This window comes from Mytilus californianus, unplaced genomic scaffold (genome assembly GCF_021869535.1).
Source record: "Mytilus californianus isolate M0D057914Y unplaced genomic scaffold, xbMytCali1.0.p SCAF_1, whole genome shotgun sequence".
Lineage (NCBI taxonomy): Eukaryota > Metazoa > Mollusca > Bivalvia > Mytilida > Mytilidae > Mytilus > Mytilus californianus.
In genome coordinates, this window is record NW_026262581.1 from 55,041,181 (window position 1) to 55,185,359 (window position 144,179).

General features: G+C 32.1%; 1 protein-coding gene and 1 long non-coding RNA gene across 3 annotated transcripts; one reads left to right on the forward strand and one right to left on the reverse strand.

Moving 5' to 3' along the window:
* Positions 1-3,411: 3,411 nt before the first annotated feature.
* On the forward strand, positions 3,412-41,563 carry LOC127721612 (uncharacterized). Of its 2 annotated transcripts, XM_052228389.1 has the most exons (11): positions 3,412-3,630; positions 5,423-5,455; positions 21,109-21,160; positions 22,456-22,650; positions 23,673-23,845; positions 26,519-26,696; positions 27,804-27,979; positions 35,341-35,400; positions 37,698-37,761; positions 39,009-39,143; positions 39,920-41,563. In XM_052228389.1, exons 1-11 carry the CDS (start codon positions 3,487-3,489, stop codon positions 40,927-40,929), a joined length of 2,220 nt encoding a protein of 739 aa, XP_052084349.1. In that variant the 5' UTR covers positions 3,412-3,486; the 3' UTR covers positions 40,930-41,563. The 2 variants fall into 2 exon arrangements, with proteins under 2 accessions (XP_052084349.1, XP_052084358.1); XM_052228398.1 differs by lacking the exon at positions 5,423-5,455 and having other exon boundaries at positions 3,413-3,630.
* A 14,670-nt stretch (positions 41,564-56,233) lies between these two features.
* LOC127721620 (uncharacterized) lies at positions 56,234-67,007 on the reverse strand. Its single transcript, XR_007991358.1, has 2 exons — positions 66,613-67,007; positions 56,234-56,287 (listed from the first exon to the last, which is right to left on the reverse strand). It is a non-coding gene; the product is annotated as an uncharacterized LOC127721620 (long non-coding RNA).
* Positions 67,008-144,179: the final 77,172 nt, after the last annotated feature.

Here is a 144,179-nt window from a genome sequence, read left to right on the forward strand (position 1 = left end):
ATTTTTATATCACTTTTGGTCATATAGCTCTTCATGTGTTTCGGTTTTTATACATCCTCGGCTTTTAGCGTTCCAGGTGAAGGCAAATCCAGAAAAGCGCTTCATTTTTTATAGTTTTATTTCACTTTCCAATATAAAAAGCAAAAACCGTCATCTAAATTCAATAACTCCAACAGCAGTCGTCTGCTAATTTTTGTATAATTAGAATTAATTGTTAGGGAAAATGACACATATCTTAATACACAGAGACTTTGAAAGAATCACCCAAAAAACAACAAAAAGCTAAAAATATAAAGAAAACAGACAAAACAAGAGGCTCTCAAGAGCCTGAATAGCTCACATGTAATTTTTTGTTTAAATCTTTCATCGATGATTATTTTTGCTTTTCAATATATATTAATGAGTGGCTTAAAATGCCATTTAAACGTTCTTTGTATCTGTCATTTTTTCTTCAAAAGCAAAAAAAAAGCATTTTACCCCTCTGTTCCATTTTAGCCATAGTGGCTATGTTTCTTGACGTACAAGGAAATAGAATACAAAATTTATACAAGATACTCTGAAACTCATTCAGCCCAAGTTTGGCTGAAATTGATTCAGCAGTTTCAAAGGAGAAGATTTTTTAAAGAAAGCAAACTAGATTAGATGAACAAATTGTGAAAAATTGTCTTTAAAGGACAATAACTCCTTAAGGGGTCAATTGACAATTTTGGTCATATAAAACTTATTTGTAGATCTTACTTTGCTGAACATTTTTGCTGTTTACAGTTTATCTTTATCTATAATAATATTCAAGATAATAACCGAAAACTGAAAAATTTCCTTAAAATCATCAATTCAGGGGCAAGTACCTAAAAATCAGATACCTGATTTGGCTGATAATTTCAGGGCAGGTAGACCTTGACCTAATGAATACTTTAACTTCTTGTCTGATTTACTCTACATGCTTTAGTTTTTGAGATATAAGTCAAAAACTGCATTTTACCCTATGTTCTATTTTTAGTCATGGCGGCCATGTTTTTTGACGAAACAGAAAATAAGACACAAACATTATTCTAGATACCCTAAGGATCATTCAGCTTAAGTTTCATTGGAATTGGTTCATTAGTTTTAGAGGAGAAGATTTTTTAAAGTTAGAAAACATGATAAACAAATCGTGTAAAATTGCCCTTAAAGGACAATAACTCCTTAAGGGTCAATTGACAATTTTGGTCATATAAATTTAATTGTAAATCTTACTTTGCTGAACATTTTTGCTGTTTACAGTTTATCTTTATCTATAATAATATTCAAGATAATAACCAAAAACTGCAAAATTTCCTTATAATTACCAATTTAGTGGCAGCAACCCAACAATAGGTTGTTAGATTCATCTGAAAATTTCAGGGCTGATAGAACTTGACCTAATGAATATTTTTACCGGAAGTCAGATTTGCTGTAAATGCTTTGGTTTTTGAGATATAAACCAAAAACTGCATTTTACTCCTATGTTCTATTTTTAGCCATGGCGGCCATGTTTTTAACGAAACAAAATATAAAACACACACTTTATTCAAGATACCCTAAGGATCATTCAGATAAAGTTTGGTTGGAATTGGTTCAGTAGTTTCAGAGGAGAAGATGTTTGAAATAGTTTACACCGGACGGACGACGACGGACGACGCCGGACGACGACAGACGACGACGGACGCCAAGTGATGGCAAAAGCTAACCGTTCCTTCGGAGCGGTGAGCTAAAAATAACGTTACAAAAATATGTATATATCAACAATTTTAGCAATGTTCAAAGATTAGTAAAGATTTATCTTAAAGATTAGTAAAGATTATCTTTAGATAGATATAAGAAGATGTGGTATGAGTGCCAATGAGACAACTCTCCATCCAAGTCAAAATTTATAAAAGTAAACCATTATAGGTCAAAGTACGGTCTTCAACACGGAGCCTTGGCTCACACCGAACAGTAAGCTATAAAGGGCCCCAAAAATTACTAGTGTAAAACCATTCAAACGGGAAAACCAACGGTTATAAACCAACTGCTACGAGCGTATGCTGCAATTAGTGAGTATGCAGAGATTAATTGTCTAAGGTGGAGATGCCAAAAAAATGAAAAGAAGCGGAAGATACCAAGGAGACCTTCAAAACTAAAAAGTAGAGAAAACTGACAACACAAATATCAAGTGCTCCGGAAAGGTAATCAGATGCTGCTCAACTAGTATCCCCCGTCGTATTGCTTATGTTTTACCATCACCCAACACTCAACTGTTTTACAATCTCTCAAAACTCAACTGTTCTACCATCGCTCAAAACTCAACGGTTTTACCATCACTCAAAACAGTCAACTGTTAAAAATGTATCATCACTAAGAGGACGACAATTTGATATTCGGGTGAGGGGAAGTATGAGTATCTTTTTCAGAACGAATATTTATTTCTATTAATTGCGATAAACTATTTTTTTTTTTGACGAAACATTGCTGCATGCATTCTTATTTTCGTTTTTCATTCATAACAATTCCAATGGTAGTGGGTCAGGATATTTATTTCAAGCTGCCTTTAAAATGATTATTCATCTTGCCCGATTCAATGTTAGATAATTTTTTTTTTCAAAACCTTCCATACTTTTATTATTTCTAATTAAAATGAGTTTTGTAACATTGTATATCAATTATTGCAGCGATAAAAAAGTAAGTCTTATAAATTCTATCAAACTTTCGAGAAAGAGATTTTAACATTAACGCATGATATAATTACATATATTAGAATAAATGTAAAATAAAAATATCTATTTTTATAAAGACAAGTAATCAAAACAAATTTTACTTTTCTCATATTAATGCACTAATATCAAAACCAATGCCGAAATTCTCTATCACAAAGGTTGGCTCGCAGAATTTCAGAAATTCGATCTTGTTCACAGTATTTTACGTAGTAAAGCAAAATAAATGAGGATACTTGTTCAGTAATTACGTACCAATAAGAATATGAATGTCGACTTAAAATATGGCGCGTTCACAAAAATTAACAAAAAATATAATATTCATACCTCGCATGATTTTAAATTATCTTTTAAAATTTTATATAAATGTTTGAACTTCCTTCTTTAGTACATTATCTTACCAAAGCTTGTCAGTGTTTTGTTTTCTTTTACTTAAATCTAAAGAAACTCTCATTGACTATAGATGTCAACGAAATTAAAATAAATTGGTATAGTTTTGAAAACATTTCGCGATAATCATATCTATTCTGAGAATCAATATCAAATTACGTTGAACCAAATAACACATGTCCATTAACCTGATATATTACTGATAACAAATCAATATTCAAAACAATGTATTATTTTAAACTAATTTATTTTGATTGGTCCCATTATGACAGTTCCATTATTTGCTCCATTTGTTTACAGGTAACTAGATCAAAATAACTTCCTTGTAGAACGAATTATCAATGCATTGGGTAGATGTGTACACCATGTGTGCGAGGGGATAAAAATGTCCACGGGCAAAACACCTTTATTTTGGGTGTTTACCCTTGTTCTTCAACTGAACATTGTGGCTACCGCCATTGTGGCTGCAGGGTGTCCGGTAAGCCCATTCATAGGACGTCCACTCTGTAACGAAACATGTTGGAAGCCGGTAAGTTATATAGATGATTAGTCGATTTTATTTAAACTCGTGTATTTAAATGTCAAACACACATTGTTTACCTTGCACTTTTATAATAAAATATTTTGGCACCTTTTCTCATTTATTTACTTACGCTTGGTGACAGATGTTTATTGATATTTCATAGTATACTATAAACATATCAAAAGGATAACACATTTTTGGTCGGTCAAGTGTTCTTATACAAAGTAAATAAAATAAACGTGTGTGGGCAAAACTTCAAATAACGTTTGCTGATTTCCACTAAAGGCACATACGCAAAAATAAATGTAATCATAAATAAGAAAAAGTACATGATATATGTATGAAAATTATTTAATTTCATTTGCCTAATACTGATTCCGTACCAAAATATTTTTACTATCTAGGTACATAAGCGTCAAGAAATAAAAGTTTATAAATGTTTTACCTACTTGGGTATTTATATATATATGTATGTATTTATTTATTTCAAATTAATCCAAATAGGGCCAATCGATACTTCGTTTCGGTACAATTAACAGTACAATACAATATAAACAAGGACAAAACAAATTAATATTTTCGTATTTTCAATGTGAATAATTCTTTTTGCGACAGGCATCTTTTTATCTAAAATAAAGACATTTAGTGACTTCCTTCCGGAGCTCATGAGTTCACCCCCTGTTTTTGATGGGGTTCGTATTGCTCAGTCTTTGGTTTTCTATGTCATGTTTTATTTATTGGTGTTCGTCCTTCTGTCAACGTATATTTGTTCCGCCTAACAGAAGTTCCACTGGAAACTTTGTTATAAACAATGTCATAATAAATATTCCTGTTGGAACAAATATTCTATACCATTTATTCCGTAAGAAACATATACTGTAATATTTATTCCTTTGGAAATAATATTCCAGAACATTTTTTCCTTTTGGAACTTATATTATAAAGGAGCTTCTATTCCGTGACACTTCCATAGTGTTGTCTCTTTTATTGGATTATAATTTTGATATTTTGATATTTGATATTTTGAATGCCGTCGTGATATCTTCTCTCTCTCTTTTAAAATGATGTTTAAAGGTAATTTGATTTTCTTATGTTATTATGGCTTTAGAATTAGAACGAAAGCTGTAATTTGCATCAGTTACGCACTTAGTTTGACTTAGCTTTCACATAGTGCATAATCTTAACAAACAAAAAAAATCAACATTTTCCCGGTGTTCGTAAAATAAGTTTTACAAAAAAAAAAATACTCCATCAATGTCATCTATTTGGGATTGTTAAGATTACTTATCAAATAAGGGACATTCGACTCAAGAAATATAAAATGAAATTTTTCTGACATCTATGATTGATTGATCACTGTTTGCTTAGCGTCCAGTGCAAACATTTCATGCGCATTTAGGAAGAGAAGAAAACAAGGTAGACACTGCTAAAAAGATCGACCGCGATAAAACAAAATTATTTTCTGATGAAAAAGGGGTGTGTCTTGTACTATTAAACTTCTGCTTTGCAACAGGTCACCTTCAGGGCACCTCAGAATGTTGGTGCAAGGGCTTTATAACTCGAATTCATATTTATACATCCCATATTGCTAAACAGACAGCCCTGGGTCTTACAGACTGACGACAAAGGTCCAGGTAACCATCTACACGTTACTTACAGACTGACGACAGAGGTCCAGGTAACGTCTTAACACATTAAGGGTTTGATTAATATCACCAGATCAAATAAAATGTGATCAGTAGCATTATTTTTCAAATAATTTTTAACAAATGTGTTATTAGTTTATTGTTTGTTATAGTTTCTAGCTAGAACTAATAGACTCCAAGACAAGGTAAAACATAGTGTGTAAATTGGTAGCTCGGTCTTGTTTTTTTAATCATAACTCACTTTCCTAATTCATGTTATTTACTATTTATATAAAAATAGTATTTTCTGCATGCACGGTGAAAACTAACAATGAAAAGATCAAGGTTATCATATTAGAGGAAGTCACATTATATCTCAAGTTCAGGTATTCTATTTTTTAAAATATTTCCGGTTTTCCAGCGGATATTCCAATTTGCTTTTTCTAATTGTGTTTACTATTTATCAATTTAACCACGCATTTCCATTTCTTTTTGTGAAAAATCATTTCATCATCAGTTTTTATTACTCCCTGGTAACGGTATATTTCAATGGGTGCATGAATTCAAGGTAATGACCGGCGTGTGAAAGAGGTTAGAAGTAATATTTGAAATAAATGAATCCACATTTGAGAGATTAAATGCTTTTGCATACAGTTTAAGTTTAAACACGAAAGCAGAACACACGTTCAATAAATTTTTTTATCAATGATAAACCAGAAATAATTGCAAAATACAGGATTATTAGATAATTCATTTACTTCTTAAGTTCAATCTGATACAATTTTTCCAACCTCGAACATTACTTTTCTTTTATAATGTCGTTTTGATAGAATTTCGCTATTGGCGAGGTAGTTTCCCAGCCAAGAATCCCTTCCAAACATCCATGTCCAAGTCTTGTTTTGTTTTCATATCGTTGTGTTATGCAATGAAGACCATTAAGAAGTTTTAGGGCAAATAACAATCATTGATCTTCCACGCCTTCATACATGTAGTTAAACACTGTATCCAACAAACAGACTCGTAATACGACTTTTTCCATTTATGAAGCACGATATTCATCCCCCTCCACATTGCATTTCAAATAATTGTATAGTTTCTATCATTGTAGGAGCCGATTAAGTTAATGTTTTCATGTTTCTCATCCCCACCCATACACCGACGCCATAAGTTATATTTTTAGAACATAAACGCGCAAACCACATTTCTTGTCTCATTTTCAGATGTAATGACGTCAAAGAATATTCATGTACACTACATTGAAGTCTTTTTTATGAGAAAAACATTTACGATTTTGTAAAACTAAAATTTCACCTTAGACACCTAAACAAACACCTGCTTCTTGAAAGGTTTCTTTTCTCCATTTACAGTTTGATTCCAATAGGTAGCTAATATTTGAAAAAAAAAACAAATATAGTTTTCATATCAAAATACATCTAAAAATTCTGAATTCTGAATTCTGAAAATTAAGTGCTTCCTGCAAGCGTTCAATTTTATAGCTGAATGTGGAAATATATGAAATGTGCTTATGCATATTACAACTAAACAAATAAATAAAACAATATTGATTTGTTGTATATGTGTGTATTTTCCTTTTCTATTTTGTTTTGCTGGTGTTTTCTTTGTTCTGTGTGCATTAATATTGATAAAAATTGCTAATCTTGTAATATATTTTATCTATATTTCCATCCTTATCATATGCAATGAAGTGTGAAAAGTGACCAATTTCAACGGCCAATCTACTACATATAATATATATCAACAAGCGCACATCTTTCATAGTCGTCGCGCGGCTGACAACGGACTTTTACCGATAATATTATTAGTGTGTAGACCTTAAACCAATAATCAAACTTTCAAATCCTACCACTGTGACATTTTGAAAATTGAAGTTGGCTGACTTGAGCTGATATTATTCATATATTACCAAAGCGACATTGATATGAACTTACAACGTGGATTTTAAATCTACAAACCATCCATACCCGGAAGAATAAGCGATCGAAAAAAATATGTTGCCGGGTTACGGTTTATATCGTTGTATTTACATTTAATATTTCAATTAAAATGTTTATCATCCGCTTTTGTCCAATGAGATTATTTATATAATTGTATTGTGCGACAGACGTTTGTGACAAATAGACATGATGTTAGTGTGATTCTCTCAGAGTGCAAGATGTCAAAGGCAATGCCCCCTTAATAGCTCACCGGGGCCCGAAGGGCCCCATGTGAGCTTATGCCATCACTTGGCGTCCGTCGTCTGTCGTCGTCGTCTGTTGTCGTCTGTCGTCGTCTGTCGTCGTAAACTATTTCAAAAATCTTCTCCTCTGAAACTACTCGGCCAAATACCTTCAAACTTTAACTAAATGTTCCTTAGGGTATCTAGTTTATAAATTGTATCCGAAGTTTTGATCCATTGACAAACATGGCCGCCATGGCTAAAAATAGAACATAGGGGTCAAATGCAGTTTTTGGCTTATATCTCAAAAACTAAATCTTTTAGAGCAAATCTGACATGGGATAAAATTGTTCAATTGGTCAAGATCTATCAGCTCTGAAATTTTCAGAATCGAACAATCCATTGTTGGGTTGCTGCCACCGAATTGGTAGTTTTAACAAAATTTTGCAGTTTTTTGTTATTATTTTGAATATTATTATAGATATATATAAACTGTAAGCAGCAATAATGTTCAACAAAGTAAGATCTACAAAAAAGTTAATATGACCATAATTGTCAATTGACCCCTTAAGGAGTTATTGCCCTTTAAAAACAATTTTACACAATTTGTTCATCAAGTTTGCTAACATTTAAAAATCTTCTCCTCTGAAACTACTGGGCCAATTACCTTCAAACTTTAAGTAAATGTTATTAGGGTATCTTGTTTATAAATTGTATCCGAAATTTGTATCCATTGACAAACATGGCCGCCATGGCTAAAAATAGAACATAAGGGTCAAATGCAGTTTTTGGCTTATATCTCAAAAACTAAATCTTTTAGAGCAAATGTGACATGGGGTAAAATTGTTTCATTGGTCAAGATCTATCGGCCCTCAAATTATCAGACGAATCGAACTACCCATTGTTGGGTTGCTGCCACCGAATTGGTAGTTTTAACAAAATTTTGCAGTTTTTTGTTATTATTTTGAATATTATTATAGATATATATAAACTGTAAGCAGTAATAATGTTCAAGAAAGTAATATCTACAAAAAAGGTAATATGACTAAAATTGTCAATTGACCCCTTAAGGAGTTATTGCCCTTTAAAGACAATTTTACACAATTTGTTCATCAAGTTTGCTAACATTTAAAAATCTTCTCCTCTGAAATACAGGTGAACGATTCAGGCTCTTGAGAGCCTCATGTTTAGCTCACCTGGCACACAGGACCAAGTGAGCTTTTCTCATCACTTGGCATCCGTCGTCCGTCGTCGTCTGTTAACTTTTACAAAAATCTTCTACTCTGAAACTACGGGGCCAAATTTAACAAAACTTGGCCACAATCATCATTAGGGTATCTAGTTTTAAAAATGTGTCCGATGATCCCGTCTGCCAACCAAGATGGCCGACATGGTTAAAAATAGAACATAGGGGTAAAATGCAAGTTTAGTCTATTATTTTGAAAACCGTTATAAATAGAGAAAATCTGACAGAGAAAAAATGTTCAGATTGTTGAGCTCTACCAATTGTCTACACACGTCAAAACTGTCAGACGACTTTTTAAAGGAGTTATTGCCCTTAAATGACAAATTTTACCATTTTTTTCATTTTTGTCTTTTATCTTAAAAACTATAATAGGTAGAGGGAAACTTTAAATTGCAAAAATGATCAGCAAGACGAGTTCTACAAATAAGTCTACTAATGGTCGAAATCGTCAGTCAACTCCTTATAAGAGTTATTGCCATTTGATGACGATGTGTACCAATTTTTTGCGTAATTGCTTTTTTTCTTAAAAATTATAATAGATAGATAGAAACTTTAATAAGCAAAAATATCAGCAAGACGAGATCTACAATTAAGACTATATAGAGGAAATCGTCCGACGACTCCTTATTGGAGTTATTGCCCTTAAATGACAAATTTTACCATTTTTTCATTTTTGTCTTATATCTTAAAAATTATAACAGATAGATAGAAACTTGAATAAGCAAAAATGATCAGAAAGACAATATCTACAGTTAAGACATTATGGAGGAAATCGTCCGACGATTCTTTATTGGAGTTTTGCCCTTTAATGACGATTTTTCTAAGTTTTTTTGCCTTTTGCCTTATACACTGTATGATAAAAATTATAGTAATAGATAAATAGACACTTTAAATAAAAAAAATGATCAGCAAGGCAAGATCTACTAACAAGTCAAATTTTGCCAATATAGTTAGTAGACTGTCACTCTTTATAGGAGTGATTGCCCTTAACTGAGGATTTGTTACCTTCTTTTGTGATTTGAGCAAAAACTAAAGAAGATAGAGAGAAACTAAACAGACTAAATGATCAGCAATACAAGATCAACAAAACAGAGAATTTTGTCATAAATTCTATTCTCGTCTACAATGTTAAAGTGTGTCCTTTGTTGAATATGCACATAGACCAAGGTGAGCGACACAGGCTCTTTAGAGCCTCTGGTTACACATATGTATATACATATCAGCATATTTTTGTCCTTCTCTCAGCGGTAATCGAACCCATGCTTCTGCATGCAACAACGTGGCAACCGATCATACACTGTGTTCAATGCACTTAACCACTCGGACAAATTCTAATGAAGAGAATTGTATTTTCTAATAATATGTTCTCGAAAAGATAATAAGAAACACCAGTGTTACCAGTATTTCTTCTCTAACACTTGTATGCTCCCATAAGCACTTGGAAAGATTCATATAACTTTGTAATGACATTAATACATTGTGGCAGATGAGTTTGTTCCATTGCGTTATTGGTATGTAGGTTCCATAAACTTTATTTTAAGGGTTCATCTTATGCTTAAAAAGCATTATAAAACTATTGTCCCACTTCTTGGCAATATATTTCACTTCATATGTTGCACTTTAAAAAATGGAAATATTATAAACTTCCCATCACTAAATACGTAAATGCTTCTACTTAATTAAAGATTTCGATGCTATAGATGTTTTATCTGATTCTAACAGATGTACACCCGAACTGGCTTAAGTGAGATAAAACAATGTATGTATGCAGTACAAGTTATTAAGTTTGTTTGATTTACATGTTTGCATTGAGTTTGAATTTTTGAACTTTTAAAAATATTTTACTGTGATATTTTTACCGAAAATTCTTCTTGGTTCGATGACGATGAAAATGTATGTCTGGTCAGAGTCAAGTGCGTTTGTCAAATTCTTAGGTTGCCGATAACTGTATATATGGTATTCCTTTATTCTGTCACTGTGGTGAAGAAGGATATGATGTTATATAAATTATACATTATTTGGGTCATTAGTACATACAAACTACACAAGCATTTATAGCATAGTCTATTTCCTGCAATTTCCTGCAAACGACTGTGCATTTGACCTATGTTTCCTAACTATTTTGTAAATTGTTGATACTTTATTCATATCAACGTATTGTTTCTTAAATCGATGTTAATGGCGAAATAGATTTATCTAATAGAGAAAATAATTCTTGGAATATGGTGTATGCAAACTCATTTTGTTTTCTTCTTCCTATTTAATTAAAATGCTATATGTATACATAAAAGAATAAGAAGATGTGGTATGATTGCCAATGAGAAAACTCTCCACTAGAGACCAAATGACATAGAAGTTAACAACTATGTCATCGTACGGCCTTCAACTATGAGAAAAACCCATACCACATAGTAAGCTATAAAAGGCCCCGAAATGACAAATGTAAAACAATAGACCACTTTCGAGTTATGTCATTCACCGGAAAAGTTCGTCAATTTTGTGCGCCTATGTGACGTCATTTACCAGATAGAGGGGATCGCCTGTATCCCTGCTCTATTAAAGTTCATCAAGCGTCTTTGTGGTCATCATTATGCAGGAAGTACTTAATCACAATTCCCTAATGATATTTGTGCTGAATATCAATTATAAGAATTTAATTTGCCGAATAATTCATACAATATAGCAATTATCATTTTTTCAACCAATCGCTCAACATAGGAACGGAAGTGACGACGCCCCTAAACGCACGAATGATGTTCACTAAAACCAAATTTTTTGACGGAAATGCAACGAACTCGAAAGTTGTCTATTCAAACGAAAAATCTAACGGCCTTATTTATGTAAAAAACAATTAAAGAAAAACAAATATGATAAACAGCAACAAACGACAACCACCGAACTACATGACTCCTGACTTAGGACAAGCACATACAGAATGTGGCGTGGTTAAACATGGGCCAAACCCTCCCCCTTACCTTGGACAGTGGTGTTACAGTACAAAATAAAAACAAACTATAAAAATAAGTTGAAAAGGGCTTAATTCAAATCGATACAAAGCACATAAACCCCCTAACAAAAACACAAATTACAAATGTGAGAGTACTCGCAGTTATTGAAAGCTAGTTGAAAGCCAATAACAACTAATAAAAAAATTATGTGTCTTAGACTAAAATATCATTCGGTTCACATCCAAGATCCAATGGATATGGCGTAAAGACCCCGGGGGGTTACTGACTATCCTTTCGGATATAACTGAACGTTAATGAGTCTGTGGCGACAGCACTTGCCAAATCATACCCTGTTCTATCCAGAAAACATTAAAAAACATACCCTGTTCTAAACAGAAATATTGAAAAACATACCCTGTTCTAGACCGTATAAAATAGATGCTGTTCTAGACCCGGGTTCTAGACTGTATCTTAAACAGTTGAATAAGCGATCCTGTTCTAGACAAATACTTTGTTCTAAAAAAGACCCTGTTCTCACCAGCAGGGCATGAAAAATCGACCCTGTTCTAACCAGCAGGACATGAAAAAGGGACCCTGTTCTAACTAGCAGGGAATGAAAAAGCGATTCTGTTTTGCGGCACACTCGTACCACTAAAAATATAGGAAGTAACCCCCCCCCGGGTAAAGACGTCATTAACAGTCAGAGAAAACATGACATTGTGCACGTAACGTCACGGTACCCTAATTGCACCGAGTACCCGAATTGCACCTATTCAACATAAACAGCTCAGAAATTCTTAAAAGTTTTCTTTCAGACTAAACAATTTGTATTTAAGTTATTTGACATTATACACGTCATACAAAATAGGTGAATATATTCAAATATACACTAAACGTTCACAGTTTATATCAACAAATGAAGCTTTCACTGGAAAAGAAAAAAAGGTACGAAAACGCCGCCATGCGACGTTCACAAAAAGTCATCTTTTAAAAATGAACAAAAAAAATATGTTACAAGCATCCCTTTTAAAAAAAAATGAATAGTGAGCATGTACTCATGTCAAATTGTTCCAAATATTTGAAAAAATAAAACAAAACATCTGTTATTTGATTTTTAATGATGTAAATTTTAGCATGGATGCAATTTGGGTACTCCTCATTACGGAATCATGGATAGTTTGGAGGTCGATTCAAACCCATTTTTCTATGACTCAATAGAGATTAAAAATCAAATTGGTGTACCTATAAAATAAAGAAGGATACGGCTACAAAATAAACACAGAATGGAAATTTTTGTTTTTATCATAAAAAAACAAAGGTGAAAAAACTGTCAAAATAGGTGCAATTTGGGTACCGTCACGTTATACATTTCCATCAAAACTATCCATAAATTCAGTGACTCAATGAAAATAAATAAATAATTATGAAACTAAACACAGTCCGCAGTAATGTAAATAATAATTTGATTAATATATTTCTATTTACATCTTTTAAATATTTATTTTTACAAAATAACTTATTTTAAATCACATTTAAGGTAAACATTCGTTTTCATATTAAAATTCTGTAATTATGTCCAACAGTTCTAACTTTAAAATTGGTTTCCTGTAAACTATAATGTGATATGGCTTCCTGATCGAAAACACGAATGATAATATTAAACATAATAAGTTCATTCACGTTCCAACCAGGAAGACTATGAATGCGATAATCGGGATGTGACCTTAAGGTTATATGCACTGATAAAACTCTATTGAAATGTACTAAATTTATAACAAAAAAGAAACGTACATACTAAAGATAAAAACGCGCGTTTAGCGTACAAAATTTTAAGCCCGGTCTCTATGATTATAATTTATAATGAAAATACATGATTTTACCTAAATTCTCATATATGATCCAAGGTACAGAAAGTTCAAAGAAACAATGAACAATGCATAGACAATATATATATTAATATTATATTGTATCAGCATTTCGTGTGTATTTTAGACTAGACGCCATCTAATTTCCACCCCCAAGGGTGCCTGGGGAATAGAAGTATGGTCACCATTGGTCTTCTTCCGACAGGCAGTAAAACCCTCGCCAAAGTGGGGCGTCCGTTTGGCTGTGCAGGATGTACAAATTTGCAGCCACGTCCGGTCAGAATGGGGACGTTAAATCCGAGCATCGTGTAAAGAGCGTGCCACGCTCTTTACACGTTAAGAACCCTTGCAACAACTCTTTGAGGGGTCCGTAGGTGAACTGTTGCAAGGCTAAATTTTTGTCCCCATCTACTATACCCTCATTTCCTGTGGCAGTCTAAATTTTTCCGACCTTAATCCCGGACGCCTCTATTACAGAACCTACCTATTGTATTTATTGTTAATTTGTTCTCGTCCTGAATATGCATGAAATATTTGCCACTGGACGTTAAACAACCAACAATTAATCAATCAATCTAATTTCCATCGAAATGACCACCAAGAACTGCTGATAGTCAAATAACCATATATAAAAAAAATATATAAATACACAGAAAAGTACGTACAATCGTATTATGACGATTTTTCTAGGTCTGGTTTATTTTATGCTTTAGTTTTAAGATACATGTATATGAAGATCCTCGTTTTACCTTTATGAGAATGATTTTTTTTTTGGGCTGGATCAGTCAAGAAAATAGTTATTCCTCTATTTTCCAACGTTGGCATTCTTTTCTTTTTATTGAATGAACATTCTAACCACAGATACTGAACACATTCGCAACCAATTTCCACTAAAGGTCAATAAATGTTGCACGAAAACGGATTCAAATAAGGTTTAATTGTTGATTTGCAAGCCGAAAAATATATCAGCGATGTTTTTTAGCTTATTTTGACGAAATAAAACCAAACTGACTGCTAATAAAGAAATGTTGTTTCTAAATTCCGCTGTAATACATGTTTGTAACCAAATTTTTTTTTTAATTTTTTGCTCCTTTATTAAAAATTACGGCTGCAAAAACGATTATTATGCTGCGTTCACACGTAATTCGAATTCGATTCGCATTAACTAATTCGAATTAGTTTAATTCGCATTCGAAACGTTTAACGTCCAAACGTAAATTCTAATGCGAATTGCAATGCGCGTCAAATTCGCTTTACTGTCCTAACGACGTTAACTTTTAATTCGTATTAACAAAAACGCATTTCTAGTGCGAATTGGATAATGCGATTTAGCCAATTCGAATCAATTCGAATTAAAAAAGAAGAGTGTGTGAACGCGATTAGCGAATTCGATTCGCATTCGATTCGAATTCAATTCGAATTAAATGTACGTGTGAACGAGGCATTTGATTGTCTGCACTAATATTTAAATTTTCCTTGTTTTGAGGAAGTGCAAGAATTACCTAGATTAAATGATAAACAGAGGGAATAGGTATATCATATTAATGGACTTTAATCCTCACGAAAGGCCAAAAAAATTGTTAAGTTTGTTAAGAACGTGTGGGTAATTGTCAACGACTATTCTACGAAGGTGTTTGATCGTTATCAAATACGATACAGTTAACAATAGTTAAAAACCTATAGGTCGAACCAAGATTAAGTACAGTAATGAAAATTAAATAGATCTTAAAGAATTTTTTTAGCTCTTTTTCTTTCCTTATGAAATTCGATTTCGTTTTACAGTCAAACAAAATTTTTTAAAATTTAGAAAAAATAATAATTTGTATCTCACGATTTATAAGGATAATAAAATAAACAGAGCCATTTTTTTCTACACCAGGGGCCTGGTTTTCGAAAGTATCTTATGACTGAGCTATGTCTTACGATGTTCTTAGGACACGTCATAGTCGTAAGATAGGTTTTCGAAAGTGTCCCAAGTTCAGATATGTCATAACTTTTATTGTAAACTTTAGACAACTCGCGACATGACTTATGATGGTCTTAATTATCATAAATGTTACGACATTACTGACTCCAATCTTAATTGACTAGGATTGTCAGTTTTCCTATCGAAGGTCGGTGGTTTTCTCCGGGCACTCCGGCTTTCTCCACCAATAAAAACTGGCCGCCACGAAATAGCCCAAGAGCGGTGCTTAAAAGTGGCGTTAAAACACCAAAAAAACAAATCAAATCAACTGTTCTAATGTCATTTACTGCATTTATCTTTGCTCATGCAGACTCCCATACTCTCTTTTTGGCACTGTTTGTTGTTGTGTTGCTAAGTCTGCTAAAAAAGGATGTATTCTTCTCCACGTCGTCAATTAAAATTTGAATCTTCTGCGACGTAAAATTTTGACTCCTTTTCTTTCTCTTTATCATGTATAAGGATTATATATATCATTTCTTTCCTTATATAGTAGTTTGTAGCGTATTTGCACGCGTATTTCGTTAAGCTGGCACTCGATGTAACAAATCTTTAAAGTATTCACAATTAAATAATACCTCGTGAAGTCCTAGAATTTTATTCTATAAAAACAAACTAAATTTAAGCAAATTATCAACTCAGATTTTAATTCATATATATATATATATAGAATTACATGTTCATTATACTGAAGAAAACAAAATATTGGTAAAAAGTATGGTAATAATAATTATTTTCATACTTATTATTTTTTAATCATTATTCCTTCCAAATGGAATAAAATATATTCCCTTATGACAGTCATCAGAACATCATAGGTATGATCATCTTAGGACAGCTTTGATTTACATTCTGTGACATATCATATGATAGTCATAAGATGGTCATAAAATTTGTCCTAAGATATGTTTTATGGTATATCTTATGATACTTTCGAACACCAAGCCCAAGATGCGCATTTCGACAATAAATGTCTTTTCAGTGATGCGCGATGCCAAAATACTTTGAATCCAAAACTAAGTGCTGAATTTTTTAAATTGTACAAAAGTTGAATATTATCTATAACCTTCAAAAAGTACAAGTTCTATTTATCAAGAAAGTCAGAGATTTCACACATTTAATTTATTATAACTACTCACACAACAAGTAGTGTTAGATAAATTCTCATGTTTTTTTTTCTTTTTTCTTCTTCTTTTTACATTTGATTGCTCGGTGTTGATTTTTATTTATTTAATTATTAGTAACATTTTAATTTATGCAATTTTATATATATATATGTGTGTTTATGTCCTATTGTGATAAATATTTTCCTGGGATTGGATTGGATTTGATACCACTGGATTCTATATCGGCTGTGATTTAACATTTCGAATGCTAAAAAAAGAGGTTAGGAAATTGAATGCAACTGAATTGATGGTCACTTTACTTTAAAATTTGAAGATATAAAGAGTATATGTTACAGGAATATGACAGTTGTTTTCCATTCGTTTGATGTGTTTGAGCTTTTGATTTTGCAATTTGATAAGAGACTTTCCGTTTTGAATTTTCCTTGGAGTTCGGTATATTTTTGTAATTTTACTGTATACTATTCTATATTTCGTCAATAAGCAGAAAACACAAATGAAAGACATTTCTTCAACGTAACATGCGCTAGACCACTTGATTTGATTACTCAAAATATTTTGGATAATAAAAAACGTCTGCGTTATTGATTTATTTTCCTAAATTACGTACTTGCAGTACAAATGTGTTAGTATTTCAATTTATTATACCCTAGATAAAATTGATATGTTTATTTTTGCATAACAATATAAAACTAAAAGTACAACTCTAAAGTTTTATTATGTACTTAATTCTAAGTTTGAATGTCCCCTTGGTGATCTTCCGTATCTCCTTTAAATGATGTACTTTATGGTATAAAAACATGTGAAATTGGTTATAATACATATTATTTATTATGTAATTATAGAATGTTATACATGTTTCTATCAACAAAATATCTGCATATTACGTATGCATGGTAAAACGTCCAATCAGCCAATTTACTATTCTTATATACAATTTTTAAACATGCTATATATCAAGGGCATCTATACCTTTGCATTTACTCACACAGTTTCTTTCTTGAGCATAAGGCAAACACATATGTATGCGCTACACCTATTTTTCATGGTTCAAACGCTGTTTAATTCAAATGATAAAAATATAAATAGCCCAATTATCGATTCTGTTTATCTAAATAGTGTTTTTACAAAATAAATTGACAACGCAGATATCACTGAATTACTATAAAACATATCCCATCTTATTTTTATAAACGTTTTGATAAATTTCGTATATATTTAATGTTTTCTTTCTTTCTAATATCTGAAAATAAACTTTTATATAATTTATCTTATGTTCTTCCTTCTTTTAATATGTGTTTCGACACAATATAATAAAGTGACTAGTGCTTTGTAAATATAATTGATGGAGATAAAAACAGATTTACTTGAGGAAGTATTCGTTGTAAACTAACTTTCCATTTTATTCTTCCTCCACAATTTCAATATAAAAATAATATAGCGATTTCTTCTTTCTGAAAAGTAAGTGCGTGGTCTCAAGTAATTTGAAGATCGCTTTTCGTGTAAAACTTAAAATTTTGATTGTAGCATAGCTATTTCTAAAATTCCTTAGATCAAGCAAACTTGTCATACGTTTTTTTTAAATAACCATATTAGGTAAACATTTTTTTTCTGTAATTAGATATTAGTGTTCTGAGTATATATTTCATTTTCTGTAAACTATTTTGTATAAGGGCTTCCTGATCGATTCAAAATTATTGTTAATATTTAACCTACGTAGGTCTTTTTTTCAACCAGGAAGAGCGAAATATGTAATAGTAGGTGTGTGACTCTTAGGGAACTAGCAATAATGGATAATGCCTGATCTTTTATAAAAGTGCACTACACAGGTCATAAACATCACACCATAAAGACTAAGCATCATACGTTTAAACAAAAACTTTAAACAACAAATTCAGCAGCAATTTAACTGAGCTAATATTATCCAAAATGGGTATATTGACCAAAAAAACCCAAAGTAAATGACGCATTACTATCATTGAAATTCAGAAATTCGAGCGTAAATGTCATTTGAAGACATGATGTCAATTTCAAAAATATTATCGACGTACCAAATCCATTAAAATGCATTGTACGCATTTTTTTCAAAATAAAATTTGATTGCTTAAATTTGTCTTATCTAAATTGGAATCAAATATTCTTTGGAGTTTGACAAGAATTGCACAGTCCTTTTGTTTGTCTGTATATCCGATGCAACAATTGTACTTCGAACTCTTTTTACAGTTTTCAATGCAACATCATTTAATAAGGTAAATCAAATCACACATTACTAAGCATGAACATTACTCGGATTTGATAATATAATTTTCACTAATTGAAGGTAATAGATAATATTCAACTTTTGTACAATTTGAAAAATTCAGCACTTAGTTGGTTTGCCTTACTCCTCAAAAGCAAAAGCTTCATTTCAACATATAGAATGTGGCGACGTTAAACATGTTTGTGATCCTATTAGATAAATAATGTAAACAGTATTGCCAGATATTTTGGCATAACACATATCCTCTATCAGTGTCATTCCTTTGACTTAATCTCATAAATGCAAATTCAAAGTTACACAAAAAGGGTATAATATGGAGTTCAGAAATATTTAAATGTTACACCCAAACCGAGTGTTTGGAAAGTCAAAATTACAAAACGTTTGAGAGCACGAAGATGAAAACAAGGATTTAAACAGAACAGCAGAGATTGTCAAATCGGAAACTTTTTTCTGATTAAGTTGCTACCTTAGCTTTAGTATGTTAAATGAATGAATGCATTTAACACTGATTAAAGATACCAGGCTGATAATTTAATACGCCAGCCGCGCGTTTTGACTACATTAGTCTCATCATTCCTGCTCGAATAAAAACAGTTGGAAGGCCAAATCAAGTTCGAAAAGAGCTTTGAAAGCCAAAACTTTTGAAAAGTTTACCAATTGCGGCTGAAGCTATACATGCCTTGGGGTAAAAAAAAACCTTAGTTTTTCGAATTATCAATATTTTATATACAGCCGATTTACATAAAGTGAACGTTGTAATAAAAGTTATTGTCCAGATGTTATTGTCAACAAATTTTAATACATTTCGCAATTAATGACTGACTTCTGCTCCTTGCGCATTATATCTTTATTGCTAATATTAATTCATATTGCAAATATTAATTCATATTGCAAAACCCATGAGTCGCATTTAGATTTACGTATAGCACAAATAATATTTAAACGATGATAGTGGTAAAATTTATACAGATTCAATCAAATTATATACAGGGGCCTCGGTGGCCGAGTGGTCTAAGTAGTTACTACTGTAATCACTAGCCAGTCAACACTGAGGTTGTGAGTTCGAACCCCGTGGTTATCAGTGGTTTTATTCGTATTCAATGTAATATCTTTTTAACTTTTTTTTATAGTTATATCTCCAAAATATGTCTGATCCGGAAGAAATAGCAAAAGCATATTTCTTTTGATCGGCGAAAAGATTAGATTTTCCCGACCATTAAAATTATCTGCAAAACATGTCCATGTGATTATTAGATATCTATCACGAGACAATGTACTATATTACATATAAATTTCCGTCATTTAAGGAAGTACAAGAATCAGCCATTCAATAATTGGAACGATGTAATATGTAGATTTTATCAAACTTGAAATTCACCAAGTCATTTACAAAACAAATAAAATATCTAATTTAGCGTATTTATTGTTCAGGACGGACCAAGTGGTTGCCAATTCTCATTGTCAAGTGAGCCTTCAAATTTTAAAGGTCTTTGTCATGCATAATATGTTTGCGTAAGTTTTAAATATAATTGTTTTGTTCTAGAAACTCTTCTGGTCTTGTTGGGTTTATAGTTTGTTTGTTTCCGATTACTTTTACATCGTATTTGTCTTTTTGTTTTAAGACATTTGTCGAATGATATCGGGGAACTACATTAAATTTTATGCAGCACAAATGGTAGAAATACGATATTTTACTCTAGTAAGATCACATAATTTACAGATACCCAAAACGTATATTGCCTTCTAAAACATATTCAGTTATATAAAGTCAACATCACAGAATTTGCCATTTCAGTCTGTGGTATTTTTTTTCAATGGTGACCTATTGCTGAAAACCTACTAAAATCTGTATTCTGGATTGTACAAAAATCATTAAATTTTAAATTTTATTTTTATGCAGTTCTTACGAACACAAACTGTTTCCATGTGTTCCGTATTAATGAATTTTAAAGCTTATAACCAATTTTATTTTCCCAAATCTTAAAACGTAACAAATTCTATTTATTTTAGATAAAATTTCATTTAATGAAACTTGTTTTTATTGGTTTGAACTATTTAATAATTTATAAGATCATTTTCTAATTTCCTTTTATTTCAAACTGAATTTTGAATTGTTTAGATATTACAACAGAACAGGCATACACTGTGCCTTAAACCTAAAACCAATTACTTAAATCACAAAACATCTGAAAACCAATTCGTTTCTTTTCCCAAGAGCTTTTTGGTTAATTCTGTTTTTAAAGAATAATTATTACAATTCTGTTTTATATTCTTCAGCCTCGGATTCCCCATGGTGAACAGTTTACTTGTAATATTGGTTATAACACAGGTTTGTTTTGTTTATTTCATAAGTCAACAAGTTACGAAAACCAACGCAATTTTAGTTCATGTTCAGTCAAATATAACAGACTACCCTGTATAACTGGTGTAAATATACGAATATCTGTGAAATCTTTGTTAAATTTGTAGAACATCAGGTATCTCTTTTCAACAAAACATGTCTGATGGTTAATCTTAAGAACATCACATTACTATCGGACTATCGAAGGATCTGTCTGAAATGAGCAAATGAGAAATATTATTATAAATGTCTTCCGTGATGCTATTAAGACATTTTACCATTTACTTCTTACTCATCTTACATAACATCTTAATATTTGGGTTTGTAAAAAATGCTTACCATTAAAAATTTAAACAAAAGTTCACTCACCGGAAAAAAACCCACAAAAGAACATCAAAGAGACAACCTCAACATTACGAATACAATGGTCCACTCTACCTTAAACACTTTATGAAAAAGCAGCATAAAAAGGGGTGTGAAGTTGATGTGGGCGGGACCTCTGATGTATGATGGGAAGTTTTGTTGAAAAAAAATGAAAAAAATATAAATATTACTTATTATAACAAAAAGTACGTTACCATGATAAATTTAGGTAACAGAATTTTTGCGGATCACTAAATCCCTAAAAATATGTGTCTAATTCTAAATTTTACATGAAATACTATTAAAAAAATAGCTTGAAATTTGCATATCGAATGTTTAATGGTATGTGTAGTCTTAATTATACGGTCATCTATTAACTTACAATATCGTAAGATGGTTCAATTATATTATTCTTAAAAAATAATAAATCGACATGTATTCGTTTGCATGAAAAATTTAGTTCATGCACTAAATTACGTAATCTTTATCATAGAAATGTTGTTGGTTTTTTTTATAGACAAACACAATAGTCAAGTTTATGACAGGCTCTTGCGTCGACCTTTTGGTACTTCAATGTGCTTATCTAAAAAGATAACGAAAATCGATCAGTTTGGGTGTTTTTAATAAAAGAATTTAGCTACACGACACAAAAACCGGAAAATTAAAGACCTACTATCAATAAAAATTACTTAAAGTACATTAATACATGTAAACGTTAAGGTATAACATAAGGTTACCACTTAGGAGGTTCATGACTTGGGAAATTGCAAATCAATATGTGTTGAGATTTAACAATTTTATTGAGCAAAGTAGTCCAATGGATTTTACGTGTTTCTTTATTCGTTAGACCAGCGTATAAGAATATATGTGATATTTATCTATGTATGATTAATTGTTTATGCTTTGATCATTTATTGTAGAATGGCAAGACTTTAGTCAAACACATGGATTAGAATTTGCATCACTTTTAAATAACACAGCGTCCGAACTATTCAAGCCGCCTATTTTGACTAACATCGCCTTGTATCCACTTCCTTATAAAGACAACAAATCATTCAGTCCTGCACTTAATGTTTCTTTCAAAATTAAGTTTTTAGGAAAACCCAGCTTACCAGGTAAAGATAAAAGAAAACTTCATTTACTGAAGTTACAAAAAAATCAGTATATACGAGTAAAAAATAGTAAGTTATAGTATGCATGAAAACAAGCTCTATCTACTAGTATTTGAAGGGAAGAAAAATGTATTGCAATCGACTAAGAGTACTTTAACGGAAGTTTTCTGAACGTTGCACGAACAACTTGAAATAAACAAGAAATTTTATTTAAAAAAAGATAAACATTGATATAGAAATATCTCTGGAAAAAATACTACTTAGTTTAAAAAAAAAGTTAGATACATATTGCAAAACTGCATTCATTAATACTTCATATGAGCTACTAGTATGAGAATGTACTGCAAGTTGAAATATAATTCCATAAACTGAAAAGGCGTGACTCTAAAAGAAAGAGAGAGAACATGGAGATATGGTGTATTTGCCAATGAGACGACTATCCAAAAAAGTCCAATGGATCTAGATGTGAACAATTCCAGACCAACGTAAGGCATTCCATAACGAGCAAAACCCATTACCTGGTGAGCTATTAAAGGTTGACAAAAGGTTAAAATTTCGTATGATTAATACTTAAAACATAAATGAAATGTAGCAAACACGACAACCAGGTCATAAAAGATTTATGGATTTGGACAGGCACAAAATGAAGATGGTGGGGTTAAACATGTGTGTCAACGGTTAATCCTTCCACTGACTAGGGACCTAGAATTAACAAACCAACATCAGAACAAACATTTAGAAAGGCCTTCATTATTCTGACTGGTACCAAGCACACAGACCAAATAGTAAAAAAAAAAACACAAAGGTATACGAATACAAATAGATACAGTAGTTCAAAGTTCAATTTCAACAAATAAACAAACGGTGTTTTTCTAGACTGGATTTTGTGCAGTTCGAATATTTAGTTTTGAACTTCCCTCTCACTTAAGATCGATACATTTTTATTAATCCTAATATCTTATTTTATGAAACATATGCCAATATTACAAATTTAACCAGAAAATTAACATGAACTGACATTTCAGAAACAAAAGCCATACTCCTAACATTTGAAAGCCCGGTATTACAAAACCAGGCTTACAAAAAATTCATCGACCAGGCTTATAGTGTACAAAAGAATAAAGCTGAAAATGGCAGAATTTACCGAATCTTCAACTTTTCTAAATATATTCCAGACTCGTATGATGTGGAAAAACCAGTAAGTATTTTCAGTTTCAATACCTGCAAACGTTTATGCCTCTATATTTCTAAAAGCTTTTTATGAACTTAACTCCTCCAGTAATGCAAAATGTCATGATTTAAGAGTTCTATATGAACAAAGCGCGCATTATGCATCATGAATTTTTACAACCAGTTAGTCAAAGCCATTGCAGATTGGCGTTTCATCCCTAAGGTTATCACCAGCCGAGTAGCCTGCACTCCTGTGTTGAGATATTTTTTTCATTGACACCATCCTTTCGTCTTATAACTGTTTTTAAAATATTAAATTATTCCAAACCTTATGTTTTTACCAGCAGTAATCGATGGCCTGAGTCATATTTGAAACAAAATTATGGATTTTTTGGTTTTACAAGCTCCTTGATTTTCCTTCCTTCTTTTTTATTCGACCGTTACAAATGATGAGTTTGATAAAGACGAAACAAAAATTCAAACGTCCAACATAATAAACCTGATATCTGTGCGGAGTTTTGTTAAAGTATATACATTAATTTTTTTTTTTTAATTTTGGTACGAGTCCGTTAATTTTTTCGTATTGAATTTTCCAATGGCATATATTGCAGAATCTGCAAACTGTTTTTTTTTACTCTTAAAACTATTTTGTGCGTGCACAATCATTTTTTGACTAGCAAAGAAAGGACTGCAAATCAACAAAATATCAAAACGCACCATTTAGCACCTACCAAAAATGTCATAATTCGTTATTGTGGATTCAATCCGTAGTAAGGTTCTTTGGGGGAAGGGGGATAGAGAAATCATTCGGTTTTATATTTTATGTTGATCATCCTTGATTTGAAATTACGATCTATTTTCTAAATCTATGTAATGATTTTAAAATTGCTTGACTTCTTAATTGTGTGAAATATTACAGATTCCAAAAGAAACAATTTACCATACATGGACTCGTTTTAATGTAACAGCATTTCATGTGACTGATTGTTTGTTGGTTGCTTAACGTCGAATGGTAAATATTTCGCGCATGCCCAGGACGAGAACAAACAAATAATATATATAATAGTTAGATCCTGTAAACGAGTTAGACCGGGATAAAGGGCGGGATGTTTTGGATTGTCACTTGAAAATGAGGGAAAATTGAACTGAAATTTAACCTTGCAACAGACCACCTACGGACCCCTCAATGAATAGTTGCAAGGAATCTTTCTTCATTCTGACCGGACGTGGCTGCAAATTTATACATTCTGCACAACCAAACAGACGCCCCACTTAGGCAAGGGTTTTACTGCAGGTCGGAGAAATACCAAATGACCATATTTCTATCCATCTTTCAATTGTCCTTAGGATTCATGTCGTGCGAATTTTAGACAAGACGTCTTCTAATTAACCATCGAGATGACTTCCAATGAATTCTGATGGTTTCTAATCCGATATTAATATATATATGAATCGTATGATGACAATTTTATAGGGGCGTTTGATTTCATTCCATGGATTTAAAAAAAATGTAAATCATCGTTTTACCTGTAAAAGAATGATTTTTGTGGGTTGATTCCATCAACAAAATGGTTCTTCCTGGTTGCTACCTTTTTCACTTTTCAGTGCTGACATTCTTTTATCTTTAATACCTCAACATGTTTAATACATGCGTAACCCATTTATAGATAAGGGTCAAATTGAAGTTTGCATGAATATTGATTCAAATGATGTTGAATTATTGACTTGCAAGCCAATAATACATCAACGATATTTTTGAGGTTATTTGGATAAAATTGAACCAAACTGACTGCTTATAGCGAAAAATTATTTCAAAATTCCGTTTTCATAAATGTATGACAAAAAATAAAAATGTTTAATTTTTGTCTAAATCGTAGCTAATGCCTCTTAAAATATATCCAATTAGATGCACATGATTTGACCTTTACTGTTATGTGTAAGATTAGAAGTTGTATATTTTTATAATGCGCATACAGTGCGGTAAAATTGGTTACGGCAAGGTTATAACTACCACTGGGTCAATACCTCTGCTGGATAGCTTCGGACGCATGAAATTATTAAACGTGTTGTTTTAAATTTTTTACTGTTAGTCCCCGATGGTATCACCAGCCTATAAAAAGAAGGATATTGTTTTATTGAAATTTGATACTGTAATTTTTTTTTTAATTATTTCAAATTCAGGAACATATTTCCCTTGTGAATAGCTCCGATTCCTTGTCAGGGTTTGGCTATACTAATAGTCCTTTTTCTTATCACCACTTACACCACGATGTGGTTAAATGAAATTGGATACCCTGCATTTATCATGCTTTTCAATAGCATATGGTCAAATTGCTGAAAGACCCCCCTTCTAAATTATTTGATATCTTGATGTAAATTAGATACACCCAATCGGGCTAACGCCCTCATCGGTGTATCTAATACATAAAGTTTTTATTACGTTTTTGCATTTTGAAAATGGTTGGCCTCAAGTTGAGTGGACCTTTATTGTAGAAATGCGTATCGGATGTATTATATTGTTACCGTCAATGCCGTTAATGTCATTACTCAAATTGCAACTGTTTACAAATATTATTAAAATTGTGGCACACACTGTCAAATTACTTTTTGTACATAAACTAATAAGATTTAATTTTGAATTGGTCAATCATTTATGTTTTCGTTTTTATATTATAAAAATGAAGACTTAATATTATTCCAGATTCCTGTTGCTTATCCTTGCCTTTATGGTTTGGATGACTGTGGAGGTGATAAAAAGATTTACACCATAACCCTTACCAGTATAACTATGAATAGTACTTACTATTCAAAGTACTTTAAATGCAGTCATTCCACTTGTTCACTGAGTAGTTTGACATATACAGTTAGTGTAGTTCCAGGTAATTTATCTTTCAATTAAGTAATGAGCTCTATCTGTTATTTGTTCTATTATTCTAATCGCATTCTTCTGAAAAACTTATAAATGTACATGTTTCTCTTTTTATCGTGTGCAGTTTCTACGTTGATGAACCATCTACGGCATTAAATACAAAACAAGAGGATACATGAAATATAAATATATGAATACACAATGCAAATACATTACAAGATGTGAACACAATTTAACAAACAAAAAATTAATATAAAATAAAGATAAACTCAGCATTAATTCTGAAGTTTAAATAAAATGAGGTTAATCTAATTCATTAACATGTAATTGTCCTGCATATTATGTAATATTTGCCGCTGGACGTTTAACATCGAACAAACAAAAAATATGTATAAAATATAGATATGAAATAAGGTAATTGTTTCATATTTTTCATGCCGGGGCCTTTTACAGCCGACTATCAATATGGGGTTTTCTCATTGTTGAAGGCCGTACGGTTGCCTATAATTGCTTACATCCACTTTATTGAACTTTGGTGGATAGTTATCTCATTGGCAATCATACCTCATCTCCTTATTTATATAAATGAGTTTGAGTTTGACAAATTGTTAGCAAACTAATAAAACATTAATCACCGATTTTACCAATAAACAAAGAGACACTTAATATCATCGATCAACCTAAGTAGATTCCTTATACTTGGCACATGTACATCAAATTTCGATGTTGTATTAGATCTAAATGTCCATGTTATAGCTACTATTAAAACAAAAAGTATCATAAATATCAAAATAGAAAAATAAGTTTAAATAAAATGGTCATTTTAAATTTTAAACCAATACATAGTAATATTTAACAGTATCAAGTAAAACATTCCATATTGTCTTTTGATCGCCTTTTGTTTTTCTGCCATGGAATTGTCAGTTTATTGTGTTTTTGACTATGAATATCCCTTTGGTATCTTTTTTGCTTCTTGGCAAGAAATGAGCTTAAAATACTTTATTTGTATACAATCATTGTTTGTTCACTTATATGTCATTAATCTGATTGTTAATACAAGTGTATTGAACTTTTTTATTTTAAAATTGTTTTGATTGTTATAATTATTATTTTTTAGTTCGTTATAACGTTTGGAATATAGTACCTGCAAAAGCTTGTAACTCTGATTTCGAGAAGTGGAATGCAACAATAGCGACAACTTTCTATCCATCACCTAATGATATATATGTTGTTTTCGAACACAGAAATACTTTCAGTTCATATTTTGTTAAATATACAGGCGGAATTTACGAGGTAATATTGTGATAAAAATGTGTTAACAAAAATACCGAACTCAAAGGTAAATTCCAGAAGGGAGAGTTCATAAAGCCTGACACTCGACTATGATCGACTATATCAACCAATAGAACGAATGTAATATTCCTGACTTGGAACAGACACTTTCTGAATAAAATGCAGGAGTAAACCTCCCACTTGTATTCCAGATGTTAATAAATCCGTTATATTGACAAATTGTGTGAGCAACCCAAGCAGACATAATTAGTTAACATGAGGATAATTGGGACCCAGCACCCAAAATGAGTAAACATACATGTACATTGAAAATATGCAACAAAACTGTCTTAAAAATCCAAACATACTAATAAATTTGACAAAACCTTCAACAAAAAAGTTTTTGTGGTTGATTGTGCAGTATAGTAAAAGATAATGACATAAAAAAGTACAAATTAAGTAAAAACAAAATACAAGGGTATACAAAATGAAACAACACTAAGTGCGTCCGAATCACATTTTTGAACTTTTTTTTAAAAGAGAATCTATAACAGTACAAAATAAATTAGAATCTACAACAGTATAAAGTAAATTAGAATCTATAACAGTAGAAAGTAAATTAGAATTTACAACAGTATAAAGTAAATTAGAAACTATAACAGTACAAATTAAATTAGAATCTACAACGGTACAAAATAAATTAGAATCTACAACTGTATAAAGTAAATTAGAATCTACAACAGTATAAAGTAAATTAGAATTTACAACAGTATAAAGTAAATTAGAATCTACAACAGTATAAAGTAAATTAGAATTTACAACAGTATAAAGTAAATTAGAATCTATAACAGCACCAACAAAAATTAGAATCTACAACAGTATAAAGTAAATTAGAATCTACAACAATATAAAGTAAATTAGAATCTACATCAGTATAAAGTTAATTAGAATCTACAACTGCATAAAGTAAATTAGAATCTATAACAGCACCAACAAAAATTAGAATCTACAACAGTATAAAGTAAATTAGAATCTACAACAATATAAAGTAAATTAGAATCTACAACAGTATAAAGTAAATTAGAATCTACAACAGTATAAAGTAAATTAGAATCTATAACAGCACCAACAAAAATTAGAATCTACAACAATATAAAGTAAATTAGAATCTACAACAGTATAAAGTAAATTAGAATCTATAACAGCACCAACAAAAATTAGAATCTACAACAGTATAAAGTAAATTAGAATCTACAACAATATAAAGTAAATTAGAATCTACAACATTATAAAGTAAATTAGAATCTACAACTGTATAAAGTGAATTAGAATCTACAACAGTATAAAGTAAATTAGAATCTACAACTGTATAAAGTAAATTAGAATCTACAACAGTACAAAATAAATTAGAATGTACAACAGTATAAAGTGAATTAGAATCTACAACAGTATAAAGTAAATTAGAATCTACAACTGTATAAAGTAAATTAGAATCTACAACTGTATAAACTAAATTAGAATCTACAACAGTATAAAGTGAATTAGAATCTACAACAGTATAAAGTAAATTAGAATCTACAACTGTATAAAGTAAATTAGAATCTACAACTGTATAAACTAAATTAGAATCTACAACAGTATAAAGTAAATTAGAATCTACAACAGTACAAAGTAAATTAGAATCTATAACAGTACAAAATAAATTAGAATCTACAACAGTATAAAGAAAATTAGAATCTATAACAGTACAAAATAAATTAGAATCTACAACAGTATAAAGTAAATTAGAATCTATAACTGTATAAAGTAAATTAGAATCTACAACAGTATAAAGTAAATTAGAATCTATAACAGTACACAATAAATTAGAATCTACAACAGTATAAAGTAAATTAGAATCTATAACAGTACAAAATAATTTAGAATCTACAACAGTATAAAGTAAATTAGAATCTTTAACAGTATAAAGTAAATTAGAATCTATAACAGTACAAAATAAATTAGAATGTACAACAGTACAAAGTAAATAAGAATCTATAACAGTACAAAATAAATTAGAATCTACAACAATATAAAGTAAATTAGAATCTACAACAATATAAAGTAAATTAGAATCTACAACAGTATAGAGTAAATTAGAATCTATAACAGTACAAAATAAATTAGAATCTACAACAGTATAAAGTAAATTAGAATCTACAACAGTATAAAGTAAATTAGAATCTACAACAGTACAAAATAAATTAGAATCTACAACAGTATAAAGTTAATTAGAATCTATAAAAGTATAAAGTAAATTAGAATCTATAACAGTATAAAGTAAATTAGAATCTATAACAGTACAAAATAAATTAGAATGTACAACAGTACAAAGTGAATTAGAATCTATAACAGTACAAAATAAATTAGAATCTACAACAATATAAAGTAAATTAGAATCTACAACAGTATAAAGTAAATTAAAATCTACAACAGTATAAAGTAAATTAGAATCTATAACAGCACCAAAAAAAATAAGAATCTACAACAGTACAAAATAAATTAGAATCTACAACTGTATAAAGTAAATTAGAATCTACAATTGTATAAAGTAAATTAGAATCAACAACTGTATAAAGTAAATTAGAATCTACAACAGTATAAAGTAAATTAGAATCTATAACAGTACAAAATAAATTAGAATCTACAACAGTATAAAGTTAATTAGAATCTATAACAGCACCAAAAAAAATAAGAATCTACAACAGTACAAAATAAATTAGAATCTACAACTGTATAAAGTAAATTAGAATCTACAATTGTATAAAGTAAATTAGAATCAACAACTGTATAAAGTAAATTAGAATCTACAACAGTATAAAGTAAATTAGAATCTATAACTGTATAAAGTTAATTAGAATCTATAACAGTATAAAGTAAATTAGAATCTATAACAGTACAAAATAAATTAGAATCTACAACAGTATAAAGTGAATTAGAATCTACAACTGTATAAAGTAAATTAGAATCTACAACAGTATAAAGTGAATTAGAATCTATAACAGTACAAAATAAATTAGAATCTACAACAGTATAAAGTGAATTAGAATCTACAACTGTATAAAGTAAATTAGAATCTACAACTGTATAAACTAAATTAGAATCTACAACAGTATAAAGAAAATTAGAATGTACAACAGTACAAAGTAAATTAAAATCTATAACAGTACAAAATAAATTAGAATCTACAACAGTACAAAATAAATTAGAATCTACAACAGTATAAAGTAAATTAGAATCTACAATAGTATAAAGTAAATTAGAATCTATAACAGTATAAAGTAAATTAGAATCTATAACAGTATAAAGTAAATTAGAATCTACAATAGTATAAAGTAAATTAGAATCTATAACAGTATAAAGTAAATTAGAATCTATAACAGTATAAAGTAAATTAGAATCTATAACAGTACAAAATAAATTAGAATGTACAACAGTACAAAGTAAATTAGAATCTATAACAGTTCAAAATAAATTAGAATCTACAACAATATAAAGTAAATTAGAATCTACAACAATATAAAGTAAATTAGAATCTACAACAGTATAAAGTAAATTAGAATCTATAACAGTACAAAATAAATTAGAATCTACAACAATATAAAGTAAATTAGAATCTACAACAATATAAAGTAAATTAGAATGTACAACAGTACAAAGTAAATTAGAATCTATAACAGTACAAAATAAATTAGAATCTACAACAATATAAAGTAAATTAGAATCTACAACAATATAAAGTAAATTAGAATGTACAACAGTACAAAGTAAATTAGAATCTATAACAGTACAAAATAAATTAGAATCTACAACAGTATAAAGTAAATTAGAATCTATAACAGTATAAAGTAAATTAGAATCTACAACAGTATAAAGTAAATTAGAATCTATAACAGTACAAAATAAATTAGAATCTACAACAGTATAAAGTAAATTAGAATCTATAACAGTATAAAGTAAATTAGAATCTATAACAGTATAAAGTAAATTAGAATCTATAACAGTACAAAATAAATTAGAATGTACAACAGTACAAAGTAAATTAGAATCTATAACAGTACAAAATAAATAAGAATCTACAACAATATAAAGTAAATAAGAATCTACAACAATATAAAGTAAATTAGAATGTACAACAGTATAAAGTAAATTAGAATCTATAACAGTACAAAATAAATTAGAATCTACAACAGTACAAAATAAATTAGAATCTACAACAGTATAAAGTAAATTAGAATCTACATCAGTATAAAGTAAATTAGAATCTACAATAGTATAAAGTAAATTAGAGTCTACAACAGTATAAAGTTAATTAGAATCTATAACAGTATAAAGTAAATTAGAATCTATAACAGTATAAAGTAAATTAGAATCTACAACAGTATAAAGTAAATTAGAATCTACAACAGTATAAAGTAAATTAGAATCTACAACAGTATAAAGTAAATTAGAATCTACAACAGTATAAAGTTAATTAGAATCTACAACAGTATAAAGTAAATTAGAATCTATAACAGTATAAAGTAAATTAGAATCTATAACAGTATAAAGTAAATTAGAATCTATAACAGTATAAAGTTAATTAGAATCTACAACAGTATAAAGTAAATTAGAATCTATAACAGTACAAAATAAATTAGAATCTACAACAGTATAAAGTAAATTAGAATCTATAACAGTACAAAGTAAATTAGAATCTATAACAGTACAAAATAAATTAGAATGTACAACAGTACAAAATAAATTAGAATCTACAATTGTATAAAGTAAATTAGAATCTACAATTGTATAAAGTAAATTAGAATCTACAATAGTATAAAGTAAATTAGAATCTACAATAGTATAAAGTAAATTAGAATCTACAACAGTATAAAGTAAATTAGAATCTATAACAGTACAAAATAAATTAGAATCTACAACAGTATAAAGTTAATTAGAATCTATAACAGTACAAAATAAATTAGAATCTACAACAGTATAAAGTAAATTAGAATCTATAACAGTATAAAGTAAATTAGAATCTATAACAGTACAAAATAAATTAGAATGTACAACAGTACAAAGTAAATTAGAATCTATAACAGTACAAAATAAATTAGAATCTACAACTGTATAAAGTAAATAAGAATCTACAACAGTATAAAGTAAATTAGAATCTATAACAGTACAAAATAAATTAGAATCTACAACAATATAAAGTAAATTAGAATCTACAACAGTATAAAGTAAATTAGAATCTACAACAGTATAAAGTAAATTAGAATCTACAACAGTATAAAGTAAATTAAAATATATAACAGTACAAAATAAATTAGAATCTACAATTGTATAAAGTAAATTAGAATCTACAACAGTATAAAGTAAATTAGAATCTACAACAGTATAAAGTAAATTAGAATCAACAACTGTATAAAGTAAATTAGAATCTACAACAGTATAAAGTAAATTAGAATCTACAACAGTATAAAGTAAATTAGAATCTACAACAGTATAAAGTAAATTAAAATATATAACAGTACAAAATAAATTAGAATCTACAACAGTACAAAATAAATTAGAATCTACAACGGTATAAAGTAAATTAGAATCTACAACAGTATAAAGTAAATTAGAATCTATAACAGTATTAAGTAAATTAGAATCTACAACAATATAAAGTAAATTAGAATCTACAACAGTATAAAGTAAATTAGAATCTACAACAGTATAAAGTAAATTAGAATCTACAACAGTACAAAGGAAATTAAAATCTATATTTAAGACCATCTTGTATTATTTGAGAAGTTGACACTGAATATTTATATATAAGGTCTTTTAACTTTCCGATTAACTGGTTAAAAAGGACTAGACGTTTCGTTGACCAAACTCTTGAATTTGAAGGGAAAAAAAAACAGTTATTCGCTAAATACAACAAATTCAGCGCTTTAGAGTCTGAATAAAAAAAGTACCAATAACCTTAATGTTTTGGATTTCTTTTACCATCATATTTAGTTAAAAAAAACTTTTTAATTACGTATTTTTAACTGTAAAGATTTATATATATATTATAATCCGTGTTTTAACTAAGTATTTCAATCTATGTGATTATCCAGTTCTTCTTTCTAGTAAAGGATCACTGGGAAAACGTAATGATATGGGAATTTAATCAAACTATGAAAACATACTAATCCCTCCTGCAGTACAGTGATTGACAACAAAGAAAATAGGACACATTATTTCAAATTTACTTCCATCTAATATTATGTTTGATCGCTTCGACTTAACTATTGTCTACTTGCACATATTATATGAAAACATAAACTTACAAAAAGATTGTTTTCATATTGCGATATGCCTAGTTGGTGAGCAAAGCGTAGTATGTGAATCAATAGAGGAAACGAAACAACTCTATACAAGCCATGTTTAACATTTTTTAAAATTGAAATATGTTAAACATATATTGAAAAGTGTTCTCGAGCAGCTCGGCAATATTTCGATCGTAATGCATCTTCGCTAGCCAAGGGTTACGACCAAGTCCCTTCCTCTCCACTCTTGGCAGATGAAGCCAACATTTGTGATGACAATGTTGCGCCATCTACCGGTAGATAATCTTAAAGGCGCTTTTTGATTGGATGCAACCAGTTACAATTGCTACCAATGGAAATCATTACCTCGTGGATCCGAAATTCTATCTTAATCTTAATAAGGGTGGAGAGGAAGGGACTGGATCGTAACCATTGGCTAGCGAAGATTATCTTAATGCGGCACAAGAGATTTCCATTACATAGATTAAGAATCGGCACATTTTCTTTAATTCAATTCAAACTTAAATGTCATATAAATCAGCTTGTATGATTTGTGATAAGGCTTCAATTTGTTTTAAAGTTTTAAAACATTTTACTTTTAAGAAACATTTTTTAATTGCAAATCAAAATTTTAATATGAAGTATGTTTCAATATTACCGATTTTTGCAAAGTAGGAATTATGATATACAAGATTCAAACGTCTAGCGGCAAATATTACATGCATTTTAAGTAGATTAAATATATAGATAATTTATCAATTACACATGTCATTTAATCCCTTTTATTCTTACAAACTTCGTTCAAATTTAATTTAGTGATTTCCCTCCCCGCTGCTATAGTAGAATATTTATTGCTTCCAAAAACTCATGTATGAAAATTTATTCCGGTTAGGGCAATTTTCATCAATATCCGTGATAAAACCCTCGAATGCCGCTTTAACTATTAATTTGATACTTACCTCTCTTTGCTAATGATACTACCCGGCAGTTTTGATAAATACCATAATAAATTCAATTCATTTAAAGTCACAATTATAATAACATTTATTTTCTTTTCAGAAAACTGCCTTGCAAAACCATACCTTCAAAAATCTTCCACCTGGACAATATGTAATTGAGGTAAGAATTAGTTAACGTATAAAATTGGTAATTGAACACTTTATATCGAAAATTTTGAAAAGTATTAATCGTGCTTCTATCAACGATGCACCAACGTAGGCTGAATATAACTCGGACTAAGTAGTACTTAAACGGCAATTTTGAAATTCGACGCTTTAACTTATAAAGTAATAACGATGTATAGGTAAAAAAAAGCCAATGAGACAACTCTCTACAAGAGACCAAATGACACAGACATTAACAACTATAGGTCATCGTACGACCTTCAACAATGCGTAAAACCCATACCGTATAGTCAGCTATAAAAGGCCCCGAAATGACAAATGTAAATCAATTCAAACGAGAAAACTAACTGCCTGATTTATGTACAAAATAATGAACGAAAAACAAGTATGATATACAGCAACAAACGACAACCACTGAACTACTTGAATGTGACGGTGTTAAAATAGTTTGAAGGCGCCAACCCCCTTCCCTTTACCTGGGACAGTGGTGTAACAGTATAACATAAGAACAAACTATAAAAATCAGTTGAAAAGGGCTTAACTCATCTGAAAGATGGATACAAAGCTGAAATACATCTAACAAAAACACAGAGTGGACGTGGCAGGGTACTCATACATCCCCATAAAAAATACTAAGTACAGATCTGAGAGTACTCGCAGTACACCGACACGTTCGGTAGGATTGAGTACACTTTAAATCCGATGCAAAATGTAGGATGCGCAGATTGAAGAACCCATCCATTTAGCATCTCTTTGAGGGTCCATGCCTGGCCTGCTGCAATGCAAATTTCCGTCACTATCCGTCTTAACAATGGCAGTCTTAATTTCCAACTTTGCAGAACCTACCGTGGGACATAATATATAAGAATAATAGTCCCAGACCTACCTATTGGATTCCTTGTTAATTTGAACTCGTCCTGTCCTGAACATGCGTTCAACCATTAGCTACTGTACGTAAGGCAAACACATATTAATCGATCTCAAAATGTGGAGTCTGTTTCATACACACGAAAGATGCTTTGAATATCGTTATTTCTATTTTCTGCAAGTTGTAGTTATATAATACCGAATCATAAACTAGTAAAATTGAACCGTTTGAAATATAATGTCGCATCATTCCCAACTCAAAAGAAATTTAACATCTCAAAATAAACACGAGTATATAAATTATTAAAGTTAACAATTTAGGACGAACTTGAAATTGTTTATCCCAATTAGTGCGCCAGGTTCGCTAGACAAGAGAAATAGGATGACCTACACCATACATTGATCGTTTGATTCGAGCGCTACCGGCGAGTCTTGTTGACCAAATTATTAACCCTGGTATCGATGATGAGTTTTTACAACCTTTTGTCGATGCCGCTACTGATGGACGTTTTGTTCCAAAAGGTATCACCGGCCCAATAGCCATTACTTATGTTTGACATGAAATATAAATGAATACGTTCATTTTCTGTAAATAAAATCTGTGTATAAAATGTTGATTTCTTCGAAACACTGAGGTTTTTCTACACGCAGGCATAGATAGCCTTTTGGAGTTTTGGATTTCCAATGCTCTTCAACTTCGTATTTAGTTTGGCCTTTCAACAGTTTTGATTCGGGCGCCACTTATGAGTCTAATGTAGACGAAACGCGCACCTGGCGTACAAAATTTAAAAGAGAGGCGAAGGATACCAAAGGAACATTCAAACTCATAAGTCGAAAATAAACTGACAACGCCATTGCTAGAAAAAGCCATGTATATTTATAAGTGTTTATTAAAATATTCATTCAGTTGCAAATTCGGGGGCACCAAATTTATAAATTGTTTTTAAATTAATGTGTAGTTGTGTTTGTCGACGATACTTTACAATAACAAATAAATCATAATCATTCTTTTGTTTTTACTTGTGATGCTTTTTGCTGATATCCCCCAAAATATGTACACTACTTCTAGCACCTGTACATAATTTCTTGTAGTTATTTTTTCTTCTTCATGAATTCTTGTTTCTTGCTATAATAGTAATCGTCAAGTGAATGACTTTCTTTACAAAGACTATCTATTAACGTTTTGTAATGAGATATTTTTTTGGATAAATGTGACTGTTTCAAGCCCATTCTAACACAATGCCGTATCAGACACAGTGTTGTGACCACAATCGTTTTGGGTGTACACTGAATCAATTTTCCTTTACTGACACTCTGTAACCGTCTCATGCCGGGCTTGTGCATTTTAGTCCTGTATCCTGGCCTTCTTTTTTTTAACAGTATAATGAAGGATTAAATCTACAACAATATTTGTCTTTTTTTAAGGTTAAGTGTTGTAGAGAGGACCATTCATGTATCGAGTACAAAAGTTTCCACGAAATTATTATAGGTACGTATCGTGTTGGTTGCAGTAGAAACAATAAAACACAATTTGACGCTACAAAACAAAACTTTACAGAGTAGTAACGTAATGATTTATGTCCTAAACTTAAATGATACACGTTGGCAAAGTAAAATGTTATTATATTTTATTACGATTTGTACCTCATTTTCTATTACTTTCATGTTATATAAAATGAACATCACAACAAATAATTGATGAACGATTTACTGAGATCGACCCCGGTTTTTGATTGGGGTCTTATTACTCAGTCCTTAATCTTTCTCTGCACTGTAGTGTATTGTAGACTGTTGTTTGTCTTTTTGTCGTATTTCGTTGTTATACCCTCGCTCCGAACAGCGAGGGTAGCAATATACACTTAAATTTTGACCAAAAGAAGAATTTCAATCCTTTGCAGTGATACCTTTTCTGAAACTATTTACATGTTTTTAAAAAAAAAATCAAATAAAAATCATGTCTTTCATCTCATATTTCCGTAATTTTTTTAAAAAGTTTGTGTGAAAAAAAAATTTGCTTGTAAATATTTTTATAACTTCTGAACCGATTGCCGGTCATGATATTAAAATACGGACTGTCAATCAGAAAAATAAACCAAAAAATATAAAAAAAATAATCTTGATTGTCATATAAATCCACTTTGAAGGCCTAATTAGTCATCAGCTGTCTTTTATTGAACAATAACTTTCATATTTGAAAAATCCACCGGGGCCAAGATGCGAAACCCCATTCCTACTTTAAAAGCAAAAACCTTAATCGATTATATAAGAAATTTTAAATGCAATATTACTGATAGCGGACGTACATGTGCTATCTATTGTTTTGTGAATATCTCAAATATTATATATATGACAGTAGTTTTTCATTCGTTTGATGTGTTTGAGCTTTTGATTTTGCGATATGATAAAGGACTTTCCGTCTTGAATTTTCCTTTGAGTTCGGTATTTTTGTTATTTTACTTTTTTTCTATATCTAATACTAGTAGATTTAAACTACTTTGTGGTGTACCAATCGAAAGATGGAACAGTGGAAGATGTGACCTTTTCATATTTTCTCCTATGCATTGTAAGATAAGTGGTGTTTTTATGTCCTTTGTTTGATTCGCACAAGTACTTCTCAAATGAAATAATTTATAACTGTATGTTGACCTGTTCATGATTTTTATTATTAATTGTTGTCTCGTTTTGTTTATGGTTATTTGATCAACACTTTATCAAAGATTTGTATTTACTTTTCAGAAGCAAGCGAAAATTTAAATAGCATAAATGAAAAAACGATTCATACCATTTTTGCAACTGTGTCCGGCATTTGTCTAGCAGTAATTTTATTAATAACATTGGCTTGGCTAAAGAAAAGACGAAAAAATATATCTAGTGAGTATTTTAATTTACTGAGCTAGCGACGATTGCCAAACATTTTTCATATTTCGATTGAAATAAAACTTTATATCACGTATCCCTTGTAATTCATATTTAGAAAACATAGGTAGTTAATGTGCTCTTAATACTGATACATCACTACTCCACGAGAGCAGATACTAGCTACTTTATAATATACATATGTCATATTGATTCAGAAGGGCAAGTACCATATAATAAATTCAGTTTATAATTAACTAGAGTGCATTGTCAACTCTTTAATTTACTTGTGATAAGTTATGAGGAGTACTGTTTATAAACAGTTGCAATTTACTTAAACTGTTGTGTCTTATCAGTTTAATTAGGCTAATAAGATCAAATACTACCTTTTTTTAAATAAAAAAGGATAAGTTGAAGTGTTTCAACAAAAATCTGATTTTACACTTCTGATTACTTCAGTTCTGATAACTAATTATTAAAAAAGGTGTCCAAAAGGTAATCTTTGCTATATGAAAATATATATTATACGTTTTATTTATTTATGATAAACTGATCTGAAGACCGTCTTCCAAAGATGAAAACCACCATAACAATCTACCGACACGTCAAGATTTTAAAAAACACTTCAGCAATGTTTTTGTTTATGTTGTATACTGATTAATTTTCTTGTAGCATGTGTTTCCCTTGATCTTGATTTACATTTATGTATTATTCTTACAATATCATGCAGTATACATACGTATATATATTAACCTTTTCTAAACTAGAATATATACTTTTAATTTTTGCAGATAATGATAGCGAACACATTGAACAGCACCAGTATGTTATTATTTCAAACACCAATTATGCTGATGAAGTTATTGCGATACAGCTGGAAAGCGCAATTGCAAAATTTGGGATTGAAAATGACTGCATTCTTCGCCGCAACAATTTGAAATATGGTCATGAAAATTCAACTATTCTTATATTACTTCCTGTTGAACATGAGTCGTTCAAAATGAGGATTTCAGAGGATAAAAAATATAAAGAAATTATAGAATCAATTTCAAAAAGGAAATTGAAAAATATTTTTCTTGTTTATTTTCCATACATAAAAGGTGCAAAGCGTGTTAGATGGTCATGTTTGCAAAAGTTCAAAACGATCCGTCTTACAAAAGATTTCTACAAAATGATAAAAAAAATGAATATAAACTATAAACACTTTAATAAAAATTTATTGTGTGAAATAAGATCCGAATTAGAGGTAGTAGTAAAACGAATTGAACAAATATTCCAAATGCAAGTACCAACTTCTGCTGATACCCTTAATATTCCTATTCGAAATTCTACAGATCGTTTTGATGGTATGGATCATTTCACTTCTCCAAAAACATTCGATCGTATATCGAAAATTTGTGAACAAGACTCCTGCAAAATACATAAACCTATTACACAAAGATGTCCGGTTCATCATCCGCGTTTTCATCCTCAAACTTTTCCTGATAATATGATGTATACTACTAATTTAACAAATATTCATCAACATGAAACTATTCCGCTTTTAGGATCTGTTATTCCTCCATCGCCAGAGTCATCTGAGAAAAATCCAAAATATCATGAACCATTTAGAACTAATTCAGGAGAGTCAGGCTACGGACCATCTCGAATGAATTCTTCCTCTGATGATGATCTTCACAAAGAAGACGCCTTGGCCGATGATGATAGTTTGATTAACCAAATTATGTCAGTAAATAGAGATCACTTGCCATCCACACCTTCCGAGATTGATCCAATGTTAGCAATAAACTTCCAAATGTAAAAATATAAAGTTTATATGTATGCATTATATGAACTTTAACATATACTTTACATCAGCATGTATGCAAATTCAAGTCATTCTAAGAGCAATGTGAGGCTTGTGTAAGCGATTACTTAAATAGCTCTCACATAACATATTTGGCGGATATATATCATGAAATAACTTGTTCGATTGTCTTTGAAAAAATAATACGCCACAACAGTATAAATAATGAGAAAAATCAACTATAGATTAACCGTTTCTTGCATTTTAAACCTTCAGGTTAATACTCTTGAGTACGAAAAATAATAGCAATTACACTAACAGATAATGTATTAATTCCAGAGCATAAGCATTAACTGTGAGTTTTATCTATTCGTGATATTTTAACCATGAAAGCGCAACATGTATTGAAATTGATTGTTATACACATAAACGTTAAGATATTTTAACGTGAATCTCGTCTTCCATGATTTTTTTAGAGTAACCATGTCGTAGTTTTTGTAAGACTCCATTGTTCCATAAGAATTGGTTATGGATATTTGTTATATATAATTTATAAAAAAAAACATTTAGATCTGCCATATAATGTCAGTATTACTTCTGATTTGTGCTGTAAAATTTGCATTCGTTTATTAAATTTGTTTTTAATGATTTCAGGTATCTTTCTTTCTTATTCTTTTATGCCTTCTTGAAATCTATTTTTACTTTAAAAGTTATCAAATAGCAAACTGTTTAATGATATTGAAGTACTTCCATGGGTTTATCAAGGAGTAAAAATGTCTTCGCATATTCAGAGGTACATGTATGTAAACGAATCTATATCTATTTTGAGTTCTTTGTCAATAAAGTACATACAATTTAAATAACAACTTTTTATTAATACATAAAATAAAAGAAGTATTTTTAATGTTTAAGTCATGCTTTGAGAAGCTCCTGTCAAGTAATATTGCTATTAAGGTGGTCCATAACACTACAGGGAGATAACTCTTTAAAAATCAGCTGAACGTTTTAATCACGTTCTATTGTTAAGGAAATATTAAGCTTCTCAATGATCAAATTAAGTGTTTGTCAAACTGCTATCTACCCAATGAAATTTTTCCGATTAAGTGTGTGGTTCAAGTTTTTAACATTTTTTATATTTTTGTCAAAGTGTCAGCCCAGTAGTCAGCACTTCTGTGTTGACATGAATTATCATTGATATGGTCATAATTATAAATAAGCTGTTTACAAAACTTTGAATATTTGAAATACTAAGGCTTATCTACAACAGGAATAGATTACCTTAGCTGTATTTGGCAAAACTTTTAGGAATTTTTGGTCCTCAATACTCTTCAACTTCGTACTTTATTTGGCTTTTTTTAACATTTTTTTATTCGAGCGTCACTGATGAGTCTTTTGTAGACGAAACGCGCGTCTGGCGCAAATATAAAATTTCAATCCTGGTATCTATGATGAGTTTACTGTCAAAGTACCACCTTAAATATTCTATTAAATATATAGTTCCTCAATTATTCAAGTATTTATATAAGCTTGGCTTTAAAAAGAAATAGGTGTTTAGCGTTCGTGCTGAAGGTAAATATTTTAAAACGCTTTGGACACACTTAATTTAAATTTGTAAATTACTGGGTTTTTTTCCTAGGTCTTGGTCGATACCGCTGCTGTTGGACTGGTAGCGAGTACCCAAAGGGTATCATCAGCTCAGTAATTAGTGCTTCGGTACTGAAATGATACACGACATACATTTCTTAAAAACTCTCCATTGATTAATTTAGATATTGTTAAGAAAATAAACTCCCATAGGCCAAGTTGACCTTAAGTGAATATGGTTATTCTTTATGTCCATTTTGCTCATATAGCTCCTGAGGTATTCAAGTATTAATACATCATTGGCTTTCAAAATTGTTTGGTTAAATCTAGAAAAGCGCTTTGGACTCAACAAATATAAAAAATACAAAAACAACATCTTATAACTTATATGCGTCCGAAGCGCTTTTCCGGATTTGCCTTCATCAGGAACACTCAACACCGAATATTTGAAAGCCAAGGATGTATAAGAACCGAAACAGGTGGACTATCAGTCCCCGAGGGTATCATCAGCTCAGTAGTCAGTACTTCGGTACCGACATGATTTATAAAAAACCTTTCTAAAATTGTCCGTTTATAAATTTTGAAATTATAAAGAAACTAAGGTTTCAACTCCCTCAGGCAAAGTTGACCTTAGCTGAATTTGGCTATTTGTTTTAGGTATTTTAGTCATATAGCTCTTCAACTGTTCGGGTACTTATACATCCCTCGGATTTCAAATGTTTGGCTTTGAGCGTTCCTTATGAAGGTAAATCCAGAAAAGCGCTTCGGACGCATGAAATTATTAAACGTGTTGTTTTCAATTTTTTGAAGAGCTATATGACAAAAAGGACCTAATTTTCATTTTTAGCACAAGTACCGACATAATTTATAATATACTGTAACATTCCAGGAGTTTTCGAGTCATCTTTTCCGGCGTAATGAGTAATTTTCAATATAACAAGCACAGTGGTTCATAAACATATGACATGAAATAGCATACATACATTAATAATAAGAAATATATTAATACATAATAAGAAATACAGCAAGGTGCATTTCTTGTACAAAGTTTAAAAAAAACATTTCTGCTAATACTCGGTGCACTGAATTCTTATACTCGGTAAACTCGGTGAATAGTTGATGACTTATCCGAGAAAACAGTACGTCAGCATTGTGATATGGATACTTTAAAAAAATATCAAGTCTTAATATTTTCACCAAGTAATTTCAATTGGTGCAGGAAATCAAAGTTTGAAATAAATTGCAAACTTCAAGGGGGCTCTTGAAGAGAATATCCCAATTGGAACACGCGTTCCGCTATTTACACTAAAGAGCAAGAACAGGGACACGCAACGTTACATTTGGCGAGTTACAATGAAAGTTAATGTAAACTAATACAAAAATAAACACTCGAAGAAAAATAAAATCGATACGAAGATTTAACGAATTCATTAAATAATATTAGGTCAAAGTAAGCTAAAAAGTCAAGGTCAGTAATCATATTAAACTATTAAACGAGGAGCATCATTTTGCGTTACTGCAAATATGTGCCAAATATCATAAACATGTGTCAAAGAATACAAAAATTATGTTCAGGACAAGAAAATGTAAAAAACAAAGCAAACAAATAAGTATGTTTACCATGTGGTCAAAGTTCAAGGTCAATTGAAGGTCATGATGAGATGAAATACAGATTCATGCAAAATGCATAAACCAGTGTCAAAAGATAAAAAAAAAGTTACGACCAGAGGAAAGAAACATTTCTTAAAAATAATTAATAATAAAGGAAATACATAATAAAGAAAAATGAAGATAATTTTTAATAATTCATTTTCCATTCATAAAAGGCGCGAAATGATAAAATGTTCAAGAGAGCACTTATAGAAAGCAGTAAACCTGAATGGTACAAATAGCATTCCTATTTGAATTCTACACAGTTTACATATTGGTCAAACGCATTATTTTAGAAAACTTCTAAAAAATGCAATACCTATCTGAAAGTTGTTACCAGATCTCTTATGATTTACATATGTAAACCTAATAGGAGTAAATGGCTGGTTCATCATCATATTTTCTGTGACAAATTTATTTCAATAATATGATTAAATATTCATGAAACTATTCGCCACTTAATATCGGTTATTCTGGCTGCGAAACATCTCGGTTGAATTATTCCTCTGATAATAAGAATCGTTGCATAGAAGACGTCTTAGTTTTGGATAAACAAATAATGTCAGTAAATTGAGATGATCACAGATCACATGCCTTCTACACCCCGAGGTTGATGTAATGATAGCAATAAAGCTTTTTTATTGAATAAAGCGTATAATTATATATTGTATGAGATTAAACGTATAAATGTATGGTACTTTACATCAACATAACAGTATGCATGTCATCATAAGAATCATGCAATTAATTAATTTAAGCGCGCACATAGAATTGTGTCTTAAGATTATAACACAATGTTGACTGCTGTACCCCAATATTTGACATGTTGACCTATTATGTCTGTTTGTTTTGCTCACACATTGTTGTCAATATAATGGAATTCTATGCGACTGTCATACAAGTGAGAGGTTAAGCTAGCTATAAAACCAGGTTTAATCAACCATTTTCTACATAAGGAAATGCCAGAACCAAGTCAGGAATATGACAGTTGTTTTCCATTCGTTTGATGTATTTGAGCTTTTGATTTTGCCATTTGATAAGGGACTTTCCGTTTTAAATATTCCTTGGAGTTCGGTATTTTTGTTATTTTACTTTTTACATGTTTGGGGGTAACACATATCTTGATAAAACTCCTCTCATCTTTCGCTTAAGTTTAAAATAAATAATGCGACACAAAACGGTTTATGTTTTTAAATATACATTACAACCTCTTCTTACATTCATTACGCTTTCCCATAAAAATCCTCTGGTGATGCAAAAGCATAAACATATTTTTGAATAATGACTGTTATTAACTAAATGTCCAGTGGCATATATTTCATAAAGAGATTAACTTGACAAACAATAAGATAGGTAGGTTATACAAAGTTGGTAGACATGAATAAAGGGCGAAATACATTATTATATAATAAGAAATACAGCAAGGTGCATTTCTTGTACAAAGTTTAAAAAAAAAACATTTCTGCTAATACTCGGTGCACTGCATTCTTATACTCGGCAAACTTGGTGCATAGTTGATGACTTATCCGAGCAGACAGTAAGTCAGCGTCTTAATATTTTCGATAATTTCGACTATCAATTGCAAATGAGAATATGTTTGATAGGGGAAACTATAGGGATATTTCTACATCAATTTAAACTCTTTTGGTCCTTTGAAATTGTATATCTATTCAATTGTAACCATGAAAGCGCAACTGCATATATCTCGACAAGTTTGTTATATAGAATATCGTTGAGAGGCAATATTTTGCTACTATGATTGGTTGATTGTTGCTTCTAAAAGTTCCAGTGGCAATTATATTGCATGTATATTCTTGTCGAGAACTAATTTAGAATAAACACAATCGGTAGGTTCTGAAAGGTAGGTTGATCGGGAGAATGGTGATAAATTTGGACAGCCACTGAAAAATGAGGGTAAAGTTCACAGGTGCAATGATTTTGCCTTGAAGCAGTTCACATATATTCATACATTATATCCTACCAAATGACCTAACGTATACCTTGGCGTGCCCTGCTGTTATCAAAATGTTCGTATTATGTCTTAATTTTGAAATTGCCGAGCACTAATATATTTATAATAGATTTCTTTCTCTGTTACAAATTTTAATTTTTTGTTATGACTCCGTAAATGTGTTTTTTAACGGAGATATGTAGCTTGATATACATAAAACAAAGAATTCCGCTCAAATCGATCCTAGGGTTCATCCTGAACCTGCAGTGATGCGGGAACCAAAACTAGGGGCTTTAAAGAGCCCGTGTCGCTCACCTAGGTCTATGTGTATCTTCATCAATGGACACTGTCCAATATTTTAGACTATAATATTATGCATGACTAAAATCTCTTTATTGTCGCACCTGTATTGCTGATAATTTTTTTCTGTTTACATTTTCTCTTTATCTTCTTTAGTGTTTGCCAAAAACACAAAATAGGGTTAAAATCATCATTCAAGGGTAATAACTCCTATAAGAAGACAAGTGACAAGTTCATCTACCTGTTAGCTGACTTCTCTTGCTGATCATTTTTATTACAGATTTCAAGTCAATAGGCAAAAACGAAAAAATGGTAAAAATCATCATTTAAGGGTAATAACTTCTATAAGGAGTCAACTGACGATATAAATCTTGTCTTACTGATATTTTTTGCTTTAAAGTTTCTATCTATCTATTATGGTTTTCAAGAGAATAGGCAAAAACGAATAAAATAGTAAAAAATCGTCAGTCAAGTGACTGACGACTGTCGTGCTAATCATTTTCGCTACATATGTCTATCCATTATAATTTTCAAGACATTAGGCAAAAAAGAAAGAGAAATTGTGAATTCATTTCATTGAAGGCCAATAACTCGTTAGACAGTGTTGATGTTAGAAGACAGAAGGTAAATCTCATCATTCTGAACATCTTTGTCCCTGTCATATTTTCTCTATTTGGAGCGGTTTTCAAGATAATAGACAAAACTTGCATTGTATCCCTATGTTCTTTAGCCATGTCGGCCATGTTGGTTGGCAGGCGGGGTCAGCGAACACATTTTTAATAGATACTCCAATGATGATTGTGAACCGGTTTGGTTGAATTTGGCCCACATGTTTCAGAGGAGATGATCTTTGTAAAAGTTAATTGACGACGACAGACGACGGACGCCAAGTAATGGCAGAAGCTCACACTGACCCTTTGACCCAAGTGAGCTAATAAATGCCTTGCTCCTTTTCCTTTTTTCACCTACTCGTGAAGCACTATCTTAATTTATTGCAACTATTAATGAATCTTTAACATCTATAAGTATCTTTATTTTATAACTTTGATTTTTTTAAATATAAAAGCTTAATTATTTCAGCAAGACAAGCGTGCACGATTTATTTAGCTGTTCATAACTTTATTTACAATTGGAAATACAAAATTCTTATGATTAAGGCATAGCAAACGGGTCACTAAGGGCAAAATTGAATAAAAGAACTGAGTTCCAAGGTCCCCCGCGTTGCACATGTTTTCTCTGTCCAGAGGCAATAACTAGAAAAAAAACTTTTTTTTTAATTTTTTTTATTTATTATAAATATCATAAGAGAAATGAAGGTTTGAGAGCAAATGCAATTGCAATTTCCAATATATTCAATATTTCCAAGGGACGTAACTCTTTTAATAATATTTAATAGGCACCGATTTTCGAAGTTGTCCAAGGCATTGCTTATATAAACCTTTGATATAAATTTGATAAAAACCTGGCGAAAATTGTACACGTGAGAGTGCTTCAAATGCAATTTTCCACATAATAAATAGTTCCAAGGAGCATAACTCTTTTAAAAAAAATTGATTAGCACTGAATTTCGAAATTGTCCAAGACATGGCTAATATAAACCTTTGATATAGATTTGATAAAAACATGGCAAAAAAAGTACACGTGAGAGTGCTTAAAATGCAATTTTCCACATAATTAATATTTCCAAGGAGCATAACTCTTCTAAAAATAATTGATCGGCACTGAATTTCGCACATGTTCAAGACATGGCTGATATAAACCTTTGATATAAAGTTGATAAAAACCTGGAAAAAATTGTACACGTAAGAATGCTTAAAATGCAATTTTCCACATAATTAATATTTCCAAGGAGCATAACTCTTCTAAAAATAATTGATCTGCACTGAATTTCGAGTTTGTCCGAGGCATTACTGATATAAACTTATGAAATAAGTTTTAAAAAATCTGGCCAGAATTGTATATGTGAATGCGCTAAAAATACTGGACGGACGGACGACCGGTTATCTATGTCCCCCGTAACGCGTCGCACGGTGGACAAAAAAACATCACAATAAAGTGGGAAATTCATCTCTCTTTCGAGTGATGAATACTTATACGTGCAGGTATTTCACATCCAATCTTTTATGGTAATATTCTATACTAAGCACAAAAATGGCGACATTCACCTCAAAAGCTGGTATTAATATTGATTCACTCATAGGGTTTTTGCACCGGAAATAAACACATTTATTCTAAAACCAGTTGTTGGCATGATACGGGTTATGTTCTTCTCATATATTTTATGATGGTATGATACTCAACCCATAACGGGAGGGATTGTGCTTGATTTTCATATGATGAAGACATAATCTTTCAATCAGTTTAATTGAGGTCTTGAGCTGACATGTCAGTAACTGCTAGTAGTCCTTTGTTAATGTATGTATCATTGTCATTTTGGTTAGTTTCTTTTGTTACCTATTCTGACATCGGACTCGGACTTCTTTTAAACTGAGTTTTACTGTGCGTATTGCTGTGTGTTTGTTTATTCTACATTGGCTAGAGGTATAGGGGGAGGGTTGAGATCTCACAAAACATGTTTAACCCCGCTGCATTTTTGCGCCTGTCCCAAGTTAGGAGCCTCTTGCCTTTGTTAGTCTTGCATGTTTTTTTTTTAATTTTAGTTCATTTATATGTTTTGGAGTTTAGTGTGACGTCCATTTTCATTGAACTAGTACACATTTTTGTTTAAGGGCCAGCTGAAGCCCGCTTCCGGGTTCTGGATTTTCTTGCTGTGTTGAAGACTCATTGGTGGCCTTCGGCTGTTTTCCGCTCTTTGGTCGGGTTGTTGTCTCTTTGACACATTCCCCATTTCCATTCTCAATTTTATATTTTATCTGAATTTTTTTAATTTGCATTTATATACCATATAATTTCTTCTTGACTACTGACATATACTTTAGGTACATGTCCCGTATTTTTCTACAGATTGTTATATTTATAAATTTTATCCTGATATTTTGTAACCAATGCCTTTTTTGAAAAAAGAAAGATCGTGATAAGCATTATCACTCATACAAAATTCACCTGGCATTTACTTTAATTTTACCATACATCCGAAAAGATATTTGTTATATTAATTGTTTATTGATACTAAAAAATCAGTATAATTAACATATTAGATTTTTCACCTAAAATTGGGAAGGGTTCAAGTACTAATCCATACGTTTTGGCGAACTACATGCTATATGGAACGCCACAGCTGCCTTATGATAACGATAATCATATCATTAAAGGAGACATGACACGATTTTTTTTAATTTCTTTTTTTTTTATTAAATTAATAAATATTAGTCTTAAAACATGTTTTGTACAATTTTGATGGTCAAAACCTGATAAATCAGCATGTTCCTGGTCAAAGAATCAAGCGCTTGTCATTAAGAATGATTTTTAATTAGATAACGATCACGTGATCGTGCTTACGTCAGTGGTTACAAGCTGGGAAAATGTCTCTTAACTGGACGATGTCGATACACTATGGACGGTATTGACAGCACTTTTCCAGATTACTGACAAACTATAAAGACATTTTGTGAGAAAAATAACCAAGAAAAGGATATTAATTTTTCATGCGAAGAGTCCAAAAACGACGATTTTTCAGACATTACCGATCGGATTGTTACCATACACATTTGGTTGTCTGATGAATAAATTTAATAGACCGCTTTCTGCATTTTTTCATTTAAATAAAACTACGTTTTAATCATGATTGAAAATATATATTTTTAATTATTGATGATCAAATTGTTCTTTGTTTTTCTCTCTGTTACGGTAATGTTATAATTATGTGTGCGCCAGAAGCAGAAAAAAAAAAGATAGTAAAAGTCAAATTAGGCGTTCGCAAAGTGTCCGTTTTTATTTTATTTTTTATTACATAGAGACTTTTAATAGGTAGAAATTATCACCAAAAGTTATGCTTATAATTTTTTTGGTTGGAAACCATACATCACACAAAGGATTTGTATAGTGAAAAATCCTTTATCACACTATTTCTGCATTAGGATATTCAATTAACAATTTTATTACTTTCCCCCTTTTATGTAAAGAATTCAATTCAACATTTTATTTACGTCTCACCTAATGTATAAAATTACACAATATAAAACATTTATTGGAGGCTGTTGTTTTAGTGATTAAATGTTGACACCTATAGCATACTTGACCAGGTGAAAGGTAAGAAGGCACCTGTAGTGTGATTTAGTCACGTGTTATGTTATTTACCTTTAAAAATCATACATTTCTAAGAAAAACTATCTTATGTCGAAATAATTAATATAGTTATACTACACTTCAAAAGTATGCTATTCCATCCAGATCCTTATAAATCTAACTTCAAATTTAAGGAATTACACAAAGTAAATTCAAATTCACTTATTTCCACCCCTCTCTTCCAAATATCATTTAGCAATCAATTTGTTTATCGCTACCAGCAAAACGCTTGAGTCCAGGTACTGTATTTGTTTACCTCGACTATTGTATCTGCATTTATATTGTATGTTTCTCTGTAAACTTGTATTTAGTTTTTAGAGAATAAAGTATATATGTATCTATAGATCGTTAGTTTTCTAGTTTTTTACATTTTTCATTTCGGGACCTTTTATAGCTTACTATAGGGTATGGGTTTTGCTCATTGTTGAAAACCATACAGTTTTGTTTTAGTTAAATAAAACCGAATTAAACTGTTTTGACATGATAAATTTGTAAACCTCAATGAAGTGTTTTAAAACTTGTATAGGAGTTATTCCTCTATTTCAAGAAAAAGCATCTACAGAAAAACATTTTTTTTTTTTTTAAATTTTTTACCGATAAATGTATAGATAAATGTACAGCCGATCAATATGACGCTTTTACACTTACAGCAGCAATATCAGGCGAGACACATGGTTCCGTGGAATATTTTACAAATTTATTACAAAAATACTGCTTCCGTTTCAGAACTTAGGATAAAAACAACAGGACCAAGTGGTTTGGGGATATCCCAATTATGTCCGAAATACTGTAAATTTTTTAATACTTTTTTTCCTATTATTGTCTGCCGTTCCCCTTTTTCATACCAAATAACTCTGAACAACCACTCCAACTTTAATTTGAACTTTAACTCAATGGATAGCGATACCCATCCAAAGCACATTAAACAAACGATATATTGAAATCTGTTTAAAAATAGAACATATTTTTTTCCGAATTGGTCACGTGGTTTTACCTCATCAAGTAATGGGATAACCACATCAAAGAATGACAGGACCACATCAAATAATGAAACAAACACATCATGTAGTGTAAAATCATCAAATTTTGAAACATCATTGCGTAATGTTAAAACCATATAAAGAATAGGCAAATCATCATTACGAAATAACAAAACCACATCATGTAATGAAACAACTACATAACGTTAAGTCACATTCACATCAAGTAATGTTAAAACCACATTGACTAATGACACAACCACATTAAATAATGGTGAAACCACATCGATTAATGACAAAACCATATAGAGTAATGACAAAACTATATCAAGTCAATACGAAACCATATCGTGTAATATCGAAATATCATTAAGTAATGACAATTCCATATTGAGTTATATCAAAACATCATTACGTAATGTCAAAACCATATTAAGTAAAGACAAAATATCATCAAGTAATAATAAAACAACATAAAGTAATATCAGAGTTCCACATAAGACAGCTGTGGCGTTCCATATTATGATATTAGCTGTAATTGGCTTTGATCTAGCTAACAGTATTTGTGCGTTGTTTCTATTGTTTTAACGTTAGTGGTTTCTCTACTTCGTACCGATCTTTTGCGTTAGACTGGTTTTTATAGTTCTTATGTACTGCTGTAAGACCACTGTCACACGTTGGGAGGGGGAGAGGGTACCGTAGGCGCTCACAAACATATACCACCGACACATTTTGAATGTGCCTGTCTTAAATCAGGAGCATATAGATCAGTTGTTGTAGTTGATTCATGTCTGTCAATTTTTTTCTACGGAAATTATTTTGTTATAAATAAGTTAGTTTTCTCGTTAAAATTGTTTCACATTTTCACGTTGAGAACTTTTATAGCCGAATATACGGTATGGGGTTTTCTCATTATTGGAGGCCGTACGGTAAACGACACTTTCTTCATTTATTATAAAGTTTCCATTTTAAAAAGAAATGTTTTTCATCATCTGAATCTTTACCAACTAAATAGTTGTCAATAGTTATATTCGATGTTCAATATAATAAAATTGAGAATGGAAAGAGGGAATGTGTCAGAAAAAGAATGTAAAAGACTTATGATTCACATTCTCGTATCATTTCCTTGTTTGCTTTTTATGCTTTATGTCTAACAATTTCTTATGAAGTTATAGAAGCATACAAGAATATTACTTTTCAAGAAGTCAATTAAAAAATGCATCTGTTATAAACCTTTTTATATCTGCATATTCTTAAAAGCAATAAAAATAAGATCTATATACAGGTTGTCTACTAGTTATCAACACGGGTTAGGGTATTTAATTGGTGGTGCATAGGGTATTGTATGGTCGTACTACAGGTATTCATTAAACATATATGATCAGGTAGTTGTACCTGTTTTCTGTACACAACAATAATATATTCCAATCTCACCTGTGCCCTCGGCAAAACCAACATCCAGGATGAACACAAAGAGCTTATGAAGTAATATTGCGTAATCACTATATGTCTTTATCAATCCCCCATGTGGAGTGACACTTGAAGTTTGCAACTTCAAACGAGACCTGAAATTGCGAACCTCAATCATCTGTACCGTACACCTGTGACCTATGATGAACTCATGGCATGGCACCCGAGACCCCAACTCTGGAATCCTAATGAAAGTGGGCGAAAAGAAGTGTAGTTTGGGCTTGTTAAAAAGTCCCATCTTTACACCTTCTAAGTCTGCGTGTCATTCAAAAAACAGAAAATATCATGTCAATATTCTTTTTAATTATATTGTTGAATCCATCGGCATCACACATAATCATTGTTTATCACTGTCGTGCGTTTTGTTGGATAATGATCGAAACTAATTTGTGCTGTACCCATATGTCAATATGAATGAATGTAACCACTGACGTAGTAGCCTCGTTCTAAGTGACTTCCGGGATGGAAATATGCATATTTGACAGGTCGATAAATCGTTGCATTAAAATCTCATTAAAATACATATTTTCCTAAATAGTTGACACTTATATTGCTATCGATGTATTTTTGGGGAAAGTTAAGTATATATAAACATTTTGAAACACAAATTGAAAATCGTGTCATGTCTCCTTTAAGGGTTGAAATATAACATGAAATAAATTTTCTATATTATTACGACATTTGACTATACTACTCTGTCAATTTGCTATTTCACTAAGATAAATTTATATACTATAAAGACGTTCTGATATAACATGGAGCTACCTTTTCATACTATTCTGTTATTTCACTTTGTCATGAAGACATTATTTTATACTATGAAGACATCTTGATATAACATGGAGCTACCTTTTCATACTATTCTGTCACTTTACTATACTATTATGCGATATTGCTAGATCATAAAGATACATTTTATACTATAAAGACATCTTAATATGACATTGAGCAACTTTTTCATACTGTTTTGTCACCTCACTATACTAATATGTCATGTTACTATCTTATTACGATAAATTTGTATACTATACAATCATCTCGATATAACATGGAGCAACTTTTTCATACTATTCAGTCATATTACTATCTTATGAAGACATATTTTAATATCAAGCTACCAAAGTCATATACCACGAGGTGTCATTTATATACCAGTAGACTATTTGATTACACTACAAGACCATTTCATCGTACTATCCGAAGACAATTCTATAAATAGCGGCGAAATATTATATTTCATATTTTTTAATTATCTTTTTTTTATTCTGTGTTTTCAGAAATTCCAGTATGGCCACATCAAGTTAATTTGTAGATGATCATCCACCTGTTTTAAGCAAGTGAGGCGGGTGGGAAATTCTATTAATTTTTAATTCATAACAATCTCTAGGAAATTAACATTATTCCTCCAAAATACAAATTAAAAAATTGAAGAAAGTGTTCATGGGACACAGATGCCCCCGCTTCCACATAAGTTCTAAAGGGGCATATCTCTTGAACGGTAACAGTTACAATACCCAAATTCGAACTTGATCTGTATATTGTGGTAATAAGCTATGTGTATAAGATTCAAATAATCGGCAAAGGCAAAGTAAAGTTAGAGCACGGAAACCACAAAAATTGAAAATTTCAAAGTTTTCAAGGGCATAACTCACGAGCCGTAAAAGATGCAAAAAACCAAATTCGAACTTGATCTGTATATTGTGGTTAAAAGCATTGTGTATAAGTTTCAAATCATTCGGCCAAACCAAACTAAAGTTCGAGCACGGATACCAATTTCGTGACGTGTGTACGGACGCGAGAATACATGTTCTTTTTTTTTTCTCTTTTTTCTTCAATCGTTTTGGGTTTTCATACGCTCATTTTGCATTCGTCTTCTAAAGGTTTTGACTTCAAACCCTATTATTGGGAACAGAATTGGTTGAACAGACCAAATTGCAATCTTTCCTTTTTAATTGAACATATTACACTGACAATAAAGGCAGGGCACTTTTTTTTAAATTCAACAAGTATCGAAATAATGACCATGATAGTCATCAACATAAATTGAAGAAAAAATTATAACAATATTTTGAATCCTGAAAAACATCAATAAGTCGAACATCGGTTACAAATCACTACCAGAAAGTATGTTGTGTTGTAACATCACTGTCCCATGTAAGGGGAAGGTTTGAATGCTCACAAAAAATGTTTAACCCCCGCCACATTCTGTATGTGCCTGTCCCTAGTCAGGAGCCAGTAGTTCAGTGGTTATCGTTGGTTCAAGTCTGTCATATTTGTTTCTCGTAAATTGTTTTGTTATAAATTATGCCGTTAGTTTTCTCAATCGAATTGACTCATATTTTTCATGTCGGGGCCTTTTATAGCTGACTATACGGTATAAGTTTTTCTCATTGTTAAAGGCCGTACGATTGCCTATAATAGTTGCTCACATCAACTTCATTTGAACTTTGGTGGATAGTTGTCTCATTGGCAATCATACCACATCTCCTTATTTTTATATGAAAATGCTTTTGCTTTAAACAATAACAATGTTCTCACACCAGTCCCCCACCCCTCTTTTCTAAACTTAAAAGAAAAAGATGGAGATGTTGCATAAACGAGTAACGCAGGTTACAAAAAATAGACATGTACATAGACTTGACAAAGAAGCCATATATTGTAAAAAGTCTGCATATTTCTATCATATAAATCCATCAACAGAATGCTTTTATTATGTAATAAATATCTACATTGTATTTCCTGCAATACCTTTCACACAAGAAGTTTTTGTTTCAATCTGCATTTATAAGTATTCCAAGAAATGATGTTCTCCCGTAATTGTCATGACTGTAGATATGATTATTGGAATTGCCACTAGTTGTTCTGATAAAGGCGTGCTCGTCTTTTTTCATCCGACAAATTGTTGTCATGGACGCAGAAAAGTAACCACCCGAATCGACTTCACTTTCCCCTGTAGACGATATAACATTCTCTTCTACAACAAGCTCCGTCATTAAAAAATTTGCATTCACAGATGATATTGTCCATGAAAACATATAAATACCATCCTCTGGAGCTACAAATACCCCGTCATATTTATCGTAATGACCTCCTTCGTTGATGACGACAGTTTCGAATACAATAGTAGAATCAGTATTCAGAGTGAGGGTCTTGCTGTTAATAATTGCGCAGAACAAAACTGGTTGAGCTTTACCTGTCAAAATAAACAAGATAACATCACAATTAGTCGCAAAGGGCGATATGAGGTGGTGCCTTTTTGCCTCCTCAAATCCACAAGCCGTAAAACTATTTCAAATATATCCTTCATATTTAGCTATGCACGATACTTTCACGCAGCAATATTAAAGAAAGATAAGAAAAACAAGGCAAAATGTTACCAACACTATGGCAAAAAAAAAAACCAAAACGACAGCAATATACAAACACTACCAGAAAACTTGAGACTGAGGAAAATGAACAGCACCAAAACACTTGGGGTGATCTCAAGTCCCCCGGGAGCTAAAAAAGAAAGATCGTCGGAAAAATAAATTCATAACTTGGACCTAAAACTTAAAGTCATATGACACTTCAAATTTAAAAAAAAAAGTTGAAAGGTTTTATATACTTGAACGGTCAAGTCTTACTATTAAACACGTATACATGGACTTTCTTTTAAAAGAAAATCTTTTATCTTATCAAAATCATCAGAAATGTACTTCAATTGAATTATTGTCTTCCCGTACTCTTATTCGCCGAAAGCTTTTCCGTATGCAGTAACCTTAACAACGAGACCTTTCGTTAGTACTTCGGCAATCGCACAGGGCAACTGCGAGGGAAACCCCGTGATGAAAGTCAAAGGTACACAAACGTGGATGTTAGATAGTGTTAATTGATTCGGAAAGAACTATTTGAATACACCAAATCATTTTACAATTGTTATGAAAAAGTTTAGTAAACAAATAGAAACGCATGGAAAATAAAAAAAAATGAACATCGTTCTAGTGCATGTCCATTCTCTCACATATTTTTCACGTGCTCCATGATTCTTTATTGATTGTTTATTAAGGTCAATTTTAGTAAACTTCGGCAAAACAACACGATAGTTAATTAGCAGGGAAAGTTTTCACTGATTGAAATATTTTTTGTCAATTAAATGTAATGGATTCGTAATAAACGTTAAGAAAAAATAGTGCATGGAGGACGTAGTTGAGTATATATACACGCATAGGTTCAATAATTTCCTTAACCTTATAATTTCAAGCAACTCGTTTCATATAAAGTAAATAGCAAAACAATGGTCATTTGACCTTTATCTGAAGATATGGTAAAACAACTACAATTCACTGATCTTCAATTATGAACTATACCTACAGATATAGATATAGATACATTATTAAAGACTTCAGGTTATAATATGTAAGAAATTCAAAAGACAACTAATGGAAAAGGACAGATATCTTCAAGTCCTAATGAGTCCTTCAGCACGGGGCAAAAGCTTGCACTATCCTTCAAGACGGCACCTATCATTGGTTAAGCTGCGTTATTTACTAGAAGTAAAAAACGCTGCTTCTTTTTTCATTGAAGAACACAGATGCGGGTTTTATCCTTCCTTTCAAAAACAAATGACCTTTTTTTCAAAAGAATTAAAATGAAAATAATATCTAAAACAGAAACCATGCCCCACACTGATGAATGATCAGTTCGCATGTTTTTTCGTGTGTTGATTGCATATTTTCAAAAACCTCAGAAAAATTCTCGACACGTTAAGACTTGATGCGATTTAGACACCGCTTTTTTTTAAAACAGTATGTTGGCCTCTAAATGGTATTTGGTTATTCGTTTTGCTGGGTTGCTCACACATTTACGTAGATGTCAAATCTTCTTTTATTAATTATATTGTATTTTCTTCAAAACCAATCAAATAACATTAAAATGTTCAATTCTGAATTTGAAAATATGTGAAAACAGTTGTCATGAATTTTGATGTAATATTGCTATAAACTTATGTTTGCGAAAAAAACCCAAATGTAATATTAAAAACCCAATAGGACAATGTACAGCCATTTATTGGTTTTTAAAAATACAAGTGTATTTCAAAATTTGAATTGAATAAAGAAAATGTTATATTAGTATAAATAAAAAGATGTGGTATGAGTGCAAATGAGACAACTCTGCATCCAAGTCACAATGTATAAAAAGTTAACAATTATATAGGTCAAAGTACGGCCTTCAACACGGAGAACTGTATATGATATCAAATAAGTTAGATATTTTTTCGATATAATCATATGTAGTCTCTTTGCAGCATACACACGAATGAATAATGATATGTTATAATCAGTACACTAATAATTTTGAAAGAAACAACCATAGTCGATTAAACGTTCCAGTTCACATCTTTTAGATACGCTGTAACATGAATATCTAAATATTGGCATTGCCATTCCCAACAAGTAAAAGTGCATTTTTGGTTGAAGACCAGACAAAATGTCTGTCCTATCCATTAACATACTATCTTTTGAAGTGGTAGTCCAAATTTCTCGCCCTTAATCTGGTCAACCCACTTTGTAGAACCTACCTATTGGTCCAGGAGTTAATTTTTGTTTTAAGTCGCCCTAAGTCTTCATGAAATATTTGCCACTGGGCGTTAAAAACAACACTCAATCAAAAATTTTTGTTCATTAGAGTCCATAAATGAAAACTTATTGAACGTAACAGGCTAATAATTTAGAAAGACAGACGAGAAATTCGTCTACAAAGGACTCATCACTGGCGGTGAATAACAAAAAGTTGGACGGAAAAATTAATAACGAAAAAACCAAAAGTTTCACATACCATCGCTAAGGCGATCAATGACCGAGGGTAAAAACTTAAGTCTTTCGAATTATTTTTACATTTTATGGACAGTAAATTTATTCCATCAATACAGTCGTTTAACAATAAACAGAATTTTACTAACTTACAAGTGTGACTTTTTACTTCAATTCATGTGACCATTTTTTTTTTATTAAAAGACTTCTTCTTTTTTTAAATGGATTTGGGTCTCTATCTAACATAAGTCTCAATGGTCTTGTAGCAAAATCCTTTCTCATATTACCTTCTAAAATACATTTTTTTCAATGACAGTAAATTAATGCAGTAAATGTTTTACCACTTACTTTCGTGTTCTAGAGATACGATTTTAGTCTCTAGCAGTTCCAATCGGTTTTTTTAATAATTCTTCATCAAGTGACGTTGCATTTTGTATCGACTTTGTCAATATATGCCGTGTGGCACACATCAATACTAAAATGATTTACCAATGCATTTCTATGCTGTTCGGATTAATAACAATTAAGACGATACAAATTAAAATAGCACACTTAAATCACAGATGTACATACAGTACTGATAGAAGTACTATAGAATCATCTGACCGAAAAAGAAGCAATGACTTAAGGCGGCAGTCATACGATATCGCTGTGATATGAAATCTTTAGTAACAGTATTACGATAGAATTTCACGATGGTTAAGTTATTTACAGTAATTTTGTAGATAAATTAATTCTAGTTCTTGAGAATCTACTGTTGACGATAAAGATTTATCAAATAAGATTTAAGACACGTCTTTGCCAAAACTGTTGGAATTGTAATGTCCTTTATTCCACATATGTATATAGTTAACGGTGCAGTACGATACATATAGATTATAACATGGCATTTTTCATATCAGACCCCTTATCAGCCCGAGAGCCGACAGGCTCGAGGGATGATTTTGACCATGGGCTGATAAGGGGTCTGATATGAAAAATGACATGTTATGTTCTTTTTATCATATACTTCAGCAGATACCATACAGTACAGACATGAAAACTTTTTTAAACTTTATAAAGTTCATTTATTGTATTACTTGTTTTAAGTTTTTTAATAATATATTACCTGTTTCCTAATATAAACCGGAAACAGTTGATATATACCGGAAACAGTTGATAACAAAAGTCATATCACACGGCTAAGACAATTTTTCAAATTTATTGAATAAATATGTGTGTAAATTAGTTTTATCAAGGGGTACACTTATACCAATATATGATAAAAGAAAGTTATTTTATTTCTAGATAGATTTTCAGAGAAGATCAAACATAAAATACTGTGAAAATGCTATCAACTTTGTATTCGTGACTTCAAAAATATCAGGTTTATTTTTTAGTTTTTAATTTATGAAAATGATGAAAAAGATAAAAGTTCTTATATTTATGGTTTTTATGTTCCTTAAAATCAATGAGACTGAATAAAAATATTGTCGGTTCAGTGTATCAATATTTAAGATTGCATATACTGTTACCTGTAAAATGAATGCGCGCAAATGTAATCAAAAGCTGCGCGCAAACGTAAAATATTTTGATCCCAAATTGCGCGCAAATGTAATGTGCCCGAGCGGTTAATGTGGAAATGATTGAAAACTAAAACGCATCAAAGGGGCACATTACATTTGCGCGCATTTGGGGATTAACATATTTTACGTTTGCCCGCAGCTTTTGATTACATTTGCCTTTTCATTTTACAGGTACCACATGTAAAAATAACGATGATTCATAATACATATGACTACTATAATGATGATAATTATTAATTTTGAACATATTTGTAAATTTAAATTATACATTTTTAATATTGAATTCTAAACAAGCATGTGTAAAGTGATCTTGACACTATTTTTTTTTACATTTTAAACCACCACATTTATCAAAGTAAGAGGAATTGATACACCAGCAGCAGTACGCAGAAGTAAGATAGAGAAAACATTATCTGATGGAGCAATTCCGAAAATACCAGAAATGAGAAGTTGACAGAATTTCATTTCTTTCAGCAGTGAGCTTCAAATATTCAGCACGTTCCGACATGTAAAACTAGTACTTTTACTCTTCAGATTTGCTATGTTTTTACATTTATCATCTGTATATATTTCCAGGTCTAAGAGATTGTGCATAATAAAATGGACTTATCCTGTTTTAAATCCCACTTCCACCTCACGTTGGTGAGCAGGGGACGGAAGGGGTACTTGTAAAAAGTTATAAAAAATATTTCAATAAATAAATAGATGAATACAAACACATTTGTTCAACACATCACAAATTGTATATTTTGTAAACGAATTAATAAAGTTATTTTTTGAGAAACAATAATAAAAAAAAATATTTCTTAAAGAATTTACTGTATGTAGTCATTAATCACGGTGTGGACACTTGTTTTTCAAATAACCTGAGGCCTCGGTGGCTGAATGGTCTAACTAGTTAAAACCACTGTATTACTAGCTTGTCAATACTGAGGTTGTGAGTTCGAACCCTGCACGTGACAGATACGTTCGACTCTAATCTTAATTGACTAGGATTGTCAGCTTTCCTGCCAAAGGTCGGTGGTTCTCTTCGTGCACTCTGGCTTCCTCCACCATAAAAACTGGCCGCCACGAAATATCTTATAGTTTTGAAAGTGGCATTATAAACCATTTATCAATCGATCAATCTGAAATAACCTAAATGGTAATTTTTCTTTTAGAAATGGATATAATTTAATAATCGTTTTTTTACCTAAAAGTCTCGAGCATATGTCTTGAACTGTAAATTTGATCACAGTTTTTAGAGAAACGAAATCTTATTTCTTCAAATCGCACTACATGTAGTATGTTACTTTCTATCTATGTCGTTAGTATCTAATATGATTGACTTTGTCAAATTGAGATGCCAGATGTGTAGAATTACGAACAGGAGTTAAAATCGTTTCAACCGAACATTTGTTTGCATTTAATCTTTTTCTTGTGTCTTCATCTAAATAAGATCCAATGTGATCCAGAAGATATATATCAAAAAGTGATTTATGTTTTTATTTATTGCGCTCTTGGTATCATCTTCCTCCTTTTATGAAAGTTATCATAGTTTATGTTTTGTTTACATTTGTTAAAGTTGTCCGAAAAGCGGATTGTTATAAATTTTTTGCAAGCATGACCATCTAACACATTTTATACCATTAATGTAAAACATTTTTTTCTTTGAAGTGTTCGTTGTATAAATACAAGTCAACCCATTTCGAAGAACAGGAATTAACAATTTTATCGGTACAGATACACCAATAATTCTGTGTAACTATATAAATAACACATAGCTGAGAGGGTGATAGAGCAGATTGTTACCCCGAGAAAACATTGTCAACTGAGGCGAAGCCAAGGTTGACAATGTCTTTTCGAGGGGTAACAATCTGCTCTATCACCCTCTCAGATATGTGTTATTTAATTTATTATACTGAATGTTCTGTTATTACTGTCGATTAAATTTCAAATTCAAAGTAAAAAAACTATGACGTCTTGTACATAACAACCATCCGTATTTAATAAAGCGCACACTTAATAAAGCGTCTCCGTGAAGGGTAATAGAGTATTTGCCATAGGATATAGTCGTATTTAATAAAGCGCACACTTGATCAAGCGTCTCCGTGAAGGGTAATAGAGTATTTTCCATAAGATAGAATCGTATTTAATAAAGCGCACACTTGATCAAGCGTCTCCATGAAGGGTAATAGAGTAAATTAACACCCTCGTATTAGCCAATCAAAATATGGCATTTTGACATCAAGTATAATAAATGCAAATGTCTCCCCTGTGAAATGAGTTCAAATCTTAAATATTGATGTGGATATTTTCACGTGCAATTCATTTTGTGATAATATTAGGTTTTATTTTTAACAAGTTAATAAAACCCAAACTCACATTTCATGAGTATTTTGATAAGAACTTTCTATTGAGTACTGAATAGATCAAAGTACTTTCTACTGTGTACTCAATACACAGGCACTTGTCTCTGAAAAAAAAATCCTATATACCTTAATATAACACAAGGTACTTAACTCGCATCTTTGAAAAATGTCACCGGTCGCGAATTTCCGTTATATTTCGATTTCTCGGTTGGCTACCCCACTAAAACTTGTTATGCCGTAAATCTAAATTGATTTATTTACACAATGGTGTATAACACGCCTACCTTTGTTGTCGGAATCATTCGTAGCACAGGCCTCCCCAAGTATGTCAACCGTAATTATTTCGCATATATTTATGATACCTACATTAATAATGTAAGAAGCCTTTGAAAACTATCATATAGTGAATAGTTATAAATTTGTCCACCCTATGCACTGAAAAGAGGGAAAATAAACAAAAAACGAAAAACATTTTTGATAGTATTTGATGTTTCAATTGACAAAATGTAGTTATTCATACTGAAGAAGTGTTTAGTGCATTTTCAGTGTGTATTTTTTCCACATAAATATTATATATCCGTTTTAATATTTTTATGAAGTGCATTTAATTTCACAAAAGGATTTCGTGTTTCAATCTGCTTTAATCAACATTCCAAGGAAGGATGTTCGTTGTACAAAAAACAATTTAGATTATCATGACTGTAGATATAATTGCTGCCACTTTGACCAGTTGTTCTGACAAAGGCGTGTTCGTCCTTTTTCATCCGACAAAAGTCTGTCATTGACACAGAGGAGTGGGGACCCGAGTCGGCATCTTAGAATTATACTGGTTGAGTTTTCCCTTCAAAAATATACCCAAAAAAATCAAAATTATTCAAAACAGGAGGTTTTTGCTTCCTCCACAGCACAAAGTCATAGAACTATATCATAAAAGTATAACAAATACATCCTTCATTTTGATGCTTTGTCAAAAAAATTCCAAGCTACTTGAGGAGTGTGTCCATGAATGTTTTAAAAGTAGGCTTTATAAGTTCACCTTGTCTTATGAACCTTATTTATTTATTTATATTTATAGAAGATCATTTATCTTCCCTTTAAAATTGACTGAAATGCAAGTCAAAATGACTACAATGATACGATTAAGAAAGGTAAACCTATAAAACAGCCAAATATTTATTACATAATTTGTAGGTGAAAATGTGATAGTGAAATAGATTCATAATTCGTCAAATTGAACAAACATCAGTATCAGTAAATAGCGAACAATTAGTCATTTGACATTCATTTACAATATAAGGTCAAACAGCTATAATTTACAGTACTTTACATATATCGTAAAGATAAGTTATGAAATGTTGCACCTCTGCAAGTTCAAGAAGATTCTAACCTGTGGTTTTAGCTGAATTATTTGCTATATGGAATTACATATTTTGCCCGAAATTATCATTGTACAAAAATTTTTCTTATTTAACGAAACGCCATAAAAAGAAAAACAGATGCGATAGGAAGAAAACAACCACTTAACTACATGCCTTTGGATAGGTATACTATTGTATGAATTGTATATTAATGCATTACTATTTTGTACAATGTGATATTTATGAATCCTTAATTTTCCTTTAATCCGAGACAGTGATGTCTTGTCAAAACGATGAACATGTGTACTCATCATGATGGTACTTTTGGTAACATGTACAAAGATAACTGAGGACAAGCACCAAACAAACAAACAAAAGCAGACCCTCTCCCCCCTACAAAAAACGAAAAGCAAATAAATCTAACTTCAAACACCTTTACATCTTTGCCTATATGATGCTTAATATATTTGTAAGCGTGATCCAGCAAAACAAAATTAGCTTCTAAGGTGGACGAAATCCCTGATATTTTAATACATCCACCATTCACCCTTTTTCGCAAACTGATTAAGAAAATCTGTAATAAAAAGACCTATCAATTGCAATTTACGGTCTTTAACAGTCTCCGACAAATTCCTGAACATTTTTAGACTCTTTGCGATTTAGATCTTGACATATTGTATTACACCTGTCTATTGTTGAAGACCGTATGTTGATCTTAACATGTCATTTTGCTTTTTTTTTTGTCATATGGTTGCTGTGTCACTGACGTATATACATGTACCACATGTTCTTTTATTCATTGGCCTCCAAGACAAATTTAGTTGCATCAAATTATTCAATTTGGAAATTGACAAATTTGCGAATTGTAAAATAAGTTTTCTTAAATTATCAATATGGCAGACATTGTCCCTGTTTAGGGGAGGGTTGAGCGATCACAAACATGTTTAACCCTGCCACATTCTTGATGTGCCTGTCCCAAGTCAGGAGTCTGTAGTTAAGTTGTTGTCATTGTTTAATGTCTGGCATTTTTGTTTTTTGTAAACTGTTTTGTTATAAATTAGCCATTAGTTTTTTTCATGTGAATTGTTTCACATTTTTCATGTTGGATCCTTTTATTGCTAAACTAATACTAAACAGTATGTTTTATTCCCTCATCGTTGAAGCAGTACGGGGACCTATAATTGCTTATATTTACCTCATATGAACTGTGATGGAGAGTTGTCTTATTGGCAACCCATACCGTATCTCCTTATTTTTATATTTTAATATGGATAGCATTAAATAACTAAAGCCTTTAATTTGTTTCAAAAAATACATGTATAATTCAAAATAAAAATTAAAATAAGAAATGTTATAGAACTACTCCATGTGATACCAAGAAATAAGTAATTGTAATTTTTTTTTTTATATATTTAAGCGTTTTTTCTGTGAAGTTCAGTATAAACATGCATAAAAACTGCGCCTACCGTGAAATGTCTATTAAAATAGTAGTCTAAACAGTAACAATTTTCAATGAAAAAATCGAAGTCTGTTGCCTCTACGCGTTAATATTGATAGCTTAAAGTCATGTAATACTTCAGATTAAAAAAAAGTTTAAAATATTTTATATAATTGAATTTTACTACAAAACACGTGTACATAAATTTTCTTTTAAAATAAAATCTTTTTCTTATCAAAATCTTCAGAAATGTACTGCTATTGCATTATTGTCTTCCCGTACTCTTATTCGCCGATAGCTTTTCCGTATGCAGTGACCTTAAGCGTGAGACCCTCGGCAACCGCACAGGGCAAGTCCGAGGGAAAAACCGTGATGAAAGAAAAGGTTAAAACACGTGGTTACAATTATATACTGTTAATTGATTCTGAAAGACAAACAATTGTACACTAAATCATTAAACAACATTTATGTCAAAGTTTAATTATCAAAAAGAAACGCATGGAAATAAAAAAAATAAAATAAAACATCGCTCTCTAAGACTATATTGCATGTATATCATGTCACTTATTTTACACGTGCTCCATGATTATGTGTTGATTCTTTATCAAGGTCACGTTTGGTAAATGTCGGCAATAAAACACGAAAGTCAATTAGCAAGAAAAGATTTCACTGACTGAAATATTTTTTGTTGATAAAATGTTTTTTTTTATTTTGTCGTCCTTAATCTTTATGAAATATTCGCCACTGTAGGTTAAAACAACAATTAATCAATCAATCAAAAACGATTAATAAGTACTCATGACTTGAATTTCACACACTCGCACGTTTGTCTTAAAGCTTTTTCTTAAATTGATGTCTAAAATTAACAGAGATTATAGTTGATGCCCTTTCAATGGAAGTCCTTTCAATGGATAAAGTCTCTAGCTCAGAGAGCTATATGGTCCTTTTTCATATGACCTACAACAATGAATTTTTCATTGACAGTAAATCCATGCTGTAAAAATTTGTACCACTTACTTTCATTTTCTAGAGAAGCGATTTTAGACTCTAGTAATTCCAATCGTTTTTCCATTAATTCTTCATCCGACGATGTTGTATTTTGTATTGACATTGTGAATGTTTGTCTGGTAGCACACATCAACACTAATATGATTAACCAATGCATTTCTAGTATGTTCAGAGAAGAAGCAGTACTATAACAGACTAAATAAAATTAAATAAGTATCAAACTGTAGTCGGATTGCCAGTATCAACGAAAATATTGTAAAGAATCAAATTGTTGAAACGATTGCTCGGACCAAAAAAGGAGCGGCGAAGTGATGCTGCAGTTATATGATATCGCTGTGACATGAAATCTCTTACGAGTAAGTAAGTAGTGAATACTTCATTTCAAGAAGGTAGCTTAGCTTTAATTAAACTAATCTTCCAAATCAACAGTACAAAGCAGCTCTTATATCAATACAAATTATCTTTATGCAAATCTACAGTAAACACGGTCGAATAAGTGTTTTAATGAATATATCGTTTATTAAATAGAAATGCCCTTCATAAAGAGTTCATTTTCGTACAGTCTTAAGACTAGACGGTAGAAAGAGATTGTAGAAAATCATAAATAATCTCTGGTTAAAATTAAAGTATTTTGCCGGATCATATTTTCTTCTTTTTTTTCGTCTTAAGAATAAAGACTTTGTTTAAAATCTGCCTCATATCAGTACAAGTCAGGTACGAAGTTAAAACCCATTGCATAATCAACATTGTATTTAAAATATTTTCGTGCTATATCTGTTTAACATTTTATTTGTGATTTATAAATCATTTAATATGGCAGATTTTTTGTCAGAGATATCCTTTTTGAAATTTGAAAACGAAGTGGGTTTTTAAGACCATTGAATATATTAGAAAAACGTGTTTGCACGGTCTTAGGCTGAGTGTAATTTTTGTTCCAATATAAAAAATATATGGTATAGCTAATGAAACAACTCTTCACCAGAGACCAAATGAAGTAGAAGGTTAGCAACTATAGGTTTAAGTACGGCCTTGAACAATGAGCAAAACCAATACCACATAGCAAGCTATAAAAGGCCCCGAACTTAAAAATGTAAAACAATTCAAACGATAAAACTAACGGCCTGATTTATGTTCATAACGAATAAAAAAATATGATATACCGTAACAAACGACAACCACTGAATTACAGACTCTTGTCTTGGGACAGACACATGAAGAATGTGGCGGGGTTAAACATGTTTGCGGGCGCGCAAACCCTCCCTTAAACTGAGACAGTTGTGTAACAGCACAACACAAGAACAAACTATAAAATCAGTTTAAAAGGGCTTAACATCTGTGTCATTTGGTCTCTGGTGGAGAGTTGTCTCATTGACTAAAATATCAATTAGTACATATCAATGGATTAGTGTTAAGACGTCATTAACAGTCTGAGAAAAACACGATCTTGAGCAATGCCAAAATATAGGTATCGACAAATTGTTGGACCGTGAATGTACACATGTGTATAACAATAATATTTAGTCGGCTTTTAATTTATTGATAACAAATCAATATTTATACCAATAAAAACAATATTCAAAGATCTAATAACAGTGTTGAATTGGTAACCTTTTAGAATAAGTTTTTTGAAAGGATCGATAAGTTTACCCGGATCGTAACTAAAATTACGGGCTTGGTATACTACATCATCGTTCAAATTACAATGTGCTATTCCGTTTGTTATAATTGTTCTACAGGTACAGCTAAACTTCCAAACTTAATATCTGTATCTACGAAAAGATTTAGTAAAGGTTTTAAGTAAGTTGTGGTAACGAAATCCTGACTTAAGGATGTACACCTCTGAGGAGCCTAACATTTCTAGAATTAAACTTTTTTCTTAACCTGATTTTTGGGTTTATATGACTGTAAGAAAGTAATTGGTGAAGAAAAAAATCATATGGTGGTGAACCTTTTTTTTTTGCTACGGCCATTTGAAAGTACACCATTTTTAATGATTTTCCCATTTTTCATCAATTTTTACCCATTTTAGGGCTATTATCATGAAAAAAATCAGTTTCACAATTAAACTTTTTTTCACACTTTCACTTAGGATGAAGTGAACCAATCTGAATAAATTTAACTTAAAAAATCTATAGGTTGGTGTTAATATTAGAAATTTTATAAAATTTTGTTGCTTTTTCATATCAAATTGACCATTTTGTCAATTTTGTAAATTATGGATTTTTCCTTATTTTTTAAAACAAAAATCATTTTATTCTAACTTCTTTGCTATCAATGAAAAAATACATATCTGAGAATTTTGAAAAGACAAAATTGATATGGGATGTACATATTTTTTGGTAAAATCATTTTTTGTACCCCTCACCCATTTTCTCAACATTTAATTAAATGGTCGTTTGAATAATCTGATTTCTAATTTATTTGCTGCAATTCATATTAAGCCTTCTTCTCTAATTATGCTAGATATACTTACTGGAAGTGTGATAAGATAATTAAAGCTGTAAATGTTCTCCTTGTCAACCTTCATGTATGTTTCAGCAATAAAGTTTATTGACATGTTGTAGGTATTCGTGAGGGCACCAATTGCGCCCCTAAAATAGCAGACTTGTTCCTGTTATGAATCCCAGTTCACGGTCAAACTCAGTAAAAACGTTTGCTATGCCCGTGTCTGTAGTGACATGTTAGATCTCAATGAGCGTAATGTATTAATAGTAAATTATTAAGGATGTATTCTTCTGATGTTTCAGTCTCATTGAAATCTCGTTCGGGAATTATTTCCAAAACATGTGGTAGAAGTGGAAAATATCAATGAATTTAAAACATATAATAATCAAACTAATGTCTGTGAAAAAAACTGTACTTCCAATAAGTAGTTTTTGAGTAATAAAATTTTCAACCAATCCGGTCAGTCTCATCAGCCAAAATGTTGAGAAAATGGGTGAGGGGTACAAAAAAATGATTTTACCAAAAAATATGTACATCCCATATCAATTTTGTCTTTTCAAAATTCTCAGATATGTATTTTTTCATTGATAGCAAAGAAATTAAAACAATATGATTTTTGTTCTAAAAAAAGGAAAAATCCATAATTTACAAAATTGACAACATGGTCAATTTGATATGAAAAAGCAACAAAATTTTATAAAACTTTCTAATATTAACACTAACCTATAGTTTTTTTAAGTTAAATTTATTCAGATTGGTTCACTTCATCTTTAGTGAAAGTGTGAAAAAAAGTTTAATTGTGAAACTGTGATTTTTTTCATGATAATAGCCCTAAAATGGGTAAAATTTGATGAAAAATGGGAAAATCATTAAAAATGGTGTACTTTCAAATGACCGTAGCAAAAAAAAGGTTCACCACCATATGATTTTTTTCTTCATCAATTACTTTCTTACAGTCATATAAACCCAAAAATCAGGTTAAGAAAAAGTTTAATTCTAGAAATGTTAGGCTCCTCAGAGGTGTACATCCTTAAGTCAGGATTTCGTTACCACAACTTACTTAAAACCTTTACTAAATATTTCGTAGATACAGAGATTAAGTTTGGAAGTTTAGCTGTACCTGTAGAACAATTATAACAAACGGAATAGCACATTTTAATTTGACCGATGATGTATTTTCCCAACCCGTAATTTTAATTACGATCCGGGTAAACTTATCGATCCTTTCAATAAACTTATTCTAAAAGGTTACCAATTCAGCACTGTTGTTAGATCTTTGAATATTGTTTTGATATGTATAAATATTGATTTGTTATCAATAAAGTAAAAGCCGACTAAATATTATTGTTATACACATGTGTACATTCACGGTCCAACAATTTGTCGATACCTATATTTTGGCATTGCTCAAGGTCGTGTTTTTCTCAGACTGTTAATGACGTCTTAACACTAATCCATTGATGTGTACTAATTGATATTTTAGTCATGGATAAATGATTTTTTATTAGTTCTTAATGACTATTACATCCCAGCGCCTTTGTTCTACCAGGGGTGATCTGAGCCGGATCATCCCTACCAGACCAGCTTGAGTTTCTTTGTTTTGCATGCTTTCCTTTGTTTTGTAACATTTTGGCGGGAATGCCTTATCCACAATAAAGTTTAGAATTATTTATGTAATAGTTATACACCTCGGGATAGGTGTGTCTGGATAAGAAACCCCGTCGGCCGAAGGCCGCAGGGGTTTCTTATCCAGACACGCCGTATCCCGAGGTGTATAACTAACTTACACCCCATTCTAAACCCTATATTTGTTAACATTATTAAAAAAAAAAAATACGATAGGATATTTATTGACAATACCAAACCATGATTTATAAGAATTTTTTTTTATTACATGAAACCCCACTAGTAACCTTTCTTTGGTTATCTTCGTTCAAACTTTGACAAGTGAGTATATTTTACAAATGTCAAAGTTGTTTTGCATATTCCCGTTAAATCTGTGTGCTAATATGGATCAGCAGGTCAAGGTATTCTTATTACAAACAAAAAATGCATCATGCTCCTTGTATCTAGTTGTCAATATGGACGGGTATAAGACGGTCGACATTTTGTGGCAAGCGTTGGATTTGGTAGAAGAGACTTAAGATGAAGACAATATTATAACCCAAAGTACTTACTTGTATCAGTTTGATAAAGGTAATCATAAAATTAACTTTATTTTATATCTTACGGTTTTAAGCCCCTCCCCCTTTCCTCGGGAATAAAAAAACCTATTCATATTCGGACATACTAAGTGAAAGGTGTGTCTGCATTAGAAACCCGACTACCAGACACGTTCAACATACAAAGATTCAGATTTAATATTTAGGAACTCGGTCCATTTTTGGTGGCAAGCAGGGGCTGATCCAGCCGGGGGTTCCCAACTCAGGAGAGAAAAGGGGGGTCCAACCATTCAAATGCATTGATCCTTTAAATAAAAGTCGGGTACAACCCGCGGAACCTCCACCCCCCTGATCGGCCACTGGGTAACCGGGGGGGGAAGGGGGGGGGGGGGGTCCGGGAATTAGAATCCCCGTTTTTCAATGCTTTAGAATTTAGAATAGAGACATATGACTGGGATAAAAAAAAATATATCTTCAAGCAAAGGAGTATTTAAAGGATAATTTTGTATTCAAAATAGATTCTTAATTTTTTTTTCGCAATTGGAATTTCCTAAAATGTGTTTTTTTAATATCTTGAAACAATTTGTAGTGAACACTATTAGTAATTTCTTATGCTCATGCTATTTAAAAAATAATCAATTTCTATTGTTACGAATAACAATGGACTTTGTTTGCGGGATGTAGAAGCAGGGGTTTCCAGAAACCCCGCTCGTCACACCCTGTGGTCAAAAATCCATTGTTATTCTTAACAATAGATCTATTCAATTTACACTTGTTTCAGAAATAGAAACTATGAAGTATAACAATAGAACTGGGGTGTAATAAATGTTACCTGTGCACGCCGGGTACCTCAATAAAGAAGCCATGCATGAACCTGTATTATATAATTGTGTAATACGAATTTTTAGTCGACAGGATGTCACTGTAGTACACAAGGACGTCGTGTATCTAATATACGTCCTTGGGATAACTAACTGAATGTGTCGCTCTGACACGTCATCTATCAATAATTCTGACATACCTATTATCAATTCGGGAGGAAGCTAATATATATATATATATATATGATAAGATAATGTAAATAAAATTTAAAAAGAAAAAAAAACTATACATTTTTTACCAAGGAACAGATTTTTACCAGATAGAGTCACACATTAAACTGTAAAGTGTCTTTATAAGTGACTGTTCCGAATTGATCCCGTATCAATTTGATAAAGTTAAAAGATTCGTTAAAAAACACTTTTAATTGAGATGTCCAATTTTTCGATGTTTACATTTCTATAACCTGGGAATAATATACGTAATAGTTATACACCTCGGGATAGGTGTGTCTGGATAAGAAACCCCGTCGGCCGAAGGCCGCAGGGGTTTCTTATCCAGACACGCCGTATCCCGAGGTGTATAACTAACTTACACCCCATTCTAAACCCTATATTTGTTAACATTATTAAAAAAAAAAAAATACGATAGGATATTTATTGACAATACCAAACCATGATTTATAAGAATTTTTTTTTATTACATGAAACCCCACTAGTAACCTTTCTTTGGTTATCTTCGTTCAAACTTTGACAAGTGAGTATATTTTACAAATGTCAAAGTTTTTTTGCATAATCCCCTTTAAATCTGTGTGCTAATATGGATCAGCAGGTCAAGGTATTCTTATTACAAACAAAAAATACATCATGCTCCTTGTATCTAGTTGTCAATATGGACAGGTATAAGACGGTCGACATTTTGTGGCAAGCGTTGGATTTGGTAGAAGAGACTTAAGATGAAGACAATATTATAACCCAAAGTACTTACTTGTATCAGTTTGTTAAAGGTTATCATAAAATTAACTTTATTTTATATCTTACGGTTTTATAGAAAAAAAGCCCCTCCCCCTTTCCTCGGGAATAAAAAAACCCATTCATATTCGGACATACTAAGTGAAAGGTGTGTCTGCATTAGAAACCCGACTACCAGACACGTTCAACATACAAAGATTCAGATTTAATATTTAGGAACTCGATCCCTTTTTGGTGGCAAGCAGGGGCTGATCCAGCCGGGGGTTCCCAACTCAGGAGAGAAAAGGGGGGTCCAACCATTCAAATGCATTGATCTTTTAAATAAAAGTCGGGTACAACCCGCGGAACCTCCACCCCCCTGATCGGCCACTGGGTAACCGGGGGGGAAGGGGGGGGGGTCCGGGAATTAGAATCCCCGTTTTTCAATGCTTTAGAATTTAGAATAGAGACATATGACTGGGATAAAAAAAAATATATCTTCAAGCAAAGGAGTATTTAAAGGATAATTTTGTATTCAAAATAGATTCTTAATTTTTTTTTCGCAATTGGAATTTCCTAAAATGTGTTTTTTTAATATCTTGAAACAATTTGTAGTGAACACTATTAGTAATTTCTTATGCTCATGCTATTTAAAAAATAATCAATTTCTATTGTTACGAATAACAATGGACTTTGTTTGCGGGATGTAGAAGCAGGGGTTTCCAGAAACCCCGCTCGTCACACCCTGTGGTCAAAAATCCATTGTTATTCTTAACAATAGATCTATTCAATTTACACTTGTTTCAGAAATAGAAACTATGAAGTATAACAATAGAACTGGGGTGTAATAAATGTTACCTGTGCACGCCGGGTACCTCAATAAAGAAGCCATGCATGAACCTGTATTATATAATTGTGTAATACGAATTTTTAGTCGACAGGATGTCACTGTAGTACACAAGGACGTCGTGTATCTAATATACGTCCTTGGGATAACTAACTGAATGTGTCGCTCTGACACGTCATCTATCAATAATTCTGACATACCTATTATCAATTCGGGAGGAAGCTAATATATATATATATATATATGATAAGATAATGTAAATAAAATTTAAAAAGAAAAAAAAACTATACATTTTTTACCAAGGAACAGATTTTTACCAGATAGAGTCACACATTAAACTGTAAAGTGTCTTTATAAGTGACTGTTCCGAATTGATCCCGTATCAATTTGATAAAGTTAAAAGATTCGTTAAAAAACACTTTTAATTGAGATGTCCAATTTTTCGATGTTTACATTTCTATAACCTGGGAATAATATACGTAATAGTTATACACCTCGGGATAGGTGTGTCTGGATAAGAAACCCCGTCGGCCGAAGGCCGCAGGGGTTTCTTATCCAGACACGCCGTATCCCGAGGTGTATAACTAACTTACACCCCATTCTAAACCCTATATTTGTTAACATTATTAAAAAAAAAAAAATACGATAGGATATTTATTGACAATACCAAACCATGATTTATAAGAATTTTTTTTTATTACATGAAACCCCACTAGTAACCTTTCTTTGGTTATCTTCGTTCAAACTTTGACAAGTGAGTATATTTTACAAATGTCAAAGTTTTTTTGCATAATCCCCTTTAAATCTGTGTGCTAATATGGATCAGCAGGTCAAGGTATTCTTATTACAAACAAAAAATACATCATGCTCCTTGTATCTAGTTGTCAATATGGACAGGTATAAGACGGTCGACATTTTGTGGCAAGCGTTGGATTTGGTAGAAGAGACTTAAGATGAAGACAATATTATAACCCAAAGTACTTACTTGTATCAGTTTGTTAAAGGTTATCATAAAATTAACTTTATTTTATATCTTACGGTTTTATAGAAAAAAAGCCCCTCCCCCTTTCCTCGGGAATAAAAAAACCCATTCATATTCGGACATACTAAGTGAAAGGTGTGTCTGCATTAGAAACCCGACTACCAGACACGTTCAACATACAAAGATTCAGATTTAATATTTAGGAACTCGATCCCTTTTTGGTGGCAAGCAGGGGCTGATCCAGCCGGGGGTTCCCAACTCAGGAGAGAAAAGGGGGGTCCAACCATTCAAATGCATTGATCTTTTAAATAAAAGTCGGGTACAACCCGCGGAACCTCCACCCCCCTGATCGGCCACTGGGTAACCGGGGGGGAAGGGGGGGGGTCCGGGAATTAGAATCCCCGTTTTTCAATGCTTTAGAATTTAGAATAGAGACATATGACTGGGATAAAAAAAAATATATCTTCAAGCAAAGGAGTATTTAAAGGATAATTTTGTATTCAAAATAGATTCTTAATTTTTTTTTCGCAATTGGAATTTCCTAAAATGTGTTTTTTTAATATCTTGAAACAATTTGTAGTGAACACTATTAGTAATTTCTTATGCTCATGCTATTTAAAAAATAATCAATTTCTATTGTTACGAATAACAATGGACTTTGTTTGCGGGATGTAGAAGCAGGGGTTTCCAGAAACCCCGCTCGTCACACCCTGTGGTCAAAAATCCATTGTTATTCGTAACAATAGATCTATTCAATTTACACTTGTTTCAGAAATAGAAACTATGAAGTATAACAATAGAACTGGGGTGTAATATATCAATATATTTTTTCTTAGCTAAAACCTCTTCCTAACATTGCTCCTTGTCACTAGCCGTTAAATATCATAATTAAAAAAATGTTATTTATCGTATAACTTTATTAATTTGAAAAATTATCTTTTTTTTGTCTAAATACGGAACTATTCTTTATATAAATCAATGCACTTTATATGAAAGAGGCATACTAAAGAATCTTTTGTAAATCAGTGATTGTTGCAAGAATATGGAATTTTTCTTTCTTATAAGTGAAACTTTTCTTCAGAGTCCACATCAGATCTATATTTGTTTTAATCAACGAGATCTTATCATATAAGGATTTGATAACTATAGCTATCAGAACTGCTTGGTTATTTTGTTATTAAAAAAAGTATAATTACCACCAAATCTCCCTCGAAACAAGATTGTTCAAAATGGTCTTCACACATCAACTTGTGCTTGCTATAGATGCAACTATTTGCTATTAGTTTAAGGTTGTACAAACATGTCTGATACAATTCTTTCTTTTTTTGTGGGTTTGTGAAAACTATTTAGACTTTTGTCATAACCTTGTCGGACAGAACAGCCGTACACTTGACAAGACATTACCACACTGAATGATCGTCTACGGTAATCCCCGATTGATGATGGGAGTTTTTAACGCACGGTCGGTAAATCCCTGATTCATTTTGGTCTTTGTGGTTTTTAGATATCACGTGACTTTAAAGATCGATGGCGATATGTCGAGAACGGATAGTGAATTTCAAAAATCGATTTTGATCTCTTTTCATAGAGAATAAAAGTTTTTTATTTATGAACATGTGGTTTTTTATGCTTAAAGAACAAAATATCAATTTTTCATTTTTTTGCTGAGTTTCCCTTTAAACTAAGTCCCCCGCTGGCAGCCATCTTGGATGATGGACCAACTGCAAAGTAACAACACTTGGTCAACACCTCACAAGGAACATTCATGCCATGTTTGGTTCCATTCCATTCAGTGGTTCTCTAAAAGAAGACATTTTTATGTATTTCCCATAGGGTCCTATGTTAAACTAAGTCACCCACTGGCGGCCATCTTGGATGATAGATCGGCTGCAAAGTAACAACACTTGGTCAGCACCTCATAAGGAACATTCATGCCATGTTTGGTTTCATTCCATTCAATGGTTCTCTAATAGAAGACATTTGTATGTATTTCCCACAGGGTCCTATGTTAAACTAAGTCCCCCGCTGTCGGCCATCTTGGATCCTATCAGTTGCAATCTACGATCTTTAACGGTCTCCGACAACATTTTTAGACTGCGATTTAGATCTTGACATATTGTATTACACCTGTCTATTGTTGAAGACCGTATGTTGACCTTAACATGGCATTTTGCTTTTTTGTCATTTGGATGCTGTGTCATTGACGTATAAACATGTACCACATGTTCTTTTATTCATTGTCCTCCAAGACATATTTAATGACATCAAATTATTCAATTCGGAAATTGACAAATTTGCGAAATTGTAAAGTAAGTTTTCTTAAACTGACAATATGGCAGACATCGTAAAATCCCTGTTTAGGGGAGGGTTGAGCGCTCACAAACATGTTTAACTCCGCCACATTCTTGATGTGCCTGTCCCAAGTCAGGAGTCTGTCGTTCAGTGGTTGTCATTGTTTAATGTCTGGCATTTTTTTTTTTGTAAATTGTTTTGTTATAAATTAGGCATTAATTTTTTTTCATGTGAATTGTTTCACATTTTTCATGTTGGATCCTTTTATTGCCGACTAAACAGTATGTTTTATTCCCTCATCGTTGAAGCAGTACGGGGGCCTATAATTGCTTATATTTACCTCATATGAACTGTGATGGAGAGTTGTCTTATTGGCAATCCATACCGTATCTCCTTATTTTTATATTTTAATATGTTTGCATTAAACCCCCAAAGACAGCATTAAATAATTAAAGCCTTTAATTTGTTTCAAAAAATACATGTATAATTCAGAATAAAAATTAAAATAAGAAATGTTATAGAACTACTCCATGTGATACCAAGAAATAAGTAATTGTAATTTTTTTTTTTATATATTTAAGCGTTTTTTCTGTGAAGTTCAGTATAAACATGCATAAAAACTGCGCCTACCGTGAAATGTCTATTAAGATAACAGTCAAAACATTAACAATTTTCAATGAAAAAATAGAAGTCTGTTGCCTCTACGCGTTAATATTGATAGCTTAAAGTCATGTGATACTTCAGATTAAAAAAAAAGTTGAAAAAGTTTTATATACTTGAATTTGACTATAAAACACGTGTACATGAATTTTCTTTTAAAATAAAATATTTTTTTATCAAAATCTTCAGAAATGTACTGCTATTGCATTATTGTTTTCCCGTACTCTTATTCGCCGATAGATTTTCCGTATGCAGTGACCTTAAGCGTGAGACCCTCGGCAACCGCACAGGGCAAGTGCGAGGGAAAAACGTAATGAAAGAAAAGGTTAAAACACGTGGTTACAGTTAGATACTGTTAATTGATTCTGAAAGACAAACATTTGTACACTAAATCATTTAACAACATTTATGTCAAAGTTTAATTATCAAATAGAAACGCATGGAAAAAAAAATTAATAAAACATCGCTCTCTAAGACTATATTGCATGTCTATCATGTCACTTATTTTCCACGTGCTCCATGATTATGTGTTGATTGTTTATCAAGTTCAGACACGTTTGGTAAATGTCGGCAATAAAAAACGAAAGTCAATTAGCAAGAAAAGATTTCACTGAATGAAATATTTTTTGTTGATTAAATGTTTTTTTTTATTTTGTCGTCCTTAATCTTTATGAAATATTCGCCACTGCAGGTTAAAACAACAATTAATCAATCAATCTAAAACGATTAATAAGTACTCATGACTTGAATTTTACACACTTGCACGTTTGTCTTAAAGCTTTTTTCTTAAATTGATGTCCAAAATTAACAGAGATTATAGTTGATGCCCTTTCAATGGAAGTCCTTTCAATGGATAAAGGTCTCTAGCTTAGAGAGCTAAATGGTCCTTTCTCACATCACCTACAAAAATGAATTGTTCATTGACAGTGTATCCATGCAGTAAAAATTTGTACCACCTACTTTCATTTTCTAGAGAAGCGATTTTAGTCTCTAGTAGTTCCAATCGTTTTTCCATTAATTCTTCATCCGACGATGTTGTATTTTGTATAGACTTTGTGAATGTTTGTCTGGTAGCACACATCAAAACTAATATGATCAAACAATGCATTTCTAGTATTTTTAGAGAAGAAGCAGTACTATAACAGACTAAATAAAATTAAATCAGTATCAAACTGTAGTCGCATTACCAGTATCAACGAAAATATTACAGAGAATCGTTTAAAATACTTTTTTTCAAATTGTTGAAACGATTGCTCGGACCAAAAAAGGAGCGGCGAAGTGATGCTGCAGTCATATGATATCGCTGCGACATGAAATCTCTTACGAGTAAGTAAGTAGTGAATACTTCATTTCAAGAAGGTAGCTTAGCTTTAATTAAACTAATCTTCCAAATCAACAGTACAAAGCAGCTCTTATATCAATACAAATTATCTTTATGCAAATCTACAGTAAAGATGGTCGAATAAGTGTTTTAATGAATATATCGTTTATTAAATAGAAATGCCCTTCATAAAGAGTTCATTTTCGTATAGTCTTAAGACTAGACGGAAGAAAGAGATTGTAGAACATCATAAATAATCTGTAGATAAAATTAAAGGATTTTGCCGGATCATATTTTCTTCTTTTTTTTCGTCTTAAGAATTAAGACTTTGTTTAAAATCTGCTTCATATCAGTACAAGTCAGGTACGAAGTTAAAACCTATTGCATAATCAACATTGTACTTAAAATATTTTCGTGCTATATCTGTTTAATATTTTAGTTGTGATTTATAAATCATTTAATATGGCAGATTTTTTGTCAGAGATATCCTTTTTGAAATTTGAAAACGAAGTGGGTTTTTAAGACCATTGAATATATTAGAAAAACGTGTTTGCACGGTCTTAGGCTGAGTGTAATTTTTTGTTCCAATATAAAAATATATGGTATAGCTAATGAGACAACTCTTCACCAGAGACCAAATGAAGTAGAAGGTTAGCAACTATAGGTCTAAGTACGGCCTTAAACAATGAGCAAAACCAATACCACATAGCAAGCTATTAAAGGCCCCGAACTTACAAATGTAAAACAATTGAAATGAGAAAACTAACGGCCTAGTTTATGTTGATAACGAATAAAAAAATATGATATACCGTAACAAACGACAACCACTGAATTACAGACTCTTGTCTTGGGACAGACACATGAAGAATGTGGCGGGGTTAAACATGTTTGCGGGCGCGCAAACCCTCCCTTAAACTGAGACAGTTGTGTAACAGCACAATATAAGAACAAACTATAAAATCAGTTTAAAAGAGCTTAACTTCTGTGTCATTTGGTCTCTGGTGGAGACTTGTCTCATTGGCAATCATACCACATCTTCTTTTTTCTATATTACGTCATCAGATCGACACACATCACTAAACAACTAACAAAAATACAAAAGAGACAGATCTGAGAGTACTCACAGTTACTGAAAGCTAGTTCAGTAATAGTTATCCCATGAGGACGCGGTGTGTCAGTGTAAGATCACCCCGATGGCCGGAGGCCAGAGGGTGATCTTACACTCACGGACACACCAAGTCCGAATGGGATAACTGTTTTACATCCCAGCTGTTTTAGATTAGACGAAAAACCATTTACAATTCATAAAATCTAGTTTAGAACGCCACACAACTATTATAATATACTTTATATATTACTATATAATATATACCCTTTATGTCCCCCGAACACGATGTTTAAATATGAAACCATGTCAAATCGCCCCCCCCCCCCCCCCCCCCCCCCCCAATTGGCCAATCGGCCCACACTAAATCGCCACTTTCTAAAAAATCGCCCCACTCTTGTTTAACAACTCACCCCACTTATGAATAAGGGTAAAATTCCATTGAACAATCAGTCTGACAACTCGCCTTATTTATGAAAAAGGTTAAAATCCCACTGAATAAAGGTCTGCCAACTCGCCCCACTTGTGAAAATATCTTGCTGCCTTTAAATATGTTAAATTACTGAGAGTTGGTATCCAGTCGTCCTGGCCTAGGGGTATGTGTCGTGGGTTGATATGCTAAAGGTCTTGAGTTCGAATCCCAGCATAGATAATGGATTTTTCCTACATAAAGTTTGAAAGTGTGTCTTTTCTCATTGAACCACATATATTTGTGTTCGACGTTGTTTATCTTGTGCGTGTTTGAAATTATAAGGTAAACGGACAGAAAGTCACAGGACAAAAAGTCACAGGACATAAAGTCAGAAATTGGATAGGACAAAAAGTCACAGGACAAAAAGTCACAAATAATTTGTTGACAATTGTTTGAATATATAAGAGACAGATCTTCAAATAATTTCTTTTTTTACATTTATTAATTTTTAAGTTTAGGAAATTGTTCATAAGCCTTGATAAGTGAAAAATAATTAAATTTTAATCATGCAAATGATATATTTCTTGGCACCATGAAGCCATTTAAGTGCCAAACCACTTTGACATTTTGTTATCATAACAATTATTTGATATTTATTGAATAAATTTTAATTACAAAGTTGCTTCATATATAATACATGTAATAGTTCAAGAAAAAATCAAAAATTTATTTTTAAAATTAGTGTTTTCTTGTTCAGAGAAAAATAATCTCAAAACTGAATTGTGACTTTTTGTCCTGTGACTTTTCGTCCGTGACTTTTTGTCCGTGACTTTTTGTCCTGTGACTTTCTGTCCTACATTCAATTATAATTCCACCTGTTAATGAATGATGTTCTGATAATAATATTATCCACTATTTTTGCTGATAACATGACCTTATTTTTAGTGAAATAAATACTGTTTTGTCATGATTCTGGACCCTTCTTTTGAAAAAAAAAATTCTTCACGCAAATACAAGCTTTTGACGATTGGCAAACATGCAGATGTAAAGTAATGCAGCACTTATAGTCAGTATCAATATTTATTTATTGAAGATAAGAGAGCTCCTTCTATGTCTAATGTCCATATCTTTATAAGGATTAGAACGACAGTGGAAATAGTCATTGTAAAGGAGCGGAGAAGAGTGGCATCGTGAAAAAAAGTTAACCGAATAGAGAACAATATACTATATAGAGACTTAACGCGACGAAAAGGGTAATAGTAATTGAAAAGGAAAAGAGATAAAGAGAGGCATAGTAAAAAAAAATGTTTGCTAGACAAAGTTACTGCTCGTTTGACATTTTATATATACAAAATCACACATCGTGTTCAAAATTGGTATTCACATGCGATAACTTGATGCATAGCATGGTTAAAAATAATTAAGTATCCCATTCGTTATATCGTAGTGTCACTGTGTTTCTTTGTTCAATTTATTTAGTTTGTTAATGATTATGTAAATAAGAATAAATCTGTATAAAAACTTCCTACCCGTTTAGTTATTGCCTGTAGAAGTTTGTTTATTGTTACATTTATATATATATAGAACCTTTCATACATCTTAAAGTAAAAGATGTGTCAGTCTGATTCAAACGACATGAGAAGCCTGTAATATTAGTACGACTCGAGTATATCATGTAAAAATTCTTCTCAATATGGTTGTATTGGAAATCTTTTCATACAGATAGATGACTCATGATCTGACATTCATGTAATATTTGCCACATGACGCTCATATTTCTTTCTACCATCATCATCTTATTCATTAAATATTGCTGTAAACATCGATGGTTCACACCCAAACAAAATGGGAGAAATATACCTTTAGAGCTTCTCCGTGGTATACCCTTGTGAAATATATAGACGAAACTCGTTATTCAAGTGAATCTACATCTCACAAACACAATTTTTGAATTACGATTTTGAGTGAACACCCATCAAACCATTACAAAATGGCAAGATATAACGGGGCTCTAAAAACACCGCAAAGGACCTCCTTTTTGCACAAAGGAGCATAATGTAGCACAAAGGACCACAAAGGATTGTAATAAGAGCACAAAGGACCTGTAATTGGATTTTTTGCAAGGAAATAACGTAAATTCTGAAGAAAAATGTAAAACAAATATTTTGAAAATCATGAAAATTTTTATTGTGAACGACATTGTGTAATCGCCGGTACCGGATTGGAACCGACTTTACATCCGGTTTATGTCATATCACATAATTTTAAGATAATCAGTAGTTCAGGAATATTAATATGCATTTTTTTTATCAAAATTTATTCTGGACAAAAACAAAGTATCTATCAATTTTTTCTTACTTTGTGAATCTATCAGATTTACGAGGAAAATGTTTGACAAGACGCAAAAAGGACTAGTATGGCAACACTTAGGCTATGAAATTGTCATGATTTTTTAATCCGTATTTCATAAACGTCAATAGGCACTTTGTTTTATCAGATTTAATACCTCAATAGACGATGTCTTTGATCACCCCTTGTGTGATCTATATTAATTTTGCAAACGTCTGAAGTTTCCTTTTGTTTTATTTTCAAATATTAAGTACAAATAATTGTATTTGAAACAGTTTCCTTGTTTTTAAAGACTGACTTTATCAACACTGATAATAAATTGTAAAGAATTCCTCTTTGTTAATGCCAAGTGTAATAAAGTCCTCATTATACAATTTGTATTATTTGCATGTGGAATTGAAATTTTTACAAACAATGTTTGCTACTTTTTTTCTGTAGTCTTTGTTTTTAAGTTCAAGTTTTGCAATATTTTAAAATATACTTATACATAAAACATAATAAAATCTTCGATAGTTGATAATCTAAAAAATGCCGTAATCTTATGCAAGGTTTTTTTAACAAGGTTTCGTAAATCTTCAATTTAGCGATTTTTCGCTAGTATTTAATATTTTTTTTTTTCGTATGAAATGACGTTTTTCCTCATTATTTACACAATTTTAAGTCCTTTGTGCTCTTATAGAACTCCATTGTGGTCCTTTGTGCTACAATGTGCTCCTTTGTGCACAAAGGAGGTCCTTTGCGGTGTTGTTAGAGACCGAGATATAACCATGCAGGCATTTAGTTTTCTTCAGACACAAGTTAAATAATCACTCTCATAAACGTATATATATGCATGCAGTTTCAAATATCAAGAACAAGCGGTCGATGTCTATAGATCATTGTTAAGTCGGTTTAATAGCTGTTCAGAGTCAGACATGTCACTTGTACATTCTTGGCCTTCATATACCCCATCCGACGATGGGAACTCTTTTCTGATAGTGTTGACAACATAAGCTTGTATGGTGATTCTGTTTATCTGTACCAGTGGTTGGCCTCTACTGCCCCAAAAAACAAACTAACGAAACGCTACTAGTCTGCCTTGTCTGTTAGAAAGAACCTCTGGCGCTCATCCTCAATGGCGCTTATACGTCAGGAAACTTACAAGTCTATTAGTAAAGATTGTTTCAAGACCAACGAGGTTGGGACGAACTGTTCTAAAATCGTCAATATCAATTATACATTACTAAGATATGCCTTTTATTGCAACTACTGTATGACTAATTTGGATTAATGACGGCTATTCTGTTCAGCATTGCACAAAATTGTCATAGAATATAAAAAAAACTTGTTAAAAAAAATCCTCAATCAAAATAATGTATTAGCTTAGAATTATAATGTATGTATATCCATTAATAATTAACGATATTTTTTACAAATAATTCTTTTAAGTGATTGGCAGATTAATTTGATTATGAAAGAATGAAATGTTAAGAAAATAAAAAAATCACGCATGTTGTACTGTTGTATTTTTTTTCAATTAAAAACTTAAAAATAAAGATAGTTTTACGATTGTTAGCATTTTAACATCGCCAGATTTAAATACAAGTTAAAGAATTCCGGTAAAGTAAATTAAACAGATGTGCAATTATTATTAATTGGGAAATGAAACATTTAATTTTTAAGATTAAAAGTACTATTCTTTTAACTTCATATTTTAATTTTATGCAAATTGCATAGAACGGAATACAAAATTGTTCTACTCTAATATTGTATACACTTCCGGAATTGAAAAAAAATGAATGTTTATTTTCAATTAATTTATACAATTTAATTATTGTTTCTCTATTGTCATCGGATATTTCATCTTGGTGTATTAAACACGCTATACTCTTTCTGTTAATCCATTCAAAATGACAACATACACAGCTGTGTACGCTTGAATTCACACCTGTGTACGCTTGAGGCTAAATTGCTGCATGGTAAAGTTCAAACGAATTCTCCTCAAATCGAGAAATAAATAATGACTTTACAAAATAATATACACGTTCTGTTCACATATATTTTGCATTGAAATGGTTATCAAAGTTATTATGGTAAATGAAAACGTAAAATATTTCAGTTCAATATCAGTAAAAATGTTCAATAGATATTTTATGAAACAATCTCAACAAAAAATTATGAAATTAATTCGAAAATATATTGACTTAGTTTAACACAGGACTCTATGGGAAAAGCATACACATGTCTTCTTTTAGAGTACCACTGAATGGAATGAAACCAAACATGGCATGAATGTTCCTTATGAGGTGCTGACCAAGTGTTGCTACTTTGTTGCCGATTTACTGTTCAAAATGGCTACCAGGATATTTTATTAAATAACGGGACCAATATTAAACCAAATTTGGCCTCAATCATTATTTGGGTATCTGTTATGATTTTTATCTATCTTTACATGATTTGTAAAACCAAAGTAGAGTCAGGTGAGCGACACAGGCTCGTGAGAGCCTCTAGTTTTGTTTGGTGCTTGTCCTCATATATCTTTGTACATGTTGCCAAAAGTATCATCATGATGAGTACACATGTTCATTGTTTTGATAGGGGGTCCCAGTCTCGGATTAAAGAAAAATTAAGGAATCATGAATATACAGCCTAACCAAATACTCTAATATATTCTTCATTCCTAAAGCAATACAGCTTATAGGTATCAAGTACAATTAATATTACATTAAATATAGTAAGTATCACATAATACAACAATTCATACAATAGTATACCTATCCAAAGGCATACACTTGTAGTCTAGTGATTGTTGTTTTCTTCCTATCACATCTGTTTTTCTTTTTATGTTGTTTCGTTAAATAAGAAAATTTATTTTACAATGATAATTTCAGACAAAATATGTTATAAATTTAACTTTTTTATATAAACTCGCATTGGTGTTATTCAATCCAATGTTGTAGCTTTTCGACATATAGCATTTTCAGCTAAAACCACAGGTTAAGACCGTCTTGAACTTGCAGAGGTGCAAGATTTTGCTCCGTGATGAAGGCGTCGTTGTGACCAGTGTTCATTTGAGTCTTTCAAGTTGTGTAGGGATTAAGTGTCCCGAATTAATACATCATATCATTTCTCTTGCAATTGGCGCCTCTATTGATTTTTTCACATCTATTTAAGCTAGAGAAATAATAACTTACCTTTGTGGACTGATGTGCAGTATTGTCTGATGTTCTTTGTACTGTAAATTGGAAACAGTTAAAGAAGAATAAGGGATGGAGCTTATATTGACGTCATAACTGTGCAATAACTGGCTGTATCTCCAGTTACAGTACGTGTCTGTTCAAGTCTTTTTTTCATAGAAATTTGAAATTGAAAATGAAAATCTTTCAAATAGTAAAGATTATAATTCAAACAATAAACAAAGTTGATGCATAAAATGCAACATTTACTGGTCTTTTGGTGACATGTTCATGTAATAATGGATTTGACAATTGTTGTAAACTTTACCGGCATCGTGCTCGGTACGAAAGTCACTTTCGCTTCGCAAAATACTTTCTGTACAGAGTCTTTTTTCAGGAGTAGTGGAATTGCCCGGTATTTCTTTCAGAATTTGACAGTTTTCTTGTCTGTATTGGCTTCGGCGGATCAAGAATATTGGACACGTTTGCACTCATTTAGTCACAAGCACGTTTATATTTTCTTACAGCTGTTGATGATCGATGGCCAGTTCTCCTCGTGATTTTCTGCTCATCAACGTTCTGATTATATAACTGAACTGAGTGGCGTAAGTTTTTGTTTCCCACTATGATTTGTATAATGTCCAATTAATCCGCCCATTTCGCATATGGATTTCATAAAAGTTTTTAATTTTTGACGCCTACTTTCTGATTTAAGAACCTAATAAGCCTTCCTGTTAGTGCAGGTAGTGGTCTCCTGAAGTCAGCAGTACAGCGATCTGCTGCAAAATAAATCGATGGTTGACGTTAATTAATATATTGGTGTTACGATTTAGTATCAATAATCATTTTAGATTCAAAGCTATGGAATATTCGTAACTTAAGCTCTTCCTGGTAGATGCGCGGATACAAGATTATAGGTCAGAGTGGACACTCCCGCTTTCGTCAATCATGCGGTTCTCTTAAGTTACTTTTTTATATGATTTAAAAAAAAATAAACTGTTACTGGGGGTGCTTTCGGGGTCACACAAAAATACCAACATAAAAACTGTGCTCTGTTTTTAAAGCAAACGGAAATCTTGTGGGATGATTTCAATACGGTACTGTATGTGGCAATATGATTTGTGTATTGATATTTCAATATTAACGTTAAACAGAAAACATAAAAATTCTTAATCTCCAGTACTAAGGCAAGGACCATTTGATTTTCGGGTGTGTGTTAGGGGGGGGGATGTTTTGGGTGACAAGATTTTTTTTTACATCATACATGTTATATACTTGCTGAATATGAATATTATTTTAGCAACTGAAAGGCCAGATTATTCAAAAAACGCAGGCCCCTCCCAGAACCAGAAAATCAAATGGTCAGTGCTTAAAAGGTATGTTTCACTAAAATAACTATTGATTGATTGATTGGACAATAACTGACTACCTGGTTCACAGTAATGTTTGATATCCTTATTACTGACATTGAGTTGGCCCCATCTTCCTTTTTATGTCTTCGTTGATCTGCAATAAATTTGATAAAATTCCCTCTTCTGTTAGATCCTGTTTCAAATTGCTCGCAATGAAGGTCGTGGTGCTCATCACAGCCATGGAGACCAAAGAGTTTTGATCCATAGAAAAAGACAGTTCGTTGTAGTTGCTCTGCATTATCTCTGCCGAAAACATGAGTATCCCATATTTAGCTTCATCCTCGCGGGAAATAGCATCTACCGGTTTCAAATTGCACCCGAGTCCTTTGTTGATGAGGGTTTTCATCTGTGCGTCCAGGACTTTGCGGAATTCGACAAAAGCAACATTGTTCTCATAAAAAAAGTTCTTGTCATACACAGAATTATTCCGTAAGTGTCTCAATAGGCCACATGATATCAAATACAAGCTTTCGGTGGGTATTCCGCGCCGTCTTTTCGTCTATTCTCAACAATGAATCTTTGCAACCAATAGATCATTATGTCCGTGTTCATTTCATGCATTTGCGAAATATCTTAAATACGTTAATAGCCCATTTTGTGTTGTTTTTAGTGTTCACATTCTCATGATTCTCTACCAAACTTTTCAGTTCTTCTTCAGAAACAGGCTTTACGAATCTTGCGTGGTCCTCTTCATAAATATCAAATTTAAGATCCGTAGGGAAATCCAAATTAAAAACACCTACAGGAAGATACTGTTCCATTGTCTGACTTATCGATAAATCCTCCATTTCCTGGAACACAAAATGTTCGTTTTTCATGTTTTCGGCAACTTGTGAAAGAGTTAAATCGTCCAAGGAAGAACTTAATAAGTAAGTGTCTTCTAGCTTCTTGACGTGGCTGACAAGTTTCATCTCCTCATCCTGTGAGAGCTCTAAAAAGTCGACGTCCGACATTTTACATTACTTTTCAAAATATGCCGCATTGAAATTCAAAACCATGTGCTAGAAATATTCCAGAACTTTTTCAATATTGCAAGATTTCATTGGAGCATTCCACAAATCATCTACATCTGTATCTGATTTTCAATAAAGGGGCGCGGTTATTGATCTCGTCCGCAAACGGACTCGAACAATAACCACGCCCCTTTAATCAGATACAGACTGTCACTCGTACTGTAACTATAACTTACGGCACATGTAAAGTACGGTAAATTATAGCTGTTTGACCTTATATGTTGTAAGATGAATGTCAAATGGCTAATTGTTCGATATTTACTGATGTTTGATTAGTTTTACCTCCAAATTATGAATTTAATTCTCCATCACATTTTCACACACTACACATTATGTAATAACTATTTGGCTTTTTACAAAGGTTTGATTTTCTTAATCACAGCATTGTGGTCAATTTGACTTACATTTCGGTCGGTTTTAAAGGGAAATTAAATTGTACTTATATAACATATTAAAAAATAAATAAGGTCGAGGAGACGATTCATGAGACAAGGTGAACTTATTAAGTGCCTACTTTTTAAACTATCATGGACATACTACTCAAGTAGCTTGGAATTGTCCTGACAAAACATCAAAATGAAGAATGTATGTGTTATATTTTATGATATAGTTCTATGACTTTGTGCTGTGGAGGAAGCAAAAACCTCCTGTTTTGGAATAATTTTGATTTATTTTGGTATTTTTGCAGGGAAAACTCAACCAGTATTATTCTACGCAATTGTTAATGACAAGTCCGTCACTCTAAATACTGAGTCTACGATTGTATTCGAAAACATCATCATCAATGAAGGTGGTCATTACAATAAATATGACGGAGTATTTGTAGCTCCACAAGATGGCATTTATATGTTTTCGTGGACAGTATCAACAGTAAATGCAAACTGGGTGATGACGGAATTAGTAGTCGAAGAGAAAGTGATATCGTCTACAGGAGAAAAAGATGCCGACTCTGGTGCTTTCTCCTCTGCGTCAATGACAGCTATTTGTCAGATGAAAAAGGACGAACACGCATTTGTCAGAACAACTGGTCATGGTAACACGAATTATATCTACAGTCATGACAATCTACATCGAACATCATTCCTCGGAATACTTATTAAAGCAGGTTGAAAGACCATTTTCTTGCGAGAAAAGAAATAATGTGAACGGAAAACATGAACGTATTATATCATTAGGTGAAAGTTGTCAAGCTAATGTTTATATTGGTAATGGAATCATTATAAATGTTAAATTTATGTGCAGTAAAAACCTGTTACGTTCATACTCTAACCTTTTCCCAATACATGGGTTTCTGGTCAGACATTTGTATACAGGTCTATTTTATGTGAATCAATTGTGTATCCTCAATCGTCATCTTGCTTTGTTTTATAAGTTAAATATTTACTGTTTGAAGAGTAAATTTTGTTTTCATGGTTGTAACATCCGTATTTCATGAACTGTCGGATGTCTAACAAACATCACTTTTATATTCAATTTGACAAATAAACGAATGAGATTGTTATATCAGCAATTGTGAAATTTTGTAGCACATTTACTTTAAAGATAAAATCAATTCTTTTGGTGCACTGGAAGTAAATAGTTTGTCCGTGATTGATGTTTCCTCTCTTTTTTTAATTATTGAACTCATTTAAACCTTAGGTTGAGATACCATATAAATTCAATTAAAAATTTTCATGTGACTTTTAGCAGAAATAAGCTTATAACCAACCTCGAAAAAAAATCAGAATAACTACATAAATTTAAGGTATTAGCTCATTTCACATGGTTAATTCACTTGAGCCAAATTTGCCACTGTACATAAGGAAATCTACCAGGATAACGGAGAAGTAGTCAATTGATGTATCCATACTGAAAAAATGTTGATTGCCGTTTTTCGCGAACCAATCAACGCTCTATTCTGTACTCCTACAAGGAAAAATGAGAAATGAAAAATATTGTACTTTATTTTCCGTACATAAAATGCAAAGCGTGTTAGATGGTTAGACTCAAAAACTTTAAAATCATCCGGATTTAGATTTATAGAAAATGTTTAAAATTTCATAGAGTTTACATGATGGTCTTGAAGTATAGATTCTAGATACTGACTTTGTTTATCATCTTAATTACGTATTATGGTGTTCTTTTATTTGTCTTTGTAAATTATTTACCTTTACTATTTAGTTTAGTTCTATCCTTTTGGTGTGGCTCGGTACTTATACATCCCGCCATTGTGTTATTGTGCTATGGTCATTTTGTGTATTCTTGTCTTTTATTTTTGCTTTTGTGCTTTGTCTATTATAAGGTGTCGTTATGCCATTTTGTTTTTCTTTGTTGACATATTTGTTTGTTTTTATAGTGATTAAGAATATAACACAATATTGACTGCTGTACCCCTATTTTTTACATTTTTACTTATTATGTCTGTTTGTTTTGTTCACACATTGTTGTCAATATAATGGAATTTTATGCGACTGTCATACAAGTGAGAGGTTTAGCTAGCTATAAAACAACATTCGTTTGAAGTGTTTGCGCTTTTGATTTAGCCATTTTGTTAGTTTACTTTTTACAACATTGACGTTAAAAATGAACAAATATTCAAAATTAAATTAATAACTCAAACTTTTGCGGCAAGTCTTTTTTTTTTTACTAAAACGCATCATTCAGAGAAAAATAATAACATGGTCCATCTGAAAGATGTGAACAAATCTCCTTTAAATTTAAAACACATAAACCTAAAACGAACATATGTCCGGTTCAATATCCGAGTTTACTTTTTAATACTTGTTTAGATGCTGTGATGTATACTTAATTATCAATATGTTCCCAAGGGTAACTGGGGAATATAAACATGGTCCCTTTGGTCTTCTTTGGATTTATAAGTACGCAACCTTAAATCCGGTGCCTTTTTCGAAGATAGTGCCACGCTATCTGCAACAACTCTTTGAGGGTCCCATATGTGGCCTCTTGCAGGTAAAAATATTCTGTCCCTATCCAATATATGCCCTCATTTACGAACTTTCTATTTTATTTAGTCCTGATTTGTTCTCGTCCTGAATATGCATGAAATATTTGCCATTAGACATTACGCAACCAACAATCAATCAATCATATTTATCAATACCGGAATGGCGGATACATCATTAAGGGTTTCGTTACAACAAAATTCTTAAAATTTAAAAATCTTTAAACAATTATTTCATAGATATGAAGATTTTGTTTGGAAGTTTGGCTGTACCTGTCAGTAATTGCGAGTACTCTGATATATATACTCCGCGCTTGTTGTAATTTGTTTTGTGCTTCGTGCCGATTTGATGGGCCAAGCCCTTTCTAACGGTTATTATTCGAGCACCAGTTATAAGTCTTAGCTAAATGATACGCGCGTCTTGATTACTAAGTTACCAGCCTGGTATCTTTGATAAATCAATTTTATATTTTTGAAAGTGTTTTATGTTTGAACTGTTATGCCATTGTCCCAAGTTTAGGGGGAGGGGGTGTTGAGCACTAACCACATTCTCCGTAAACCTGTCCAAAGTCAGGAGCCTCAAATTCAGAAAAAAAACACTCAAAAACTATGACAATCAGTTAACAAATACAGTCACGGGAATGCACTCTCAATGTGTGCAATTGCATTTCATGCCATAATCACTTGTAAAAGATTGATTAATTAATTAAATGCTATATATTTTTTTATATGATTGCTATATTTTTCTAATAAAATAATCATATATTTTTCTGATAGAATAGCAATGGTTTTTTTTATTATGAAAAACTTGTTAATGTTATATTTTTCTCATGGATTTTTTTTCATATGAAAACATATGCAATAATATGGCACACTGCATTCAAAGCATACAAGAAAAATCGGCATTTATTCATGATAGATTAGATGGAATGGCTAATTATGATCGCTGACTGAAATTTCATATACATGATATAAAGATAAGGAGATGAGGTATGATTACAAAGGAGACAACTACCCAAAAGAGTCCAAATGCACGGGAATGAACCCCCTTTTTCTAAATATTTTCTCGTGATTAAGTTTTTAAACATTCTGTAATAGTTTAACTTATTTAAACGTGTTCTTGCTCTTTTCCATACGATATTACAGTAATTTTGACAAAAGAGGTATAAAAAAAACAAACACAAAATATATTTAGAAAAAGGAGGGTCCATGATTTATCAAGCGCCTGTCTCCAAATGACGTGGATTTAAGCAATTATAGGTCAACGTAGCGTTTTATTTTAAAGTGTGCACCACATTTTTTATGTTATTTCGAATAGACAGAAAAAATATTACAGTCATTTCTTATTATTTAATTCTAAATTCCATTTTAAACCGGAGTAAACCATGAAAAAACGTTGATGACGTCACGGTCACATGACAAAATTATGTCTATGAGCTGATAAACAAAACAACGTCAGCCAATCAGAAAACGCGTTACATCCAAAATTAAATTATGTGTAAATACGTCTATTATGTTCAATCACAAATATACTTGCACAAAGAAAATATATATACTATGTAGTTTTTTTCTATATTTCTCGTTTACTTTGACCATAAATTACCAAATGAGTAGCTGTGCATTTATAAATTATTACCAAGGTAACAATAGCTATGATTGATAACGTTTGGCGTGCAAAATTTTAATCCTGGTATCTATGATGAGTTTATATATCGCTTCAACAATAAGAAATGATTTTCTTAAATCGTACTTTCCATAGACTGATTTTGTATGGTAGGATATTTCGTTTAAACACACTAGGATACACAGTATGATTTCCAGAGCGACAACTATCCAACAGTCCCAAATGACGTTGATTTAAGCATCTATATATCACCGTACAGCCTTCAACAATGAGCAAAACCCATACCCAACAGTCGTTTACAAAAGGCCCCGAAATGACAAATTGTGAAACAATACAAACGAAATAAAAATAGACGAAAAAGAAATGTGATAAACAGCGACCAGTTCACTAATCGAAACGGTTCCGTTTATCTACTATATTTTTTCATTGTGAAAGGCTTTATTAAAATAGAAAAAAAAACTGAACGAATAACATTCTTCTGACAGTACTTTTATTCAATCCCAAAAATATCAAGGTACGTGAAAATCATATTTTTTTAACTTATTTTCAAAACATCTTTTTCATCAAATATTTCAAAATTGTAAAACCCCTAGAATCCCAGATTTTCCACAAATATGATACATTTCATGTTACTAATGAAAGTTTTTAAAAACCTTAATCGTATTTAATGTTTGAACATGGCTTAAATCCAAATAAAAATAAAAGAATATATTGCTCTTTTATCGTAATGTAGCCTAAACTGCATAAATGTGGAAATAGTTCATTACAAGTTCCAATATTTTTGTCAAAAACGTGTCTTAACTCAGAAGTCATGTGCTTTATCTTTATTAACGTTAGCTATGGAACGCCATCACTGCCTTATAAGAAAAAACTACTATGACATGATGCAAATGTCGCTTATTTTACTTCGTATGAATTCTCCATTACTTTATCTGAAATCTTTATCATTTAGTATGAAAACACTATTATATGATATGAATACTTCATTACATAATGTGAATTCTTCATTACGTGATGTGGTTACTTCTTTACATGATGTGCAAACTTTATAACGTGATTTGATAACTTCATAACATGATGTGATTACTTCATTACGTGATGTGGTCACTTCATTATGTGATGTGGTGGTTTCATTACCTGATGTTAAAATTTCATAACATGTGAAAATTCCATTACATGATGTGAAAATTTCATTACATAATGTGAAAATAAAAACATGATACATGATGCGAATACTTTAATATATGATGTGAATATTGCAGTACGTGAACTACACATTGTATACGGGATGTCAAATGTCATCTCCATGACATTAATTCCTATGGCGAAAAAAACATGGAAAAGGGGAGCTTTCAATCACGTCCGCAAGCTAGCCATTTTAATTAGGACATCATGTTTTTGTGTATTTATAACCGATACGGACTAACTGAAATTTTAATTTTCATTTAAGCGGGATCCGGACGCTAAGGGGATGCCCGTTTGATTCTGAGGGGGAAGGGGCTGGCAAATTTTGAAAATAAATATTCTGATCTCGATAAAGTTGAAAATAAATATTCTTATTCTGGCATAAATTTCCTACATAAATAAATAAATAATCTAGCCTTCATACATATTCTAAAAGTAAGTAAAAATAAAATAAACAATCTTGCCCTATATTGGTTGAAAACACATTTTCTGACATGCAACATTTCGAAAATAAATATTCTGAACCGACCAAATCTGCCTGGCCCCCCACCTCAGAATCAAATGGTCGCCCCCAACAGACCCCAAACAATACCCAAAAAATACAACATATAAAAACGACGATTATTTCTTTCCGGATTAGCTTCTAGTGACAAATTGGTTTCTAGAGCGACAAACAAACATTTCAAACAATAGCGATAAGTAAGTTAGAGTTGAGCATGAGATTCAACAAAAGATCATATGAAATAATAGAGTGATAATGATTACTGTCACATTAATTACCACTTAGTGAAATTACAAGTCAAATGTATGTAAATAGTTTCATTGGAAATTCAAGTTAGAATAAACATAAAAAAATGAAGAAATGTATTCAAAACAAACAATGTAACATAACACCACCCAGCGGAATGACAAACCAAAAGAGCGGAAAAAGTGGACATTTGTGTGAAAGAAAAACAAGCTACTCTGATGAAAACAATTTTTTTTTGTGGAGGGAGACTGCCGAATTCGTGCCAGATTGCTGAATGCCAAATTGTCAAATCCCAAATTGCCGAGTACATATAGCCGAATCCCAGTTTGCCGACAGTTTCGTATTTTCGGGTTTTTACTGACATTCCAATTTTGCCTAGAATAAGTAAGCTCTAAGCAGTCTTGTTATTCAAATTAGTGGACACTTGAAACTCATCATGATGATCATGTTTGCAATTGATATTGGATTAGCTATCTTCAAAGTTTTTAAGATTATAGCTAAAAGTAGCCAATTCGGACATTTCAAGGCCCATAACTTCTACAATGGTAGTGTAATTTTGCTTAAAATTTGTAGACAGGTAGAACTCCCCAGGCTGATCATTTCTAGGAAATAATAATGATCAGCTATCTTCAATAGTTTTCAAGATAATAGCCAAAACTGAAAAATTGGATATTTCAGGGAGCATCACTTTTACAACGATAGTCCGATTTTGCTGACCATTTGTAGACATGAAGAACTTTTCATAATGATCATTTTTGCAATAATTGATAGTTTTCAAGATAAAAGTAAAAAACAGAAAATGGGATATATCAGGGTCATAGCTCCTACAAAGATTTTGATGAAAATTTGCAGACAGGTAGAATTTGTTATGCTAATTATATCTGCAATTTACATTAACAAGCTATTTTCTGTAGTTTTCAAGATAATAAAAGATGCCTACTTTTTCTTTCGGACGGCCTTATGCATTTTCTTTCTATAAATGATTTTAAAATAACGTCCGAGAGGTACCGTGTTCTTATAAAGAAGATGTTTTGACATAATGAAGTGTACACACAACGTCATATGTGTTTCTTACCGTGTAATACCCATTTGACATATCTTATTGCCCAATGTTATAAAAGTTCGACATAATGACTTCTTAACATCACGTAAGGAAAGCTTCGCATCATGTAATGAAATTTTCACATTAGGTAATGAAACAACCACATCACGTAATGAAGTAATCACATCATGTTATGAAGTTATCAAATCACGTAATGAAGTTTTCACATCATGTAAAGAAGTTACCGAAGAATTCACATCATGTTATGAAGTATTCGTATCATGTAATAGTGTTTTCATACCATATGATAAAGATTTCAGATAAAGTAGGAAAAGTGTTTTGACATGATGTAAGCAACATTTGCATCATGTCATAGTAGTTTCTTCTTATAGGGCAGTGATGGCGTTCCATAGTTAGCTATGAAATTATATAGTCTGTATCTTAGTCCTTATATTTGCATTAAAGATGTTGCATCTCAACGGGTTTATACCCCAACATCGGTTCCTCGCTTTCCAACGAAGATATAAAAGAACGAAATTTCCGATGATTCTCTCAATTATTTTAGTACTACTGGAAATACTGTAAATTGAATGTAGTTTTATTTGTGTTTTTTTTTAATTTGAATTTAGTCTTAACTGTTATTTATCTGAACAGTCTATAAATGCAATGACAAATCGTTTAAGTTTTGATAGGTGCTACACGACAAGCATTGAAAAAGTCGTTACAAAATACAACATCCTCGGATGATGAAGAACTCTAAAATCGTTTTCTTAGAAAATGAAACTAAGTGATATTGCATGAATTTACTTTCAATAGAAATAAATAGACAGGATTTTACTAGCTCACCTGTTAGTCTGATTTTACCATAAGACATAAAAAAGAAAAATTACCTAAAGTCGCTTGTAATTTTTGACAACAAATACACAAATAAATTGAAATAAAAAGTCGCATTTGTGAGTAAGCAAAATTCAGTATAGGAAAACTACTTTATTATTGGCTACGTCATTATTTACTTTCCATAAAATCATTTGAAACACTAAGGTTTTCGTCCCTCACTTAACGATGGCCGAAGTCAGATTTGATACAACTTTTTGGAACCTTTGGTTTTCAATATGATCGAACTCGTTATTTATTAAACTATTTTTTTTTATTCAAACCACACTGATGATAAATAAATTGATTGATGGATTGTTGTTTTAACGCCCAGTGAAACATTCCATGAAGAACAAGGACGACAAAACACTTGACTCCAATAGGTAGGTTTTGTACAAAGTGGTTCGACTGGATAAAAGGCGAGAGATATGGACGACCACTGGAAAAGTGAGCGTGTTGGATAGCTAATTGTGCCTTGGTATCATATAGAGTTCTAATATTACATTTCTTAATTTAATTTAAATTTTGAAATAGACTTGTATTTTTCGAAAAGTAATAAATGCCTGTACATTGTACAATTAGTTTTTAATGCTTACTTTATGGGTTTAACTTTAAATGATTGAACTCTAGCAAAAAGTAACACTAAAACAGTGGTAGGTGACGTCTTGAAGAGATATTTAAGTTTTTGTTCGGTACTGAAATACTGAAGGTTTAATCGTGACTGAGATGAGGAACAGCAATAAAACATTGATCCATTCCATTGGGTTTAGTCATGTTTTTGTAGGTATTTAGTGTCACCATATCCGTCCTTTTCCATTTCTACTGTCATTTGAATGATTGACATTTCATAACTTATCTTTACGGTATATGTCATAGTTGAAGAAGGAAAATTGTAGCTGTTTTTCGATATATCATGAGTTGAAGGTCAAATGACTTATATTTTGATATTTCCTAAGTTATTTAAAGCTTAAGGTCCAATTTAGTAATCGATTTCTCCAGCATTTTACTGTTTATGGTTATGATGAGTTGAAGGTCAAATGACTTATATTTTGATATTTCCTAAGTTATTTAAAGCTTAAGGTCCAATTTAGTAATCGATTTCTCCAACATTTTTACTGTTTATGACGCCGGAACATATGATATCACCAATGTTTTTGATTGGGTTCATGTTGCCCAGTCTTTAGATTCCTGTGTAGTGAGTCTTGTTTTCTCATCGTTTTTCGTGGAGTATTTTAGCCACAGTGTTCTCTGTTCTTTGACTGAGGCATACGTCAACAGAAAGAATATATTTGATATTTGATATATTTGTAAGGCTTATGATTTAAAGGAGGTAAAAAGTTTCCTCTTCCTTCTCCCTTTTGTGATTAGTTATATAAGCTATACTGTTTATTTTGACAGGTAAAACTAAATCAGTATTATTCTACTTAATTATTAACGACAGGGCTATCTCTTAATATGAATCTACGAATTACCTCGGTGTAAATAACACCCCACCCTTGTTCACCCCGGGATAAATAAAATATTTGCCAAAAAATATAAAAAAATAAAATTTTGCCAAAATAAAGAAAAAAATAAAATGTCAAAAAATAAGTGAAGGTGAAGGAATTGTTCATAAGAAATAAATTCGCCTCAGGGTGTATGAATTTTCAACAACGGTGTAAAATTCTGTACACCCCTGATTACACCAAGATAACTAATATTATTCACAAGGGATAAAGTTACGATCTTGTTGTCAAGTCATTAAAGATTTCATTTTTTTGGCAACAATATTGATTCACTCATATGGTCTTTGCACGGGAAATAACACATTTATTCTAAAACCAGTTGTTGGCCTGATACTAAACCCCTAACGGGAGGGATTATGCTTGATTTTCATGTGACGAGGACAGAATCTTTCTATCAGTTTAACTGAGTCTGGAGCTGGCTTGTCAGTAACTGCTAGAAGAAAACTTTGCTAGAAATCCTTTGTTAATTTATGTTGATCATTGTCATTTTGCTTGGTTTCTTCTGTTATTTATTCTAATATCGGACTCAGACTTCTTTTGAACTGAATTTTACTGTGTGTTGGTTTATTCCACATTGGCTAGAGGTGTACGGGGAAGGTTGAGATCTCACAAAACATGTTCAACCCCTCCGCATTTTTGCGCCTGTGCCAAGTTAGGAACCTCTAGCTTTTGTTAGTCTTTTGTGTTTTTTTTATTTTTTTATTTTGGTTCATTTATATGTTTCGGAGTTTTGTGTAGCGTCCATTTCGATGAATTAGTATACATTATTATTTAGGGGCCAACTGAAGCCTGCCTCCGGGTGTGGGATTTTCTCGCTGCGTTGAAGACCAATTGGTGACATTGGGCTGTTTTCTGCTCCTTGGTCGGGTTGTTGTCTCTTTGACACATTCCTCGTTTCTATTCTCAATTGTAATATAAGACACACTTTTGTAAATTCATATACATGGCAAATATAATTGGTTATGTTTTACCGAATGTTTATGCATTCAACTTTTTGCCGCATGGCTATATATTTTTTTGTTATACTGCACCGCTTATATTGCTAGTCACAGGAGCTGCTTCCCATATTTCTAGTATGTTAAATCTTCAAGAAATAAAATGTGGAACACCACTGGTTACTTATGGAGAATGCATTACAAATAATTGCACTCTTGAAACCTATGTGAAATTTGCATTTCTTTATAATAATGTTAACAAAAATGGGTCAAAGTCTCAAATAGCCGTGTTGCAATAATCAATGTAAAATGTTTACAATATAGTTGCAATTACATGAAGATTGTACATTTTGCTGACTAAGTTTCAAAGTCTGGAAAAATGAGAAAAAAACCTCAAACAATTCAATAATAGCAAGAGCACAACTTTAACATAACTGCAATCTCCCTGTGACGTTTCAGGGATCTGGGTTGAGAACTGTCGGAGGAGTTGACTCACGCTGATGAATTGTGCATTTGACTCCATAAATCACGGTTTCCCATCTTTTCAAAACAAAATGACTACATTTGGGCCGGGTTTGGTCGAAATTCAAAACCAGCTAACAATATGGTGAAGAATATGTGGATTCTTCAGCATATTATAGGCTATGCACGAACTATGTAAAAAAATTATGAAAACCCTAATGAAATCTAACCATTTGTGAAATTCAATGTAGGTCAAACGCTACGTTTAGTAATTGTTAAATAAGACATATAAGAAGGAATTTAATTGGAGAACTAAAAATTAAGATACTCTGATATACGGTAACCATGTTATGAAATTAAGGCTTTTACTGCTGTCCGTTTTTTGACAGTTGTTGTTAAGTCTTCAAAGCTTACAACTTACAATATGGAAAAAAAAACAGAGCTTTCCTTCCCGATTTATAATCTAGATTATGCAAGTGCATCAAATTGACTACTTTTACAAAATCCGAAAGTAACAACAACGTACAAAAAAGGAAAATTAACAATAGGGAACGAAAATCGTCTCTTTTTTTATAAATTTTTGTTTTGATTTTCTTGTATAAAAGTGAAATATCCAAATCTGGAAAAGGACCATTACTGCTGTCAATAATAGATTTATTTTAAAGACGTTCCCTCCGGTAAATTTTAGCAGAATAATTAGGGAATTCTTGATTGTTTAATGCGAAAACATCATCAAAACGATTGTTACTAAATTCTCTTCAACTTCGTACTTTATTTGGCCTTTTAAACATGTTTTATTCGACTGATGAGTTTTTTGTAGACAAAACGCACGTTTGGCGTGCAGAATTTTAATCCTGGTATCTATGAGTTTATATATCGCTTCTTAACATAAGAAATTATTTTCTTAAATCGTACTTTCCATAGACTGATTTTGTATGGTAGGATATTTCGTTTAAACACACTAGGATACACAGTATGATTTCCAGAGCGACAACTATCCGACAGTCCCAAATGACGTTGATTTAAGCATCTATATATCACCGTACAGCCTTCAACAATGAGCCAAACCCATACCCAACAGTCGTTTACAAAAGGCCCCGAAATGACAAATTGTGAAACAATACAAACGAAAAAAAATAGACGAAAAAGAAATGTGATAAACAGCGACCAGTTCACTAATCGAAACGGTTCCGTTTATCTACTATATTTTTTCATTGTGAAAAGGCTTTATTAAAATAGAAAAAAAACCTGAACGAATAACATTCTTCTGACAGTAATTTTATTCAATCCCAAAAATATCAAGGTACGTGAAAATCATATTTTTTTTAACTTATTATCAAAAACATCTTTTTCATCAAATATTTCAAAATTGTAAAACCCCTAGAATCCCAGATTTTTCCACAAATATGATACATTTCAAGTTACTAATGAAAGTTTGTAAAATCCTTAATCATATTTAATGTTTGAACATGGCTTAAATCCAAATAAAAATAAAAGAATATATTGCTCTTTTATCGTAATGTAGCCTAAACTGCATAAATGTGGAAATAGTTCATTACAAGTTCCAATATTTTTGTCAAAAACGTGTCTTAACTCAGAAGTCATGTGCTTTATCTTTATTAACGTTAGCTATGGAACGCCATCACTGCCTTATAAGAAAAAACTACTATGACATGATGCAAATGTCGCTTATTTTACTTCGTATGAATTCTCCATTACTTTATCTGAAATCTTTATCATTTAGTATGAAAACACTATTATATGATATGAATACTTCATTACATAATGTGAATTCTTCATTACGTGATGTGGTTACTTCTTTACATGATGTGCAAACTTTATAACGTGATTTGATAACTTCATAACATGATGTGATTACTTCATTACGTGATGTGGTCACTTCATTATGTGATGTGGTGGTTTCATTACCTGATGTAAAAATTTCATAACATGTGAAAATTCCATTACATGATGTGAAAATTTCATTACATAATGTGAAAATAAAAACATGATACATGATGCGAATACTTTAATATATGATGTGAATATTGCAGTACATGAACTACACATTGTATACGGGATGTCAAATGTCATCTCCATGATATTAATTCCTATGGCGAAAAAAAACATGGAAAAGGGGAGCTTTCAATCACGTCCGCAAGCTAGTCATTTTAATTAGGACATCATGTTTTTGTGTATTTATAACCGATACGGACTAACTGAAATTTTAATTTTCATTTAAGCGGGATCCGGACGCTAAGGGGATGCCCATTTGATTCTGAGGGGGAAGGGGCTGGCAAATTTTGAAAATAAATATTCTGATCTCGATAAAGTTGAAAATAAATATTCTTATTCTGGCATAAATTTCCTACATAAATAAATAAATAATCTAGCCTTCATACATATTCTAAAAGTAAGTAAAAATAAAATAAACAATCTTGCCCTATATTGGTTGAAAACACATTTTCTGACATGCAACATTTCGAAAATAAATATTCTGAACCGACCAAATCTGCCTGGCCCCCCACCTCAGAATCAAATGGTCGCCCCCAACAGACCCCAAAAAATACAACATATAAAAACGACGATTATTTCTTTCCGGATTAGCTTCTTGTGACAAATTGGTTTCTAGAGCGACAAACAAACATTTCAAACAATAGCGATAAGTAAGTTAGAGTTGAGCATGAGATTCAACAAAAGATCATATGAAATAATAGAGTGATAATGATAACTGTCACATTAATTACCACTTAGTGAAATTACAAGTCAAATGTATGTAAATAGTTTCATCGGAAATTCAAGTCAGAATAAACATAAAAAAAGGAAGAAATGTATTTAAAACAAACAATGTAACATAAAACCACCCAGCGGAATGACAACCCAAAAGAGCGGAAAAAGTGGACATTTGTGTGAAAGAAAAACAAGCTACTCTGATGAAAACAATTTTTTTTTGTGGAGGGAGACTGCCGAATTCGTGCCAGATTGCTGAATGCCAAATTGTCAAATCCCAAATTGCCGAGTACATATAGCCGAATCCAAGTTTCCCGACAGTTTCGTATTTTCGGGTTTTTACTGACATTCCAGTTTTGCCTAGAATATGTAAGCTCTAAGCAGTCTTGTTATTCAAATTAGTGGACACTTGAAACTCATCATGATGATCATGTTTGCAATTGATATTGGATTAGCTATCTTCAATAGTTTTTAAGATTATAGCTAAAAGTAGCCAATTCGGACATTTCAAGGACCATAACTTCTACAATGGAAGTGTAATTTTGCTTAAAATTTGTAGACAGGTAGAACTCCCCAGGCTGATCATTTCTAGGAAATAATAATGATCAGCTATCTTCAATAGTTTTCAAGATAATAGCCAAAACTGAAAAATTGGATATTTCAGGGAGCATCACTTTTACAACGATAGTCCGATTTTGCGGACCATTTGTAGACATGAAGAACTTTTCATAATGATCATTTTTGCAATAATTGATAGTTTTCAAGATAAAAGTAAAAAAACAGAAAATGGGATATATCAGGGGTCATAGCTCCTACAAAGATTTTGATGAAAATTTGCAGACAGGTAGAATTTGTTATGCTAATTATATCTGCAATTTACATTAACAAGCTATTTTCTGTAGTTTTCAAGATAATAAAAGATGCCTACTTTTTCTTTCGGACGCCCTTATGCATTTTCTTTCTATAAATGCATTTATAATAACGTCCGAGAGGTTCCGTGTTCTTATAAAGAAGATGTTTTGACATAATGAAGTGTACACACAACGTCATATGTGTTTCTTACCGTGTAATACCCATTTGACATATCTTATTGCCCAATGTTATGAAAGTTCGACATAATGACTTCTTAACATCACGTAAGGAAAGCTTCGCATCATGTAATGACATTTTCACATTAGGTAATGAAACAACCACATCACGTAATGAAGTAATCACACTCATGTTATGAAGTTATCAAATCACGTAATGAAGTTTTCACATCATGTAAAGAAGTTACCGAAGAATTCACATCATGTTATGAAGTATTCGTATCATGTAATAGTGTTTTCATACCATACGATAAAGATTTCAGATAAAGTAATGGAGAATTCATATGAAGTAAAAGTGTTTTGACATGATGTAAGCAACATTTGCATCATGTCATAGTAGTTTCTTCTTATAGCGCAGTGATGGCGTTCCATAGTTAGCTATGAAATTATTTAGTCTGTATCTTAGTCCTTATATTTGCATTAAAGATGTTGCATCTCAACGGTATTATACCCCAACATCGGTTCCTCGCTTTCCAACGAAGATATAAAAGAACGAAATTTCCGATGATTCTCTCAATTATTTTAGTACTACTGGAAATACTGTAAATTGAATGTAGTTTTATTTGTGTTTTTTTTTTTAATTTGAATTTAGTCTTAACTGTTATTTATCTGAACAGCCTATAAATGCAATGACAAATCGTTTAAGTTTTGATAGGTGCTACACGACAAGCATTGAAAAAGTCGTTACAAAATACAACATCCTCGGATGATGAAGAACTCTAAAATCGTTTTCTTAGAAAATGAAACTAAGTGATATTGCATGAATTTACTTTCAATAGAAATAAATAGACAGGATTTTACTAGCTCACCTGTTAGTCTGATTTTACCATAAGACATAAAAAAGAAAAATTACCTAAAGTCGATTGTAATTTTTGACAACAAATACACAAATAAATTGAAATTAAAAGTCGCATTAGTGAGTAAGCAAAATTCAATATAGGAAAACTACTTTATTATTGGCTACGTCATTATTTACTTTCCATAAAATCATTTGAAACACTAAGGTTTTTCGTCCCTCACTTAACGATGGCCGAAGTCAGATTTGGTACAACTTTTTGGAACCTTTGGTTTTCAATATGATCGAACTCGTTATTTATTAAACTATTTTTTTTATTCAAACCACACTGATGATAAATAAATTGATTGATGGATTGTTGTTTTAACGCCCAGTGAAACATTCCATGAAGAAACAAGGACGACAAAACACTTGACTCCAATAGGTAAGTTTTGTACAAAGTGGTTCGACTGGATAAAAGGCGAGAGATATGGACGACCACTGGAAAAGTGAGCGTGTTGGATAGCTAATTGTGCCTTGGTATCATATAGAGTTCTAATATTACATTTCTTAATTTAATTTAAATTTTGAAATAGACTTGTATTTTTCGAAAAGTAATAAATGCCTGTACATTGTACAATTAGTTTTTAATGCTTACTTTATGGGTTTAACTTTAAATGATTGAACTCTAGCAAAAAGTAACACTAAAACAGTGGTAGGTGACGTCTTGAAGAGATATTTAAGTTTTTGTTCGGTACTGAAATACTGAAGGTTTAATCGTGACTGAGATGAGGAACAGCAATAAAACATTGATCCATTCCATTGGGTTTAGTCATGTTTTTGTAGGTATTTAGTGTCACCATATCCGTCCTTTTCCATTTCTACTGTCATTTGAATGATTGACATTTCATAACTTATCTTTACGGTATATGTCATAGTTGAAGAAGGAAAATTGTAGCTGTTTTTCGATATATCATGAGTTGAAGGTCAAATGACTTATATTTTGATATTTCCTAAGTTATTTAAAGCTTAAGGTCCAATTTAGTAATCGATTTCTCCAGCATTTTACTGTTTATGACGCCGGAACATATGATACCACCAATGTTTTTGATTGGGTTCATGTTGCCCAGTCTTAAGATTCCTGTGTAGTGAGTCTTGTTTTCTCATCGTTTTTCGTGGAGTATTTTAGCCACAGTGTTCTCTGTTCTTTGACTGAGGCATACGTCAACAGAAAGAATATATTTGATATTTGATATATTTGTAAGGCTTATGATTTAAAGGAGGTAAAAAGTTTCCTCTTCATTCTCCCTTTTGTGATTAGTTATATAAGCTATACTGTTTATTTTGACAGGTAAAACTAAATCAATATTATTCTACTTAATTATTAACGACAGGGCTATCTCTTAATATGAATCTACGAATTACCTCGGTGTAAATAACACCCCACCCTTGTTCACCCCGGGATAAATAAAATTTTGCCAAAAAATTTAAAAAAATAAAATTTTGCCAAAATAAAGAAAAAAATAAAATGTCAAAAAATAAAAAATTAAATTAAATGTCAAAAAAAAAAGTAAATAAATAAAAAATTAATAAATTTGAGGACAAAAATTAAAAAAATTTTTTTTTTTAAATATTTTAATTTTTTTTCCCGAAAATTCGAAAGAACACAAAAAAATTCTGAATTTCCCCAAAATAAAGAAAAAAAGTATTTTAACAATGCGCAGCAACATCGACGTTGAAAAAATTTTACACTGGAAATTTTTCATTAGCATTTTTTAATTTTACATCCCGGTTTAAAATGGGTGAAGGAATTGTTCATAAGGAATAAATTCGTTATCTTGGTGTAATCAGGGGTGTACGGAATTTTACACCGTCGTTGAAAATTCATACACCCATTCGGCTGCGCCTCAGGGTGTATGAATTTTCAACAACGGTGTAAAATTCTGTACACCCCTGATTACACCAAGATAACTAATATTATTCACAAGGGATAAAGTTACGATCTTGTTGTCAAGTCATTAAAGATTTCATTTTTTTGGCAACAATATTGATTCACTCATATGGTCTTTGCACGGGAAATAACACATTTATTCTAAAACCAGTTGTTGGCCTGATACTAAACCCCTAACGGGAGGAATTATGCTTGATTTTCATGTGACGAGGACAGAATCTTTCTATCAGTTTAACTGAGTCTGGAGCTGGCTTGTCAGTAACTGCTAGAAGAAAACTTTGCTAGAAATCCTTTGTTAATTTATGTTGATCATTGTCATTTTGCTTGGTTTCTTCTGTTGTTTATTCTAATATCGGACTCAGACTTCTTTTGAACTGAATTTTACTGTGTGTTGGTTTATTCCACATTGGCTAGAGGTGTACGGGGAAGGTTGAGATCTCACAGAACATGTTCAACCCCGCCGCATTTTTGCGCCTGTGCCAAGTTAGGAACCTCTAGCTTTTGTTAGTCTTGTGTGTTTTTTTTTTATTTTTTTATTTTGGTTCATTTATATGTTTCGGAGTTTTGTGTAGCGTCCATTTCGATGAATTAGTATACATTATTATTTAGGGGCCAACTGAAGCCTGCCTCCGGGTGTGGGATTTTCTCGCTGCGTTGAAGACCAATTGGTGACATTGGGCTGTTTTCTGCTCCTTGGTCGGGTTGTTGTCTCTTTGACACATTCCTCGTTTCTATTCTCAATTGTAATATAAGACACACTTTTGTAAATTCATATACATGGCAAATATAATTTGTTATGTTTTATCGAATGTTTATGCATTCAACTTTTTGCCGCATGGCTATACTTTTTTTGTTATACTGCACCGCTTATATTGCTAGTCACAGGAGCTGCTTCCCATATTTCTAGTATGTTAAATCTTCAAGAAATAAAATGTGGAACACCACTGGTTACTTATGGAGAATGCATTACAAATAATTGCACTCTTGAAACCTATGTGAAATTTGCATTTCTTTATAATAATGTTAACAAAAATGGGTCAAAGTCTCAAATAGCCGTGTTGCAATAATCAATGTAAAATGTTTACAATATAGTTGCAATTACATGAAGATTGTACATTTTGCTGACTAAGTTTCAAAGTCTGGAAAAATGAGAAAAAAACCTCAAACAATTCAATAATAGCAAGAGCACAACTTCAACATAACTGCAATCTCCCTGTGACGTTTCAGGGATCTGGGTTGAGAACTGTCGGAGGAGTTGACTCACGCTGATGAATTGTGCATTTGACCCCATAAATCACGGTTTCCCATCTTTCAAAAAAAAATCATTTGGGCTATTAATATGGTGATGTCGGGCGGATGGGCGAGCGGGCGGGAAAAAGCAGTTACCTAATTTGTATAATAAACTCCTCCTACAGTTTTAAACCCAGATCCTTGAAACTTCACAGGAAGATTGAAGTTGTGCACCTACTATTATGGAATAGTTTGAGGATTTTTTCTCATTTTTTCAGATTTGTTGGAACAAAAGCTATATTCATTATCAAAAACATGTTGTTTAAATTAATAATTAGATTTAAAACCATTTTTAAAATTCATTATAGCTGTTAAATTCTAGAACAGTTTTGTTAGCAATATGATCAGTGCTTGATGTCCTTTTGAACAGAACCGTATTTACTAAAAAAAAAAATAACTTAGTTCAAATTTTTTGCCGGGTCTACGTCCGATCAAAAAGTCTCAAAATTCGGAGAATAATGATGTAAAGTTTCGAAGTTGCAATATAATGAATTAATCACAGACACAAGGCATAACAGTTTGTACGCCAGCACGCGTTTCGTCTACAAAAGACTCATCAGTGACGAATCAAAACAATTGAAAAAGGCCAAATAAAATACGAAGTTGAAGAGAATTGAGGACCTTAAGTTCAGAAAGATTTTTTTAAATTATTACGCATGTTTACCTATGCCTGTGCATTTCTTTTTTAAAATATTTACATAACGGTATAGGTTACAAGAGCGCTTTTATTTTTGTTTACAAGATGGTACTCAGAATAAAATCTAGTGCGACTCCTGATTGGATGATACAGGGTTGGAATTATTTCTAATTGAAAGCTTATCCATTTGGGTTTAAAAATACAGAAAATTAAATTCATATTTATCAAAGTGTAGAAAATATATTCGATGTATTTAACGAAGGGGCCATTAAACAATTGAATTTCCCATTTAGTGACTTTTTTCATCTGCAATAGGCCAACTTTTGCCGCATGACCATATACTTTTTTGTGTCTGTTATACAACGCTGACATTTCTAGTAACAGGTACTGTTACCCATTTTTCTCTTTTTATCTTTTTTTTTGAAGAAATAAAATATCGAACACCACTGGTACCCCATTGATAATGCATAACAACTAATTGTGCTCTGGTTGCCTGATATAATCACTCAAAATGATGTTGAAATATATATGAATATTGACGATGTTCCTATCTTCCTCAATTAAAGACATTTCTATATGACAAACATATTTACTTTCAAAAATTGGAACGCTCATAAAATCAAGAAGGTTCCGGTCGTTTACTATAATTTCGTATTTGATTTGCTTAAATTTAAAGAAATTCTAATCGAAAAGCATTAACTTAAAAATAACTTTGTTCAGTATACTAGTAGTTGATATCAAGGTACATGAAAATCATCAATTTAAACATCTTACATAATTCCTCTTTTTATCTATATTTAAATCAAACATTTCCACAAACCAGATATATATGTTTCTGGATTTTTCCTTCATCAGGAAGTATCAAAGCCGAATATTTGAAAGCCAAGGATGTAAAAGAACCAAAGCAGTTGAAAAGTGGACGTACTTTCACGGTGCTGTATCTTTGAATATCGATGAAAATTCATCTAAATATAAAAATCTTCACTGATATCTTTATTCTTTTATCGTAAAGAAGCGTTTATCTTCGTTTTAAAAATGTAATAAAATACAGAATAAGTGCCATCATTAGTGGCAAAGATGTGTCTAAACTCACAAAAAATATATATTTATCATAAACAGAAGTTTCTTAAGGTATTAATGAAATTAAATTATCTACAAAATTACAAAACTATAAAATTGTCATCTTGACATATATTTTAGTTCTCATCTTTTTTAAAATATTTCATATCACAGCGATATCATATGACAGCAGTGTCGGTTCGAATTCATTTGCTCCTGTTTTGGTCAGACCATTTTCAGCAACGAAATTTAAAAGAATATTTCTGACGGTTCTCTCAATCATTTTCAGTACAACTTGAAAATTGTTATGCAAATATAATTTTACTTGTGCTGTAATTTGTATTAAGTAATAATTGTTATTTATCCGAACAGCATAGAAATGCATTTGAAACTCATTTTAGTTTTGATGTGTGCTACCAGACAAACATTGACGAAGTCTATACAAAATACAACATCGTCGGATGAAGAATTATTACAATCCCGCTTGGAATTACTAGAGACTAAAATCGCTTCCCTAGAAAATGAAAGTAAGTGATACAACCATTATAATTCTTATTGCATGAACTAACTGTTAATGGAAAAGTTTTTTTAGTAGGTCATATGAGAAAATAAAATAATTTAGTACAGGACCGCGAAGCCTCATCAAAGCTAGTAAATTTGAATTATTTAAGGGGAATCACCTGTAGTTTCTGTTAATTGTGAACATAAATGCGCACTGTAATTGAATTGAAAAGTTCCACGTCAGTGTGTAAAACTTAAGTTTATAATGTGTTGTTGTATTCTTCCATCCAAAAAGTAGCATAAGCGACATATTTCAAACTATTGCACTTCAACCAGTGATAGGGGCCGGGCCGTCTTGAAGTTGATTAGAGGTCAACATTTTTGCTTCACGCCGAAGGAAGCTGAAAAAGAAAAGAGTTTATAACGAGGAAGTAAAAAATTTTGATAAAAATATAAAAGGGAAATGAATAAAAGCATAAATAAACAGAGAAAAAAAATTAGGAACACCTTTCATAATTAGAAAATTAAAAAAAATCTAAAGAATACTGGAAAATTTTAAAAGGCGGTAAAAGAACGAAAATCCTTATATTCCTATAAGGTGGTATATGGGTGTCTTCCGCTTTTTCGGATTGTAAAATAGCAGAACACAATAGGTCTATAATTATAATTGGATCAGCAAATTTCGATGCAGGAATGCAACTTACTAATAAGAATTTTCATTTACATAAATACATTTATGTGATCTTGGCTAGGTTGTTCTCAACGCTCATATATTAACAAAAGTGGAACATTTTTGCTTTAAAACTTTGTGTATTAAGGGGAGGTAACTCAAAAAAAGTAATAATTTATAAAGGAATCTTCAGGAAATTTTTCTATTTTATGTTATAGAAGGACAAACGTACGGTGACCCAATTTTTTCTTTTGTTATTCTGAAAGCTTTTTATAAGAGCTATCTTCTCATATTGAAATTTTAAATGATAGAATTTCAAAAAAATATATGAGAAGATAGCTCTTATATTTATTTTGTATTTTTAAATGATAGAATTCAAAAATAAATATAAGAGCTATCTTCTCATATTTATTTTGAAATTCTATCATTTAGTTTATCATCTATTTCCATAATGATGCTTTTTCTCTGTATAATCCATACTAAATGTGTCATTTTGTCACAACTTGTAGCTTGAAAAAAAGCTCGGTGACCTATCATTTTTATTATATTTTTGAACATATCACATTTTAGCAAAGTATGGACAAATACTATCATTTTTGTTTTTAATTCCATACCACCTTAAGTGTATTATTTGAGTATTTTAGAACAGTAAATAATGGGTCAAATGAGGCAACTATTTATAAGATTGAATTGATCTTGACAGACTTAAGGATGAACTGAACTTTGATGAATGGGAAAAGGAAAATTTAAGAAAAACAAGGCCTCGGGCGATAATTTAGATTTAAACATGTATATTTGAAATAATCCTTTAGAAAGTTTTCTGATGTTATGTACAACTATAATATTATATTTGACAGTGAAATACTGTTGGACGCTTGGCTTTCTGAAAATATAATTCCTTACAAGAGATAGAAAAGACCCCAAAGGAAAGTTCGATCAAAAATAACTATATTTACATTGTGTCATAGGTCAAATTTATTTGTTCAGTGTATGTTCAATGGTGTTAATATGTCCTTTGATTGAGTTAAGCTATTTCAGTTGATATTTTATCGTGTGTCTTTCTATGTTGTGATGTTACACTATTGTTTCAGAAAAAGGGTGAAGGTTTGGTACCATTAAAACGTTTAAACCCGCTGCATTTGTTTGCACCTGTCCTAAGTCAGGAATCTGATGTTCAGTAGTTGTCGTTTGTTGGTGTGGTTCATAAGTGTTTCTCGTTCCTCGTTTTTTATATAGATTAGACCGTTGGTTTTCTCGTTTGAATGGTTTTACACTAGTAATTTTTTGGGGCCCTTTATAGCTTACTGTTCGGTGTGAGCCAAGGCTCCGTGTTGAAGACCGTACTGTGACCTATAATGGTTTACTTTTATAAATTTTGACTTGGATGGAGAGTTGTCTCATTGGCACTCATACCACATCTTCTTATATCTATAATCAGCTATTTCACTAAACTATTCACATATGTTTCGACTGAACAAATTTTCAGATGAAAAAGATTTAATAGTTTGGCTTTTATAACCGATGAAAAAGAAAATCACCTGAATATATACAATCACCAAGTTATTTTTAGAACTTTATGTCGATGGTACTGTGTCGATTTCTGAATCACCAGAATACCTACAGGGACAATTGAATATATATTCATGGTCAATTGAGAGTGGAAATTATCTGTTAAATCTGACAAACAAAATCAATGTATGGTGTATGAGCGCACAATTTTACAGAAATGTCAATATGATCTGTTTGATAAAATTGTAAGACCAATATTACTTTATGGCTGTAAAACATGAGGATTTAGTAGTATTGATATTATAGAAAGAATACTTGATTGTTATTTAATTTAAAAAATAATCAACATCATGCGGGGACGGTATATTTCGTCGCTTCAAACATGGCTTTGTCCTGTTTATTATCGACTTGTGAGTTTGAATGTCCCTTTGGTATCTTTCGCCTCCCTTTTCGAAAAAGGTAGGTCAGTTAAAATGAGCAAATATCTAATTATGTTGGCCTTTATATTGAATAAAAAGTACTGCACAAAATGCACCGATAAAAGACGTATTCCCATGGCCAAGTTTGCATACTTTATATGTACAGGAAAAAGTAGAACACTCGAGCAATGCATCAGCATTTCCTTCAAATTTTGAAACTTCCATTCGATTTCAAATCAAACATACAAATAAATCTTACAAAGACGCCAAAATACAACGTGTTGTAGTTGTTAGTAAATTTGAAATAGGCACCGACCAAAAAGTGTTTGTAGTCAATAGTATATTGACAAGGACGCCGATAAAAAACAAAGTTTTTCTAGTTGATTGTACATACCCTGATTAGCACAAATCTTCTCGATCAAGTACAAATTAAGTAAAAAGAAATACAAGGGTAAACAAAATGGAAACTACACAGTAAAATAAAACTTCTTGCGTCCGAATCGCTCCTCAGAACCCACCTGCACCAGGAACGCCTAAAGTAAAAAAAAACCGTTTGCGGGATGCATAAATACCGAGTCACGTCAAAAGTCATAAGACCAAAATAAACACAATAGCACGAAGACAAACACAGGGAAAACTGTAAAGCAAATAAAAAGACATACAACTTCAGCACCCAGAATCTATAACTCATGACCATAACTTACATCTTGTAATATTTGTATAGTAGACACTGAATATTTATCTATTAGGTCTAGGTACTTTCCGATGGACTTTACGAGAAAAAGGACGAGACATTCTTTGACAACACCCTGGCTTATTAATTTTTTGTTGGATACCGGTGACGTTTTCCAAAGTCTGAGTAGTAGCTGCAAGCTATTAGATATCGTATGAGTTGAGAAATGTATACTCAATACGCGGGTGAAGTTGTAATGTTGCTACTAAGTGAGAAAAATCTATAATTTCAAAATTGAAATCGTCTCGTTTGTCATATTCTGGAACTGAGATAACCGGGGTGATATCAGGTACTCCGGAAGGGTAAGCAGATCTTGCTCCACATGTGGCATCCGTCATGTTCCTCATGTAAGTACAAACAATGTGATAAGTCTAATTTGATAGGTCACATTCGAGGACAAAACATACAGATAATGTATGCAAACTTAGCTAAGGGAATACCTCTTTTATCGGTACATTCCGAGCAGTACTTGTTATTCACTAAAAAGGCAAAAATAGTTAGGTATTTGACGGTTTTACTAACCTATCTTGGTCGAAGCGCATAAACTTGCCGTCCCCCGATGGTACCAATATCAGTCCCCATATATGCATTGGACAAGATGTATATTACACAAATACCTATACTTGAAGTTTTAGCAAAATACTTTAGAGTCATATTAGTTAAATTGTATAGAAAATATTTTAAATACATGTGGTTATAGTAATATATTGTTAAACAATACAATTTGTGGTTAAGGAATAGCCTGAATAAAAAATTACAAGATCAGTCCATTCAGATATGGTTTTCAACGTCTTCAAAGGATCTAACATATAGATAATTTAAAAATCAGTGGCAGCATGATAATTATTAAGATTTGTAAATCGACACAGATATAATTACTTTCTAAAGATTTAGGACAGGTTATTGCAAGTTACAAATTGAAATTGTACAGTGGATTGGCATTGATAGGCAAGAGCTGGGCGATGAATTTCACTATTAGTATATGTTTCAATGTTTAACTTTTCAGATGCTAGGAAATTGATAAGCCACGGTGATCTTATACTATATAAAATGTTTATATCTTTTCATGTAGTCTGCTGCACTTTGTAATTTATTATGTAGTTATGTTTTGGAAAATTCTGTTTACCAATGTGTTAACAATGGCTGTGAAAGAATTTAAAAAAATTTCTTAAAAGGGCTTGATGGTGACTTTGAGGAGATACCCATGAATAAAAGCACTGTTCCTTTGCTCTGTGGTTTGTCAAGTTTGCAAAGGAATACGGTGTAATTAATGAATGAAAACACCATATCCGTTCTTTTCTATTAGTTGTCTATTGAATTTTTAACTTGCCTTACCGGTTAATATCAAAGTAGAATTACGAACTTAGTGCGTAACTATTTTTTAAACAAACATGACATTATTTCACAAGTGGCTTTGAATCGTAAAGACAACCCTATTTTTTATTTTTATTTTTCATATATTTATTTATTTATTTTATTAGTTTCTTTTTAAGCCCTTAATACATTTTTAGGATAAAAAAAATGTCCATAAGGGTAATATTATTAATTATAACCAGTGTGTAGGTTCGTGTGCATTGTTTTCGCTCCTGTTACACCCATGTACAAAACATTTGGTACATTAGGCACTTTATATTTGCTGTGTTAACATTTTTTGATCGGTTAATTTTTTACCTTTAAAATTCTTTCAATTGTCTGATTTTTCATTCTCCTTTAATTTTCATACTTTAAGGTGTTACTGGGTTGGTATAGCTCAAAATAAAAAGGTATGTTTGATATAAAGTTTTACGACTTTATGATTTGGGGAAGCAAATGGTCACCTTATCATACCTAGCTATTATTTATAACTATGATATTTTTGTTCTATTTTGGCAGGTAAAACTCAACCAGTATTATTCTACGCAACTGTTAACGGCAGAACCTTCACTCTGAATACTGATTCTACGATTGTGTTCGAAACTGTCGTCATCAACGAAGGAAACCATTACAATAAAAATGATGGTGTATTTGTGGCTCCACAAGATGGTATTTATATGTTTTCATGGACAGTATCAACGGTAGATGCAAATTGGTTAATGACGGAGTTATTAGTAGAAGATAAAGTTATATCGTCTACGGGAGAAAGAGAAGTCGACTCGGGTGCTTTCTCCTCTGCGTCAATGACAGCCATATGTCGGATGAAAAAGGACGAACACGCCATTGTCAGAACAACTGGTCATAGTGGCGCTAATTTTATCCACAGTCATGACAATCGACATCAAACATCCTTCCTTGGAATGTTAATTAAAACAGATTGAGACACCTTATGTGAAGTTGAATGCAATTAATTATAGGAAACGTATTGTATATGTTACTTGTTGGATAGTAAATTTTAAAAGTTTTTTTAATTTATGATTTATAATAAATACAATTAAAATATGCCATGGTAATATTAAAACCTTTTCTCACAGCATGGTGCCCCTGTCGAACATTCGTTTACATGTCTACTATAGGTTTACTTGTGTTGCTAGTTTACTCGTTTAACCTTCGCCTCCATCTTCTTTTGTGTAAATATGATGCTCATTACCCTTTAGGTAAAGAGTGCTCATATCATGGTTATTGGTTCGTTGTTTGAGAGCTATTAGAGAAATTAACGAATGAAATAGTAATATTGACTGTCGAGCAAATTGGTTTGTCAAAGCGTTAGATAGCAATTATTTTGACGGTTCAAGCATGTGTGCAGGTGAAATATATGCCCGAACAAAATTGGTAGAGGAATAAAACGGAAGCTTATAAATCGGAGGAGCCTAGAATTTAATGTAGAATGAATCTGAACGCTACATGAAGTATATTTTCTTTCATTTATTTTAGCTTCAAATACCATACACTATTGGTAATAAAATTCACAACCATTTTCTTTCGAATTTTACCAGAACTGATCTTATGTCAAACATTTAAAAATCGAAGCATAACTCTTTTGTAGATGAGGTTGTATTTAATCTATTAAATACACATTCGAAAGTTCGTAATCAAAATAATGATGTTTTATGAATTTGAGTTCAATTTATGCGAAATCGTTATTTTTTTTTTTTTTTTCAAAACATGAATTTCACGTGAAAATATCCACATCGTTTTAAATTGTAACCTCATCTCATATGTGGAATTCACCAAACGGATTAAGTTGTCTTAAAACACTGAAAAATATAAAGACGAAAAATTAAGAATATTTTACATTTTTATTTTTCATACATAAAAAGTGAAAAGTGTTTTAGATATTCATGTTCGCAATGGTTGAAAACAATCCGAATTAAATAAGACTTCTACAAAACTTCTAAAAATATAAACTATAATATTTTTGTATAAATAGAAGGAGATGATGGTACAAAACAAAAACCATGTCATTTTTTGACAGAATTTGATCACAGGGGAAGGGAAGATGTTAACCTGATTAAAGGAAAACGTTAATTGCAAGGTCAAACTTTAGCTGATTTGTAAATTATTTCTGTTCCAAATTCTACACAGCTAGCAAAACTTTTTGGTAAAATACATTTTCTAGCAAGGATCATTTCTACGTGTAGTTACGATTTCAAAAAATAAATTGACATAATTCTTACAAATACGAACAGTCATAGTTCACGACATATGTCTGAGATATTTGAGTCTAAGGAATCTTTGCAATAGTATTCAAAATTTACAAATAGTTAGCGAATTATCTTTAAGGTTACTCCAGAAGCACGCGTTTTGCAAACTGAAATCATATTATACCTTATTTGTTTTCTATATATGTAAATGGTATGTAGAATTGGTGATGTAGAATGAATGTCGATGCATTAAACAGAAAACGATTAATTTCGCAAAGATTACAAGTCAGTCGTAATCGTGCGATGATCACATAAAGTGACGTTGGAGTAAGATAGACAGTTAAAATTTCAGATATACGGTACATCATAGCCCTATCATCTATCATAATAAACAACTGACCATTATGTAGGAAAAAATATTTACTTTAAAAAATTCTAAGGACGTTCATGAAATCAAGTGGTTCCAGTCATCTACTATATTTTTGGTGTGTTGATAGAGCTTTGTAAAAATTGAATATATACTGAACTCATTACCTTAATTCCAAAGTTCTTTTATTCAGTCTCGTTGATTTCATAGAACATGAACACTGTCACTTTTTTAATGCCTCACAAAATTCATCTTTTCAATTAACTATTTCAAAAGTTTTAAAAATTCAAGATGTTTCTTCAAACCTGATATATCTGAATTCACGAATTGAAGTTTATATGCATGCAAGTGAAATAAGAGTACACAAGTTCAAATATTTTTGCAATGCTGTGTCTAAACTCATATACACATAATATCTTTTTTACCAACACAAGCTGCTCAAGATAGGAAAATTCATTTATCTGAAACAAATTGCTGAAAATATCTTTGCCATCATGATATTGTATCTAAGAACTATTATTTTATCAAAATATCTAATATCACAGCGATATCATATGACTGCATGCAAATGGAATAAAAGCAAAAAGTGTTGGCTCCTAAATATTTTGGGACAAATTTGATATTTTTTTCTGAAAGGAAGTGCAAAATAGATAGAGTTTCTTTAAATAAAAAAACCTTTTATATCTTGTTTGTGTATTTCTTTGAAATAATAATTGCCTTTAATATAGTTATTTAAAATTTGTCCATCGTAAAACCGTTGCCCAAACCACCACAATAGATGAACGGTCAGTGCCTTACAACTAAACAATTTAGTTTATAGTCATGAAACATCTGAGAATTCTTCCAAGTAGGGAATTAATTTCATGTGGGTGGATCAACTTTTTTTGCGTGTGTCTCTCCCTCTCTATGGTTAAGGGAAGTTAAGCGGTTCACAAATATGACCAGCCAAGACAAATAACTTTTAAAAATAAACCTTTACAAAGCAACAATGATGTCGCCAAATGGTTGTTTTTGTTGTCTTCATATTATATCCTTGCTTTCGAAAGTGGGCGGAATACTGTAACGAGGCCCTACTCTTCTACGTTTGCTCGTCCATTCGTTCCTGCAGTCCCATTTTTGTATCTGTAACTGTCCCTGAACCGCTTGACATAATTTTGTAAAACTTTTACAAAATGTCACTCATATTATTTACTTTTACACCTCGTATTTCACTTTTCCATCTGAATTGTGTTGGGGTTTAACTTTGGAATGACATGGACATATCTGCACACAATAGTTCACATTTGTATTCGCCCCTCCTTCTGAACACCTTATTGAAACTTAATGAAACTTTCTTAAAGTAACAACTATATAATCACATTGCACACAACTATTTTGTTTCTGGTTCGAACATTTTTTTGGTATTTCCCTTATCAAAATATGGACTTTGCCTTTGCTTTATTAGGGATGTACCAATTTTGTATCTGCAACTCCTAAACCCCTTCATTACAATGCATTGCAACTTTTTCACAATCTAAATCATTTTATGCTATTGTGCCATTTGTTTTTTAGCTCACCTTGCCCGAATGGCAATGTGGGCTTTTGCAATCACTTTGCGTCCATATTCCATCCGTCCGTCGTACGTAAACTTTTCTTTAAAAATCACCTCTGAAACTGCTCATTGGATTGAAACCAAAGTTTGTCTGCTTCCTCTTTAGGATGTCAACTACAGCGTTCGCTATATTTTTCCAGTTTATTCAACTTAAATGGATTTTGAAATTTTCCATTTTGATCTACTTTGGAGTTATTGTCCCTGAAACGTTGATGTTTAACTTTTTTTTGGCATTTCATTGGCATTGTTTAAAAAATGTATAGAAATTAGCTTAAATTTGAAATTTGCGAAAACGATAAGCATGAAAAGATGCCTCCCATTGAATATTGAAGAAAAATCTAACTATTTATTTTGTAGATATTGGCCCTGAAATATGCATTTTTCTAATTTTTAGCAGGTTTTGGTGGTTATCTTGAAAACTGTGTGAGCTAGATTAGCAGTGTAAACTTCAAACATGATCAGCATGACAGATCTATCTACACTGAAAGTCTCAGAACCTCTTTTAAAGTTGTTGCCCTGAAATATTGTTTATTTTTTTATGGTTTCCTTTCCCAAAGCATTAACTTTGCCATTATTTTTTTTACTGCATTTTGTATGGACTTTGCCGTTGCTCTAGTTTTTAACGTGTAAAGTGTAAATTGTAAAAAGGACCAGCACAAGATGTATCTACTGCGAAAAATTGAAAAAAAAAATCTGTCAACCTGTTTTGGAGTTATTGCCCCAGAAATATCCATTTTTTTTGCAAATTCCGGCTCTCATCATGAAAACTATAGGTGCTAGGTTCAAAGTGTTCACTGAAAAAATTATCAGCATAACAAGATTTATCAACTCTGAAAGTTTTAGAACTTTTGTTCGAGGTATTGAAATTAAGATTTTTAGTTAGTTTTGCAGTTTTGAATGTATTAAACCAAATTACAGGAGGTAGGTTAAACATGTAAATTGCAAAAATGAACAGCAACGCAAGAGTAACTTTAATATATGCATATAAAAGTCCGAATTAGCAAACTGGAGATTTTTTCACAAGGTGGGCATAACAGACACACATGTGCCTCTTGTATAATTTTTTTTAGAATAATTTTTATTGTTTTCCTTACCAAAGCATTGACTTTGCCAATGCTGTATTTTAGGTACACATTTTGTATCCGTAACTCCTCCATAACCCTTTATTTCTATTTTAAGAAACCTTTTCACAATCTTAACCATGTTATGCTATTGTTCACTTCCTTTTTCTATGTTAGAAATATATTTGGGATTTCCCTTTCAAATGGAATTGCTTTATTGGAGGGATCCCATTATGTATCCTAATTTAAACCCCTAACGTACATTCATTAAAACTAATTTTCAACTTAAAACTATACACTGTTTTTGTACTCTTCCTATTCAAAATTTGGTGACTATGTTGAACGCACTTAAGATAAAGGATATAACAGATACAGTTAAGTCCTGCTCATATATTGACTTACATCAGACAATGAGGGTCGGATGAAAACAAAACTTTATGACAAAAGAGATGATTTCAGCTTCGTAATTGTGAACTTTCCATTTCTATGTACCAACCTTCCAGCAGCGCCTGAATACGAAGTATATATCTCCCAGTTGATACGATATTCCAGGGCTTGTATTGCCTATCATGATTTCCTTGATAGAGGATTGCTGCTCCCAATGAAGCTATAAAACGAAGAATTTCAAGTGGTGAAGTTGAAATCATGAAATTTTATTGACGTCATCATGAGTTGGTTGACCGTTATGGAATTATGGAATATCTGTTTCACAGATGACGACGGATATGTTTTAATTGTCGTAACTACAATCCCGTCCTCTTTTCCCCGCGAATCAGAATTATCACCGGGTTTGTACTTACATGAGCAACACGTAGGGTGCCACATGTAGAACAGGACCTGTTTTACCTTCCGGATCATCTCTATTTTTGTTTTAAAGGTATTGCTTTTTCTTAGTTTTTATACGTCTGTTTACGGGACGTATTACGGTATACCGTTGTCCGTTTGTCCTTCCATCATCAACATGTCGGACAAAATATGCTTTATCCAATTTGCATGAAACTTTGGTGAATTGTTTATATCTATTGATGTGAGCTCCCTTTCGATTTTTATGAATTTTAAATTTTACGTTTCCGTTTTGTAGGGATTTTTCATTAAAAAGGGGGATTTTCCAGTTTCGGACAATAACTCAAAAATGCTTTGAGTTTTCATGAAACTTTGTTGAATTGTTTATATCTAATGACATAAGTTCCCTTTCGATTTTTATAAATTTTAGATTTTACGTTTCCGAGTTATGGGATTTTATTCATAAAAAGGGGTGATTTTCCAGTTTTCGGACAATAACTCAAAATTGCTTTCTGCAGTTTTCATTTAACTTTGGTGACTGGTTTATATCTTATAAACAACCTCCCTTTAGGTTTTTGATAAATTTCTAATATGACATTGAGGAATTATTGAACTTTGTTCTTTGAAAAAACGACTGGCGTATCATGCGCTCATGGCGCAGCTGTTCATTAGTGTTGTTCTTTGCACTTTTTTTGCATGTCATGTATGTAATGTTTATACCGTTAACAGTCTTGTATATCCTTCGTAAAGAAAAAGTTGTTTTAATTTCAAAATTTTACATTCGGTTATGTTTCAGGGTTAGAAAATTTACATGACCAATGGTTTATGAATTTGGTGACGTCTTGGAGTTGGATAAAGAGTCAATTTCCAATCCGCTATTGCGTGATGCCTTATCATTTGATATAACGTATCAACATATTTTATAGAAGTAACAAGACGGGTGTCACATGTGGAGCAGGATCTGATTACCCTTTAAGATCCTGAGCACCTGAGCACCTGAGATCACTCCAAATTTTTGGTGGGGTTCGTGTTGCTCTAATTTTCTATGTTGTGTTCTGTGTACTGTTGTTTGTTTGTCAGTTTTTTTCTTTTTTAGCCATGGCGTTGTCAGTTTATTTTCGACTTATGAGTTTGAAAGTCCCTTTGGTATCTTTCGCCTATCTTTCCTAAATCACTTTCTGCTAAAACCCTAGTAAGACTTATTCAGAATATATGGCATTGAGCACCTGCCTTTTTAACAATAATTGTTAGGTTTCCCTACCTTAGCAATTGACTTTACAAGGGCCAATGGTATCATTTTATGAGAATAAATCGCATTATACATCTAGTTTTCATTTGTTGTCTACTAGTCAAATAATATTTATTTTGCAATTAAACTGTCCAACAAATTATGCTTGCATTTTTTTATATTTCATAGCCCCGTCCAAGTTATGAAAATACTTCTCCAACTCTTTTTCTTTTTACACTTCAGAACACCTGTTATCAAAACCGGTTTTTTGTTGGGTTCATGTAGATCAGTCTAGTTTTCTGGCAGCATTGTATACACTGTTGTTTGTCTATTCGTCGTTTTTTACCAGTGTTGTCGGTTTTTCTTCGACTTAGCATTTTTGATTGTCCCTAACGTATCTTCTGCTTCGTTTATTCATTTACAAATCATAAAATGAGGTATTTGGCTAGTTATTGTTTTTATATTTCAGTCCTTGTTACAGGAAAGTTAAATTTAAGCCCTTAGATTTTAACGAATAAATTAGGCTGAAGAGATAATTCAGGAGACTAAGCGAACATAGTATGTACTTTTAGCGAACTTACCATGTACCTATTTTATTTTAACTACTATAGAAGAACGTCAGTAATAGATTATAATTTTTTCATTAATTGTATTTTTAAGCTTTTTTTTTTTTTTTTTTAGTTAAGAATATTTTTCCATTTATACTTAAAATAAAAATCAATTTTGAAAATCAAATCTGTTTATTTTGTGTACATGTCACTCATACACCTTACACTAGGCACTCAAGTGATCACGCCAGTTTTGTTTTGTAACCATTTCTTCGCTTATCTTTAACCTAAACACAATTTCCATTTGATTTGTTTTTTTATTTTTCTATAATTTTGCTGCTTGAAAATGTTGTTTCCTGTAGTATATCTCAAAATGAAGGACAAATTTAATAAAATTTTACAGTTATGTGATTTAAAGGAGTAAAAGGTCCAGCTTATCATACCTCCCTTTGGACTAATTATAATGTTATATTGGTTACTTAACTCAACCATTATTACCTTACGAACGGAAAGGATCTCACTCTGAATACTGATTCTTTTATTATGTCTGAAACTGTCGTCATCAAACAAGTAGGCTATTACACTACATATGACAAAGTATTTATATGGATTCATGGACAGTATCAGCTGTGAATGCAAGATATGTAATGACAGATTCAGAAGTGGAATTGAGAGAGTAATATCGTATACTGGAGAAAGTGAAATCGATAATGGTGATTACTTCTCTGCGTCCTTGACGGCAAATTATCAATTACAAAAGAGAAGGCCTTTATCAGAACAAAGGCTTCTACAGTTGCAAAGTAAAAATATCCTGTATAAATATATTGTTTATCTTTATTTTGGGATTCGCATTGGTGATAATAGCATTTTCAAGGTGGAATGACGGACAAAACGCCTCAACGGGTTTACGGTTATACCAGGGTAGATATGACCAGGAACTCACTTTAAACTTGTAGCAGGCACACCAAGCGAAAAAGTTAAAATGAGATTTCCAATATAAATTTTAGAAACAACTTAAAAACTAGAATTAAATCATCGAAGAGAGCAAGGAAGGTTGATGAGGGGGAATAAGGATGATAAATTGAGGGAACGATATGCAGAATAACAGCAGCAATTTGAACAGTTGGTTGAGGAGTTTAGGGTATCTAAGATAGATCGGACTCAGTGGCTTTTGTACTACCGCGGCACATCCCTGGCAGTTGCAGGGGAGGATTAATTCCGCATCGTCTACATCGGGCAACGAGGCCTACACTGACAATGTGGTACTGACCTTAGGGCCTGCCTTAGGTCATAACTGCTGAGGGGTCCACAGAGGTGTTCAAATCACCGATGAGAGAACTAAGTCTGTACACTTAAAAATGCGACCATGACCGAGCTTCCGCTGAAGCAACAGGGCAGGCACAATTTATCGTTAAATTTCACATGCCAATTATGCACCTTTCGCTCATTTCAATGAAAATATATCAAATTTTATACCCGGCACTAATAATTTTGTTGCTAATCATAGACCTGACGTGGCTGCGCGAGAGTATCATTAGCACAGTAGCCAATAATTCTGCACTGGCTTGAAAATGCGGGTATTGTTTTATTCAATTTCGCTGTTATAAAATTTTGAAATCATTTTTAATCAAGGAATCTATCTCCTTCTTGCGTAACTCTGATTCCTTGTCCGCGTTGGGCTTTACTTTTGGTTTTATCAGCTCTTCAATGTTCGTATGAGGTTTGAGATTTTCAAATGTTTTGGCTTCCTGTGTCACTGAAGAGACATTAATTGTCGAAATGCGCATTCGGTACATTAAAATTGGTACCGGTGATGTTATTTCTACCACTGGGTCGATACCTCTTCTGGTAGACTGTTAATCCCCGAGAGTATCATTAGCATCAGTAACCAGTACTTTGTTACTAGCATGAAAATACGGATATCGTTTTTAATAAAATTAGCTGTAATAAAATTTGGAAATCATTTTAATTAAAGTTGTTTCTCCCTCATGCAAAGCGTTGATTTCCTATCCGGGTTTGGTTTTACTTTTGGTCGTTTTTCGTTATAACAGCTCCTCAATTTTTGTATTAGATTTTTGAAATAAAATGTTTTGGTCTCGAGCATCACTAAAGAGAGACATTAATTGTCGAAACGTGCATCTGGAGCAGTAAAATTGCTAACGTTAATGTTGTTATTACAACCAAATACCCATGTTTATGATTGGTCATCGAGCTGGCAGGATTAACTTGTTCAGTTCGAATTATTGAGTAAAAGAAATCGATGGACCAGTGAGAAGAAAGTTAGGGAATTAGCTACCAGCTTAAGGGCGCAACTGTAAAATACTACGCGACTTGGGGAACCAAGTTGTTTGGTTTAGGCTTCAGCTGCTTGATTTGAACCAAAAATTCAATCCAAAATTTGTAGGTATACCGTATAATGGTTTACTTTTACAAATTGTGACTTGGATGGAGAGTTGTCTCATTGGCACTCATACCACATCGTCTTATATCTATATAGAGTAAAAATGAAGGGTCGGAGAAAAGGAAGCAACTTTATATGAATAAGCTCAAAACATTAAGAAAATAGTTAGATCTGCATATCCAACGACGAGGTTGAATTATGTAAAAGGATCAATTGGCCTTAGAAATTGACCAAATCTAGTGGACCAGCCGGTTTCAATAGCATTAAAGTATGAAGCGTTTTATGTATCTCGCAAAAAGCAAGGAATGACAAGACTGAGTGAGACAGAAGACGAAACAAAATGATACGGCGGTCGCTGTAAGGAAGGTGGAACAAACTCTTCTTCTTTCGAACTTTAAATATCTTTGAGAAATGCAGGCTTGAAAGCGCTCACAATACAATTTTCCAAATAACTAATATTTCAAAGGGGCAGAATTCTTTTAAAAATAGTCGATCCACACAGATTTTTGAACTTGTCGCTAAATTGTTGATATAAACCGTTGATATCAATTTCATAAGTATCTTGCAATAATTGCACACGAGTGAGCCTATACAATGCAATTTTCTATGGAATTCAATTTCTAAGGGACATAACTCCTGAAAAGTAATTGATCATCGCTGATTTTCGAACTTGTTCCAGACATTTGTTAATTTATTTTGATCATTGTCATTTTTCTTAGTTTCTTCTGTTACCTATTCTAACATCAGACTCGGGTTGTTTTAAACTGAGTTTAACTGTGAGTATTGCTGTGTGTTTGTTTATTCCACAGCAGCTAAATGTATAGGGGAATGTTGAAATCTCACAAAACATGTTTAACCCTGCCGCATTTATTCGCCTGTCCCAAGTCAGGAACCTCTAGCCTTTGTTAGTCTTGTGCGTTTTTTTTTAAATTTTGGTTCGTTTATGTTTCCGTAGTTTAACTTGGCGTTCATTTCGCTGAACTAGTATACATTATTGTTAAGGGCCAGCTGAAGCCCGCACCCGGGAGTGGGATTTTATCGTTGCGTTGAAGACCTATTGGTGGCCTTGGGCTATTTTCTGCTCTTTGGTCGGGTTGTTGTCTCTTTGTCAGATACTCCGTTTCCATTTGCAATTCTATTGATTTAATCTTTGATATATATATATATATATATATCGCTTTCAAACCGAACGTATGGACTCACGGACGGAAGGACGCACAGTATTTTAATGTCTTCCGCAACGCGTCGCGCGGGGAACAATAAGCTCAATTAGTAGGTGTCGCTAATAAAAATAGTGTCCTCAACTCATCAATGTACAATACCGAGACCGAAAGTTCAAAGCCAGTCTTATCCAATAAATGCAGTAGTATTTACGGCAGTGTAGTTATACCAATGGGGACTAGTATTTCCAGTACAGTTAGATATTAAATTGTTTATCACCGACTCATTAGTGCAGGCAAAGCTCATTGGATTTGATTTTTTTCAAATAAAAGAAAATGTATATTAGATTTGGAAAGGGGACCCTTGAAATTGATGGTCAATGTATTACTATTATTATTTCAATAGTTAATTGATTTCTGTTTAAATTTCATATGTTGGGAGATGTAGCAATTCCTCCCGCGTTTGAGATGATTGTTCAGAAGTGGAGGGGTATTACAGGGTATATACGATAACTTGATCCTTTTCTCAATGACAAAGTGTGTTCTAATTGCCAAGGCAGTGGTAAATCATAGTCACAGTACTTACCCGCACGAATTTTAATCTCAGTGAACAACCAGTTCAACTATATGGAAAGACAATTATTGCTGAATATGCTGTTCGTGAGAGATACTTGGCCCATTAACCAATCCCGACAAGGAAATACGTTTATTCTTATAGTGTTATACTATTTTACACGCTGGATAGAAGTTTATCCTATACCAGAAATCTAAGCATCCACCATGTGTCTGATATACCATCAAATTTCAACATACTTAATCAGTTCGTTAACTCCACCTAATAATATTAAACCATACCCACCAACCACCAACATGAGCACCAAAATAACTGTATCCGTACCGTTATCTAATACATCTATTTTCGAGACACCCACCTTTTCAGCCAATGTTCTGTTACCAGATTAAAGTAAGTACACGTGTACTACTTCCACGGTACCCGATCCAACTAAACCCAAGAGACTAGAAAAAAGGATGCCGAAATCCAAAATGAAAAAAATGGACTTGGCCCATCACGAGAAGTATTTGAAATTTGTAGATGTGATATACTTGTGTAAGACTAAATTTGGTGTTTTCGTCAATAACGGGGTTGGACTTTAATTCATAGTATCTTTGTGTATATGTTTATGAATGCGGGTTAGACTTCAACTTTTTATTAATATTGTGTATATTTAATTATTGTTTAAATAGGTAACTTGGTTGCAGATACATTAATTTGTGCTATGATAGTACAAAATTTTAAGCGTTTTGTGAACATTGGTCATGTCAAGATATATTGTTGCTTTATAAACATTCGTCAAAATACGTATAAGTTGTGTTTTGTGAATATTTGTTGGTTGTGTGCAGAGATGATATACTATTGCTCCTTAAACATTCGTCAACGTACACATAATTAGTTGTGTTTTGAGAAGATATTTTGTTGCTCTATAAACCTTTATAACGAATAAAGTACTGTGAAATCAGGACAATGAACATACCAAAAACTATTATATTTGATCAAGTATTGTTTTATATTGTTGCATATTTATGTCATTGAATATTTTCATGAATGATATTGGTGAACTAATTTTTAATTCAAGGAAATATTATATATGTTTGGGGACAAACGTTATTTTTCAAAGGCGGGGGAAATGCCTGTGTACATGATTTTAAAGGAGTATGGTCACAAAGGCCTTAAATTAGCCATAAAATCTCGCTGTGTAATACCATTTGTAAAAACCTATATAAACGATCTTAAATATGCAAATTTAGATAAACAAGACACTAGTGTTGTCTGCTGTTGGTTTTAATAATTTAACTAAACAAATAAAATTTAGAAAATAAAATTTGTCTAATTTATGATATTCCTCATTAAAATGCAAAATTATGACGGCGTAATTGTTCTAAGGCTTCAGAGCTTATTGAATTTGTATTTGTCAGATGTCTTACCAAGTGGGTAGTATTTTTCGTGTTAACATTGTTTAGAGCTTTGTATGGTGTTGTATATTTCTAATGAAGGTATGGATAATTGTGCACTTCATTGTTAAATTTACATATACTATTGATGCAATTGAAAAAATCCGAGTTTAAATATTGCCTACTCTAAAACTTTTATCATGCTTGCCTTTGGTTTTTTTTTTGTTTTTTCATTCGGAACACCTCTTTATTAAATAATTCAAATGAGTTACAAAACGTTTTACAAAATACCTTTTCTTTTGGTAGTTACCAGTTAAAGTTTCGGTAATTTAGGTATTTCCATAATAACTTATGGTAAATTGGTCAACCGAAGTATAAATAGAGCGGATAATTCAAATAAGTCTTTAGCACAATTTTTCCATGGGCAAGAAGCTCGCTAATACCAAGCTTTTTTTATAAGTATAGGTAACAGTTACCAGACCAAACAGCATCAGATTTATCAAGCAGACGACACTTTCCATTTCTGAGGAGACAAGGCCCGTATGAATTGGGTTTGTTAATTTCTCTACAAGCTAAATAATGTTATAAATTAACCTGTATGTCCAATCTATTGGTGGAGGTTGCCATCTCTTACCAGCCAAGTAGTCAGCACTTCTGTGTTGAATGATTTATCATTAATATGGTCATAATTATAAATTTACTGTTTACAAAACTTAGCATTTTTTGAAATACTTCAGATTTTTTCCCATAGGAGTAGATAACCCTATCTGTATTTGGCAAAGCCTTTCGGAATTTCGGATCCTCAACTTTGTACTTTATTTGGCCTTTTATCTTTTTTGATTCGAACGTCACTAATGAGTAGTTTGTAGACGAACCGCGCGTCTGGCGTACAAAATTTGAAGCCTGCTATATATGACGAGTTTATTTATAACAACTGGGTCGATGCTACTGCTGGTGGAGGCTTCCTCCCCGAGGGTATCACCAGCCCAGTTAAATTTTGTTCATATACGTATTGTTGATTTTTAAATGTATCTTAAAGTTAATATAAGTTGATTTTATTACGAGTTTGTTATTCATACAAATATAAAGGTGCATTCAATAACAGTTTTTTTTACGTGACGTCATTATGTAATAGGTTATATGCAATGGGACCCAAAATGCAGGAGTCAGATGGTGTTGATGAATGGAATATAAAATCACGTTTTCTTCATCAAATATATCTTGGATAGAAACGTTTCTTTCCAAATTATTAAAAAAGTTGTTTCTCAGTTCCCTATTTAATTCACAATCTAAGAAAACATATTTTTCATCCTTTAATATGTTACATTTAAGGCATAGTCTCTGCTCTATAGAAATATTTGAATGTCTTCCTTTTTCTATATTTAGATAATGGTCACTTATGCTTAGTTTTGTTATTAATTTTCTATATGTAAAGTTTGGTGTTCTTAAAATTATCTTCAAAATATAAATTTTGTTTAAGGTTCTTATATAGATAAAGATTACTTTTTTCATAAATTTTTTGCATCTTATGAATCAAATTTTTAAAGTGGTTTTAAGTATTTTTATTAAATAATCTTTAAATAAATTCTTTATTTTTAGGTCTGAAATAGTATCTTGTTGGATTTGTGTATTATCTAATATAAGGTCACATAGGGTATATTTTGCATAGGTATACCAGGAGTATACTTCTATGTCTAAATTTCTACTACGCATGTCAGCTTTCACCAAAAGAGGATTAATTTACAACATTCAATGTATTCTGGCCATATAATTGCGCTGTATGCTTACAATGGTATCCAAATTACTCAGGGTTTTTAACATAATAAAACATAAAACAATCAAAAAGTCAAAATCTAACAATGACCGACTAAATCCACACAGTTAACCTACTAAAGAAATTCTAATATGACATATTCAACAAATCAATATTTCATTCATTTCTTCAACAAAAATAAAAAAATACACATTTCTTGACCATATATATGTGGTCACGGGAAGATAATCAAACCCTTCAATTTCAAATTTGTAAATCACACACAAAACAATGAAGAAATAAAATAATTACATTAAATTAAAAGTAGCTAGTATTTCATTTGCACTTGACAATTTTATTAAATTTTTTCCCCAACTTGTGTAAACTAGAAAGGTTTCACATTATTAATTCAATCATGACACCATGTCGAAATTCGTGAAGTCACTTATAAATGACCAGATAAGTTCACTTTCAACAGGAAACATTCAAAATGCCTGTCAAAGATTGCAGAAAAAAAAAAACTGAAAAGAAGAAACAGTAATTTAACAAAGGTTACACAAATTGGAATAACAATTTGCAGTTTCAACCAGATGCTGAAGCAGAACTTCCAAGTGTTGTAAATCACAGCGCCAGTCGACCTGAAATAGACATTTGCAAAGCTGCAGTGGCTCAGTATAACGTGCGGAGAATAAGTTGCAAACAAAACTCCGGTCTCGTCATTGATTTAAGGAGGGAATAGAAGAAAAAGAGAGTTCTTCAGAAAACATCATCGTAATTTTTTTCAAAACTGAAGGATTTTATTAAACAAATGTCTTATCACACAGGTGCAGGAACGAATCAACGGTCGATATTGTTATTTCAAAGCGCATGGGAATATGCATTTCTCGCGTGCCATTTGTGAGAGATGCTATTTTGAAACTATGTCATGTAAAGTTTATACGAAATGCCAAAAGAAGCAAGAGACCAGCTGCTAAGTACCTCCATGAAACAATGATGCTTGCTGTGTTAACAACAAAAATGGGAGGATCACATTTACAAATGGCCCTAGCATGCTTAAATATTAGGGTGCCAAGTATGTAGCTGATATCTACAAATATAAATAAACAAGGTGATAAAATGATTGAATGAAGAGGCAATGCTAGTAAATCAGAAATTTGTACAAGAATTCAATAACTGTCTCAGAAAAGAAAATGAAGTTGATGTGAAAACTGACACAGCTTATAACAACAGGAACCAAGTTGGAAATGAGCCTAGGACACAGTCCTTTTGCCCACTGATTAAAAAAAAAATGCTGGATTAAATCAACTTATGACAATGTCAACTGCAAACAAAGTGATGCAAGCGTGAGAGAATTTGAAAAAAAACTCCATTTGGTACTTTTAATTTTTTGTACATCGAATGCGCACTGTTCAAAAGTATGTAAAATGTTAATTTTTCTAAATTACCACCCGGTTATGACAGAGACTTTTTTTCGGTAACAATTGGCTACTTGCATTAGATCAAGAGTAGAGCTCGAGTTAGCAAAAATTAGTTCATATTAAACATAATTTTGAAAATTTAGCAGTCACCAATTAAAAATATTGTTTCTCGTTTTATCGGAAAACATGCAAATTGTAAAGAAAATTCTGCAGTCTGCTGTGCACATTTGGACAGCTACGATACCAAATTCTTGCCGTTTATTTGCGGAAGACAAAAAAAAAATAGAATCTGCATTAAATAAGTCTCTTTCTCTAAACGTTATAAATAAAATTTCTAGTCTTCACACAACAAATCAAAGTGAGAAAATTTTCAAATGAAGAACAGCAATATCTGAAGTAAAAACTCTTCGATTTAATAATATTAATGTCTGTTATATCTGATAAGGAACAACAAACGCAGATGGATATGGTATTCTAAGACCAACTATGTTTATAGGCAAAAAGCTAAATTTCACTGTGCATCGCCTTCAATACTTTATGGCTAATAATTGGAAATTTTCTCATATCAGTCACCATGTATCACATTTATGCCACAGAAAGAACCATGTGAATATCGATCATTTATCCTTTAAACCTGTTAAGGTAAATATTGAAAGAAACCAGTGTAAACCTATTGGGACATGTCAGGAACATAATGGTTTTAAAAAATGTATATGTTGAGTTAAGAAAAGAATAAACAGTCCAATTGGTTTCACATTTTAATTGTTTACATTGATTCTGGAGTTATTGATTTCGTTTATATTATTACAACCGCTACTATAAATTGAACCTAGTTTTACTCTTCGGTTCAGTCTATTATAATTTGCCATACAATTTAGAATTTTATATTTTGATGTAGAACTTCTTTCTTTGAGAATAATAAAGAGCGATGAAATCTTTTCGTATCATAAACATTAAAGAACGAATAAAAAAAACCTTAAAACATAACACCTTGGACCCCCTGTACCAATTACCTTGGCACAAATTTGAGGTTTCTTAAATATGTAATTAAAGAGCTTGTCCGGCTTTTTTACGTTTCAGTGAACGTTCGCCTGATCCAAGATGAGCTATCTTACCTGAAAAGTAAAAGTGTTTTTTGCAACAGGTGAAAATCAGATGTTTATGGAGTTGACTTCCATAATATAAAGTCACTTGTTTTTCGGGCAAAGTACTTCACATAACAGTTTTAAATGACACCCATTATTTTTGAAAAAAGGACTTGGAAGAAATTATACAGAATAGCTGTTTAATGAAATGCAGTTAAAAGGATGAAAGGAATGGTATTATTTTGCTATTCTGCTATGATAAATTTCTTGTTTTTATGAAAAGTAAAAAGTGTTTTTTTTTTAAATCTTATCGTTAAACAACTGCTAAAGTAATAACTATTTGCAAAAACATTTATTTTTTATTAAAACTTCAATATATGATTTTCATCATAAATACAAAAAAATATAATTTTTTCATCAGGTGTATATAAATAAAAGGGAAGTCCGTCAAAATTAAACTCTCACTTGGGAAATACCTATTATTTTTTATACGAAACTGCACCCTTAATGCGGACAGTTACCATAAATATAACAACACTCTTTACAGGCCATAAACTTATACTCCAATCCACCCTTTATATCTAAGGTGTTACCCTCAATGTTGGCTCAATGTTACTATTAAAACCAAAGAATTTAGCCTTAAGCTGCAGAATCGATGGCATGTGGGGTGCCAAGAATAAAGTTTTGCATCATGATAGGTTTAAACCGTTCTAAAGGGAATTCAGGTTTAAACCGTTCTAACGGGAATTCCCCAGCTGGTTGTAGCCATGTAGCAGATAATTACTATTTATGTGAGTCTATTTAAAGTATGTGTATAACTGATAATATAGGTTCTAGCTTGATATATTTTACGTATAATGGAAATAGGTTTCAAAATGTGATGCCCACTTAGGTGTGATGATGAATATGCTAAGAACAGTTGTATCGTTTACAGTATACCAACGCCAGAAGTGTCCTGTGGGCTCCCTTTGAGCAGTGCGGTAATCTTCTCATGAGGAAAAAGTCTATGGACCCCAGAAGGTGTGTCCGTTTGCTGGATGTAGCGTGTCATTCCTAAGACAGAAGCCAGATAGAATGCACTGTCACATCCAGTGCGTGCATCTTGTGTCGAGGAGAGGATCACCTGTCGGCCAGTACTTTACCAACAGCAGAAATGTATTGAGTTTGAGGCAGCGTCCTGAAGTTAGTTCTACCAGGGTTCAAGCTGTTGAGGGGGGGGGGGGGGCTACCTTAGGTTGAATACCGAGTTCGAGAAGTCCTTCTTCAGCCCTCTCAATGTGGTTCTTATCTTCGATGGATAACAAGACAATGTTTTCCGGCTTGAAAGAGCCTGTTGTTGAACTGGTGGAATGATTGCTTAGTATGTCAACCTTGGATGCTGCAGTTTTTTGTCCATGTGTTGGCTGAGGTTACCAGTGTATGGATATTCACCATTTCACGTCTATCCTCTGGGATATGTGCACCTATTGTTCCGTCTTTATCCTGTCACGTCTTCTGTTGTTTCGTCTGTATATTGTCTTCCCGATCCTGTGATGGCTACAGAAGATCCATCTGAGACCAATCTTCCTGTTTCGGACACCCCAGTACGGATTTCGTGGCTGCCATGATTCCAGATTTCCCAGAAGTCCCTCAAAATTGGCAGCTGAAAAGTTTAAACGTGCCAAAAAGTACTTGCTACAAAATCAGTTAATAGAATAATATATGATTTTGAGATTAAGGATGTCTTTTTTTTTTTTTGCGGGGGCACCATCATCGTATGTTACCTCCTGCCCGGCACAAGAGACATCAGAAACATCAATTTGGTAACCTAAAATAGGAGCCACCGCTTTGTTCCACTAGGGTTTGCCTGCATGCAGAAATTAAAGAGAACAACATTACCGGACGGAATCGTGTATGAACTGACATCTACTTGTCTCTGATCCTGAATATAAAGAGATTCGAACAACAGAAACCCATACTCTTTCTACGGAAACGTGTGAGTTTGGTGTTTGTTGAAGACCAAACTTGGAATAAGGATACTAGTAGTTTGGGTAAGATTATATTATGTTAGACATGACAACATGAAATAATACTTTACTATTGTTTGTCTTATATTTACAACATACTGTGTAGCTAAAGTTGTCATATATAAACACTTGTGATAAGGACACTAAGTACAAAATCCAACGTTGAACTTTCATGGTAGCCATCGGGTGGGTTGAGATCGCGTCCTTAATCCTGATGATAAATTCAAACCATCAACAAGAAGATATTTAGTGGACTCTCTACTAGTGATTTGTGCATCATGAAACCACAAAAGACATAACTTATACTCGTAATTGTATTAGAAATTGTAAAACACAAGGCATATTTTAAAGAAGAGTATTGTTCATGTGTCGATATATTAATTATAAATTTCTCATTGTTAAATGTATTAAGGTAGCATGTTTACTATCGGTTTTATTATAATGCTAGCAAATGTTATTATAATTTTAGCTTGCATTTTAAATTTGTTATAACATAGAGACTGTTACTCTTAATGTCTGTGTGTGTGCCGTGGTCGGGATGACCACTTTGTGCAACATTAATCATAAGTAATTTATGTAATGACCAATTTGAGTGTGCTGATATTATTTGTCGCCAGCTTTGCAAATTTGACAATGAATTATGGAGGTGAATAAGTAAATTTTATTGTATATTTACAAAGTTTTCTTTCACTTTGTTTTTACCGGGAACCGGAAGCTAAATATATTGTTCAGAAAGATTTAATAAAATTTTTAGACGTATAATTATATTCGAGTATGTTTCAAGTATGTTGATAAATATAAAATGATTGGTTGCTGGACGACCTGTGACAAATATTTCATGCATTTTCAGGACGAGAACAAATTAGCAATATATACAATAAGTAGGTTTGTAATAGAGGACGTCTGGGATGAAAGTGTGTGTGAGGGGAATATGGATTGCTATTACTAAATGCGGGTATATTGGATACGGACCTTAATTTTGTCTAGCAACAGTTGTTGCAAGGGTTCTTAACGTGCAGAGAGCGTAGCACTCTCTCTACACGAGGAATCGGGTTTAACGTCCTCATTCTAACCGGAAATGACTGCGTACTTGTACATCCCGCATAGCCAAACAGACCCCCTAATTGGCAAGGGTTTTACTGCCGGTCGGAAAACCAAGAGTGACCATATTTCTATTCCTCTGTCAGCCTTGGTGGCGATAGATATTAAAGGATATTTAATGTAAATTAGAGAAATTACTCTGTAGTACCTACTTTTGCACCAACGTTGCGCATCTTATTCAGTAAACGTGGTTATATCAGAATAATTTGCCTTATAAGGAAGTTTCGATATTAACTTTTAACCTTAATTTTGAATTTCATGCAAGATCTTAATAAGTTTTTAGCTTTGACAGGAAATTCGTAGTGAAAATAGATTACGAAATGTGATGCCCACTTTTATCTTTCAAATGAATATGTCCAAAGTTGTATGTTTACAGTATACCAATGCCAAAAGTGTACTGTGGGCTTCCTTTTAGCAGTGCAGTAATCTTCTCACGAGGAAAAGTCCATGGACCACAGAAGGTGTGTCCGTTTGCTGGATGTGGCGTGTCCTTCCCAAGACGAAAGCCTTGTGCCGAGGAGGGGTTAAAACTTGAGGTAAACTTGCGACTGTTAACTCGTTACATGTTTTCAAATAAATGCCAGTATCGTAAATAAAAATTTTAAATTTTATTCAGTAGTGTGTTTAAATTCATAACAATGCAATGAAGACAAATAATAGTTCTATCTTGATAAACGTATAAAAGAACATGTAATCCGTCTTACTACACTCAAAGTGGGCTGAGCGTCGATAGAAAAAATGACTTGTTCGGTGTGAGCCAAGGCTCTGTGTTGAATTCCGACCTATAATGGTTAATTTTTACAAATTGTGACTTGGATGGAGAGTTGTCTCATTGGCACTCATACCATATCTTCTTATATCTATTAGATAAGTAGGTTGTTTGTGTAAAGCTGTGTTGACTGTTTTGATGCAGTATTATTCATATTGGGCGTTTGGTTTGTCAAATTATTTTGGTCAGTGATTAGTTCCCGTGTGTTTCCGTCTTGTAATATGGTTGTCTAGGTTGGTAAAAAGGTCCTCACCGGATGCCGAACACATTACAATAGGGTTGGTCTATGTAGAACCATTTCAACGCCATGACAAGAGTTATTTCAAGAGTTATTGCTTACTTTGTAATGAGATTATTAGAAACAATATAGTAATGAAATAAACACTTTATAACTTGCATATGTCCGAAGCGCTTTTCTGGATTTACCTTTATCAAGAACGCTCAAGCCAAAATATTTGTAATTCAGGGATGCATAAAAAACCTTGCAGTTTTATGAGCTATATGACCACAAGGGACTTAACAGAATAGCCAGATTCCTGCAAGGTCAACTCTGCCTTGAGCAGTTGGAACTTTAGTTTCTTGATAATTTCTTAATCTACAAATATGAAATTTTAAATTAGTACATGTATATGTTATAAATTATTTCATTGATAGGCTGATGATATCAGGGTCACTCCACCAGCAGCGATATCGACCCAGGTAAAGAAAATGAGACATCAATGGTATAATGTATAACGTCTCATGAACAGTGCAACCGTTAGTGGTATAATGTTCCTGTTTTCGTAGTTTTTTCAGATATCATTGGCTATCCTCCCAGTTACCACGATCTGCATATATAATGTGTCTGTCCAAAGCAAGAACCTCGTTTCATATTAGCTTTGTTTATTTCAAAGTAAAATTGAGAATGGAAATGGTGAATGTGTCAAAGAGACAACAATCCGACCAAAGAGCAGAAAACAGCCGAAGGCCACCAATGGGTCTTCATGTTTGCCATTTAAAGAAATGTTGGTTTATAAAGGATATTTGGTAGTTTCGGTTAAATTTATGCATACTTTGTCTTGAACTCAATGGTTCATATGGGAAAAGAAATATGATTATACCCGTCTGGCTTCAATGCCTTTGTTAAAGTGGGGCCCGTTTATCTGTGCAAGATGTATAAATACGCAGCAACGTCAAATACAATACCTCATGTAGAGTAAGTGCAAAGCTCTCTGCACGTGAAATACTCTTGTAACAAGAATCTGCTGGGTCCGAGGTGGATTGATCCACGATAGAAATTTACCCCTATCCAATATACTTTCTCAATTAGCAGTGTAATTTCTCCGCCATTCATCCTGGTCAATCTACCTTATTACATAACCTTGTGTGTATTAATTCTACATATGAATATGCATGGCATAATTGCCCCTGAACGTTATGTAAACTCTAATCAAGTGATTTAGAGTTTGATATATGGTATAGACACTTTTAATAGTTGAAGACCATATATTGCTCGTCAAATCTCTTATATAGTTTAATTGTATCGTTGGGTGTCTGTCTAATAAGAGGAGTTCACCCTTTATTCCAGTCATTCATATATTTAAGTCTTATTATATGGAATTGAGGAAAATTTAGAAAGATATAATTTAGGATGTGTTGTCACTTGATAAGTTGATGGATACGATAGGATGTTGTAAAGGTGTTTTGGTGAGTAATCGATATATGAACATTCATCACTATATAGTGTTAAATTAAAAAAAAAGTACATCCTCTAAATTCCATCGATTGTTTTTATTTGATTGCTTTCAAATTTACTTAATAATGCCACAATTAAAGAAGTATATTTCAATCTGTCCTAAACTAAACTAAGGAATCACAAATAAAATGTATGATGATTGAACGTTACGAATCATACAAAGGACAAACATAACAATATTAGGAAATTATAATTACACAAGTTGTAAACATGCATCTTTGGTATAAATGAAGTTGAAATGAATCAAACATTACCTGACGATACAATTTGTTCTTACCCTGATTATTAACATAAGTCTGGAAGGGGAACTGTAGGTTGCTTGTCACCAGTGGGGGGAGGTAGACTGGGCTATAGTATATGGTAACTTTTCCGATCCATGAGTTAAACTATTGCTAAAGATGAGCGGGATGTATGAATACAGTGATGTCAGTCTGAACGATGCAATTAAATCCGATGCAGGGAGATTGCCAGAATCTTTGATGAGTCTATATGTGGTTTAATTCAAGACACAATTCTTCTCGCTATGCAACATTGTTGTTTGATTGCCAAAATTTAGAAGTATAACCACACTTTACAAAGATCGGTTTATTTTGCCTGCCCTATGCAACATCCTCGTTACTGGTTGGCTTTCTTATGTATAAGAGTTTTGCAAATAAATGTTTGTTTTGATTTTTTTTACAGAATGTTCGGGAATTTTTATTTGATTTTTCATAATTTGTCTATACACAAGAACCTCCAAGGGTTAGCTGGGGAATAGAAATATGGTCACCCGGATATGTCAGCTAAATTAACGCGAAAGTAGTTTACCGATGTTCAAATCATTCATGTAGATTTTAGGATAGACACATCAAGCTGATAAACAAAGACTGAGGGAAAACGCATGCACTCCAGAGGAACTAGACCGCGTGCGTCGTCAGGATGAGCGTCTCCTTCTATGCATATCTCTCCCGGCATGCGAATCCACTCAGTCAAAATGTCGGGACATAATTTGTTAATGTAAAGATAAGAAGACCTCCTCGGTATCCAAGCATCTAATCATGTCGCTAGTGAGTTCAGACACCGACATATCGTATCGGTCAACTAATTCTTGACCGTGGCCTTTTAAACTGATTAATATCTCAGATAAAGAAGTTCTGTGATCATGCACGAATGTACGTATTAACTGAAATGTGTAAACATCATACGACAGAGCAGAGGGTATGTTACTGCTGAAAAATGAGAAGTTATTGGCAAGTAAATAATCACCACTTTGTTTAAACCATTGCTGAGGGGGGCGTCCGTTTAGCTGGGTGGGATGTACAAATACACAGCCACAGCCTAGTATCAAAAATTCTAATTCAAGTTCAGTACATCCTTGGCTACAGTATTTGTAGATAATCGCAACACATTTTGAACATCGATCACAGTGTATATACCTTGTTAAATTATTTTTGCAGACCGTAACTTCCTCTACATTTAAAAAAAATCATATTTCTTTTCTAATAATTATAGATGTTAAAATCTAGTTTGACCTACCAATTTCATCGAAAAATGCCTGTACCAAGTCAGGAAAATGAGAATTGTTTTCCACTCGTTTTGTTGATCGATATAGTAGATCGTTTGATTATGTCTTGCTATATGGACCTCCCCTCCCCCTTTTTTTCCTTGGAGTTCGGTATATCGCCAAGTTAATCAACTTGAATAAGTACCATAAATTTACCTGTGCTCCAACTTAAATTTGTTGATTTCAATACCTATTCTGACACTTTTATTACAATTTAAGTAGAACTGATTACTTGCAAGAAAATGGACACATGAATATAATGTAATGCCTCATGAAGAGTACTACCATATTTGGTATGACTGACTTATTTTTTACATAATTGACCATCTTGCCAGTCACGACGATTGTAATGTGTATTGTGCCTGTCCCATGCCTGAACGTCCTTGTGGTTGACTTTTTGTTTTTCGAAGTGTTTTGCCATCAAAATGTTATTTTGGTTTTTAGTGATATTTGGTAGTTTCAATTAAAATTTGAACATTATTTATCTATACTCAACAACCCCCATGGGTTGACTAGGTGTAAGAAATAGGGTCATTCCTGGACCCCACTATATTAATATCCTTATGGTAGATTTTTTTTAACTGGGGGTTAAAATAAGTACTAAAAGAGGTTGGTAAGGAAGAGGCGAAAGATACCAAAGGCATATTCAAACTTCAGTCGAAAACGAATGACAAAGCCTTGGCATAAAACTACCAAAAGACAAAAAAACACAATATACAGAACACAAGACTAAACACGAACACCACCAAAATTATAATGCATTAAATATCCACGACTACTTTAAAATGAAAACACACAACATACAAAATATAAGACTAAACACGAACCCCACCAAAATTATAATGCATTAATTATACCCACGACTACTTTAAATTGACAACACTTAAACTAAAAATACTAAATTTTCTAGCAATTGTCGAGTTATATCTAAATTGATTTTTTAGTCCTTTCTTTAAAAAAAACAGGTGCGAAAACCCCAGTTGAAAGAGAAACTTTTTATTACGGAACAGTTAATACAATACTATTTAATAGATAATTAGACTGTTTTTTTGGATTGCCTAAAAACCTCAGTTGTCTTGTTGCAGCTTGCTTATCACGAGTGAGGGATGCTATTGTTCGATTTATAGGAACCCCACTGCGTGACTACGGTATAATAATATGTTCACCTGTACTACTCTTATCCGACCTATTCTGAAGAGAGCGTCGGCTTGGCTATGCGGGATGTATAAATGCACAGTCACGTCAAAAAGGAATTGAGACGCCAAGTTCGATGCCTCGTGTAGGGAGAGTTCCATACTATCTGTACCTTAAATAACTCGTGCATTTACTATTTTACTCTTGCAGTCCGTAAGTGGCCTGTTTCAGGGCAAAATATGTGACCCAATCCAACATTGTCGTGTTTTCCAGTGTCAGTAAACATATCCCTTGTGTGCAGCTCGCAAGTAGAAAACAAACTGATATGGCAAAATATAAAAACCCGAAAAAGACAAACATCAGTACTCAGTAAACTAAATTTATATCAAAAAGAATACCAATTTCATAATTAAAAAAATAACTGATTTTACAAGCTAGCAAAGTCCAAATTTGTTAATACCAGATTCAAATGAACAAATTTTTGACGCATTGAAAAATAACTGACTAAAACAGTAATCATTCGCCAGTCGGTTTGACATCGATGCAGTCTTATTTGGAGTTATATAGCTTATATCTCCTTTCATTCATATATTTAAATTGAATTAAAGAAGAGAGGCGAAAGACATGAAAGGGATATTCAAACTCACAAGTCGAAAACAAAGTGCTCCGGGTGGTTCAACAGATTCTGCTTCACATGCAACACCCGTCGTGTTACTCCTATAAAAAACGTTGATCACCTATATCAAGTGAATAGCGGATTGGTAACTGACTCTTTTCTAATCCTAAGCCCTCAACAAATTCGTAAACCACTATCGGTTATGTTAATTGTCTTACCCTGAAACTTCCAAAGAATGTGAAGACAGGAAATTGAGGAAAATGTAAAAAATAGATCTGACTGAGGACATGTTGTCAAAGGTTAGAAAACAGTATATGAGTATTCACTGCTATATATCATTGGATTGAAAAATGCAACCTCTAATTTTACATTCCATATTTATTAATTTTCCATGACTCGTTACTCTAGCTTTGTACATTGAACTTATATTTAGTGTTTCCTACAGCAGGAAGTGGGAGGGCACACTGTGCGCACTGCCCCAACTTGACTACGTTAAAGCGCACTGCCATTTTATTATATGATCAGTACTGCTATTTAACTTTTAGTAAGACCGTTTAAATCATTACCCTTTGGAAGCAATCAAAATTTTAATAGCAGGCAATTTACTGACATGTTTAACAAGTATACATTAATGTTTAGGGGCCATCTGAAGCCCGCCTCCGGTTGCAGTATTTTCTCGATGCTTTGAGGACTTATTGGTGGCCTTGGGCTGTTTTCTGATCTATGGTTGAGTTGGTTTTTTTCCTTGTCACATTCCCCGTTTCCATTCTCTATTCTATTAAACAATAAGTGATTGTACACTTTATGTTGATGATAGAATCATATTGAAATAAGCCATCAGCATCAGCGACTTGATACCTACACGAATTTAAAGCAGTTCAAGTTTGTTATTTAATTTTATGATGCATGGGATGTTTCGTAATCACTCAGCTGATTGTTTATATTATCATTTAGTACGACCATTTTAACTGATCGGTCAGTTGAGGGGTGGGGACAATAGATGGGGTCTTGCGACAGCTTTCTTTCTGTTTTTTTTTTCTACATTCCTATAAAATAAAAGTATAATACAGCTGGTCGATAGTTTTGATTGCTACTTAAATACATGATCAGTGGGCATTGTCCTCAATAATGGATATGATAACCCATAACAGATGTCAATTTACAGCGATAAAAAAAAGAAAATTTTGTATTTCATAATTATTGTTCTCATGGTGCACACATTCATGTAAAAAGTAAAATAACAAAAATACCGAACTGCAAGGAAAATTCATAACGGAAAGTTTTATTCTCTATTTAATTGAAACATAAATTTTCCCTTTCAATGACCAAAGTTCACATGAAAACTGAATGAAGCAATAGCCTCCCTAAATTCAACTTTTTTAAGGCTATTAGCTTTTGATCGGATGATATTTCAGTTATGATGTCTTCTCGTGGTGTCTTTGGGCGTAACGTTGACTAACATGCATAAATGTATCAACTTTAGAGTCCATGCAATAATTAGGTTTTAAATTCGGAATTTTTCTACTATACATTTATGGCTAATATCTACGGTCAAATTACCTCATCGTAGATACCAGGATTAAAATGTTATACGCTAGACGCGCGTTTCTTCTACAAATCAGCGACGCTCGAATAAAAAAAGTAAAAAAAGGCCAAAATAACTTGCTAAGTTGAAAGGCATTGAGGGCCCCAAAATTCCAAAAAGGTTTTGCCAAATACAGCTAAGGTAATCTATTCCTGGGGTAGAAAATCCTTAGTATTTCGAAAAATTCAAGATTGTGTAAACAGTTTATTTATAATTATAACCATATCAATGCTAGTTCATGTCCAGACAGACTCTTTTCAATTTAAGAAGTCGTTATATCCCAGCAAAATCTGATAAATTCTATGCAATTGAAATGTTCACTCAAGTCAATTACCATTTTGTATGGTTGAAGTATTTATTTTATAAGAAATTACAATATTTTGGATATTGGTAAATTTGAAATTGTATGAATTTCAAGATTACTTCTAAGAAATATATCAGCGTCTTCTACATAGAATAGAAGTGAATGATGTGCAATAATAAGCAATAGTTAACATTTCATGAAAACTAACAAATTTAACGGCCTTTATGGCGTTTCTGTTAGATATTATGAGTCATTTTCTTTCAACCATGAAATCATGGCGTATGTTTTAAATAAGTAGAGAATAAATCCTAGCTTCTATTATTAAGTTACAAAATAACGTAAATTTGTTATAGCAACACAAACAAAACATAGCAGGACTGATATGAGTGAGCTCATTATCTGAAATGAATTCTGGTAAATAATGTTTTTGTTCCCCTTGAAGCTTGTTTTTTCATCTGATTGGAATTCTTTTTGTTCACATATTATGCAGCAGCATGTTGGAATGCATCTATTTTTCTAGGAACAATAATGTGGGTGGCACAGGATTATCTCTTGTTGTAGAATCTGTAACATCTTGCTGTGTACATGGCTGTTTCTTTGGTATGTCTCCCAAGCTATCATCTGTATTCTTGAAAGCATAAAACTGACTAGTTAAAAGAAGCTCACATCTCTTATATATACAATCATATATACTTATATTTCTTTTTAAATGAACAAAAACACAGAAATCTGGAAATTTTTCCTTTTTTGAAACAAATGTATGTATCTTAGACTTTCTATTTTGCAAATAGTACACTACATGGCCTTTTTTCTTTGTTGAGGTGATTTTTTTAGCAGTTGAAGGGAAACGGCATAGTTCAGTAAAGAAGTAGAAATGAAATAAATACAAATTTGACTGCTGTTTTTATACAATTTGTTTGCATGACAATTTAATACTCACCTAATAATTACCTATAGTTAACACTAAGAGACCATTTTGTAACCTGTTTAAAAATTCAATAATGTAATACTTATTAATATCTGTGATTTCTATACTGTTCCTGTGTAAGATTATTTATTGCTAATGCAGCTCCTCTGGTTTGTGTCTTGCTTGCAGTAAATGCTGTAAATGACATTTGGTATTCAGATGTATAAGCATTGGTTTTTGAATATCATATTCTTCGTCTTCCAACATTATAATAATCTGAAATTCTGTAATTTAACAAATATGTAACTGTACATTTTAAATACACAGACCGTTTTGTATTCAATGTGTGTAATTAATAATTAACAAAAACCCG

Excerpts from the sequence above, each read along its gene's own strand:
- LOC127721612 (XM_052228389.1), top strand. The coding sequence starts at position 3,487 with ATGTCCACGGGCAAAACACCTTTATTTTGGGTGTTTACCCTTGTTCTT. Across the intron at positions 23,846-26,518 it reads CGTATGATGTGGAAAAACCA|ATTCCTGTTGCTTATCCTTG; the intron begins GTAAGTATTTTC and ends ATATTATTCCAG. Across the intron at positions 35,401-37,697 it reads CTGGACAATATGTAATTGAG|GTTAAGTGTTGTAGAGAGGA; the intron begins GTAAGAATTAGT and ends TCTTTTTTTAAG.